Here is a 141,432-nt window from a genome sequence, read left to right on the forward strand (position 1 = left end):
GCTCTCTGTGTACACAGTGGGAAGAGCAAGAGGTCACGGCCCTAAAACTGTAGAGAAAAGAATAATGGGCAAAATTAAGGCCAAAATAATTTGCTTGAAAGTAACAACAGGATTTGATGGTCTGAAGAGCTTGTGGAGCATCAGTTTTCAGAGGTTTAAACAACTTGGAAATATCTTTCTGATATTTCTTGATGGTCACTGATGCATGAGGCAGATGCAGTTTATTCCCCTGCAGTGGGAGTTGTCCTGTGCTCCCTTCCCTCCTGGCTGGAGTGGTGAGGCTGGAGAAGGTTGGTTTTGGTCTAAAATAAGCAAGAGATGAGAAATGATGTTCTGTGGCTTAAATTTTCAGGCACTTAAAAAAGATTGAACTGACTAAACATAATGTAAGTTTGCATGCCTCCCTACGAAAGCAGATGTTGGCTAGAAATGTTTTATGCTCTTTGGTTCTGAAATGGAATGTTATGGACATTAAGTTGTACAACTTGCCTCTCTCAGTGGTGAAGCTTTTCTGGGATGCTGGTTCACTTGAATAGGAAGAGACAGAGGGGAGTGAATGATGTTGCTTTTAGTACAGATATTTCTCTTTAAAGAAATATCAGTGAAGTTGAGTTCCCAGCTCTGTAAATCCTGGATAAATAGAAACAGCCACTCTAGAGATCCTGAATGGTAACTTGTCAGTCCTTTAATTGTACCTTGGGAATGGTAACTTTTAAAAATCAGTGTTCCACGAGCAGCAGAGGCTGCAGGGCCAGACAGTCTCTGCTGGGCAGTGTCAGGAGGTCTCACATGTCTGAGAAGTTTCCTTCAGCTCCACGTGGACACCTCAGGAAGGTGCCCATCTCTGCTAAAGCTGGGATCCTGCAAAGTGCCTTCAGAGCTCAGCTATTTCCTAGTTCTGAGAACTGCAAGAAAAGGTGAGGCATCCCTCAAAGCATCCCCTTTGGAGACTGGTGGGCAGAATTGGTTTTGTGTTTTTCTGTATAATTTTGTTGTTCTTCAGCCCAAGCTCTGTGTGGACAGAGAGGTGGGCTTGGGGCTGCTGTGTCTGCTTGTGCGAGTCTCAGGGTGAACCAGGCTTTGCTCTGCAAGGAGGTTTTATTCTGGGACAGCCTAGTTCCCTTTTCAGTCATGTCAAAAAAAAAAAAAATCCCAAAAGAGAGCAAGATGATCTGTTAAGATCCCAAAAGAGAGCTAGCAGCTGTTAAAAAAATAAATCTGAGGTGGGGTTCAGGTAAAAGGAAAACAGGATAATCTCTATTTTGAGCCTTTGCAGTGGATTTGATTTTGAAATGTTCAGTCACTTAGTGGTGCTGGAGTTTCTCTCTCCCCTTTCATGAGCCCACTGGTCCAGCTGGTTCAGAAATTGCAGAGCTAAACCTCCAGGTGCAGTAAGATGGCTCACTGTGTGTGTTGAATTTGCTATTTGGGGAAGATATTCTCCATCCTGGAGCTGTGTGCAGGGTTTGAGCTGCTCAGTCAAGCCTTGGGAAGCTGTAAGGACAGCAGTGGGATGGTAATGATGGCTGTGGTTCTGGCAGACACTGCAAATAACCGAGACAGAAGGACCTCAGTGTATCTTGGCTGTTGGACACTGGGATTTTAATATCTGAAAGAAGTTAGGGGAAAAAAAGCATGCCTTGGTTGTCCTTGTTGCTGTTCCAGTTTCAGTGATAAGCAGCTGAGCTGTTTGCATGTTCTGCTCTGAGGAAAGCCCAGTCGCTGCCCTCTCGCCCCAGCCCCCTCTGAGTTATTCTTCTTGAAGCAGCAATTCCAGGGAATTCAAGGAGGAGCTGCCAGGGTAATCATGGCTCATGGTGCCAAATTTGCAGGGGCTTTACTCCATATTTCAGAACGAGGTTTTGGAAGACTCAGATTTATCTCTGCCTCCAGCTTAAGTTTCTATTTAAGCCACCTTTAATTTCTTGAAGCGCGAAGCTGCTCTGACTGCTGTGATCGAGGTCACTCTTTAATTTAGGTACTCCAAGGAATGCAAAATCTTGTTTGCTGAAGTCTTAGGCATATGCTGAATCCCTAAAGGAGTGTGTGAAGGATATTAAATGTACCATGGCACAGGGAGAGGAGAAGCACTATTGCAGGAGGAGGAATGGCAGATAAGCAGTGGGGCCATGCTGTTATCACTTGGTTTGGGAGTTGCTGGGGTTGTGCAAGTTAATATAGGACATTTACACAAATTTCTGGAATAAAAACCCACTCCATCAGCAGTCTAGTATTTGTTTCTTATTATATGTTAGATTTTTTCTGGCACAGCAAAGTTTGTCACCTGTTATGTCAAGGTCTCGGCATTCAACGCTGGGATCTTTCCAAGTGTGCTGAAACCTAATTGGTTAGGGGTGAGCCTTCCCTTCATTTTAGGGGAGGAAAAAAAAGAAAAGTGAGGAAAAAAGAAAAAACTGTGGCATCTAAAGCATTTTTTCTTGTTCTCTCAAGTCTTGTGATTTGCCAGACTTAGGCCTCCTGATTTTTCTCCCCCCTAGTTCTGGGCTTGCTTTGCTTTTCCTGTGAATTAAATTGAGATAATAACATACAGCAAATAATTTATAACAAATAACATTGAGCAGCCAGCACTGCAGGGCTGGGGAAAGCTTTCTCCAAGCATGACTCTGCAGCAGGGAACATTGGGACACCTGAATGCTTTGTGAGGGAAAACCTTTGTGTCCTTCCACCCCAGTCCAATTGCTTTGCTTTTGTTTTGTTTTTTTTTTTTTTTTTTTTGTTTTTTTTTGTTTTTTTTTGTTTTTTTTTGTTTTTGTTTTTGTTTTTTTTTAATCCTGCTGAGTTTGGTCTGTAAAATTACAGCCAGAGTGGAAATTTCTTGTCTGCAGGATGTTGGGTGGGTTTGGGGAGCCCTTTCCTGAGTTGTAATGCATCTGTGCCTGTTATTTGGTGAAATCTCTCTGTGTCACTTTCTTATTTAATCCAAGAAATGCAACAGTTGCGTTGAAAGCATGTGGTCAGCAGGATCCAACCTGAGCAGCACATCAGTGGGGCCCTGGCAGGGAACTTTAGGGACTGGAGCTGGCTGAAGCACAGGGACACTTCACAGAATCATAGAATCACAGGATGGTTTGGGTTGGGAGGGACCTTAAAGATCACATAGTTCCAGCCCTTCTGTCCTTGGGCATGGGACACTTGGGACATGCTGCTGGGAGAGGAGGACCTGTCACTGCTCAGGCAGGAGCAACAAACAACTTTAAATTTTCCTTTACTTGGGCAGTCACAACCTAATTTTCCTGGTTTTCATCCTTGTTCCAAGCTCTGGCTCACCTTTTTCCAGGGTGACTCTTTGTTTTTCAATATGCTGTTTTCTCCCCTGCTCTGAACTTAATCCCAGAAATCCACTTGGCTGCTTATCTCTTTAGACAGTAAAGTTTAGAAATTAGGAAATACATGGAGCTGGCTCTGCTGCTTCCCCAGTGGTGAGGGAACAGGGATTGGATGGCAGTGGGGGGAAATGAGGGGAGAAAAGAAAGGCCACAGCTATGAGCAAAGCTGCATGTTATATTTAGCTGCTGCTGTGGCTGTGGCAGTCAGGGTGCTGTGGTTGCTGCTCTAAATATGTTCTGGTCAGTTGAGGTTTCCAGCCCTGGAATGGACCAAGCCCTCAGGGAGCTGGGCAGCAGTGTCACTGGTTTCCAGTACAGCCACTGGTTTCCAGTACAGCCACTGGTTTCCAGCACACTGGAATTGCTTTCACTGGATTCAGGGCTCGGTGATTAATTCAGCAAATTGGGGTAACCTCTGCTAAATAATGTCTTTACTAATTGAGAGGAAGAAAAAAACCCCCAAAGATGGGTGTTTGGGGTGCTTTAGGGGGATGTACTGTGGGAGCATGGCAGGGTGACACCTCAAACTGATCAGTGTTTTATTTTTGCTTTTAGCCTTTGCTAACCAAAGGCTGCCTTCTCCTTTAGGGGTGCAGCAGTAATTTTTGGTGTCATGTCTTCTCTTCCAGCCCTGAATCCTGGTGCTACTGAGGCAACTGCAGGCACTTTAAAGATGTGGGTGAGCACAGAGGAGGGGCAGGAGAACGACAGGCTCAGGACGTGCTCCCTCGAGCAGGTAGGACACTGCTGTCACCTCAGTGCTGTGTGGGATGTGAAACCTTCTGTGCTGTGCAGCCTGGGCAGGGAAATGTGGTGTTTCCAGTGTGTCACAGAGATCCCTGATGGCTGAAGGAATGATCTTGCAGTGGTTGGCTCCATTGCCTTGAGAGCAGGGGCTGCTCTGTGGTCAGACCAAACCTGGCTTATGCTTCCAGGTGTCCCTGAGAAAGGGGAAATTTTTATTTTCTTTGCTTTTGGATATCACTCTGTGAACAAAGCAGAGTTCAGATAGCCTGTGTGTTTGTACTTTTCTCCTGGCTGGCTCCTCTATCTGTGTGCTAGTTGCTGATTTACTTTATTTCCATATCACTTAATAAATATCCATCTGTCCCATGGTGTGGATGAAGGGTCAGGAGAGCAATGCTTTCTCCCTTGGCTTCTGTGGATGGAAGAAGTGTGCTTGGAAATAACACTCCAGTTTTCCATCACACCGTTCCAGGCTTTTGAAGAAGAAATTGGGTCTCATAGCAGAGCCAAGCCGTTTTATTTGTACAAAAAGTAAGCTCCATGCTTGAACATCAGTGAGCAGACTGGCAGGGAATTTGTTCACCCAGTTCATGGCTGTGTGATAAATGACAGTGTCCCTGTGGAAATGGGGATTTTCAAACCCTGCAGTGGTTTCTACCCATGTGCCACATCTGGAGACTGCTTGTTTCTAGACTTTATTAAATAATCAGCATTGGGAGTACAGGAACTGGACTGATGCTATTTGCTGCAGCTTTCCTGACACACTTCCAGTTCTGCAGCCTGTTAAACTGGTAGGAATAAACTAAAGCACCCTGCTGGAGCATGTGATGTGCTGGGATCCACGTGCACCCTCAGCCTCCTGAGAGCTGTCCTCCTTGAAGTTCCCTCCACTAATTGCATCTAGGTGGGCCCTCAAAACCTTATGGCAGTAATTGTGCAAATGCAGTGAACATTGTGGCTCTCTGGTGGTCTGGCTGTTATAAACAGAGAATTTTGCAGGAGGAAGAGGGTGAAGCTTTGGTAGCTTCTCTCTGCCTTTGTAAGCAGAGTTGGTCTCTTAGGAGGGAAAGTAGGGAGAAGGAGCACTACATTTTATATCTGCCATGGAAAGACAGCAATAATGGATGTGGATGGTTCATGTGGAAGGTGTCTGGGTAAATAAAAAGGATTCCTTTGTGTTCCATCTGCAGAAAAAGACATTGTTCATTACGGAAGGGCAGCACTCAGAGATGGCTTGTGGCCTTGTAGCAGTGTGCCATCCTCCCTGCAAGCTCGTGCTCCTGTGCTGGCCCACAAAGGCTTTTCAGTATCTTCTCAGGGAGCTTTAAGAACCAAGCTGGGGATCTTTGCTGCAGAAGTTGGCTCCTTTCTCTCTGCTCCTCCTTTCCCCCCACCCTCCTGTGGTGTCCTCTCCCTCCCAATTCATTTGTTTTTAAAACGATTGTGCCATTGTGTGCATCAATACGTGCATGGCCTGTCTTGTTTTGCTCTTGGCCTGAAAGTGCAAAGCAAATCTGTTTATGGTTTTGGTGAGCTAATTCTTCCCCACCCTAGGTTTTTAAATAGACTCTTTCTTTACCAAGCTTGCAGAGCTTGCAGGATGTATTGAAGTAATGGGAAAAATATGTTGTGTGTTAACCTTCCTTTTTTGTAAAACTTTATTTACAAGACCCTATTCCTGGCAGTGCATCTGGGAAGTGAATATCTGGATGCTGGAGAAAGTAGAAGACTTTGAAATAGCAAAATGGGCATTTAATGCATTTGGGGAGGAAATGTTTTGAGGTTTCCACGTTCAGCACTTGCATTGTGAAGCAAAGTCTAGTGAGCTGTGCTCAGTTGTGCCTTTAATTATTTATCTTTGCTTGCAAATCCCAGTTTCTGGCTTGGCTGTTCCCTGGGCTGTCTGTTACCTTCAAACAGGCTCCTCCAAGGCAGCTGCTGACCCAGACCTTGCAGCTGAAGGTAAAAGCAGCAAGGAATGCTCTTGGCCTGTAAATAGTGCCTTGGATTAAGGGCTTGGTATGTCACTGGTGTGTTGGAAATGTTATTTTTGCCTCTTGATTTCATCCTTCCTGCAAATCAATCTCAGACCTGTCTGTTTAGGTTAACAGCCATCTCTGCATCCTCGTGGGGGTTGCAGAGCTCTGAGTGCAGCATTTTCACCAGGGTGTTCTGGCTGCTGGAGACAGAGCTCAGCTCTGCTGTGGGAGCACTGGGGGAGCCCCAGGGACACCCCTGGCCATGGTGCCTGGCTGCTGCCTTCATTCCTAACCCTTTCCTGCCTCTTTCCTGTAGCCTGCCCTGTTCACCTCCAGCCTGGCTGTGAGTTATTTCTAGTGAAAACTGAGCTGCTTGTGGCTGGCCATGGGGCAGGAGCTCTCTGTGGGGCTTTGTGCAGCCTGATGTAGGGTTGGTGTTCCTGCCTGTAACAGCAGGGCTGGACTGAGATGATCTTTAATGTCCCTTCCAATGCAAACCATTCAGTGATTCTATGGCCATGACATGTGCAAATGCACTTCTGCAGCCCCAGCTCTGCAGGGCTTGGCTGAGGCCTCTGGGTACTCCTGTAACATAAATAAGCAGGAGTAGGATTTCAAAGCAAGCAAATTTTTGCCATAGTTGATGTCACGCCTCTTCAGCCCCGTGTTCAGGGCCCAAGGATCTGCAGGCCCACAGCTGCCAGTTTGGTCTTGTTGCTAATAAGCCTGGGGAGGTGTTTGTGCTGAGCTGGTTCTTGCACAGGGCTGAGGGCTCACCCTGATCTGATGGTGTCAGGATCCATGGTGGGACAACATGAGGTGCTGTCCCAGAACTGGTGCCCCTGTGTGAAGCTGCAGCCCTGGGTGTGCTCCTCACTGGGGTTTGTGGTGTGCAGTGACAGCAGGGACCTCTGGTGAGTGGCCTTAAAGGGCTGGGGCAGGGTTATCCCACTCATGCAGCCCTTCCACCCAGAGCCTCTGCTCTGCCAGTGAAGAACAGATGGGCAAAGGAGATTTCATTTCCTCACCCTGAGAGGTAAATTTTCCACAAGATTTCGTTCATCTGCAAATCTGCAGCAGAGCTCAAAGCAAAGAATTCCCCACACAATGGCTTTGCAAAACAGGATTGTGCTCTGTCCTTGTAATTTGGTAGCATGTGGGGTTTCTTTCTGTAACAGAGTCTTGGAAGAGGTGAAGCTCTCTCTCTTTTTTCCTTTTCTCTCTGTTAAGCTGGCAGTGTTGGTGCTCCCTGGGAAGGTGATGGCTGGGGCTGGCACTGCCCAGTGCCCCTCAGTCCCCAGGCAGGGCTGTAGCCCTGAGCATGGAGCTGTGAAGCCTCTCTTACCTCCTCTTTTCCTATCCCCCCAATCAGTATGTGTAACTGCAAAGTTCCCCAACTTGCAGATCAGATGGAGTTTTCCAAATGCCTTTGGATCCTTTGCCCTCATTCCTCCTTTCTTCTTACTGACCTATTTGCTCAGGACAAGTATACAATATCAGTGTGACAAATTAAATTGCTAGTACTCAGAAAGATGAGGCCACAGGATGCACAAACTTCTTGGCTAGCCCCACACTAACAGTTTTGACTCCTGCCCCTCACATTGTATTTTGTGAAAGGCAAATTCCATCCTGCATGTCCCTTTCCAAACCTATTGCCCAACACTTCCCCTGTTTGTCACCAGCTGAAAGGGATCTGAGCACTGCAGATATGCACAGATGTGGTTTGATGGTCTGTGCTGTTACAAACCACATCTGTGCATCAGGAGGGTTTGGCTTTGCTGTTCTTCCCCCTGTGCTGAGGTTGGGATGTGCAGTGGCTCTGCTGTTCTCTGGTGAGGTGAGCAGTGCCCCAGGAAGGCTCTGGGGGCTCCAAGAGCAGGAGGGCCCCAGGAGCTGCAGTTGGATGCTCCAGAGATGCCTTCAGCCAGCCCTGTGTGCCAGGGTGCCCTGAGGCTGTGCAAGGCTCCAGTCAAGGCTGTGTCCAGTCTCTGTGAAGGGACTGGGGTGTGCTTGGACAGGTTTTCTTTAGGAAGGGAAAGACCTGTGCCTGTGGCCTGTGGAAGTCTGGATAAAGTCCATTCTATTGTTTTGTACCAACACAAACCGGTGGCACGTCAGGTTCAAGGAGAGGCCTGCAAAGGGAGAGGCTTTGGGATGTCTGGCTCAGAGCTAAGGCTGCAATATTCTGTGTCCTCAGAGGTATTTGTGAAAGAGGACACAAATCCAAGGTGAAATGGTGAGCTCTTACTCACCACCCTGCAAACTGTGGACTGGAGGCCACCCTTCAAAACAAAGTGATTCACTGCAGAGGAAAAACAGCTTCTTATTTCCCAGCTTGATCTGGAGCCTTGTAATCATTTCAGTGGTTCAGCTCACTGCAGCACTGAGGAGTTGCCTGTTCCATGCTGCAAGTTTGCTTTAATTTCCAAAACAGCCCTTTAAGCATGTTGGGCTGTAAGGGAAACTTGTTATAATTCCCTCTGCCAGTATAATTCAGTGGCAGTGCAAAATAGGAGGGTATCTGACTAAAGGTGACCCATTAAAGGGTGAATTCTGATAAATAACTAGACTGGGGACTCACAGGTCCTGAGTTTAATTACTGACTTTGCTATAAGCTTCCTGTGACCTTGGGCGAGTTATTTAAAATTGCTTTGTGCCTCATTTCCCTTTCTGTAACACACTGGTGACAGCATTTCCCTTCCAGCCAGGAGCTGTGGCAGTGGGAAGGTGTCTGTACCCTTTTCCAGAGCAGCTGTGTGAAGAACCTGGATGGACTAGGAAGCATGACCATCTCATGGGCCTCTTTTCTGTTTTCCTGGGGAAAACAGAACAGGATGATCCATTTAAAGGGTTTTACCCAGAGAATATGTTCCATTAGGTGCTGGCATAACTGCACTAGCAAGGTGGTTGCTCATTGAGCTGTAAATCTTCCTTAGCACTGCTCTCAGCTCTTGAGCTTTAAATTGATGGCCAGTTTGGGCAGAGCAGGTTTCTGGTGCTGCCTTTCTGCTTTGAACCCAGGTGGTTGCTAAGGAGGGGTGATGGCTTTGGGGACAGAGATGATGGCACATGGTCCTGCTCCCCATGGCAGTATGCAGACAGACCTTGGGCAGATCATTTCATCTCTCCCTGCTCCTTCCCAGTGCAGGGTAACAGCACTGAGCACCCCTTTTCCCACTCCCTAAATGTCAGGAGAAGCTTTCCAGCTAAAACCTTGTGGTTGGAGTAGCAGCCATCCTGGGGGGAACAAGGGGCTGGCTGTCTCCTGTGTGCTGCTCTGAAGGCTCCCTGCCATTCCCATGGGGTGAGCTGTGGGAAACCCTCACATCACAGCTGTCCTGGGGGGATCTGCCTCTGTTTTAGGTACAGCAGAGTTGAGACAGAGTGATGCTGAGCCTCCTTTGTCCTGGGGACATGCAGCCCCTCTTCCCTGTGCCATATCTGGGGTGGGTCTGGGACAGCCACCAGCCTGAGACCCCCACCCTGTGGCAGTGAGTGAGCTCCAGCGGGTGTGGGATGCTGTGGGTGGATGGAAATTATCATCTCTGGGATGTGGCAGAAAATCAGACCTCGTGGTGGTTGTGGAGGGAAAATGTTCTTGAGGAGTATCTGACCATCCAGAAATATTAAAAGTGCTGCTATCTGTATTTCCCTCTGGTCACACAGTTGAGAACGAGAAGTGTGAATTGTGGCCACTCCTTCATCTTTGATGTGAATATATAATTTAATAATATAATAATATAATTTCTATCACCTGTGCAAGAGGCATGGCCCAGCAGCTGGAAAAATCCATCCATTTTGGACAGAAGCTTTGCTTTCATCTCCATCCTTCCCTTCCCAGGAGGCAAAACCCCAACCCCCTTCTCCTTCAAGGTATCCTGAGTTAGTGACTGTCCTGCTGGGATGCTGCAAGGCTGGGCAGCTGGCAGCATGTGGCCTAAGGGCACAGCAACAGGCGGGGGCTGCTTCTAGACCAGGATTGTAAATCTCAGTCTAGAGCCAGGTCTGGCTGTTCCTCAGACTCTGCCTTGTAACTGGGAGTAAAACTGTCTTGAACAGCACCCCTGACACTAGTGAAAGGGAAGAAATTGAATTCAATGTACAGGATGTGGTATCATGAAGTACTTCTGCTGTCTAACCCTGCTGTTTTTCCTTTTTGTGGTTTGTGTGATCTTCCTGCTGGGCCAACACATATTTAAGGCTGTGGATTTTTCCCCAAGTTGTGAGACTTTTAGTTGTTCAAGCCACTTTTTGGGGGAGGGTGAGCTCCAGACTGATGTGTGGGGAAGATCACATGGATGTGTGACTTCTAAAAGTCTTCAGGGCTGTCTGTTGGAGGATCTTGGAGCCCTGGGGAGAGGCTTTGCACATGTCTCTTGGGAAATTCTAAAATGCCATGGAAATAACTACTGACCAAGGAAGGGAGCAATGTGGGGAAGATGCCAGGCAACAAGGAGGAGGCTGGCAGCAATTTCCTGATGGATCTGAGCCCTGGTGAGTGATTTCAGAACACTGATGTAGTCTGGGGGATGGCAAGTGAGTGTACCCTGAATATCCCTCAGACAGGGAGCTGCCATCCCGTGGGACCTTGCCCAGGATGAGCCATTTAAACAGTGAGGGTCTCTCCTGCACTGGCAGCTTCTCTGCACTCACCAGCACTTGCAGGTGATGATGAGACTTGTGCCAAATGTGAGAAGGGTGAAGGGTGCAGATAGGAGCAGCTGGCCATGAATTTTCTGTGGTTGCTGCTTGTTTTTGATGTGCAAACAGATGGTCCAGAAGAGCCCCAAACACGGTGGCAGTGCTTTGGGCAGTGCTGCCAGCCACTCTCCCAGCCATCCCTGGCAGTGTCATGGCAGTGATCCATGGAGAGCTCCCTGGAAGAGCCCTGCTGCTCACTGCTCTGCCTGCTCTGGCCCCTGGGGAGGCAGCTCCGTGTGCAATTATCACAGGGGTGTTGCTCTCGGGGGGTTCCTCTGCTCTGTCTGCTCCTGATGGGATCAGGGATGAGTCCTGCAGGCTGTGAGCACTGCCCTGCCTGGGAGGCTTCTATTCCCTCAATCCTGTGTGGTGGGTGATGTTGGGCTGGTGCATGGAGGCAGTTCCTGCTGTCCTGAGCCTGACCCAGTGTGACACACTGTCATTTTGGAGCAGTATCATCAAGGTGCTCCCAACTCTGTTCACTCCTAGCCCAGAGAAGAGGGCAGGTGCCTGGGGGACCATGTTCTCCTAACCTGACTGTGATTTGGGCTGCTGGCCTACAAGTGAAATGCTCCATCATGGCATTACCAGTCAGCCATCCCCATTCCTGTGTGTGCAGGCTGCCTGCTGACACAGCATGGATGTTTTTACCTTACTGTCCCCCGTGCTGACTCCTGCAGTTCACTTTATCCTGCTGTTTTCCTAGTGCTGTGAAACAGAGTTAATAATGTTGCTGTGCCCTTTACCCTAATGAGGATAATGAATGTTTTAGACTGGTGTAATGAGACAAGCCTTCATTTTTTTCTGAAAAGCCAGGAGGGGTTCTTGATTTCTGACTTGCTGAAGTTAAACATAGTCTGTGATGCCTTTGGTGTAAACCAGAAATATTTCTTTAATTCATGGGACACTTTGCAATGAGAACTTTTCCACGTTCATTTGAAGGGCTGGGAAATTTTAAATTTGCAACAGATGGATTTTCTCCAAAGGCTACAGGTTAAGTCAGCTCTAAGGAAATTACAGTCTTTGTGTGGCAAACTGATTCTTTTTTAATTGACTCTTACTTCATTTTATTCCCATAAAGGATGTTGTTCCCCTCTGCTACTCCTGCACCCAGTCTAACCTGAGTTCATGCAATGTTTCTGAAGGGTGGGATGGTTTCAGGAGGGCAAAATGCAGCAGTCAGCTCTCCTGTGAGCACTGCAATGATAGAAAACAGGCACAAATCCTTTGTTTTCTCTCCTCACTCCTCTTTGTCACCTGTCTGCAGGCCTGATTTGGCAAATAGAGCAGCTATTAGTGACCTCCCACTGCAAACTGGGGTGGTGAAGTGGTAACAAAGTCTCTTTGCACTCCTATGAACATATAAAATACTTAGAAAAGTCATCTAATACAGCTATTGGAGGTGTATTAGTAGATTCACACATGACTGCATGCACAGAAAATGAGGATTTCCTTGGCCTATCATTTCTAGGGATGGATTTTTACAGGACCTGAAGATAGGTTTGCTATCAGTTGGTGGTAATTGGGCTGTACTTGCATAATGATAGTAATTTCCTTCTTCTTATATCTTAAATTTGATTTATAAGACCATGCTGCAGTGTGACTTTAAGTGTTTGTCTCTGCTGGCAGTTGGCAATGTATTAGCTGTGATCCTTGACAGAAATAAGTGTTCAGTGTTGGAGCTAAATTGAATAATATGGTGGTGTTTGTGTCTTAATCTTCCAAATAGCTCTGTTAAGTTTGCTACATTGGTGTCTGAAAGGCTTAAAAATAATAAACTCCATTGTATAGAGCTTTGAATATAGAGTGGAAGCTTAGTAATTGCTGGCAGTTCATGGGCAGACTCACTAAAACATGGCAAGGAGGCAATTCTCCCAGCACGCCTGAATTTTTTAAAAGAATCTCCTTGTATCAAGGCCTTGTGATCCACAAGGTACAAAGTACATTAATATAAATTCAGGCTCGTGGGACTCAGTCCAAACCCCCAAACCCTTTAATTGGAGTGTCATATGAATTTAAAACACCTTTTGTCTTCCTCATCAATCTGCTGGGAGCTGTTTGCATCACCAGCTTTTGGGCAGGGTAGGTGGAGTGGGCTCATTGTCAGCAGATATTTGGAGTCCTGAGCCCCCATCCCAGTTCCCAACCTTTTGCTCTTCATAGGAAGTGGTGAAAAAACCTAAATACATGGTGTTTTGTTTCTTTTTAATGAGGTTCTCAGGGAATCAAGTGTCAAAGGAAAAGCTGTGAAATCTGAGAGCTGGCTTTGCTGTTTCTTCTCAGAAGATGTCTGTAGTTCCCCTGCATCCTTGTGAATGAGTTTTTAAATGAGGAGTTGCAAAGAGCAACTGAGGAAAAGGCTGCTTGGACTAGCAGGCATGATTTAGAAACAAACAAACAAAACCCAAAAAACTCCAAACAACCAATCCCCCTCCGCCCTGCAAAAAAACCCAAACAAAAAACCCCAAAACAAAACAGGAGAGGGAAAGGAGGAGAATATGATTTGTTTATCACAACTGAACTTGAAACTAATTTTAAATGTCTGGTTTTTTGAGAGTAAGGAAATTCCTTTTGCTTCCAGCAGTAAATAACTGGGATGCTTTCAGCTCACAGCTGATCTAGAGGATGGTGAGTTTTCAACTGAAAAAATAATTGACTCTCCAGTAAGGCCACTCCATTCCAAGTGTCACTAAACAGCTGGAGGAAGGGGAGAGCCCTGACTGGTATGGTTCATATCACAAATAACCCTTGAACTTTGTTCTGTGTCTCTGAGTTCTGTCCAGAGTGTCTTGACAAATGGTTTTGAACAAATACAGTTTCTAACCAGGGGGCAAATGACCAGGATTGCATTTGGCCGGCAGGTGCACGTTCCAGATGCCCAGATTTTGCCCAGAGAGATCTCAAATCCATTTTTCTCTTGCTATCAATCCTAAAAGACATGGTGAGTATTTCAGAGAAAGGGAGAATGTTGTCCCATGGGAAGTCTTGAGGGTCAGTGAATGAGGGTGTGGTGGTTAGGATGGTTGTTCTCCACGCCAAGCTCTTCTTGGCCATTGAGTGGTGAAGGATTTAATGCTGGCTGTGGTGAGCAGGATTTCTGAAACTCAGCTTCTCCCCAGGCTCATCTCAGCAAAGGGTTTGGCTGTCAGAGATACTGAGCTCTTTTAATGATCTGCCCTTCTCTATGCCAGCAGGGCCCGTCCTGTGCAGTCCAGTTGGGACTTCTGGAAGTCTGTCACTTATGTAGGTGCTAAAAAGGAACTGAACTTATTTGGGAACTGGTGTTCCAGCTGAAGGAGCTGAGCACTTGCCAGTCTGACCATATGCTTCTGAAGTCCTTGTGGTTCAGTGCTTTAATCCAGGATATTGCCTATTTAAGGCAATGGAAGGAAGCCCTGTGCCACTCCTGCAGAGTAGGTATGTGAACTTCAAGCATCAGGACCAAATGGTAGTTCTAGAATTAGATGGTGTCCCTAATTTCCCTCTTCAGTTTTAAGTGGATCCAGCATTCTTCACTTACAGCCTCAACTGTTGTGTTGCATTGTTGTATGGGGTTGAACATCTGCCCCTTGCAGCCACAAAAGTGGCTGTGCTCCAGTGGTGGGTGGTTTCTTTCTATTCAGGGATCCTCTGAGGCCTGGAAAAGCTTGAGTATTAGGCATGACATACTGTCAACTGCTGCAGATCCCCTTGGCTCCCTCCTCCCAACATCTGCAAGGCCGGAGTTGTCCATCTTGCCTTGTCCATCCATGTACAGTGCACAGAGCAGAAAAACCCAATTCCTACAGCTGCTGCTGCTGAGCAGGGAATGGGCCCTCACCAGGAACCTGCCCATCCCATGCAGGAAACATTTGTGGTCCCAGCCTGTAGAATAAGAGAGGGAAGAGCTATTACCAGGTCCCTCAGGGGGGCTGTGTTGCTGGGACCACAGTCCTGGGATCATCCCCACTTGCAGCACCCCGGTTTGGGATGCTCATCCTCCATCCAGCAGCTCTGCTGTCCTGTGGGGTGGCAGGGGGTGGAGCAGGCAGAACAGCAGCACCGTGCACCACATGAAAGGCTTGGATGCTAAAGCAGAGCCGTGGTGATGGACAAGGTGCCTGTCTCACACAGGTCTCTCAGCCCAGTGTTTTTTTTTCCCTGCAGCATTGTTTCCCTGATTGACTGGCGCTGGCTTGGCAAAAGCCTTTTGAATATTCATTTGGCTGACGGGAGATGGGAGTGCGGTAGCTCCTTGAAATCAGCTTGGGGAGGGGAAGCAAATAAGACTGCCTTTTTCTCACTCCTAGTGCTACTTGAACTCTCTCAAATGCATGCTTCACATGGATAAATGATTGCAGAAGCCTCAGCCTACATAACAAGCCTGCTGTTGTACAGCAAAAATTACAGTGCCTGCATACTTGCCATCCTCATTTAAATGCCCATTCCTCATTAATATCACTTTATACATATTATTGCAGCTCGAAGTGCCATTCCTCTTCTCCCCACCCATTTCCTTGTCTGGCTGTGACATACAGGAACTACACCCAGTGCTCGACTCGCCTCTCCTGACCTTTTGTAACTTGGCTCCAAACTCCTTTTTTTGGGTCTTTTGCAAAACACTGTCAGAAGGGAAAAATCCTTTGTTAAAACACAGCCAACTCCTGCCTCAACGTGGAACAGTTTGTTCTGCTGAAAGAATGAGCCAGTTCAGTGAGCAGAAAAACATTGCCATAAACCAGCGGGCTCAATAAGCTGCAAAAGCCATCGGCTGCGCGCAGCGTCTGAAAGGATGACTCTGAAGCAGAATGCATGGGGATGGAAAAAAATAATCCACAATCCCAACCTGCCAAACCCTGTTTCTTTGCTTTCAGATGAAGTATTTTGCAGTTTTCTTTTTGGTTATAGCAACTGTAAGTGGAGGAATGGGAGCTGAGGCTGAGCCAGGATGTAACACGGCTCTGGAAGCTGCATATTGCAAAAGGGCATGGGGGATGAAGTAATCCAAAAATGCTCAGCTGGGAAGGGGCTGCAGCACTCGTAGTCATCAGGCTGTGCTGCAGATGATCAGCTCCAGCGCCTCTGGTACTGTTTAGTAGCTTGGTTTAGTCCTTCCCACCCACATCTTGTTTTAGAGCTCTGGGCACTCTTTACTTCCCTGGAATTGCTGTTGGCCTGTCCCTTTTGCGGCTGCTCGGTAACTGGTGATCAGGCTGGTGGTCAGCCTGGCTTCAGCAAGAGGCTCTTCATTCCACAGGGGACTTGGATGCTTGGTGAGAAACCTGTGTGACAGGCTTTTGGGTTTGTGTCTGCAGTGGGATTGTTTTGGTGCTGCTATAAAAGCTGATACTGGTTTTGTTTTAACAGTAAATGTTGTGCTGGCAGGAGAGCATTCCCAAATTTGGGGTGATGGCCCCTCAATTAAGGTTTGCCCATATGGAGGTGATGTGCAGTGGGGCTGTGAGCAGTGGTACATCAGCAAGGTGGGCTCCAAGGCTTCCCCAAGATGATTCCTTAGGAAGAGGCAGGCTGGAGCAGCACTGAGAGCACAGTGGGGCAGTGGCACTATGTGAGCACAGTGGGGCTGTGGCACTGTGTGTGCTCTGTTGCACTGGGTGCTCTCACACCTGTGAGCTCCTCAGCAGCTCAGCCTAGTGTTCCCTGCTGATTTAAAAGTCTCAATATCCTTGTTGGAAAATTGATGTGGACAAAGATCTACCTCTGGTGCTTATTCGTTGCTCTGAGCTCCTCAGTAGATTTTTGTCTTGGAGCCAGTTCAGCAATTTCAGATAATAAAAACACAAAGAAGTGTATTTTAGGTGTAACCTATTCATCTTCACATATATTCTGGAGGGCTGCATCTGCCAAAGATGGGCTTGTCCTATGAAATGGTGATGCTTGGCAATGAGCTCCAAGGGTGGGATCAAAAGGCATGTGTGTGGCACATCTGAAGGTGGTGTGGCAGGATATAATTGATGTGTGAGATGCCTGTGTTTCAGATGAAATCACAGACAAAGCCCTGACAATGCAAGCAAAGAGAAAACATCCTAGAGAAAGCACAAGGGGCTAAAATGGGAACTCCAGTGTGTTTACAAGCATGGTCATACTGTCCTGTTCAGGCACAAACCAGCCTGCTGGCAGTCACCAGCTGAGTGTGAGGTGATGGGACACCCACATTCTGATGAGCTGAGGGACTTCCTGAAGCTCCATTAATGCTATCTGGTGTCCTCTGCTGGTAGTGCTAACCCCAGAGCTGGCTCTGTTGAGATGTGATTATCTGTCTGCTGGGCCTTTTGCTTTGGGGGAATGCTGGGAATGTTGTGCAGCATGGACAAAATCTGAGGATTGAAGCTGTGGAGGTGGGTCCCTGGATTGCTGGAACTGTGAACCCTGCTAAGGTAGTGCAATGTGGAGCAAATCTGTAATGAAGCCTCTGTGCCAAAAGAGATTATTACTTTTTTGGAAGATGTTAATGGTATGATTACATAACATTTATTTTGTGCTCAATCAAATGGATGAAGGCAGAGGAAAAGGAGTGAATTAATGTTAGTGATGTTCAAACAGAAGCACGCAAAGCTCTGAGGGATGATCAGTGGTTTTGTTTTGATGTGTGTTGTGGTGGTTGTTTTTTATTCCTCACATTCTCCTGAAATATAGCACACAGGCTTGTCTCTAAGGGGGGCACATTGCCAATAGTGTAAAGGTTATATTATCCCAGTGACCTATTTTTATACTCTAATCGTGTTCTGTTTCAGCCAGCTCTTTCTAACCTTCCATCTTGCTCAGTTTTGCGCTTGTCTGGGGAAAAAAAAAAACCCAAAAAAGCAGAGATAATTGCCCTTAGTCCCTGAGTGCTGAGGCAGCCTCTGCCCAGATACCAACACATAGGAGAGGTGCTGCTGTTACAGCACAAGAGCAATCCAAACACACAGCTCAGAAATGGGCACCTACTTGAGACAGGGGGCTGAGGAGCACTGTGGGGCAGAGCAGAGAGGGCTTCTCTTAAAGGCAGATTTTCAATGGAGAAGTCCAGCAGTCTGGAGAAGGGTGAAATTTTAATGAATAGCTCTGTTTAACTGGTCTAAATGGAAAAGACTCTTTTCTGCTCTAGGCCTGCCAAGGAATGGAGAATGAATACGATTGTTCGGTCAACCGGCTCCCACTGCATTTAGACTGTACCCGTGGTTTCAAAGCCAGGCTTAAGCTACAAAGCACCCTGACCAGTTGGCATAAAGAGAAATTGTTCCTTAGTACAAACGTTGCCTGTGATGCTGCTTGAAGCTCAAAACTGCTGAAGTTTGTGCGTGTGTTTGTACATTCGTGCAGTGTGAAATAATAAGATGTGAAGAGCCTTTCTTGCCTGTGTGGCCTCTCTGGGGCTGTGGTTATTGTATTGCTGGTGGCTCTGCTTGTTCATGGTAAGGTTTGAGTGCCTGCAGAGTTAGTGTGCTGCCAATCTGCTCTGGAGGGGAAAATCTCGCTAACTGCTCATTGATGAGCTTGCAGTCCTGAATGGGGTTAAAGCCCCAAAGAATTAAGTGTGTCACGACCTCGGTGTGGGTTATGAACCTCCAGGTGCAAGGGCATGGCATGGGGATCCGTGCCAGAAGCCAGGGTGATGCTCAGCAGCGTTTTTAGGCTGCTGGAGATGTTCCCATGCTGTGACTTCCTCCCAGCTGCAGCCTTTGCAGAGTTACTCAGGAGGATGCTGGACTCTCCAGCTAGCTGGGATGCACAGCCACACAGTGGGAACAGAGGAGCTCAGCCCTGCCAAATCTTGCCCTTTCTTCTCCTTCACAGAGCCAGGCTGGCACAGCTGGCAGAGAGGTCCCTCCCACACCTTGGAAGTTTCTCTGGAGAGGTGATCTGTCCCTGCTGGCTGTGTCTGTCTGTATGGAATGACAGGGATGTGGCTTGGAGAGGTCTTTGCTGAGATGTCCATCCACCCAGTGTGTCCCTGGGATGGATTAGCAGTAGCCCCCACTGGGCATCCTTCAGCAATAATTCAGACTGGTGGAACTCCTACATGACTTCTCATGAATGGACTGCAAAGGCAGAAGGAATGTTAATGTCCAGCCAAAGAGGAAGAGTCCCAGGACAGCCCTGGCTGGCAGCAGGGCCTGTACCCCAAATCCATGAAGCTGTTTATCCTCCCTTCCCCATCACCATGGTAAATGCACCCAGTCCCAGGCTGCTGAGCTGGCTCCCCGGGCAAGCTGGGTGCCTGTCATGCTGGGGGGATCTGCTCTCAAACACAGGGGGATGTTTGTGGGAAGGGGGCTCAGCCCTCAGGTTTGGGTTGATGGTTCTGGCCACAGGGATCATTTATTTAATGACCTGGCTAATTACAGTGTGATTGGGAAGTCATCTGGAACTCCCAGAGACAGCGCTGCATCTTCTGACCCTGGCTGGAGGTAGAGCCTGAAGGGAGAGACAAAAACTCAAAAACATCAACTTTTCTTCCTCCTTTGATTTCTTCCTCTTTCCCCCCTCATATGATGCTATCAGCTGGGGCCTGCAGAGTTTCAGCTTAAAAACAAACCGCTTTTATTTAAAGTGCCAATATTGTGCTTGGCTCCATATGAGACAGAAACATTAACTTTGTCTCTGACCTGGGGAGCGTGTCTGCCTGCCTAGCAGGCACTGAAAGTGTTGAGAAAACTGTTATTTTACTTCTATTTTAGTGCTGATTTTTAGAAACGGAATTTTTTATTAATTTCATTTTATTTTAACGGAGCACTCCCTCTTCAGCAGAGCCCACAGAACAGGCAGGCATCCTTTGTGTCCCCATGGAGCTTTGTCCCTGCTGTCAGTGCTGGCAGGGCTGGGGGCAGGGGAGTGTGTCCCTATCTTCCCATGCCTGGGCAGTGGGGCTGGAGCTGCTGTGTCCCTGTGCTGCTGCCTGGTGGGTTTTCTGCTTGCTGTTTCTAGGCGAGGTTTGCAAAAGGTCACAAAAAATTAATCTGCTAACTGGGAACCTTGGCTCTGCATGCAGTGAATGTTTTGCATTAACAACCTAACTCGTTAATTCAGTGAAACATTTAAAACCAAACCAGTTATATCCAGCCAAGCTGGAAAAAGCTGAAAGTTCATACTCAGCAGTGCAGATTTCGAAACCTCCCTTTGTTAATCTCTGTAGAAGTAAATTTTCTGCTATTGCAGAGCTCACTGTGACTGGTCTGGGCATTGTTTCCCTCAGCAGAGGCAAAGCTGCTCTGCAGAGTGTTGGTTTTGTACCTGGAACTGCCACCTTTCCCTCCAGCCTTCATTTCTGTGAGCATCACTGGGAAAAAAATTGGTTTTACTCTGCTTTAAGTCAGTTTTCCATCAAATTTCCAGCAGTAGGGATGGTTTAGATGCACTGGACATTTGACCTGCTTACTCTGCTACCTTGTTTTGAAATTAGCAGGTATAAATTAAATTGGAACCATGAATTTAAGTACAATAATTTTGTCTTCCTGGCACCAGGTAACTCTTTCATTCAGTTTTGTCTCTTTGTTCCAGTTAATCATAAAATAATACATAGGAAATAGAATTCTTCACTCATGGCTGTGCAGATGGGTCTGACGTATCTGCAGTGGTGATATATACACTGAGATCAGTTGTAAGGATCTTTTTCAATTTATTATTTTTTCTGCCATTAATTTACCCTATCAATTAGAACACCCTCACTTATTTTAATGAGGGAGAAATCAGAGAATTATCCATTCTGTTATATATTAGTGGTGTATTAAGTGCATTCCAGAAGGTGAGCAGTGAATAAAACATACTTCCAACATGTGGTTATGCAACTGTTCCGTGGAAATGAAATGGACAAACAGTACACTTGATTAATTTTTTTTCCCCCAGTAAATTGCCACTGTGATTCACTTCCAGCTAAAATTTGCAATCTGTGTTCTCAGGTGGCATTAATATTGGAGCCCCGCAGGAGAGCTGTGGTGGCTGGGGCTGCTTTGATTGCATTTTTAAGGAAAGTTGTTGGAAAGAGCACAGAGTTTGATGCAAATGTGCTGGTAAATGAAATGCAGAGCTTTTAGGTTCTCTGTAGGTGGGTCAGGCCATTCACACTTACCCAAAATAATAGCGCTGGAGTGCTCAGGAGAGGCACTTTATTAATGTGGCACAATGGGGGTCTTTGTGTGTCGCTGTTGCTTTGTATCAAATTTACTCTGTTGACAGATAAAAATCATCTTTTTGATATCCGGAGACTCCATAAACACTGGGTCAGATCTGTCAGGGACTGGAGCTGTCTCAGTAATGGAGATAGGAGTTTGCTGGAAAGAAAAAAGGTTGCAGAGGGCCCAGCAGCTTCTCTCTGTGCTAAAGCTGCAGGATAAAATGAAATAAGTATTCCCTTTTACCACTGCTTCCCTGACATGAAACTCCTCTCAGCCTTTAAAGCTGTATTTTGTAGCCTTCAGGCTGATCTTACTGCTTTTCCCCTGATTGACTCAACTTGGAAAGGTCATTGCAGCCTGCTAGACTGTGTAATATTTAACTTAGCATCAAAAATGAGCATCTCGGGATTGGTGTCAAATGGATGCTGTTCCCCTCTGAATAGCACAGCCCATTCATAGCCATCCAAATATTCCACTTGCTAATGCTAATGAATAACTCTGGCCCTCTGCAGAGGGCAGGACCAGCCAGGAGAAGGTGGGATGGATGAGAGTGGCACAAAGCAGGTATTGAGATGTGCAATCCACATGCTCTAAATCCAGCTCACGGCTTTCATACCTGTTTTATTTATAGAATTTTTTTTTAAAGTTATAACTTCTAGCTCTTCACCATGCCTTAGCATAGCAAGCAGTCTTTTCTGATGCCAAGTTCAGTGATGACTAACACTGTTTACAGGACTGTTTTGTAATCTCAGATCAGCCCACATTAACGGGAAGTTACGTTTTCCCGTCAGTCTTTCAAACGGTGCCTGAGAGTTGCTGAGGCCAGAGCCAGCCATCCAGGCTCTCCCATTTGGAAAAAATGATGTCAGCTTTCAGAACCAGCTTTTTTAAAAAATCTAATAAAGTTAGGGAGGTCATTTGAAATGGAACTTCCTCCATTTGATTTTTTTTTAATTTCTTTTGCATGAGGATCTTTCATTTCTCTGTTCTAAAAACTACCAACAAAACTAAGCACAGGAGGTATTGCATAAGCACCAACAAGGCATTTGCCTGATCTGCATTTCTCAGTGCATGAGATCAGCTCCAAATATCTGATCTGAGAAAGCTGCTGGTGCACAACTGCTGTAACTGATAGGAATTACCTCTGTGAGTCATCTCATAGGATGGTAAGTCTTTTTTTTTTTTTTAAGTTCAAGTTTTTTATGAGTGTTTTTATAAAGCTCAGTTGTTACTATAAATCTCAGGGAAATCTGGCACAGAGTCTTTGTAATATGAATCAGTGTGTCCATATGCTTCCAAGTGACCTTGCAGTCTGGAAAAATACCATTTTATCCCTCTGTTGAAGAGAGAAGAAAAGCAGAGTTGCTGTAGAAAAGGCTGACAGAGGGGTGTCACCAGGCAGATGACTCCTGGTGCCAGCTACAGCAGCTTTGCTGCCCTGGGGTCATGATCTCAGGCACAGAGCATTTGCTGTGCAAGTGGGAAAGCTCCATCAGGCCAGGAATAAGGTTGTGGCTAATGCCTCAGCCAGCCCTGACCTTCCATGGGCTGGAGCACTTCAGGGTCTGCTGGAGCTTCAGAGGAGGAAAAAAAATAAAGGAAAAAGTTTATTGCTGGTTGGTTGGGTTTTGCTTATTTTTGTTTGGTTTTGGTTTTGAATGTAACAAATCTCTGGTTAGCCCAAGGCCAGCAAAATGGGCTTGCACTGACGAGAAATTACCCTTTGTTAGGGAATATCCCAATGCACAGGGTGGTGTGACTGCCAAAAGCTGCAGAGGTGGTGGGAGGGGAAGCCTAGGAGCCAGGAACAGTGTGATGCTGCTCTTGAGCTGTGGGGCCTTTACCTTGCCTTGCAGCTCCAAGTGAGGACTCACAGATGGTGTTGGAACAGGAATGAAGTGTACACAGGATGGGAAGGGCATCTCCCAAATGCTTTGCAGGCTTGCTGAGCAAGAAGGGCTAAAATACTGCAGCCTCCTCGCTCCCAGCAGCAGCTCTGGGTGTCTGCAGAGACTCTTGGCACAGGCACAGTGCTCTGAGCTGGCAAGAAACTTCCTGACAGGATGGATGGAAAACGCTGATTTTGAAAAAATTGAAATGTTCTGTGGGGAATATGTGGATTTTTCATCCTTTCTTTTGTGATGGAAAGCAGGCATCTTTCCCAGGTGACCCTGCCTGGTGTCACCTCCTTTGTGAGGCTGAGCTGGTACCTGGGTGCACAGGGAGCCCAGGCACTGCTCTCCCTGCTGAAACACCAAGGATGGGTCTTGACAGGGCAGAATGAGGGGGAAATTCAGTGTTTTTCCTCCTTAAATGAGAATTTGATGTGGGCTGTAAAAGTGACACGTTTGTGTGTTTGGTTTGAAACAGATAGTTTCACAGGTTTAGGTGTGAAAATACAGTAAATCCAAGGTCAAATTAGATTTTTCCAATGAAAGAAGAAAAATTATTTATTGAGTGAAGCAGTTAAATACCAGAGCAGTTGTACTTTGTCTAATACCAAGGGAACTAACCCCTCCTCCCTCTCCTTATCCTCAGGTTCAGTGGCAAATATGAACATTTGTCAACAACTCCTTGGGACACCATGAGTTTGCTGGAATCTGGACCACAGAACACTTGCAATAGTGCTTTCTAAATTTGAATTTCATTTAAATGAAAGAATAATAGTCCTCTGGATCAACTGTAGCGATGGCTAGCAAAAGGAAATCCACAACTCCCTGCATGATACCAGTAAAAACACTGGTGCTTCAGGAGACCGAGCAGGATGCTGGAGAAGATGATCATGAAGGAACACAACCAGAGGCTCCTGCAGAAGGACCAGCAGCGAGTGATGCTGGGGCCAGCAGCAGCAACAACGGAGCTTTGTCCAACGGGCACCGCGGCATTGCCGACGGCGACACTTACATCTGCAAGCCTTGTGACTTTGGCTCTCAGGACCTTCACCAGTTCTTTGGGCACTTGGACTCTGAGCACCCAGACTTCAGCAAAGAGCCTGCATTTGCCTGTGCTAGGTGCAGCTTCCTGGCCAACAGCCACGAAGGGCTCTCGCACCACAACGCTGAGTCGCACGCCGGTGAGACCGGCTTTGTCTGGAGGGTGGTGAAGCAGGACACTCGTACAACCGTGGAGCAAAGTCCCTGTGAGGCCACCAGCAGCCATGACCTGCCAGGAGAGCTCCCTGAGGAAGGGGCAGATGGCCAGTCTGAAATTATCATTACCAAAACCCCTATCATGAAGATAATGAAGGGGAAACCCGAGGCCAAAAAAATCCACACGCTGAAGGAGAATGTGTCGAGTCAGTTGGGCGGTGAGTCAGAGGTGAAGGATGGAGAGCATTCATTCCCAAATGGGTCTGTGCCAGTCAGCCAGCCCACTGCAAGTTCATCAAAGTCATCCCACATAGTGAATGGCTCTATCATAGGAAACGTGCCTGTTCTGCAGGCGGGGGTTGCACAACTTGTGTCTCTGCAGCAGCAGCCCCCGTTGCATCAGCAGCTCCCTACATCCAAGTCCCTTCCCAAGGTGATGATCCCACTGAGCAGCATTCCCACATACAATGCTGCCATGGACTCCAACAGCTTCCTGAAAAACTCTTTCAACAAGTTCCCCTACCCCACCAAAGCTGAGCTCTGCTACTTGACCGTGGTGACCAAGTACCCAGAAGAGCAGCTGAAGATCTGGTTCACTGCCCAGAGGCTGAAGCAGGGCATTAGCTGGTCACCAGAGGAGATCGAAGATGCCAGGAAGAAGATGTTCAACACTGTTATCCAGTCTGTGCCACAACCCACCATTACAGTGCTGAACACGCCCCTGGTTGCAAATCCTGGGACCGTTCCCCATCTTATCCAGGCAACTTTACCAGGCCACGTGGTGGGGCAGCCAGAGGGGACGGGGGGGCTGCTGGTCACGCAGCCCATCATGGCAAACGGGTTGAAGGGCACCAGCTCCTCTTTCACCTTGGCAGTGAGTTCTGTCCCCAAGCCACAGCCGGCAGGGCAGCACAGCACCGTGAACTCCAGCAACACCTCTGGGGTCAAGGTGGTCAACAGTGGCCAGTCCCTGCTCACCGCCTGCCCTGCCATCTCCTCGCAGACCTTCCTGGATCCCAATGTCTACAAAAACAAGAAGTCCCACGAGCAGCTCTCAGCCCTCAAAGGCAGCTTCTGCAGAAACCAGTTCCCTGGCCAGGCTGAGGTCGAGCGGCTGGCAAAGATCACGGGCTTGTCCACCAAGGAGATCCGAAAATGGTTCAGCGACAGGAGGTACCACTACAGGAATGTGAGAGGCGGCCGGGCTGTCTTCCCTGGAGACAGTGCTCTTGATTCCCTGCCTGAGATCACCTTGGATGTCCCACCCAGAGGAGCTGAGCTGAGTCCTGCAGCGATGGCGGCTACGCCGGCCCCTCACCACCCAACACGGCGGCAGTCCTGGCACCAGGCACCTGACTTCACCCCAACCAAGTACAAGGAGCGAGCGCCGGAGCAGCTGAAGGCCCTGGAGAGCAGTTTTGCCCAAAATCCCCTTCCTGCCGAGGAAGAGGTGAACCGCCTGAGGGGGGAGACGAAGATGACACGGAGGGAGATCGACAGCTGGTTCTCGGAGAGGAGGAAGAAGAAGGTGGCGGAGGAGAATAAGAAAGTGGAGGAGGTGGCTCAACAGGAGGATGAGGAGGCAGAGAATGGCGGCGGGGAAGGGGAAGACTCCTCGGATGAGCAGAGGGCCACGAGTGAGAACGGCTCAGTCGACGCCTCCGGCAGCAACCCCAACTCGGCGGAGCGGAAGGTGAGTCCCATCAAAATCAACCTGAAAAACCTGCGAGTGACCGAGTCCGACGGCAAAACCGAGGTACCGGGGACCGGCGCAAATGAAAAGGGGGACGGCAGCTCCAGCCGGCCGCCCACCCCTCCCAAAACCAAACTGAACTTCAAAAAAACGGCCCAGCAGCGGCATCTGCTGAAGCAAATGTTCGTGCAGACCCAGCGCCCCACGAACCAGGAGTATGATGCCATCGTGTCCCAGACGGGCCTGCCGCGGGCCGAGGTCATTCGCTGGTTCGGGGACAGCCGCTATGGCTACAAGAACGGGCAGCTGAAGTGGTATGAGAATTACCGGCGGGGGCTCTTCCCCCCGGGGCTGGTGGAGGTCAGCCCCGCCGGCCGGGAGGTGCTCGAGGACTACTACGAGAAGCACAAGGGGCTGCGGGAGGAGGACGTGCCCGGCCTCTGCGAGCGCGCCCGCCTCGGCGCCCAGCAGCTCAAGGTGTGGTTTGCGGTGAAGGCGGAGGAGGAGGGCAGGGGCTGCGGCCCCGAGGCGGCCGGCAGCTGGAAAGCGCCGTGCGGAGCCGGCGCGGAGGCCTCGGAGAGCAGCGAGGCGTGGGAGCCGGGCGGCCAGGAGGGCAGCGCCGGGAGCCCCGACGCCCCCGGGCCGCCGCCCGCCACAGGGCTGGGTAAGGCCCCTGCCTCGGCGAGGGAGGGCTGCGGGGGGCACGGCGCTCTGCGCCTCGCGTGTTTACAAACAGGTTCGGTGAAGAGCGGAGCGTTTGAGGTTTAACCGAGGAAGTGGTGAGGAGCTGGCTCTGGAGGAGAGGCGTAAAGGAAGCGCGGTGAGGAGGGTCTGGCAGGACGGGCGCCACTGCCTGCCTGCCCTTTCCTGCCTTGGTCTTTGGGTGCTGGCACCACTCAGAAAAAAATCCTAGCTTTGTTTCAAGCTGGACTAAAACTTTAAGAGTGTCTGGTCATTTTAGAAGATGACCCATGGATTTATCGATTTATTTGGGAAGAAAGGGGCCTGGCTGCTTGTCCTGTACTGCTGGTTCCTTCCATGTCCCTGCCTGCCTTTCTCTGTCCTGCTGCTGCTTTCCAGGTGTGAGCATCCTTGTTCGGTGTGGAGAAAGGTGAAGGTGGAGGCTGCAAAGGCAGGAGGGGACATGTATTCCCCAGAATTCACTTTTGGAAGTCGTGTGTCTGTGTGTGCATGTATGTGTGTGTGTTGGAGAGGAGAGGTGCTTTCCAAGCCCTTGGTGGGCTTTTCTGCAGTGCAGTTGGGGGCTGCTTCCCTCCTGGTAGGGTTGCCATCAGATGGGGATGGCAAAGTGCTGGTCCTGTCCCATGGTGGTACAGACACAGAGCTCCTTACTGGCCAGCTGGGATCTTCTCCAGTTCCACTGCCTTGCTTTGGAGCTTTCCACACAGCTCTGCCATGGTTGCAGACCTTAAAAAATAGTTATAAAAATCGAGTAAAATTCATTGCTTCCCATCCCATCTAATTTGGAGAAGGTGGAGCATGGGTGTGGATGGGTCCTGCCTCTGCTGTACATTGTGTGTGCTTTGCAGGGGAAGGGTGAGTGTGGGGACTGGTCAGGGGCCAGATTTTGTGCTTGGAAGGTGGCTGTGCCCCTGCTAGTGCCCTCTGAGCATGGCTTCTGCCAGCCAGAGCAAGGGTCCTGTCAACCCTCATGGCACAGAGGTGCTTAGCAAAGGTGCATCCCTCCTTAGGGGTGCAAAGCCAGCTCCACCCTCTCAAGGATTTTGGGTTTCCTGGCCCCTTTGAATGTTGCTAGCCCTTCTTTGCAGCTGACTCTTATCGAGGCTCCTGATCTTGCCTATCCTGAGGCACTCTTGCATCCCCTCCTCCCCTCCCAGCACCCCACCTGGAGCAAGGCCAGGAGCATCTCTGACACCTGTGTTCTTTTTCAGAAACAGACTGAACTGAAGCCACCAGCCCCGGAGGATCCGCTCTTACCCTTGAGAAGAAATTAGTGATCTTAGAGAAACCCATGGGCCGGCCTGACCCAAGCCTGAGGAGCAGACGTGGTGATGAAGCACTGCCATCCATGAGACCTTTGGGCACAGCGCATGCACAAACTGGGCACTCTGTGCTGAGCTCTTGGTGGCCCAGCCAAGGAGATGGCTGGGAGCTGGCAGGGGCTCAGCTCACACCCAGGAAATAGGTTGCTCCTGTTTGCTTTCCAGTGACAGACTTTCAGATTTCATATTCATATACCGATGCCTACAGCTGCCTATACAAGCATAACAAATCTCAGACATTGTGTAAACAAGGTCATTGCTTAGATATGGACTATCATGGCATAGTACTTGTTTCTTTTTTCTTTGTATTTTTTTTCATCTGTCCATTAAGGTGTTTGTTCTCTAAAGGTTGGCATGGCTGCATATATCCTCTCTGCCCTGGCTTTGTGGGCACACAGATGTGAGTGTATTACGAAAGGGAAAGGATTTGAGAAGAAAACTGTCAATCTCGAATTTGGGCGAGATTCTCTTCCCTCCAGATGAGGTTAGAGTGAGCATTGCATACTCTCTTATAAGCAGCAGGTTCCCAGACTGAAGCAGCCCAGGAGATGGAGTTTGGTTTCATTTGTCCCTTGCTGGCTAGAACACATTCCCTGTGCTCCTGGAGCCTGACTGTAACAGGCTGTTAAATCTCCAAGTCTCTCTTTAATATCTGAGAGCTAGCACATAATAATTTTTGCATCCTGACCTGGAATCCTTTTCATTGTTTGGAGAGAACAGTCTGTTCTTCAGAGAACAAACGCAGAGAGTCACAGCGTGGCTGTGAGTGGTTCAAGTCATTGTTGTCACCAAGGCAGCGGCTCTGCTGCCACCAGGAAGTTTCCTTCTTGCAGCCCTACGTGGCAGATCCTCCTGCAGCACTGCTGGTGATTTCAAGTGTTTGTTCCAGTCCTTTTTGTTTTAATTTTCTTTTTTTTTTCCCCTTTTTTTTTTCCCCCAGGCCATGTGCAATAGTTCTGGAAAAAGAGCAAAATAAATTTCCCAGTTATCCTGCCTGCTGCATGGTACCTGTACATTTTTAATGTGTGTTGTCTTGTGTGGTTGCTGTGTGATGCAACTGCTTGAACATTTTTGCTTTAAATATTCTTTTCTAATAGAAAACAAAGTCTAGAAGGGAAACTCTTGAGCTGAATAGTCCAGCCAAATGCTGTGTCAGATCATTCTGTCACAAACTAATCAAATCCCAACTCCAAATTGGTTCCATGTTTTGCCTTCACTTTTGCTCTTGGAAGGCAAGTCCAGAAATTGGCTGCCTTTGAGTGGTTAGAAACTGTATTTAAATTTCTAGTTTGAATTAATTTGTGGCTGGTACATTCCTGGTTTGTTTTGGAGCCAACATTGTCCCTTAACTTAAATAGTTTTTGGTGTTTATCTGCTGATGTATTTATGGAGAGTAGTCATAGCTCCCTATTTTTTGCCAAGCCAACTCAGCCAAGCTTTTTCAGTAGAAGGTTTTTATTTAGTGAGAGCTTTTTAATGTGGGAGACTTTATTGTTGGTGGTAAATGATATTTATTAGGAGGGTGGGTAGCAAACCCCAAAGGATCGGAGATTTACAAAAAAATCTGTTTTAAAAACAAAAAAGCTCTTTCAGAACCTCTTCCAAAGATGGTGTCTGATTTCTACCTTTAATTGCCCTTGCTTTTGCAATTCTTTCTTTGCCCCCTCTTCAAGAGGCCGCCCTGCTCAGCTGCAGGAAGGGGCTGTGGCTGCTCAGTGCTTTGGCAGAGGCTTCCCCTTGCCTGGTGGGATGTGCTGGGTGCTTGTGCCTGAGCTCTCAGGGCTTCCCTGGTGTGACACCATGGCCAAGTGTGACCATCTGCTCCAGACAGAGGTGACCATCTGCTCCAGGCAGAGGTGACCTGCACCTGCTGTAACAGGGATGTGGAATGCCACTGGCACTGTGCATCCCACAGCCAGAGCAGCCATCCCACCACACTGTGAGCAGGGGTGGCACTGACCTGGAGCAGCCTGTGTGGCACCCTAAATTTGCCTTTGGGAGCACTGCTGATGGTCATGGCACAGTTGGAGGCATGACCAGCACCCATCCCACCTTGGCTGGTGATGGCTCAGCTGGTGGCACCCCCTCTTTAGGGACCAGGGACAGCTGCCCTGTGGTGACAGCCCCAGGAGCTCACCCTCATGGGTGCAATCCTGTGCACCCCAAAATATCAGAGAGGGTGGCAGAATCTGAGTGGTTCTAGAGCTGAAAGCAGATGTGGGAGTTGTGCAGCCTGAGGATATGGATGTATGTACAGTGTCACCTTCAGAGAACAAATACAGGTAGGTCAATTTACTCTGTAGTGTCTGTGTACATGCAGGTTTATTTAACTACACATATATACAGTTCAAATATGCCATTGATTCTTTATTGCATTATGATGTACATTAAAAATGTACACTTTTACTAACTACTTGCTATATAAATAAGTTGGAAGTGTAGTTTGCCCATTCAAGGTGATTTTCTGTGGGATTTTTGGTGTACACTTAAGGGCCTATGGCTGATTGGAAGAGTGATCCCCACTCCATCTACAGGAATGCTTAAGGACTATGGTATGAACTGGTCCCTTCAAACCATGTTTTGATGCACTAGCTGAAATATTTTGCACTTGGATTGTATTCAGCCAGTTTTCCAGAAAAATTGAAAAGAAGTCTTGTGAGCTAGAGGGAGAATTTCCCGGTGTACACAGAAAAACCAGCCTTGAGGGTTGGAAGCTGCTGAGGTTTTTGAGCTTTGTCTCCATGCATTCATACAAGCACAGCAGGAGTTTTCTTTCTTTTGGGTCGGAGGAATTTTTAAAAGTGGTTCCATGCAGGCTCCTCTCGGACATGGCAACGGGGCTGGCAAACGCCTGTGCGTGGGGAGGGTGAGGTTTAGAGACAAAAAAGAAATCAAAACATGATCGAATTCCCTCTCTAACTCCTACATTCCTTGTTATCTGCATTTTTTTAGTTGACTTGAAATCTCCATAAAAGTATAAGCTGAAGATTTTTGAGGGTTTAGCACTGTGGTCTTCTGTTTCTCTGCTGAGGAGAAACAGGTGCCACCTCCAAACAGGCTTGGTTTTGGTGCAGGACATTGGAAAAGTGTTTGCATCTGAAACTGAAGAGAAAAATTGAGAGGTGGCTTGACAGTCCCAACAGCAGCTCTTGTGGTGTTTAGAGGAAGTGTCACCACAATTCTTCACAGTGTGTGAATATTTATCATCATCTAATCAAAGATGACTATCTTGACTTGAAAGGGGTATAAGATTGAGGTGATGTAGCCAGCATCAGTAAGGAAGGGAAATGAAATTCTCCACCTCCATCCTCTGTGCCTGAGCTTGGGCTTGGCAGGCACAGCAGAAACCATCAATTTTAATCCATGTGAATCTTGTTACTTATGTCTCTGAGGCTGCTTAGATTAAGGGCACAATCCAATTGCTTAATAACCCGAAACCCTGATTTGTGCTGGCCCTGCCTTGCTCATGGGAAGGGCTGCTGGTTCTCCTGGTGCAAGGAACTGAGTTTCTTTATTCGTTGATGTCAGCAGCCCCTGCCTTGAGATTGCTAGACATTGTTCCATGTTTCATTTGGGTACCTTATTTTTCAGCTCTGTAATTAGCATCCTTGAATATTTTTTTCTTTGTTTTTTAGCAGAACACTGAACAAACAGTGATCTACAGGTTCCTATCTCCACTTGCCTGAGAGCTGAGTGATCTGCAGCGTGGTGGGAGGATGGGCACAGGTGCTTGCAGGTACTTACTGTGATTTCATGTCCCCTCCCTGAGTTGGTCACCAGGAGAAGCCACCAACAAGAGCAGTAGCTGCTGGCAGAGAAACACTGTAGTCCTTAACCTGGTTGGAGGATGCTCACCAGAGCTGGAAGATACCTGCTGGGTTATTTTTGTTATGTGTCCCCTGACAGCTGAAGAGAAGGAAGCTGTAGTAGGCTGGTTTTTCATTTAGGGTTTGGGTATTTAATTTTTTTTTTATTGGAAAGCAACAGATTTTGGTCACCTGCAGAAGTGTTATATTGATTTCCCTGCAGCCCCTCTCTTACAGATAGAGGCAAACGGATCACAAGCTTGCTCACTGGGAATCAGAAGAAAAAGATGATTTTTGAGCACTTGGGCACAAATTACAAAGTGAATTGGGTGCTGCACATTCCCATTAGGGTGACAGTATCCAAAATGCTTGTAAAGGTCTTCTCCCTATTGCCCAGATCATTTTGGCTTTGCTCTCTTCAAATCAGTCAAGGTCCTGATGTGATTCAGCTCACCTGTAAAGCTCTGGTGTCACTTCTCAGCTGATCCCAAAACCAGCAGGGTAAGTTTAGGCAACACAACACATGGAGGGGAATGAGGCACTTGCAGGCTATCCCTGTTCTTCTTTTTATTGAGAAATTTAGTTTCTGCTGTATGTTTTACTGGCAGTGGTCTGTGCCAGGAATGTTGGATTAGCATCAGAAAACTAAAGCAGAGCAAGGGAGCTCAGTTATGTAAGCAGTGATTTTTTTTTTTTTTTTTTTTTTTAATTTTGGGTTTTCTTGTTATGGCCCAAGTGCTCTGTTGGCTGACATTTGGCATATTCTGCTGGCACAATTAAAGCCCCTTTTTCCCTGTACTGAGGCAAGGTGGTGTTAGGAGGATTCTTGCTTACTGGTGCTAGTGAAGGTTGGGCTAGGAATCCATGGCATAGAAAATTTCTAGCTAAAATTGCACTTTCTCTCTGCCCCATCTGGCTCATGGTGGTGTTATGGGTACGTGGCTGTGATTCCCCTTGCACATACTAACATTGCACTAAAAGAGAGACTTTGGGAACAGCGTGTTGATCACTTTGTTTCTCAGCAGACCACAAAGTCAGCCTAACGGGGTCTCTTTTTATTTTTATTTTAATTATTGTTATTTAGAAATCATGCTGGTGCTGAATGACCTGGAATTTTTGCTTGGATTTATCCAAAGGAAAATGTAACTGTAGCTGCAACGGGACCTTTCATAAGGGTGGCTGGTGCAGTGAGGGAGCAGGGTGAGAGCTCTGCTGTGTAAAGCTGTCTTTGTACCAGGGAGCTGTGGGGGGTTCCAGGGGGGTTGTTACTTTGGATTTTTTTTTTTTTTTTCAAAGACCACAATTTTAAATGGTCACCTTGGCAATCGTGTGAAACAGGAAATAGTTTTTACTTTTGGTAAAGGTTTTAAAGAGGAAACAAAAAAAGAAGCTGCCTGTGATTGTGGGCTGTAGCTATTACTAGGGCTAGGGTAGCTTGTACGTGCTATGGACTTTACCTGCTCTTATTCTGAGGGCAAGAACTCCCTGTAGCAACAATGCCACTTCTGAGAAGTGAACGGCAAGTTTCCCTTCCTTTTGTATATGTGGATGTGAGGGTGGGCAAGGGGAAGAGCTTGCTTGTACAGTTTGTTGAAATGAAACCAGACATTTTTGGTTGTTCCTAAATAAAGAGCGTAAAAATCAAACGTGAGTTGAGTGGTGCTTGCACTGGGATTTGGGAGGGCCCAGCAATGGCTGCTGGGCTGGGAGTCCTCCATCACAACCTCCTCATTTATTTTAAAAGAATGCCAACTTTTCCATGGGGCAAGGTATGAGTGAGTGCCCCAGACACCTCTGCCCTAGAGGTGCTTCTTCATCCCAGAGTTCTGTCCCCAGCCTGCCTCAGAACGGGCAGCTGGAACACATAACTTTGTTTTTACCCTTTTGAGTGAACAGCATAAAACCTAAGGCTGTTCCTGGTTATTTTTCCTCTCCTAAAGCCAGGAGAAAGGAGGGAGCAGTGCAACCTCTCTTCAGGAGCGGCTGCAGGGCACAGAGCACCAGACACCTGAGCCAGCACACACATAATACTGACACTTTTATTGTCATTTAAAGCTAGAGTGGCCCTGTAAATGTCGAGTTTCACTACTGGACCCTTCGGCAGTGGCTATACAGGTTCAGATGTGGTGGCACCAGGACAGACAGAGGTGCTGCTGTGCTCACTGCAGGCCCAGAGCTCTGGGCATGGACACAGCACAGGATGGCTGCAAACAGGCTCCAGCAGCTGCACACAATCTCTGGATTACAGGCAGAGCAGTGACACAGAGGCTGGATGGGGAATTTTTAGGTCTCTTCTTGTGATTATAGACAGTTTGGGCTGTGGCCTCTGGCAGCCTGGCCGCACCGACGCTTCTTAAGGGCTTCGTGGTGAAGGTTGCTGGGTGCTTGGGGCTGGTTCGGGGTGGGGTTTATTTCCAATTTTTTTTTTTTTTTTTTTAGTTCTCCACTTGAACACACTTCAGCAGAGAAACTGGAGAAGCTGCCTGAAAGTAGGCCATAGCAGTGCCGTTTCCATAGAAACCAGTTCACAGCGTGCTGTGAGATTCACAAGCACTGGAGGTGCTTTCCCCGCCACGGTGGGCTACAGCCGGTTGTCCCCGTTGACCCGGGTCCTCCGCAGTACCCTGCAAAGGGGCACACACAGGGGACACAGCTCAGCCTCTCCATGGCATGGCCAAGGACAGCGCTCTGCTGGGCTCAAATTGCCCACTGGAGTAAAGTAGGGGCACAGCCACTTCGCCCTTGACTGGGGATCATGGCACCAGATGTGGCGTCCCACCCTTCTCCCATAGCAGGAATTCCCACAAGCACTGGCACAACTTGCGGCTCAAATTTAGGGTTTGCAAGCAGCAAACAAAGCTGCAGCTCCATTATCCCCCTTTGGGTTAGGGGGATAATGGCACCAGATGTGTCCCACCCTACTCCCATGGCAGAGACTGCCACAACTTGCAGCTCAAATTTAGGGCTTGCAAGCAGCAGACAAGGATGTAGCTCCACTTTGGGTTAGGGGGATAATGGCACCAGCTGTGGTGTCCCACCCTTCTCCCATAGCAGAGACTCCCACAAACACTGGCACAACTTGCAGCTCAAATTTAGGGTTTGCAAGCAGCAAACAAGGCTGCAGCTCCACAAGGCTGCAGCTGCAGCAAACAAAGCTGCAGCTTCATTATCCCCCTTTGGGTTAGGGGGATAATGGCACCAGCTGTGGTGTCCCACCCTACTCCCATAGCAGTGACTGCCACAAGCACGCCACAAGGACTAGCACAACTTGCAGCTCAAATTCATCCACTTTGGGTTAGGGGGATAATGGCACCAGCTATGGTGGCCCACCCTTCTCCCATAGCAGAGACTCTCACAAGCACAATTTGCAGCTCAAATTTAGGGTTTGCAAGCAGCAAACAAGGCTGCAGCTCCACTTTGAGTTAGGGCAATAATAGTACCAGCTGTGGTGTCCCACCCTTCTCCCATAGCACAAACACTTGCATAACTTGCAGCTCAAATTTAGGGTTCGCTAGCAGCAACCAAAGGCTGCAGCTCCACTTTGGGTTAGGGGGAGGCTGCATTCATTGCCTCCACCCCAAATGCAGGGGGTGTGTTATGCTGCAGATCAAGAGCTGACTGAGCACCAGCCTCACCTTCGCTCCCGGCTCTCAAAGTGGTCAGCGAGCTGCTCTGGGGCCACACGGAAATCCTCGAAGGGCTGCTGGTACCTCAGCTCAAAGGAGCCCTCTCTGCCTCTGCTTGCCAGCAGCTGGCTGGAGCCATCCCCTGCTCGTTCCCGTAGGGATGAAGCATTGAAGAGGTTTATTTCGCCATTTTCCTGCTTGGATGAGGAAAAAAATGCTGTAGTCAAGGGTTTGTGATTTTAAAGCATATATCCTGTAGTAAGGGCAGTTGTGGTGCAGGGCCCTGGCTGCCCTGCAGGCTGTCCAGGGCTCATGGGGCCTTGGGGTTTGCAACATGCAGCTGCTCTAACAGCCATCGCTGGCTCTCACCAGCACCGTTTTAAAAGAAGAAATAAAAGAACCATCTGTCTCAGAAGGAGCCCTGCCCTCTGTTTATGCCAACAGGGACAGCCCCAGGCCAGCCAGCTCTGTGATCCTGAGCTGCAATGTCCCTGGAGCACAGACAGGCACTGTGACAAACCCGCCTTCTCCAGCTTTTGCTGAAGGGATTTGCAGGCAAGTCAAACCCAGTGCAGTGCAGGCAGGACCCTGCCTGAAACACCCTGAGACTGCTGCAGGAGGCAAATCCAGTGCTTGCTGTCCTGCTGGGCATCCCTAAGGAGCAGCACTGGGAATTCAGCCATCCACAGGCACTGAGGCCACTCACTGAGCCTCACTGCCCCAGGTTGGGCTCACTGGCTCTGCTCCTCAGCCCAACAGCATGGTCACCTTCTCGTGTGTGCAGCCAGTCTCACCTTGCAAGGGAAAATGTCTATCTTGACAAGCAGAGAAGCCAGCTCCAGGTTCTCACTGTAGTTGTTCTTGAGGGGAACAGCTCGGAAACCTACGGCAGAGACAGCCCTGGTGTCACTCCCTGCACAGGAGGGGAGGTGGCAGTGCCCTGGCACAGAACTCAAGGGGGTTTTCTCCCACAAGACCCTTTTTCTCTTCTGCCAAGAGAAGCTGTGGCTGCTCCATCCCTGGTAGTGCCCAAGGTCAGGCTGGAGGGGGCTCGGAGCAGCCTGGGGTAGTGGAAGGTGTCCCTGCCTGTGGCAGTAGGGCTGAAACAAGATGGTCTTTAGGGTCCCTTCTAATCCAAATCAGTCTATGATTCTGTGATTCTCCAAACCCTCAAGTTTCCCTCCAAGTGGCAGGTGGCCCCAAGGGCTGTTAGCAAATGGTTCTTCCTTCCTTTAACTGGTTGGGGATGGGGACAGGCGAAGCCAGCCTGGTGCCCAACAACACCCTCCCATGAAACTCAGCATCCCCTTGGCTAACAGTGTGAACTGGTGAGGAGCACCATGACCCCCTCCCTGCTGTCCCAAGTGCCTCACCTGTCTTCAAACCTTTCACCAGGAAGGTGGCCTGAGCCAGGAAGTTCTCGTCACTGAACATGTCCTCCTCGTACACCACGAAGCGCAGGAAGGCAAAGTCAGGGTTGCTGACCTGAAAGTGGAACTGCTTCGGGGTCCAGAGAGGGTTCAGGCCGTTGTCAGCTGCTCACAAAACACAGCTGTCAGTGGGCAGCCCCACTGAGCCCCTCCGCTGCCCCCATGGCTGATGCTGGGCTTGGGGACAGCACAAGGGCAGCTCCCAGCTTGGTGCCAGGCTTTGCTGCAGAGCCCAGGGCTCACACCAGGGTCAGGGGTGCTCTGATCCTGGTGTGAGCCACAGATCATCTCCCTCCCTTCCCTTCCCCACACCACTCACCCACAATCTCTGTTTTCTGCTTGGCATTGTCGTACTCAGCACCAGACACCTCCACCTCCACGAAAGGACAAACGATTCCCCTCCCGTTTTTGGGAAGGTGCCTGGCCCCCAGGACCTGAGCAGAGAGCAGGAGAGGCTTGGTAAGAGACAGGAACAAAGAGGAAAAAATGTGTTTGCATACCAGGACATTTTCTTCCCAAATAAATCACCCTGGCTCTGTTAATTGGAGAGGGAAGCAGCACTGACAGCCAGCCCAGCCGGCAGCTCGGAGAGAAATAGCTCCCACCCCTGGAAGCTGCTGTAGTGTTCTTGATCCACAGTTTGACTTGTAAGCCACAAAAAAACCCAGCTGAACTGCTCCAGGTTCTGCCTGCTGCCAGCACAGCCAGGCTGGGGCCACAGCATCCCTCCCTCAGCTGGCCAAGCTGGAGCTGGGCTCCCACCCAGCACTGTTCCCTGCTGGGAGCACTACCCTGGACCCCTCATCTTTGCTGAAACTTCTCAGCCCTCCTGCCTTGGCGTGAGGAGGAGAAGGAGCTGCTCTCCGGCCTGCTCTGCCTCGTGCCTGCAGCACAGGCTGTGCTCCACTCATGCCAAGCTGCCTCCTTGCAGGAGAGAGCCACGGCAGCTCCCCCTTGCCCGTAGCCATATGTCGCTCCAGCACGCTGCTGCTGCAGGGGAAGGACCTGCTGCCAGCGCTGGACCATGTGCTTTGAGTCATGCTGGGCTCGAGATGGCTTCTCCATCCACGAGAGCTGGCTTTGGTGGGGACAGCAGGCAGCTCTGCCAGACAGTGAGAGGCTGAGCCTGTCTCTTAAAGGCGACAGTGACTGGCTATGGCACAATGATTCCTGACACTTGGTGGGGGCAGTTGCACTTCCTGAGATGCAGGAAGAGCTTGGAAAATAGAATGGGGCAGGGATGTTGTCATCTTATTGCAGGGGTTCCATGCTGTTGTCTCCTTATCACAAAAGTTTCATACCTTCCTGATGGTTCTCATGGCCAGCTCCTCAGAGCACTGACTCTTTCCTCTTCACAAAGCGGCCAACTGACCCCAGTTCCCTTCTCACCCAGCCACCCCACTCTTTTATAGCATCTTCTTCTCATTGGGTACAGCTGTGGCCTGTTAAAGCCAGGCCTGTTCCTAATCTTTGATAATTGGCCCAGCTGCAACTCCTTAGGGGTGAGATTACTTTCTACACTAGCTTTATTTTCTTATATTCCATCCCTCTACACAGGGAATTTTTAGGGAGACAGTGGGCATGGGGTCAGTGGTGCAGAGGGTAAATGATAGGGTGTCCCCATGGACAAGGGCTGTGGCTTTTTTAGGTGGGATTACTCTAAAACAGAGGTGGCCACAGAGGAAACCTGTGAGCACCTGAAGGCAGGATCTCCACTGCATCCTCCCCAAGGTCTACAAAAGCAGAGGGGACTGGCAAAGCAGACTGCTGACCCATAGCTTGGTTCTAAGACCACAGGGAATGCCGGCACAGGCTGCTGGACCCTGCTGGTCCAAATATGGGACCCAGCTGGTTTGGCACAGCCCTCCAAAGCTTTGCCTGGCCAGCTCTCCCATGTCCCTGCAAAGCCACAGGAACAATCCAGCCTCAGTTGCACCATTAGGGAAGTAAAAAAACTCATCAAGCATCCACACCCCATCCTCTGGCACCCTCCTCCTATCATCACCAGCAGCACAACACAGAAATGGCCTGAAAAGTTTGCCCTGACCTCGAGCATCTTCCTAAGAGAGGCCATGAGCAAAAGGAAATGGAAACATCGAGCCTGGAGCAATTCAGTGGCAAGGAGAGGACAAGGCACAGCTCTTGTGTTGTTGGCCTGTGGATTCAGGCTCTGGGGACAGGGATGTCACCTCTGCGGCTCGTGGATGCCACCTGCTGGCACGGGGACCTGCACAGGAGGAGTCCTGGGGGAGCACCCCGGGATGCTCCTGCTGCTCCTCTCCAGGCACCCTCGGCAGCACCCACGAGGGCCTTTAGGGCCCCTTCTAATCCAAACCAGTCCACGATTCCGTGATGCTCCAAACCCCCAAATTTCTCTCCAAGTGGCAGCCCTTCCTTCACAGGGAGACAAGCCCTTCACAGGGGACAGCCAGGGCTCTCCCAGTCTGTGCTGCAGGACAGGGCCTTGGTGAGGAGCAGCTGCAGGCAGAGCCAGGAGCCCAGAAAACCATTCTCTCACCCCAAACCTGGCACCCCACTGGGGTCTGAGCCTGCATTCCCCACACCAGGAGGAGGGACTGACCTCGATGGAGATGGACAGTGGCTCTGTGCCCCGCAGTGTGCTCTTGTCAAAGGGGTCAAAGATGTCGTCCCTCATGTTGGTCGGCTGCAGGACGTACCCACACTGGCCACTGGACATGAACAAGGCCTGGTTCATCTGCATGGGCTTGTCTAGAGCACAGGCAGAAGAGACAGGAGATGAAGGATACCCTGTGCACAAGCTGGATCATCACCCCCATCGCTGATGCTTCCCAGGAAGCCCTTGGCAAGAGGAGCTGGCTCATTCCTAAGCAATGTGTCCCCACGTGTCAGGGCCATGAGGTGACTCTGCCATGCACGATCTGCCCAACTACCCAGAGCTCCATGGGTCACCTCCCTCTTTTCCTCCTATTTTCAGCCTTCCATGTGCAGCCTGTAGCATTTGCCAAACCCCCTGTGAGATGCCTGAATTCACAGAAGGACTGAAAAAGCCAGCAGGAAAGAAGAGGCAGGTTGTTTGCTGGTGTGCTGGTGAGCTGAGCAGGCTCACAGCAGGGTTTGGCAAAGGCCAGGGAAGGGAAGGCTGGAGTGCATGGCAGGAGCAGGAATGGCAGCTGGGCAAAGGCAGGAAGAGCAGCCAGCTGGACTCTGGTGTCACAGGGGCAGCACCATCCCCTTTGGCATCTGCCCTGCTTACCACCAAGGACCCGGGAGAACCCACCCCCTGCCTCCTCTCCATTCCATCTTGTTCTCATGATGGCACAATCCCCAACCCCAGTGCAGCTCCTTGGCTCAACCCAGCCCTCTGGAGCTGGTCTCACTGCCTGCAGAGCCCCTCTAAGACCCCAAACCCCTTCCAGCCACCCATTTTCCTGGAGCAGAGATCAGCAGGTGGCACAAGGTACCCCAGAGCCAGCCCACCCTGCCTGCTGCCCTCACCCGGGGTCTGGAAGTTGAGTGCCACCAGCTGGCTGCCACAGATCCACATGGGCAGGGGGTCGTAGTTGGAGGAGTCGAGGCGCTGGCCCTTGGGGTAGATGCGGGACAGCTGCAGGCGGTTGTACTGCAGGAACTTCTTGCCCTTGATCTTGTTCACGTACTTCTCTGCCTTGGTCTCGGGAAAGGAGGACATGTCCCGGTAACAGGCCCGCTCTGTGCCAATCTCTGCGAGGGGACAGTTCTGTGTGAGCCAGGGGCATACTCCCTTTGCTGACACTCAGCTGTCACAGACATCTTTTATGAAAAATCCTTTCCTTAGGATTTTTCCTCCTGAGAAGCTGAGAGGCCTCAGGAACAAAATGTAAACAATGATTATCTGCTGCTGTGGAATGCAACAGGTGCATCTGGGATTGGTCCATGTTGGATATTTCTAATTAATGGCCAATCACAGTCAGCTGGCTCAGACTCTCTGTCCGAGCCACAAACCTTTGTTATCATTCTTTTCTATTCTTAGCCAGTCTTCTGATGAAACCTTTTCTTCTATTCTTTTAGTACAGTTTAAATGTAATGTATATCATAAAATAATAAATCAGCCTTCTGAAACATGGAGTCAGATCCTCGTCTCTTCCCTCAACATAAGACCCCAGTGAACACACCCCAGTGAACTCAACCACCCCAGCTCCTTCCTGATGCCATCCTCTTACCCCTGGCGCAGCCACCAGGGCTGTGCAGACCCTGCTCTGCCCCACTGGGTGTTTGTCAGGTGCCCAACACCAATGAGAGCACCAACACAGCTCCCACTGACCAGGTACAGTGCTCCCAGCCCCACTCCCTCAGCAGCTGCTCTGTGTGCTGACAGACACCAGCTACACAGGGATAGGGAAGGGAATTTGTACCCTCTGGAGCTACCCAGAGCTCCAAGGTAAACTGGGGATTTGGACACCTAGCCCCAGCTGAGATCTAGCCAAAGCAGCCCCTTGGGGCACATCACAGGGTCTGTAATGCCACAGTGATGGCCACCAGCTCAGCAGATGCTCACTCTCTTCATCAAAGGGCACAGGTCGGCAATAGACCACCAGTTCTGAAAGCTCCAGGGCAATCTTCTTTCTCCTCTCCATCATCTTCCCTTCAGAGAGCTGCCAAGAGAGGGTGAGAGAGATGTCAGGCCAGGTAGGAGCAGTGCTGATGGATGACCCAGCTCACAAGCTGACCCTCACTGCTTGGTGTGGCTCCTGCCCACTAGGGACCACCAGCAGATCTGCCAGGTCTGCATGGGGGACATCACACAGGTAGGGCCTGGCTAGGTCCTACATCCTGCCCAGAGCAGGGCTGGCAGAGGTCCCAGCACAGGGCATCTGTGGCCTTGCCACCCTTCAGTGATGGAGATCCCCCACTTCCTGAGGCTGTAGCAGCCACCCAGTTGTCCAATCTTCCCAAATATCCACCCTGAACCTCTCAAGCTGTGTGGCCACCACCTCTTGCCACATTGTCCAAGATTGCTCTGGCTTTAACATCTCTGCAACTGCTCTGCCAGCCCACACCTCACCAGCTCGTCACTCCTGGAAAACCCATCAGCTGGAGACCCAGGAGATGCCTCCTGCCCTGCCAGGGGCTCCCCAGGCTCACCCTGGCATCAGCAGTCTGAGCTGCCTCGCGGATCTTCTTCACCCAGTCGAGCAGGTCCTCGTGCGTGTCGGCCGCCACGTCCAGGGACAGCCGTGACACCGAGGCCATGCTGATGGAGAACACGAAGAGCCGGTTGTTCTTGCCCTCGGGGCGGATGGCTGTGAGGGACAGGGAGCAGGGACAGCGTCACTGCAGGTGACCATGGTCAGCAGACCTTGGCTGAGCCAAGCCCTGCACAGGCAGCAAGGGGGAACACAGGCACAGGGACTCATTGCTACCCTGGCACTCCACATCTACAGGAAACTCCCATTTCTGGAGGCAACAGATGGAGCCCAGGCAGCAATAAGTGAAAGCTGAGCTCACTGAAAAGCCTCAAGGAGACTTTGCAATGCTCTCTACCAGGCACTCACCGATCTGGCAGGAGGGCACGTCCAGGACCCCTCCGAGCAGGTCTCCCAAGGGACTGTTCTCATCCAGCTGCTGCTGGGAAGGAAGCATAGCAGGATGATGCTGGGCACAGAGGGCAGAGCAGCCCAGCTCAGGGGGCACACAGACCCTCCTTGCTGCACTCATGGCCACACTCACCTCCCGCTCTGGCTCCAGGCTGGTGGGACTTGTAATTTCCTCTACGTAGTTGGAAGGGAACCACAGCTGCTTTTTGCCACCATAATCTCCTCTCCACCTGGAAGGGAGGGAAGGGGCAATGTCAGCACCTGCCATGGGACCCCAGAGTATTCTGAGTGGGGGTGAGGGGAACTGGCAGCTCTTCCATCATCTGCTTTTAGGGTTTGTGAGGCTTTGGAACCCCAGACAAACCCACTCCTAGAGTGAACACACCTTTGTGTGGATGGTGACAGCAAGGTTTGACCATATCCCCTAGGGAAAAGAGAGACTCACCAGCCTCCTTCCTGTTTCTCCACATTCTGGATGATGGCATTTTTGGTGAAGGTGAGCTCATCCTCCCTCTGTGCCTTGTAGTCAAACAGGGCTTTGACTGCACACTGCAATGAGGAGGGGTCCCATGAGGCTGGCAGGGAATGGACAAGGAGCCCACAGCATGAGAGATCACCTCCCACCACAGATGTGTTTGCTGGGGGGCTGTGAGGCACATCATGTGCAGGCAGGCACCATCCAGCCCTGCTGCCAGAGGCTGCCAGACCATAGTGACATCCTGCAGAGCAAATCAAGGCCCCCACTGATGCCAAAGCAGAGCTCACAAGTCTGGTATGGCCCCACACAGGCACTCTCCTCTGTCCCAAGAGCCACTGAGGGGCTTAGTTTAGAGAGCTCAGAACAGTTTGGAGAGCTCAGAAGGGGCAGCCCAGCCTGGGAACTGGAGGTCCAACCTCCGCTGTCTCTCTCTTCATGGTTTAGAAATGAGTGTGCAAACTAATACAGCTCCTAGAAAATAAAAAGACCCCTGCTAAACCCTCCAGCCCTGCAGTTTGTTTTGTGCCAAACAGTGAGAGTGTACCTTGAATGTGGGCATGGGGTTGGCCTCCACATAGAACCCAGGATGGCGTCCCTCGTACAGGGCTCCATAGTCCGGCTCCTGTGGAAGCAAAGGGACAGTGGTTACAGCAGTGACTGCAGGGGAAAAGGTTCCCTACCTTGGGGCAGGTGGGACAGTGCCCCAGGAAGGCACTCAAGTGTCAGGAAGCCCTGAGAGGTGTGGGCTGCAAAGCACAGAGATGGCTCACACACCACTCTCGGGTATTTGGTTGTTAATTGCTGCCCCAATATGTGCAGGATGTCTCTGTTTCGGCCCATGTGTCTGAAGAACAAGTCAGAGCTCTTCGGTTTTTGGTCTTGGAAGTTGTTTATTAATTCTTATCTATAAAATTTTCTTTCTGCCTAGCTGAGGTCTGCTCAGCAGGGCAGCCACAGGCACTCTGCCCACCCCTGAGGCAGTGTTGTCCTTTTATACTACAAACTACAGATATCATATTCACACTTAATTCCCAATACCTATCACCTATGTTAGATAGTGCACTTCTACTCTAAACCAATTCCAAAATGCCAGCATCATTGCAGAAAATGGGAGAACAAGAAGAAAGGCTAGACATGCCCAAGTTCCTCCATTTTGTCCCCATAACCCCCATACCAAAAATCCTAAAATCTACATTTTCACCCTGTGATAATTTTTATAATAACATTTTTTAAAATAATTATTAATATAATTATTATACTATTTAAACTTCTGTGACTTTCATGTCCTCATACAAAGTTGGCAACTTGCTCCAGGGGTCACAATCAAATCCCCAGGTGTTCTGGGCCGTGTGCCAGGGTCTCCGAGCCCCCTGGTGGGGTCCTCAGCAACTCTGGGCACCCGGAGGGATGTGCTGAGTTCTGACACACCACCACCTCACAAACAACCTGCCCTTGATGGTCTGGCCCCTGCACTCACCGCTGTGCCGATCTTCTCCAGGGTCTCCTCGTTGATGGGGTAGCGCAGCTTCATCTTGCGGTACAGGGGGTGCTTCTCGTAGTAGCTGATCAGGTCCACCAGGCTGTCGAACTCAGAGTTGCCCAGCAGCACAGTCTGCCCCTCCTGCTGCACCCTGCAGTGCTTGATCTTCCCTTCTGCCCTGCAGGGAGGAAACACAGCGAGAGGCCTCTTGGCACCTGGCAGGAGAAGTCTCTGCCAAAATAGAGACACCAAGGAAAAGGTGTCCCTGGTGAGGTGGCTGAGCACAGACACCTCCCATTGCAAGATGGGAGGAAGAGCAGGATCTCAAGGACTTATTCAAGGGCCATCCCAGAGCAAGAGTTCTAGGATGGCTCAAGGCTGGCTGATGGCAGCTGTCCTGCTCTCTCACACACTGCAGCATCCCAGAGCAACAGGAGTTCTGGGAGGGCTCAAGGCTGGCTGGCAGCACCTGTCCTGCTCTCTCACACACTGCAGGATTCCAGCTCCACCTCCAGCACCCTTGCAGCAGGGACACACCTGAAGGAGATGGCGTAGGAGCTGGGCTCGCTCCTCTTGCGCACCAGGAAGGCTCCATCACGGGGCACCCTCATCAGCATGTGCTCAGCTTGGGCCCGTGTGAGGTTGGCGTGGTACCACCTGGCAGGAGAGACACGGCTGTGCACAGGTCACACACACCCAGCCCATCCCACACCTCAGCCCCTAAAAGGCTCCTTGAATCCTCCAGAGGAAGACAGGGACTGCAATGGGGCAGGAAGGATCAGAGCCTTTGGTGAAGGTTCTGCACTGAGCCTCCATGACATTCAGCTCCATGAACAACAAAGCTGGCCAGCATGGCTGCTGTGACAGAGCTCCATGGGGACCAGAAAACTCCAGCAAGGGAGGAATGGCTGAGGAGAGACCTGGGAGAGCTTCCTACAGTATCCAGCTGCCCGATGGACACACACATGACAGCACTCACTCTTTGCTCTCATGGGCATTGGTCTGAGGCACTGGCTCTGTCAGCCTCATCTCAAACTCGTTGCACCTCAGAGGCACCTCCTGGTAGTGGGTGATGAGGTCGTAGAGGCTGTCAAACACCAGGTTGTCCGTCAGGAAGAACTTGGGGCTGCCGGCGTCCTGCCGCGAGTGGATGCGGCAGTGCTGCACCTTCCCATTGCGCCTGCGGGACAGGGAGGGAGGGACGGGGTGAGCCAGCCTTGATCCTGCACCTCAGCTCCAGCCTGACACAGCATTCCTGCCCCACAGGAGAGTGACTGCGTAAGAGACTTGACCCTTCTGCACTGGGACAGGGAGCTGGCATGATGCTGGGACACAGAAATGGGGAGAGGCTGCTCACAGGGGAGCCAGCAAAGGGACCCCACCACTGAAGAACACAGCAAGAGAAAACAACCCCAGAGCGACACAGAGCAGTGGGCCCTCACCAGAAGGAGAGGGTGTAGTCCCCCACGAAGGTCTCGCTCTCCCTGACCAGGAAGGAGCCGTCAGGGGCCCCTGTCTCGATGCAATATTCCGTCAGCAGCCGCTCCGCGATGTGCCGCCCGTCACGGCCCGCTCCCAGCTTCCCGTGGAACCACTTCTCCGTGGAGTGCAGCTCCGTGCTGTTGCTCACCTGGCAGGGGGATAAAAGCCATCACCTTGGGTTACTGAGGGCAGGCTCATGGTGCTGGATTCTGCTTTGCTCAGGGGTCTTCCAGCTGGGAGTTCCTGAAGCAGCTCCCATCCTCCCCACCACGGGATCTCCCCCTGGAGTCAGCTGGCAATGGCAATGCTCAGCCCCTTGAGAAGTCAACTCACAGTCCCACAGGAGAGCCCTCACCTCCTTCTGCTCTTCCTCATCCTCGTTTCCTTGGTCACTGGTTGTCTCCCCAGAGTAATAGATCTTGCTGCTGGTCAGCACAAAGTAATGTGGGTTCCACTCCTGCAAGGAGATGAACTCTGGCAAAGAGATCCCTGGGGAAGCACCAGACTGCCCACCACCCACCCATGGGATCATCTCCTGACCAGTACAGGGAGGGACAATCAGGTTTGTGAAGGAAAGCCACCAACACTGATTCCAGTGAGTCACATGAGCTTCCAAGACATCCCCCAGCTCCCCCAGAGGCACGGATTTATCAGTAGCAAAAAACCCAGCATGTGACAAATCACACTGCAAACACTCCAATATTTAATAAACGGAGATGACCAAATGAAGAACAAATCAATGCAAAAAACCCCAGTCTGCATGGACTCAGCACAGGGGCAATCTGAGGTGAAGATATCAGAGATGTTTATATGGATTTACCATTGCATTTTTTACTGTTTCTTTTAAAAAAACCCTGTTCCATTTGCATGTGGCTTTGCCAGACAGACCCTCAGCAGAGTAAAGCTGCTGAAGGTGGGCTGTGAGTGAATGCACACAGTGATGAACACTCAGTGCTGTACAAAGATAAACCCTTGCTTAGGTGTGTCAGGTGTGCAGGCACTTGGCAGGAGCAGGGCTGGGAGCGCAGCCATCTCCAGAAACTCCTGCAGCACAAATCACAGGCTGCAGTGCCTTGGCCCAGAGCTCCCTCTAGCTCAGCCTCCTGCCTCTAGCAAGGACCCACAGGAGATTCCAAGGGAGAAGCACTGAGAGAGCCAGCATGAAACACCCCCAGCCTTCAGGGACACCTGAGAAACCAGACAGACCGAGAGCCTCTCCAATCATCCGCACCACAGCCCTTCCTTCCAGCACACACAGCACCTGACAGAGCCCTCAGAGCGGGGACTGGGCCACCATGGCACACACATACGTGATTGATGGGGTCTTCCAGGTAGAGGATCCCATTCTTGATGGAGTTGCTGATGTCATTCTCTGAGTACATCACAGATGTGGGCAGCTCCTCGTAAGCGCTGCCCTCCGCCAGCTTCTTGTGCTGAGGGATGAGAGAGGGGGTCAGGCACCCAAAAACAGCACAGATTTCCTGGTGAACAGCCCTAAAAGCTCAGGTCTGATGCAGTGGGGTCCTCCACATTAGAATAAACAAGACCCATGCAACAGGGATCATCAAACAGCACTGAAGTCCCACCCCTTCTTCCCAAAGGTTCCTGAAGCAGAAATACCAACATCCCCCATGCCCTCAAAGAAAGGCAGCACCCAACTGCTGAGCTCATGTCCCAGCAGATTCTCTGGGGTAATTAGAGAGCTTTTTTGTATCCAGCTGTTCTTAGCATCAGGTCTCCACTTCCACCCCTACACTGCCAACCACCCCTTTCCAAAGGCACTGCCTTCAGTCCCAAACCCTCACCCCTCTCCCTCACTTAGGAGCCCTGCTGGGCAAGGGAATTCACCTTGATGAGAATCTTCCTCTTGAGCTGGTTTGGAGATGGAAGGCCATCAGCAGAAATATCAACTGGTTTGGTCAAGAGCATGTCTCCAAAAACCTTCTTGAAATTCTGAGCCATGTTCCTCTGCTGAGCAATGCTGCAGTGGTCCTCAATGGACAGGATGACAGGGAAACTGGGAGAAGGAGCAGAGCCATCAAAACCAGCATGGGATGTGGATGGAACCAAGGACTCCTGAGCTCTGCCTCAAAGCCTGGCCTCTGTGCCCTCCAGGGGCAGCTCACACCAGCAGCCATCTGTTGCACATCCTTCAGGAGGGCACAGGGTGGAGAAGGACTGCCAAACTACTGGGGTTTACCCAAAGCCCTCTCTCCCACAGCATTTTTCTGGGAAAATCTCCCTTTGTCTGGCAGACATGACACACCTTCTTCCCACCACATCCAGGCCTTGTGCTGCAGCTCTGGATAAAGTGAGCTTCACTTTGCTACAGCCTGGGCTCCACCCTCTCCCTGCCCTGCTAGCTGAAGTCCTGCTGCACTCACTCAGAGGTGACAAAGGCGTGCTCCTTGATGGTGACCAAGACATCAGAAAACTTGATCTTGGTGGTTAAGGTGTGTCCATGGTAGATGACTGGCATGCCATCAGGACCATCCCAGCAATCCACTGAAAGAGACCCACAGGGGACACTTAGCCCAAAGGCTGGAACAGAGGCAAGACATGGACATGAGATGGGCTGAGCCAGGTGCTGCTGGGAAATGCTCTGGAAGGCAGTAAAGGAGTGAGGTGATCAGTGAAAGCCCTGACCTTTCTGTGGGACCAAAACCCTGGGCACAGATAACCCAGTCCCACAAAGCAAACAACCTCAGCTCTTCCTGCACATCATGGTGTTAATTGTTGGGGGAGATGAAACAGGAAAGCCTTATAAATACAATTGTCTGGCAAAAGATTTTGAGAATATAGAAACTATAAGGGATTGAAATGAAAGCAAGCTTTGAGATACCTCAGTTACTGAACAACTGGAAAACAATGGTGTGGCTGGCTGAAGGTAATCCCCTTTTGATGGAACAACACCCTCTGCCTGCAGACAGGCCCAAGGGTCAGAGCAGACCCCACCAGTTTTGCAGAAGGGGCCCAAAGAGGAGTTTTTAGGGTTTAAAATGTAACAAAGTATGGTGATGTAATGATTCTTACAGGCTGTATGTAAATGCTGTAGGATTTGTATATTGTACTAGATTGGTTAGTGAGAATCGGAATATTCAACACAGAAGAAGATTTATTGTATTGTAACGAGAACTTCACCCTCTTACCCTTTTACACTCTCTCACCCTCTCATCCTCTCTCCCCCTCTCTTCTCTCAGCCTGCTCTGAGCTGTGTTTGGTAGCTCCCAGCAGGGCCCTGCCCCCAGGCCCTTTGCAATGAACCCCAAGTTCCAGCCCTGGCTGCACAGATCTCTCATCTCTGTCCGTCCTCACTGTCCTACCCCCCAACGCTCCTACAGTTAATGCTGCCACTGGCGTGATCTCCCTTCAGCTCTGCCCTCCTTGCACAGCCTCCCTGAGCAGCAGGAGCTGCTGTGCTGGCAGACAGAGGGGCCATTGCTGGTACTCACGTTCGATGCAGCGGCAGCCCATGCGCAGGCAGCGCGCGTACGCCTCCAGCGAGGACTCGCTCGAGAACTGATCCCCCGTCAGGTACCTTCCAGGGGAGACAACACATCAGCACACTGACAAGCCCACAGCTGGCTGCTGGGACACTGTGGAGCTGCCTCTGGCACATGGAATGGCAGGAGTGGTGCTTCTCCACACCTGACACTTTCCCCAGGTGAGGGTTCTGTGACAGTGGGCACAGGGGTTTTCAGGATGAGGGGAGAGATGAGAATGTTGACTCTATGTTCAGAAGGCTTGATTTATTATTTTATCATATATGTTACATTAAGACTATACTAAAGAATAGAAAGAAAGGTTTTTCTCTCAGAAAGCTCGATAAAAATAGAATAAAATAAATAACAAAAGCAGCTGGCTCAGACAAAGAGCGAGAGCCAGCTCTGCCATGAGTGGTCACCAAATCCAAACACCTACAGGAGACCAATCATGGATCCACCTGTTGCATTCCACAGCAGATAACCATTGTTTACATTTTGTTTCTGAAGCCTCAGCTTCTCAGAAGAGAGAAAAATTCTAAGAAAAGATTTTCACAAAAGATATCTGCGACAGGGTTCAGCCCTGCCCCTGCTGCAAGGGGCTGCCAGCACTGCTGTGAGGTCCAGCCCCAGCTCCTGAGACAAAGCTCAGACAGCAACATCAGCACTGGTGCCACAAAGAGCCCCCTGCAGCCAGAGAGCAGGGTTAGATGAGCTCTTGCAAGCAGACAGTATCTCACTGCTTGCCCTCAGGGCTGCTCAGCTGGCTCAGGCTCTCGGTCCTTTAAATTTGGGTTAGCATGAACACAGAGCACAGACAGAGCCTGTCTGCACAGAAAGCAGTTCCTGCAAAATTATTCTAGCAGCAGAGAGTGGAAAATGGCCAATTTCAGCCTGGCAGGGTTTATCACATCTGTCCTGAGGGGCTCTGGAGAATGACATTGCTAATGGTGAGAAATTACCAGAGCAACAGCTCAGGACGTGAAGGCACCTGAAGGCCTGTGCAGATCTGTGCTGCTGAGAGTGCCTGAGCAAAACATTTATGGCTAAATGACAGAAGGGAGGAGTGGGGCACCAAGAGGAAGGTCTCTGATGTACTGGCCTTGGTTTGGAAAAGCCTTTTTGACCCATCACTGGAATCAGGGAAAATACTCCCACCCTAGCATGAGAAAAGGATGCTGAGAGCAGCTGGGTGCAGAGAGCCCTCCCTTGTCCTTACGTGTTGTGTGAGGAGGAGATCCAGTAATGGGAGAGAGGGTTGTTCATGTTCTCCAGACACACCATGTCCAGCTGTGAGTTCCAGATGCTGTTCTCTTTGGAAAACAGGAAGGTGAGAAACTGCTCAGGAAGAAACAGAAACGTGTTAATGATGCAGAAGAGCCAGCTGCTGTGGTTTAGCTTCACACACACCTCCCACTCTGTGCCAGCACACACTGACCAGGGCTGCCCACAGCACACCAGCTACCTGAGTGACCACAGCTTGGGCACTGCCACCTACCCACTGAGCTCTGTGTGCCACATATCTGTGTGCCAGACCCTTTGACCCAGCTGGAGACAAATTAATGGCTCTGCACTTTATTTTGCAGCTGACATGGCAGGCAATAGCTTACTAAGGCCATGTGGGTCAAGGGACCTTGGCTTAGTCCAGAGTGCCAGTGACATGGTCATCTCTGGTTGTTTTTATTCTTTATTCAGCTCTTTTTGCTTTGAAGAGATCCTTACACACCCCAAGGCAGCCCCAGCCCCTCTCCTGCTCCAGATGAGCTGCCTGGAGAGTGCTCCCAGCTGCACACTACCAGCACTACAGGACAGCCCAGAATCCATTCCCTCTGCCAAGCACATCCATATCCCAGGAGCTGTGACCCTCCCAGCACCCCCACCCTGCAGCAAAGGCACACACAGCAGAGCTGTCACACCTCAGCACTCATCACACCAGGGGTGCCATCCCCTGTGCCACCCCACCACACCCTCGAGGTGTCTTACTTCATCCAGGGAGAAATAAGGCTCATCAATCTCCCTCAGAGGGTCTCTCAGGAAGTTGAACATGAATTCCTGTACCTGGAGGGTATCTGCAGCCCAGAGCTCCTGCAAAGCCCAGGGGAGACATAAAAGGAGCCATTTCAGAATGGATTACTGCAAACCACATGCAGCTCATCCAGTTGGAAGCTTTAACCATTAAGGAGGTGGTTTTTGATGCAAGACCATCTCTGCCAGGAACTCAACTGTCAGCACAAGTGCTGGAGAGCACACAAGGAGGAAATCTGCCCTGCTTTTGAGTGGGCTCCATTTTCTCAATGCTGTGCATTTTTCTCTCCAACAGCTCCTTTGAACAACATCTGCCATCCCTCCTCCTCCAGCAGCAAAGCCACCCCAGCTTCCTCTGGCTCTCTCCCCCTGGGTTTCCTTCATTAGCCACCAAAACACTGCATGTCCCCCCTGGTTAACTCCCTGCTGGCTGCAGACACAGGCAGGGAGGTGGCAGTGGGGGACAGGAGCTCTGAGCCATGGCAGGGCTCTGCCAGCCAGCCCTGCCCTCCTGGAGGAGACCAGCAATGAGACAGGAACCTGGCAAGAGCCAAGGGCTCTGTGCTGCCCACAAACGCACAGCTGGTGCCTGTGTGTGTCTGCACATGCACGCTGTGCTTGCTGAGTGACCCAAGATTGCTTTTAAATTGAAGAATCAGCAGATGAATCCATCAGCTGCTCCCCAGAAACTGCTGACACCTCCTGAGCACCAGGATGGACACGACTTCTTGGCTGCAGCAAACCACTGGTGACCAGCTGAGGTCACAGGGATTGGGGCAACCTCCACTGATCATTCCTGCCTCCTGGGACCTCCACTCCTCCCACATCTCCTGTTCATTTTCTGGCAAGGGTGCCCAGCTGAGTTCAGGTCTGCCCTCCCCAGTGCTTCCCCTACAACACACTCTGCTCCAGAAGGAGCACTGCACCCCAAATGCCACCACTCCCAGCCCCACAGCAAGGAGCACTGCACCCCAAATGTCACCAGTGCCCACCCCATTGTCCCTCCCCACTGCCTGTGCTGAGCTCACCCTCTGGTACTCCAGCAAAAACTTCTGCAGCTCCAGCAGGGACACCCTGAAGTGCTCAGGCCTTTCTGCACCCCTGGCAAGCAGAGAGGGAGAGAAGCTTCAGTCACTGGTGCAGCACACCCTGTGAGATGCCATCTGCCCCCTTCCTGGCACGTGCAGCACTGAAGGAGCAGAGTGGGATGAGCAGAGCAAACAGAAATCCACATCCCAGAACCAGGGACCTCTCCAGGAGCACTACAGGGTTCACACTGACAAGGGCAGGGTAACATGAAATTCTGGTGAAGGCCAGCAAAAACCATTAGAGGGATGGATTAGTGAAAAAAAAATAAATAAAAAAACAGAGGGTTTGGTTTGAACCGGAGTGTAAAGAACTAAACAGGGGCAGGGCAGTTAAGGGGTGACTGCAGACAGGACAGACCTACAGGTATGCAAAGAACATGGGTTCATGGACACTATTCACAGGGAATGAAGAAGGGAACTGTTTGAAGGTGATAATCTCAAAAGACTGGTCCATGACTGCTGTAAGTCACAATGGACAGCCAAGGGCCATGCCAATGCCAAGTCACAGCCAAGGGCCATGCTGGGCACTAACACCACAAAATCCAAAGGGGACTGGGCAGTGCTGGCTGCCCTGGGCAGAGGGCTGAGCCAGATGCTCTGCTGAGGGCCCTGACATCTCTTTTCTATGGTTATAGGAAAAAAAGGAAGAAAACCACTGGGAATTACTGGACAAGTCAGTAAGTCTTTCACTCTTTAGCTCCTGTGTCTAAATTCAAGCTCTCTCTGTCACAGCCAAGGGGAGCAGAGGGCAGGGAAGGGCACAGCTGGCACTGCCTGGGTGGGGAGGGCTCTGCAGCCACCATGAGCATAATCCCTGGGAGATGGCTTGAGATCTGACCACATTAACCAATTAACCTGAGCTGGACCCCACTGGGATATCTGGGAGGGACAGAGCCCTCCCTGCCCCAAGCTAAAGAGCTAAAGTGTCTGCAGCAGTGATGCTTGCTCGGAGCACAGAACCACAGGCAGCACAGGAGCACAAGGAGTGCATAATGCCTCATCCCAGCATGCTGCTGCAGGCCTCAAAGATGTTATGGAGCAAAAGAAAACAGCCCCTTCCCCAGAAAACACAGAGAATGATCCACCTGTCCAAGAACGGGACATCCATCTGCAAAAGAAGAAGCACAAGCATTAGGTTTGCACTCAGTAACTCCTTTACTCCCAAGAGAAGAGCTCACCCCGAGGGCAGCAGGGTTAAAAGGTCAATTAAGTGGGGATGCCCAGTAACAAATAAGGTTTCTCCCTTCCCTCTCGCCCCTGGGGAATCCAGCTCTTACTGTTTTCTGGGCACTGAACATGAGGCTGCGGTAGAGCTGTGCAAACTGGCCATAGGTGATATCCCCATTCCTCTGCTCCACATCCTGAAAAACAAATCAAACCCAGAGGTTTTACAGAGGCCACAGGTAACTCTGCATGGCTTAAGGAATGTCTCTTCCCACCAGTATCCCTGGGGAAAGAAAGAGGAGAAAAAAGCCAAAACTCATCCAGACTTTGCCTCCTGCACAATGGCCTCAAATTGTGCCAGGGGAGGGATAGATTGGATATTCTGAAAAATTCATGAAAACAGTGGTCAGGCATTGGAACAGGCTGCCCAGGCAGTGGTGGAGCCACCATCCCTGCACCTGCTCAAAAAACATGTGGATGTGGGACATGGGGACATGGTTTAGTGGGCATGGCAGTGCTGGGCAATGGTTGGACTCAATGATTTTAGAGGGCTTTTCCAATGTTAACAAATCTGCCACAGTCTCTGCTGTGGCCAGCAGGACCTTGCAGTGCCCAGGGCACAGGCACATCCTAAAATGAGTTCCACAATTCCCCAAGCTCACCCACACAAAGGCACCCCACACACTGATAAAGTGTCACCACTTACTGAATACTTACAAAAGGACAATTTGATTTTTGTTGGCCCAGAGTGTCTGAAGTGCCTGGAAACTGCAGGACCCAAGTGTGTGCTCTCCTTTGGATGCACCACTCTTTGGCCTTGGATCTCTGTGCTGCTGGGAGCAGCTGGTCACCACGAGATGACCCCTCATGGGTCAGTGGTGATGCTGGCAGAGCATCTCTCCCTGGCAGGGGGTGCAAGAGCCAGGATGCAGGACCTGGCAGCTGCTCTGCACTCTACCCCACCAGCACCAGCCCAAGACTGGAGCCAGGAGCAACGAGGGGAGTGTGGGAGGCAGGGTGGGGTAAGGAGAGGGTGCTGGCCACAAATGGGCCAGGGCGCGGCACCCAGTGGGAGCTGGCACCTCTTCAGTCACCCCCGTGGGTGGGGGCCCTCCCAGGAACGGCTGGGAGGCTCTGCAGTATGCAAACACTCCCTGGGAGCTGAACCACCAGCAGCTTTTGCTCAGAGGCTGCTGAGAGGGAGAGCAGAGGGGTCCCACACTCACCGTGAGCCGCTCGCGCAGGAACCTCATGTTGGGCACGCGGTAGTTGACCTGGGACAGCATGTTCTTCAGATCCTTGGCAGAGATCCTGGCCCGGCAGGGGAGAGAGGGGACACCTGGTCAGCAGTCTGGCATGGAGGGGGGCTCACCCTGGGGCTGGAACAGGCACAGAGAGGCGGTGCCCAAAGGGACATCAGCTGTGGCACAAGGATGGATGCGTGACCCTGGGATGATGCTGAGGCTGGGAACAGTGGGAAGATGTGGGGAGCAGAGAGAGGTACCTGCACATCAGTGGGGACTGCAAACACTGCTCCGGCAACTCTGCTGGGTGAGCCCAGCAGCCTCTGGCTGATGCCACAGCTGACAGGCAGCACCCACTGCTTTAAAAGAACGAGCAACAAGAAGCATTTCTCAAGTATCTGTGCCCCAGCATTCATGCTGGGTGACCAACTCAGTTCCAAAACCCACTCCCTGGCCTGCTGGAGGACAGACTCTGAGTGGTTAGGATTCAGCTAATTTTATCTTAAGGAGAGGAAAAAAGCCATTTTAGGTCCCCAGCCACAGGCACAGCACTGCCACGTTGTGCCCAGCTGTGCTCTCCAGCCCCACAGGCAGGGAGCAGCCAGCATGGTTGAGCTTCCCCAAGCCCTCCTCCACACCACAGGTGCTGCTTCCACACCAGGGAAAGCTCCAGTGCCAGCCCTGAGCAGGATCCCACAGCCCAGCAGGCAGGAAGGAGCTCTGGGCTGCCCTTGTGTGTTCTGGAACTGTCCCCACATGGGGCACCAGCCCTGCAGCAAGGGGAAATGAGGATGCCTCCCATCTGCAGGGTTTAGGAGCTGAGGGGTCTGTGTCCAATCATCTCCTGGCAGCTCCTGTCTTAAAAGCAAGTCCTGGGAGTCCACCCCTGCAGTCACAGATGGTGCTCCTGTCCCCCACTGAGCACGGGAACACAGCATCCTACAGGATGCTCCCCCATCCCACAAAGCACAGGGCAAGTCTGGAAATCCTTATGGCTTCAGGGCGCAAATATAAAAATAGCAGGGAAGATGCCCTGCATGGGGGATTTAACCCAGGGGTGTGCTGGCATTCACATGTGACATCTATTTTACACTCTTCCCTGAGAGCAGGGTGATCTCAAGCAGCACAGGAAGGAGGAGGGATGGAGAGGGAGAAACAGGCTGGTGTCAGGCGCTGCAGAGCCCAGGGCTGGGCAGCCAGCAGCACACAGAGAGCCCTTGTTCCTGGCCTCAGAGCCTGGGACCCACACACAGCCACAGCAGGACCTGGCCCAGCTCCTGGGCCCTGCCCAGGGCCAGCCAAGACTTTGCAGGGTCCTGCCACTCACTGGCAGAGCAGAAAAATAATAAAAAAGAAGCTGGGAAATGGCCCCAGCCTCCCCTTTTTTCATACAGTCAGCAACACACACAGCACGAGTACCTCCCCTGCATCTCCATCTCCCTGGGCAGGTGAGGTTACCCTGGGGGCTCACAGTGAGTGTTCTGGGGAGGAGATCCTGCCTTTTCCCATTTCAAACACATCCAGCAGCCACAGCCATGGGCAGGTAATGTGCGTCCCCCTGGGCAGGGGGTCCTTGGCAACAGGGAAATGTGTGGGGCGAGCAGGAGTACAAGGAGAGATGCCCTCACATGTGAGGAACCACAGCTGCCATGGGACCCCCACCAGCACACACAGAGCCCCCGGGGCTGCCCAGCACCAATCCCTCCTTGCTGAGAGCACGAGGCTGCACAAAAGCTCATGGAGAAAGAGCAGGAGAGGCTGGAGGAGCAGAAGCAGCAGCAGCAGCCATCCCTGGGGCCTCTCTGGAGCTGCCACTCAGCTCTGGGGATGCTGAGCTGCTTCACAGGAGGTGCTGGAGCATCGCAGACATCTTTTATGAAAAATCCTTTCCTAAGGTTTTTCCTCTTGAGAAGCTGAGAGGCCTCAGGAACAAAATGTAAACAATGGTTATCTGCTGCTGTGGAATGCAACAGGTGCATCTGGGATTGGTCTCATGTGGTTGCTTCTAATTAATGGCCAATCACAGTGAGCTGGCTCAGACTCTCTGTCTGAGCCACAAGCCTTTGTTATCATTCTTTGCCATTCTATTCTTAGCCAGCCTCCTGATGAAACCTTTTCTTCTATTCCTTTAGTACAGTTTTAATGTAATATATATCATTAAAATAATAAATCAGCCTTCTGAAACATGGAGTCAGATCTACATCTCTTCCCTCATCCTAAGACCCCTGTGAACACAGTCACACTGGAGCACAGCCCTGTCACAGCTGTGACCAGCATTTCCCTCTCAGCCACAGGAAGAGGACAGGGTACAAAAAGATTTTTATTTATTGTGTGTTACTCATCATGTTAAACTTGCTGGAGACCTTGGATAAACAGCTTGGTAGTATTTTCAGACTAGAAAGTAAAAACAAAATAAACTCATTTTTTTCTACAGAGCAATTTTTAAGGTTTCATGACAAACAGGCCAGAGGCCCAGGCTCTCACAGGGGATGGAAACATTTCCCTGCCAGCCCTCAGTGTGTGAATGCTGCTCCCAGAGCCATGGGCAGCTCTCCTGGCCAGAGGTGAAACAGTCTCCTCCAGAGCAATTAGGAAAAAAAACCCCAGCATCCTGTTATCCTCCTCTTTCCACCTAACCTGCCCTGGAAAAACAAATATACCCAAAGGGCCAGCAGCCAGGGGAAACAGCCAGCATCTGCTGGGGCTGCAAGGGACAGCCCAGCCCCCAGACAGGCAAGGCACAGAGGAGAAAGGGCTCCAGCACAGGAGCCATGGGGCACACAAATGCTGGGAATGATTTCTGCAGCTGCCAAAACCCTCTCTGTTCTGGAAAGGATCAAGGATGGTGTGCAAGTGGGGTTAAAAAAAAGAATAAAAATCACAACTCACTGTTCCCCTCGAAAAACCACTTCCAGGCTGAGAGGCAAAAGCAAAGAGCTCAGTGACATTAAATTTAATGCTGGAATGCCTCACAGGGGCCAAGATTTAACCCAGGAGATGTCACATAATTGTAGCCTCTACCTTGCAGAAAACACATGGATGCTTGTAAAATGTTTGTAAAATGGCAAAACTCCAAATCTTTCCACATCTCTTCTGATGTTCTGCTCCTCTCACTACCTGGGCTCTCCTAAATCTGCACTGAAACCTCTCCCTGTGAGTGACAGGTAAGGAATGTATTGGAATTTGCTGCCTCAATTCTAAATGCTAATAGAAAGATGATATCAACAGAAACAACAGGGATGCAACAGGCTGACTGTGAGCTCTGCTGCTCTGCCTTGGGCACAGATCTACACCTGCAATCTCCTTTTGTGCTGCTGGCATGCCATTTCACCAGTTTTACTGCATAACCAGGGGGAAAAAAGGACCAATTATTTCCACTTTTCCTGCACTCCTCCTCCAGAACCTCCACACCGCTACCCCTGCACCTGCCTCAGTGCTCTTCTTTGCAGAATTGGGAAATACTGTGCTCAGCCACCACAGTGCATATAGCCCAAGCCTGGATTTGAAAGGTGTCTGGCTTATGCAGAGCAGCTGCAACAGATTAAGGCTCCTCTTCTTCCCTTTCTGTGAGGATTTATCCCCCTCCACAAAATCCCCATGCACCTGTCACAGACATCTTTTATGAAAAATCCTTTCTTTAGGATTTTTCCTCCTGAGAAGCTGAGAGGCCTCAGGAACAAAACATAAACAATGGTTATCTGCTGCTGTGGAATGCAACAGGTGCATCTGAGATTGGTCTCATGTGGTTGTTTCTAATTAATGGCCAATCACAGTCAGCTGGCTTGGACAGAGAGTGCAAGCCACAAACCTTTGTTATCATTCTTTCTTTTCTATTCTTAGCCAGCCTTCTGATGAAATCCTTTCTTCTATTCTTTTAGTATAGTTTTAATGTAATATATATCATAAAATAATAAATCAGCCTTCTGAAACATGGAGTCAGATCCTCGTCTCTTCCCTCATCCTCAGACCCCTGTGAACACGGTCACATGCACCCAGCACTGATCTCTCACAGAATAAATCACTGCAAAGGCAAAAACATCCAGTGCAGCAGGATCTGCCCCATGCAACACCCTCCTGGCCAGGATCAATTTATCCCCTGGCTGTCCTGGGAGGGGCACAACAAGGACAAAGCAGAGGATGCTCTGGAGCCCAGTGTTCTGCAGCCAGCCCTCTCTGGAGATCAGAGCATGGAAAAGGGGCAGGCGGGACCCAGGTGCTGCACAGCAGGCAGGGCTGGTGCCCCCGGGGGAGGGAGCACATTAACACGGGGATCAGTGCTGAAAGGTTAATGGGCTCAGTTAACATCACTGACAGGGGAGAGGCATGTCCCACACAACAGCAGCCCAGTGAGAGCAGCACTGGGACTGGAAAACTGGAGATGGCAGTGGGACAGAGAGCAGAGCATGGTGGAACTCTGTCAGAACCCAGCACATCCCTCTGGCTGTCCTGGACTGCCAAGACCCCTGCCAGGGGGCTCAGAGACCCTGGCACAGAGCCCAAGATGCCCCTGTGGGTTTGATTATGACCCATGGAAAAAATTACCAACCTTGTATGAAGATCTACAAACACAACAGTTTAAGTAGAATAATAGTGAAGTTATCATGGGGTGAAAAATAAATTTTAGGGGTTTCTAGAATGGGGGTTCAGAGGGCAGGATGGAGGAATCTGGGCGTATCCAGCCTTTTTCCTTCTTCTTCTTGGCCTCCATCTTCTGCTGTGATGGAGGCACTTACAGATTGGTTTAGAGTAGAAACTCACTGTCTAACACAGGCGATAGGCATTGGAAAATAATTGTAAATATTGTACAGGTAGTTTTTAGTATAAAGACATAACACTGCTCTGGGGGCAGGCAGAGTGCCTGGAAATGTCCTGCTGGATGACCTCAGCACGGCAGGAGAAATACTTTTATAGGTAAGACACAATAAACAACCTTGAGACCGAGAACTGAAGAGCTCCGACTCATTCTTCAAGCACTGGGCTGAGAAAAGAGACTTTTAACATTTCTTGGGGTCACAGTGATCAGCTAAAGATCCTGAGAGAACTCACCTCCCCAGCAGGAAAATGTCCCCTCCCTTATCTAACAGTGACTCATGACCCAATTCCCTTCCCTAACCTCCTCATGACATTTTCCTTGCTAGCACAACACTAAGCACTCACCCAAGCACCCCACAAGCCAAGCAGTGGGATGATCCATGCCTTATGGGCCTCAGAAAAGGAGAACAGAACAAACAGGGTGGGGAATAACAAACACAACCCAGTTCAGCCCTGATGGGGGGCCCTGAACTGCCTCTTGGCTCTTTGATGTCTGCTCCCTTGGGTGGTGCCAGCTGGGGGAAGGTGTCAAGGTGTTACTGGGTCTAAACAGCCCAGAAATAGGGCAGGAAAACAAGACAGCTTTTTAATGATCATTTTTTAATTCAGTGAAAATCAGCCAGGGAAGTTTGGGACTTGGATTAAAGGTTCCCTGAAGATGAGCATTAAAAGCCTAACAAACCCAGAGGGTTTCAAGTACAAGGTGAACCCTCCCAGCCCAAACCCCCCTCCTCACCTGTCCTCCCGGTTGCGATCCAGGGAGTAGAACTGCTTCCGGAGCCACCTGGGTGGGAAGGCACAAACAGGCACAACTCAGCCCCTCAACAACCAGCCCCTGCTCCAATCCCCCTCTGGAGGATGCTCAGTGCCACACCAGCCTCTCCCACATCCCTCCTTCCCACAGGGAACCCGGCTCTGCCCCTTTCACAGGCAGCCTACCCTACTTTCTTACAAGTTCTGCTTTAAAAGTGCCTCTGCACTGAAGTGCTACAGATAATACAGGCTGTGCACATGCAGAAACATCAATTTGTGGTGAAGCTCCTTCTCCCTGATGCATGAGATCAGACTCTGGGGTCAGCAGGATGAAGCTGCTGGGGTGCAGAGGCAGAAGTGATGGGTCAGCACAGCTCAGAAAGGGAATGTCACTGTGCTCGCTTTTTTTCTGTCAAAACAGACAGAAGGGAAAAGAGAAAACAAGTGCAGGAAAAGGCTTTCCTCACCTTTCAATCTGCAGGGGGGTGGGTGCCCTCAGAGTGTCTGCCACCAGCCAGTTCAGCCCCTTGATCCACATATTGACCTCATCCTCAGAAGTGGCTGTGGAAAACGTACGGGAGAAGTGGGAAGAAGGGACACACAGCAGGCTTGATCACCAACCCAAACCTCCTGGGACTATCCCCAGCACCTTACATGCCCTATTCACTGCTTCACCCCCTTTCTGGTAACATTTCCCCCACACACAGATGCTCTGGCTGGTTCCTCTCCACGGATGGATGTGGCTGGCTGCACCCCTCACCCCCGCTTATCCCACTCCCGAGAGCTGGGAGTTATCCTTGTCCCCGAACTGTCTGGGCTCTGTGAGGATGAAGCTCTGGCTCAACCCTGCCTGGCACAGCCCCAGGAGAGCTCTACCTTGCAAGCTGAGGGTTTTCAGGCGGAATTCTGTGCCGTAGAGGACCACAAAGCAGTGAGAGTGCTCCGGTCGGAAACACGGATCCTCCTGGTAGCGGTCAAAGTCCCGCGAGTTCCTCCCCAGGCGGATCTCCTTGATCTCACGGATGTCCACTGGGAGAGAGGGAAAACATTCAGTGAACAGCTTGGATTTCCCACAGCACTGGAGAAGGAACAGCACAGATGTTATCTTATTGCAGGGGTTCCATACTGCTGTCTCCTTATCACAAAAGCTTCATGCCTCCTTGGTGTTTTTTGTGGGCAGCTCCTCAGAGCACTGACTTTCTTCTTCACGAAGCAGCCAACTGACCCCAGTTCCCTTCTCACCCAGCCACCCCACTCTTTTACAGCACTCTTCTTCTCAGGCCTGTTCCTAATCTTTGATAATTGGCCCAGCTGCAACTCCTTAGGGTTAGGATTACTTTCGACACTGTCTTTATTTTCTTATATTCTATCCCCCTACACACAGATGAAGTGGATTTAGTCATCTGCAGAGCTGGGTTAGCACCTAGCACATGATGGCAGCCCCAGGCTGGCATCCTGTAAGCACAGTCTCCTCTTACTGCTTCCCAAGGAGGTTTCCCCAGCCAGATCCCCCCAATTTCCTCTCTGTTCCCCAAAAACAGCTGAATGTCACCTCCACAGGGATCTCCAGGAAGGGGCAGCTGTGTGCATGCTGGAACATTAGCACTAAGCAAGGAGGACACTGAAAAGGGAGCATCTCACAGAGGAAATTCTGGGAAAGGATTCCTATTGCCATAGAACAAAGAGAAAACAACAGCAGCAGCAAGGCAAAAAAAAAAAAAAAAAACAAACAAAAAAAACAAAAACCAAAACAATGAAACCCAACCCAAACCCAAGAATTTTTGCTTCCTGGAAAAATAGTTTCTTAAATGCTCGTGGGAATCAAATAACAACATTTCTGAGTCACATTTCCAAAGCAGATGATGCTTCTGAGCAACGCAGGATGGAGATTACTGCAAACCTGGCATGTAATTCATCCCAATTAAACTCCACTTACTGCACTCACTGTGGATCATCTCCCCTTTCATTTCTATTTACTGCAGCTTAAAACCAGACAGAAACGTGACCTGCTCATCACCCACAGCACTGAACTGCAGCATGAGAGATGATGCTCTCTCCAAACCCCACAGCAAGGCAGACACAGGGATTGACTTTGGGAGGATTTGTGAAGCACAAAGGATGTTGGATCCTCTCTTGGATCCTGAGAGTGCACCTGGAGACAGTGGCAGCCTGCTCATGGGACACATCCAGACAATCTGTGAATTTTGGGGGTGTCCTGTGCAGAGCCAGGAACTGCATCTCATGATCCTTGTGGGTCCCTCCCAACTCAGGATATTCTGTGACTCTAATAACCCTCCAAAGCTCATCAAGCTGTGACAAGGGCATAGAAAGACCCAGCTCCTTGGGGCTGCAAAGCAAGGACAGACAAGCTTCCTAAAATAAGCAAGAATGTGACTTTTTGAGGCATCACTTACCCTTTGGAAAGGAGCTGTCTGGCAGCTCCAATGTTAGCATGCCCTGCCATAACCTTACCCATGTGCTCACATCCTTAGTGACACAGCAGGTTATTTTAGCCCATAAAAACCCATCCCACAGCTCAGGTCTGTGCACCCAGGACACACACAGTGGGGCTGAAGGCTAATCCTGCCCTTGGAGGATGCAGGGTTTGACCAACACAGTGGGGAAAACATGTCAGATGAGTTTTCCTGGTAATTTACCAGGCAATAACTACCAAAGGAAAGTGCTGGGATATTCCTGCCCTGCCTTTGCAAGTGCTGTCTGCACTTTAGGATGTTACAGAGTTTGCTGTGCCCTGTGCTCACCCCTCCCTGCACAGAGCACCAGCAGGTTATTACCCAGTGAGGCTGTTACAGAGTGCATACCTAAAATCCACGCACTGGAGAGAGCCCTGGAGCAAGAGAGGTGCTTATCAAGGACAAAAGCACGCAGGGAATTCCTGGGGCAAAGGGCAGGAGCCGTGAGGATGGGGCAGGAACCTCCTGCCCACGCGTACCTGCAGCTGCTTGCTGTTCTCTCTCACTCCCAAACCTGCCCGAGTGTGCTGGGGAAGGCAGCTGGGGCTGGTTTGTGCAGCACAGGGCTGAGCCCAGGCTGCCCTGCCAGCCCTCCCTCTGGCAGTGCAGGACCTGGAACCACCAGGGAAAGGAGGGCTGGAGGGATTTTCCTCTGTTGTCTTATATATCCAGATATATATAACTTATATATATATATTCTTTTATCATTATAGTGCAAGGATTCCCTATCCTCAGAGCTTCATGCCTCCTCAATGCTTCTTGCAGGCATCTCCTCTAAGCACTGACTGTTCCTGGTCCTTGCAGCAGCCATCTGACACCAGTTCCCACCAATCCACTCTTTTATACCACTGTTCTTATTGGCTACAGGTGTGGCCTGTTAACATCAGGCCTGCTCCTAATTTTTAGTAATCGGTGCCACAATAGCTGCAACTCTTTGGGGATAAGATTACATTCTGTACCACCTTCATACTGTATCCCCCTACGTTCCTCGAGCCCAGGGGTCACAGGGACACGCTGCAGGCTCTGCAGCCCAAGTGTCACAGGGAAAGGAGGGCTGGAGGGATTTTGCTGGAGCCCAGGCGTCACAGGGACACTGCAGGCTCTGCCCTGCTCAGCACCAGGAGTTTCCCCATCTGTGGTGGCACGGGCTCTGTGACATGACCCAGTGTCCCACCATGGGGCTGCACCTCGTGTCCTTGCTGGGAAAGACTTGCCAAGCATGTGGGCAAAGTTTTGTGTTGGGGCTTTAGCTGCTCACAGTGACCCCGAGATGTGTTAGAAAGTCTCTTTTCCCAGCCTGGTGCTCGAAGGAGGAGTCAGAGCTCTTCAGTTCTCGTTCTTAAGGTTGTTTGTTGTTTCTTGTCAATAAAATTTTTTCTCCTGCTCTGCTGAGGTCCATTCAGCAGGACAGACAGAAGCACTCTGGTGTTATCTTTTTAGACTAAAAACTACATGTACATGATTTACCATAACTTCCCAATACCTATCACCTATGTTAGACAGTGAGCTTCTACTCTAAACCAATCCAAAAGTGCCAACATCACAGCAAAAGATGGAGGTAGAAAAGAAGAAAGGCTGGACATGCCCAGATTCCTCCAGCTTGCCCCCTGAACTTCCATTCTAAAAAAACCCAAAATCTATTTTTCACCCCATGATAAATTCACTGTCATTCTACTTAATTTTTCGTGGCTTGCAGATCTTCATCTAAGGCTGGTAACTTGCTCCATGGGTCACAATCAGAACCACAGGGGCATCTTGGTCTCTGTGCCAGGGTCTCTGAGCCCCCTGGCAGGGGTCTGGGCTGCTCAGGACAGCCAGAGGGATGTGCTGGGTCCTGACAGGTGCAGGGTGAAGCACCTGGGGGGGTCCCAGCTCCACAGGCACACCTGGGCAGGTGAGCTGGGGCAGGCCCTCCAAAGACAAATCCTCTGTCACCAAGGTGAGCCACATCTCCCCCTCACTGAGCTGCCCTCTCCCACCAGTGCACAAACTGGTCCTTATCCCACCTGGGATGTGGCAAGAGAGGAAGAACTTTGTTGTCGCAGACATCTTTCTATGAAAATCTTTTCTTTAGGATTTTTTCCTCCTGACAGGCCTCAGGAACAAAATGTAAACAATGATTATCTGCTGCTGTGGAATGCAACAGGTGCATCTGTGATTGGTCTCATGTGGTTGTTTCTAATTAATGGCCAATCACAGTCAGCTGGCTCAGACTCTCTGTCCGAGACACACACCTTTGTTATTCATTCCATTCTATTCTATTCTTAGCTATCCTTCTGAGATTAAACCTTTTCTTTTATTCTTTTAGTACAGTTTTAATGTAATATATATCATAAAATAATAAATCAGCCTTCTGAAACATGGAGTCAGGTCCTTGTCTCTTCCTTCAACATAAGACCCCTGTGAACACAGTCACACTTGGTCCTGCAGCTGTGGCACAGGAAGCTCTGTGATGGAACAGGAACCCAGCTGCAGCATCCCTCACACCCATGAACTAAAAAGGCAACTCAGCCCTTTCAGTGAAGCACTCAAATCCACATAAAACATCTTCTCCCTTCCCTTGCTGCCCCAGGGAGGAGCATCCTGGTGCCCAGGGATCAGTGGGCAGAGCTGGGTGCCCCAGAGCAGAGCCAGCAGCACACAGGGCAGGGTGGATGAGCAGTGCTGGGATTGCAGGCTGGCTCCTCCCCAGCCCTCCTGGGTCTGTGTGCAGCCAGCAGAGGCTCTGGGAAGGAGGCAGCACAGCCCATCCAGCCCAGGGATGCTCTGAGCTCCCCACACGGTTCCACAGCGCACTCTGAGCCATCCCATGGCTCCACAAACTGCTGTGCCCTTCACAACCTCCCAAACTTCCCCACTGCCAGGAGAAACAGCCTGCCCCCCCCTTTCTCTCCAGGGCTGAAAAAAAAAACCAAAAAAACAAAAAGAAGAAAAAAAAAAGTCCCATTTCTGGGCAAAGAGCCCTCTTTCAGCAGGAGTGGGTTGCATCAGAAAGAAAAAGCTGACCCCAGATCCACCTCCCTCACCATGTAAGAAAAAAACCCCCACCAAATTACCCTCTGGTTACATGAAAACCAAAACCAGATCCACCCTTGAAGTCATTTAAAACTGAAACTCCATCCAAGCCTCATTTCCCCGCTGATGGATGGGGTGTTGTAACGTGCAAGGGTAAGCACAGCCTGGAACAGGCTCTGAGGGTTGCAAAACAGCCACCTCCAGAGGATTTCTGTAAAGATGGGAAACTGATTAAATTTAACAAAAAAAAAAAAAAAAAATAAAAGAGCTGACCAAAAAGAGCATTTAGCCAGATGACTTTCCCGGATGGGTTTATCAGGGACAGCCTCCAAGCAAACACCCACCCCATCAACAGGCACTGCTGGGTGTCCCTGGGGACAAATGCAGTGAGAGGCAGGGGTCAGTGCCAGCCCAGCTGGCTGACATGGGCTGATCCTGCCTGGGGGCAGTGGAAAAGCCTCCAGCCTGCTCACTCTGGCACAGAAAAAGAGGTTAAACAAAGAGCCTTCCTGCTATTTAGCATTGTGGACCCCACTGAGCACAGCCATGTGGTCATCCCCAGGCTTCCCATCCCTGCAAGGGGCACCAGAGGGTCAGGTGGCCCCCAGGGAGAAAAAGGAAAAAGAAATGTGAGTAAAATACAAGAAAAATCTATTGTGCAGCAGCATGGAGAGTAAAGCAGTGCCACCCCCTTTTGATATTTCAGTGGGAGCCCCCTGGAGGGGCCATTTGGGCCAGCAGTGGCTTTAGGAGCTGCAGGAGCATCCTGGCTCACCTGCCCCTGCTGCACCCACCAGCCTGGTGTTCCCCCCACCAGCAGCCCTGCCCTGGCTCTGCTGCTGCTGCTGCAACCCAACACCGGCTGCAAGAACAACAAAACCTCAGCACAGCTCCCCTGTGAGCTCAGGAATGGCTGGGCAAGCTCTAAGTGCTTGGCTGGCCGGGGGCCAGAGCCCTCAGCACCTCTCGGTCTGCCTGGAGCTGTCTCTGCCCTTTGCTGCTCATGGAGCTCCTTCCTCTGCCCTGCAGAGCCCCAAACTCCTGGCAGGCTGCAGGGAATCAGGCAGAGCCAGCTGAACTGGGGTTTGGCACGGGGCAGGGATTAGGGTGGCTCTATGGACACGTGTGTGACACCCATAATGGGCACACTCAGTGTAGGGACACGTGTGTGACACCCATCATGAGCCAATGAGTGTAGGGACACGTGTGTGACACCCATAATGGGCACACTCAGTGTAGGGACACGTGTGTGACACCCATCATGAGCAAATGCATGTAGGGACACGTGTGTGACACTCATAATGGGCACACAGTGTAGGGACACGTGTGTGACACCCATCATGAGCAAATGCATGTAGGGACACGTGTGTGACACTCATAATGGGCACACAGTGTAGGGACACGTGTGTGACACCCATCATGAGCAAATGCATGTAGGGACATGTGTGTGACACCCATAATGGGCAAACGAGTGTAGGGACAAGTGTGACACCCATAATGGGCACACTCAGTGTAGGGACAGGTGTGACACCCATAATGGGCACACTCAGTGTAGGGACAGGTGTGACACCCATCATGAGCAAATGAGTGTAGGGACACGTGTGTGACACCCATAATGGGCACATAGTGTAGGGACACGTGTGTGACACCCATAATGGGCACATAGTGTAGGGACACGTGTGTGACACCCATCATGAGCACACCGAGTGTAGGGACACGTGTGTGACACCCATAATGAGCAAATGCGTGTAGGGACATGTGTGTGACACCCATCATGGGCACCCTGAGTGTGGTCCTGCCCTCTGCATCCCCTTCCCAGAGCCAAGCACTCAGCACAACAATCAGGAGCGCATGTCACATTGGGATTGGTGTTCAGAGTGACAATAGCTCACCCTCTCAAGGCCACAAGCTCCCTTCATGCACAGGCTAAAGCAGGCACAGTAACTGTGAAATTTAACATCCTTAATTGAACATCCCTGGACTGAAACATCCCTGGACTGAAACATCCCCACTCGGACGAGGTTACCGCATCCCCCTCGCTGCTCAGCATCCCCGATCAGGTTTCCAGAGGAAGAGCCAGTGCCATTAGCAGATGGCTTATCCAGTCAGGACAACAAGAAAGCAGCTGAGGCCTCTCATTTGACCTTAACTGGTTTTTCAGAGGGCAGGGAGCACGGCTGAGGCATCCTGGAGGCCAGCAAGCACCAAAGCAGCAGCCCCCTGTGCCCCAGAGCATCCCTCACCCCCATGAACTAAAAAGGCAACTCAGCCCTTTCAGTTAAGCATCCAAATCCACATAAAACATCCTCTCACTTCCCTTGCTGTCCCAGGGAGGTGCCCAGGGGATCAGTGGGTCCCCCTGCTCTTGCTGCTCCCACATGCAGGTGGTACCTGTGCCTCAGGAAAAGGAGCAGGCAAAGCCATTTTCCCCTCCAGACTCAGCTCAGCCGTGGCTCAGGTTGCTCTAACGAGGTGCTTCATCTCACCTGCATCACAAACTGGATTTTTTTTTTGCTCCAAGCCACTGGATTTTGCTATGAAGTCTCAATATCACTACCCCAGTGCCAGCAACATCCACGGGGATGGGATGGGAGGAAGAACAACTCAGTGGGCTGGAGAGGGGACAACAGGGAGCTCCTGACCAGCCAGGGTGATGGGGCTGGCCTGGATCCCAGCTCAGATCCTGGCTCAGCTCTCAGCACTCCTGTCACTCAGAGTGGAGTGAGAGGATGTGGCAGGGAGCTCGAGCACCACCTGGGAATGGCAGGGGCAGCAGTGCCAGCAGCAGTGCCAGCAGCAGTGCCTGGGCAGCCCACGCAGGGCACACAGGGAGGGGCTGGCTGCTCTGTGGGCACCAGGGCTTCCTGCCCACCCTCTGCTGTGCCCCCCAGTCACACGGCCTGTGGCTTCTGAGCTCCTGTTCCTCCCCCCCAAAATCCTTATCACCTGCAGAGGAAGCTCAGGAGATGTGCAGGGAGATAGGAGATGCTGCTGGGAGGATGTGAGGACCTGACCTCCCCTCCTCCTCCCCACACAAACCCCACATTAGGGGCTGGAGCAGGGAGGCAGAGGATCCTGCCCAGACACTGCTCCTACAGGGCACAGTGGCCTCTTCCCAGGCTGCCTTACCAGCAACAGCCTCACCCAGGTGGCCTTCAAGAGCTCTTGAACATCCTCTTGCTGTGAGAAGCAGAGGCAGCTGTGGGCTGCCTGACCTGTTATCAGCACATCTCTCCTGCTCGCCCTCAGCTGCAAGAAAATACGTGTAAAAAACCAAAGCCGATCCTCCCAGCGAGCAAAGCAGGATGCTGCCACCTCCCAGCCAGGGCTGGGGAGCTCAAGGAGATGGGCAGCAGGTGGCAAATGCCAGGCAAGGGCTCCAGCAACCCTCCTCCTGCAGTGCTGGGGCTCCCTCCTGTCCTCCATGAAAATTCTGAATTTGTGGAGCTGTGGGGTTTGGTACCAAATCCTAGGTTGGGCATCCAGGGCTGCTGGCTGTGCCCAGTCCCACATGCAAGGCTGGCACCTCTGAGAGCCATGGCCTTGTAGCACTGTCACCCCACAGGACGTGGGAGCACATTTCCATCCCACAGAGGGGCACAGCTGCTCCAGCTGAGGCAGAGCAGTCCCACATGGCTGTACCCAGTGCCACATGGCTGTACCCAGGGCCATATGCAAGGCTGGCACCTCTGAGAGCCATGGCCTTGTAGCACTGTCAGGACATGGGAGCACATTCCCACCCCAGAGAGAAGCACAGCCCCAGGTTTTGCTGACACAGAGGCTGCTCTGAGGACCCTGGTGTCCCTGTCCCAGACAAAATGAGGCTGGTGGCAGCCTGAGAGCCCCTCCAGTCACCTCCCTGTCTGAGAGGCACAAATTCCACTGACTCACATGGAAAGGGGAAGCTCAGCTCTGCTGCTCTGACCTGCCTAGGGAAGCTCCACAGCCCACCCCAGGGTGACCCTGTTCTGCAAGGCAGGGCAGGCTCCATCCCCCAGCCCTGCAATGGCCTGTCAGGAGCAGAATAAATCACAGGGAGGGTGGGATGGAGATGGGTGAGCACAGCTCCTGCCTCTGCCCCTCTTCCTCCCTTCCCTGCAGGGAAGATCCCACACAGCTGCAAGGAGACAGAGGTGGGCAATGATGAGGCACCAACACATGCTGGGAAGAGGGTGAGAGGCTGAAGGGAGCTGCTCCATGGGCAGGTGCCCTTCATGGAAAGGCTGAACAGGGAACCCTCCTGTGCAATGTCCCTGCATCCCTCTCCTGGACCTTACAGGGTCACTGATGTCCCTCCCCAGGCTCTCAGCCAGCCAGGGGAAGGGGATGGGACCAGGCAGACTGGCAAAACCAAGGACAGAGGGGCAGAGCTGCCAATCCAGCAGCTCTGAAAGCACAGCTCACAGGTGGGAGCCTGGCAGAGCCAGTGAGGAACCCCTGGCAGAGGTGGATTTAGGGACCTGAGTGTCCAACAGCAGCAAACTCTCCTTGGGGCATTTTGGGGATTCCTGCACTCAATAAGGTGCCTTCCCTTCCCAACTTTCATGCCCTGTCACAAAGCAATTGTAGACAAGAGTTGGACATTGTCCCCAGGACAGGGCACAAAGGCACGGAGTGAAAAGCAAAGCACAGAAAAGATTTGTCACAGTGGCAGCAAATGTCAGCGATGCTCAGATGCTGTGACTCAGGTTTCACCCACCCCTCCAGATGACACAATCAAGTTTCCATGACAGATTTACAGCAGAGGTGGCCAGGACCAGGATTTACAGCTGTCCAGGACCCTCATGGCAGCAGGGAGTGGCTTGTCCCTGTCCCCACCAGGGCTTGGACTCTGCAGGTGAGGGAAGAGGAGGGTGGGATGAAGATCCCATGTGCTGCTGAGCTGCTCCAGGTCACCACAACAGCCTGGCCCCTTCCTGTCCCATGCTCAGCTGCTCTGAGGCTGGCAGGGCTGAGGATTTGCCAGGGCACAGATGTGACTTCCAGATGTGTGCCCTCCCCTCCATGTCCCTCTGTGCCACTGAATGCAGAGAGGCCCAGGGGCTGGAGCACCTCCTCCTGTTACCTCCTCCTTGGATTCTCCACCTGAGTCACTTTTCCACCTCAACGCAGGTGCAATCAAACCTGTCCCAAGGTGGTTGGAAATGGAAGCAGTGACTCTCCTCTTCCCTTTCCCCCAGATTTGCTCTCTCTGCTCTAACCACCATGGGACCCCCTGGGCTGGTTTCACCTTCCAATGCCAAGGCAGGATTCTGGGGGATAACCAGCCACAGGCAGTCCTTACAGCACCATCCAAGTGGAGATGTCCAGGCACTGAGCAGACACTGCCCTGGCACATGACAGCATTTTCAGTTTATGGGGGAGAAGCAGAAACCCATGGTGATGGTGTCAAACCACTTGGGACTGTTTTTTTTTTAATGACCTCACCTGGGATTTATTTGGTCCCCAAAACTGGAGACCTCTTCCTGTTTGTACCCCAACCTGCTCCACGGTTCCTATCAAACCTGATGCATCAATGCTCCAGAAATTTCATTCCCTCACCTCCAGAACTCTTCACAAAGTGCCCCAGAGCTGCTGGAGGTTACAGGGACAACAATCCAGCTAGCAGCAAGACCTTGAAAACAGGCTGACACCAGTCACTACAGGACATGTGAGACACAGAAGAGGGGGAAAAAAAAAACCAATAAAAATCAATTTCTGCAGCTTTGCTGGGACACAGAGACAAGCAGAGCCAACTCCCCACTGCCCTGGCAGTGGAATCTGGAATCAGGGACACAGCTCTTTGCTCTTCTGAAGCTCAGGAGGGCTGAGAGCTGCAGGGATTAACAGGGCAAGGACTGCAGCTCAGGAGAGAGGGAGGGTATCCAGAGTGCCCTGAGAGAAGGAGGGAATGCAGAATGCCCTGGGACCCTGGCAGGAGGAGCCAGAGGTGGGTGAGTGATGTCTGAGGGCAGGAATCCAAGCACAGGAGGGATGAGGCAGCAGGCTCTGGGTTCTGCTCTGATGAGCCAGGGGCACCAAGAAGGACATGGACAGACAGGCAGTGTCCAAATGCTCAGCAAACAAAGCCAGGCAGCCCCTGCCCCACCTCCTGCCAGCTGGGAAGCACGTTTATGGGGTGCAGGTCCCCAGGGCAGGCAGCCAAGGGGGTGAAAGTCCTCTGGGACATTCCCTGCTCCCAGCACCACAGCCTGCCTGACTGGGCTGGGCTTACACCACCACAGGTGAGGAGGAGGAGGAGCAGGAGGGATGAAGGATGCACTGGCACTTGCAGGAGGGTGTCCTTTAATCACCACAGCATCAGCACTGCTGGGAGCAAGGAAACAGGAAAAGGACTCTCGGGCAGCTGCTGTGCCCAGGCCTGCAGTGACAGCTGTCCCCAGTGTGGCCATTCCCAGCCCTGCCTGGTGTGGCCCTACCATGGGCTGATGCTCCAAGGGCTCTGCATGGGATCCCAGCAGGAGGGGAGCACAGGATAGCCCAGAGGGAACCGAGAGCAAGACAGCTGGAGCAGCAGAGCCAGGAGGCAGCAGAGCAGCCCCAGCAGGGCTGTGTGTGTCACCCAGAGCACCCCTCCAGGCCCTGGGGACACAGCACACTGCCAGCTCCTGGGGAGGGAGCTCGGAGCCAGCAGAAAAGGCAACCCTGTTGTCATTACATTGCAAGGGTTCCATATTGCCAGAGTTTCACACTTTCTTGATGTTCCTTGTAGGCAGCTCCTCTAGCACTGACTCTTCCTCATCCTCACAGCAGCCAACTGACTCCCATTCCCTCAACCAACCAACCCACTCTTTTATAACACTCTCCTTATTATTGGCTACAGCTGTGGCCTGTTAACATCAGGCCTGCTCCTCATCTTTAATAATTAACCCAGCTCCAACTCTTTAGGGGGTAAGATTACTTTCCATACTACCTTTATTTACTTATGCTCTATCCCCCTACACAACCCTTGTCCCCAAGATGCTTCAGCCACTTCCCAAAGGAGCAGGACTGGGAAGGCAGGAGCCCTGCACACCCCCCAACATGGGTAAAGGCTGGGGGTGAGCTGCAAACCCAAGGCAGCACAGCACTGGGATTCCATATGTCCAGGCAGGAAAAAGAGTTATATTCCAAGAAAAGGAAAATAAATGTGTTTGTAATGGGTTGGGGAGAAAACAAAACCTGTAAGTCACAGTCCTGCCCCCTCTGCTGTGGCTTTTGGCCACTGCATCCTTAAGGGCAAACAGCTCAGCACAGCATCCCACAGCACAGAGATCATGTGCTGGACCATAACCTTCCCTGGGAGGATTTCAAACCAGCACCATGGGATTCCCTGGGACAGCCAGGGATGCTCTGGGGCACCCTGACAGCACAGGAAGGGACTGACCAAAACCTCAGAGCCACAAATGTTTACAAACACAAGGGAGGACCTGCAGAGGAAAACAAGGGAGAGATCCATCCCAGATGCTGGAAGGTTTCCCATGGCTCCCCACCCAGCCAGCCAAGCTCAGGAGCCCAGATCAGGCTAAAGAGCCACCAGAGCACAGGGACAGCAGAGATGGAGCTAAAATGCAGTCTGAAAATCACAGAGACTTTCAGAGTATGGGCTGGCAGCATCCTAAGGCTCTGCTGACCTGTACAGCCATAGTGTGCCAGCTTCTGCTAGAGACATCAGCCCATGGCTGTTTGGGTGCTCAGAGTGCTCCCCAATCCTGAATCCTCCTGCCATCCCCTGTATCGAGGTGTTCAATACATGACAAGGACAGATCAACAGGCAGCAAAGTGCTCAGAGATAAGGACACTGGGACGGGAGGGATGAGGCTGGCAGATCAGAAGCAGACAGCCCTGGGTGAGAGTTCCAAGTGCTGGGGGATCTCCAGAAAGGCTGAAAATTCTCAGAAATGAGGAAGCTTCTCATTGGAATCAATGTGAAAAAGCTTTTTCCACGCACAACAGCGCTTTGCTCAAAATAAGAACACTCAAAACTTAAAGATTAAAACCATTTGGAAGGACAGCTTTTTCCAGCACTTCAGAGTGCCTTTGGGAATGGCTGCTGTCACCATGTCCCTTCCTAGGGTCTGGAAGACACCCTCCCCACCAGGGCATGATGTAACAGCTCCAGCAGCAAAACCACATTGCTGGAACAGCCATGGGATCAGGCAGGACACAGCCAGGGATGGGCTGGATGCTGAACTGATCCCTCAGGGCACACCAGCAGCACCAACCACCCAAACCAAGTGAGCTGAGGAGCCTCCCAGGTTCCTGCGAGCATCCCCAGGTGTCAGGCACCACACAGCCCTCTCCATCCAGCTGCTGCACACCTGGGGAACACCCAGAGCTCCTTCCATCCCTCTCTAGACCAGGTATCGCTCTGATGGTAAAAGATTTTAAAATCACAGAAAATTCAGGGAGTTAGGAAGAAAGTTAGGTTTAGTAGGCCCTGGGGAAATGTTAAAGGTTGGCACTGGGGAATGTCAGCCCTTGTGTTTGCTGAGCATGTTAAACTCTGCCTGTGTAGTCAGTATATGATAAATGATATAACTGTTAGATGTGATTAGATATAATTATTGCTTAAAAAATCATGAGAAATTATGTTAGGAGTTTGAGGAGGATCACGAGAAATCCATGCTTGGATGAAATCAATGTATACAACAGACCAATGTAAGTTAATTATTAAATATGTAAGTGATGTAATGATAGAATATAAAACATGTTCGGCTCAAAACCATGTCGAGTCAGACTTGGGTCTGTGCACCCCTGACACCCAAAGCTCCTCAATAAAAGCACCTGCACAGAATCATTCTGTGATGATGTGTCCTGAACACCAACACCTCCAGTTGCTCCAGTCCAGCATCATCTCCCACCATCCCCTCACCAATCCTCTTTGGCCAAGGGGAAACAGGGAGGATGTGGGGGGGGACCTTTCAAAAGCATTGTAAGAGCTTCAAAATGTTCTGATTTCTACTGCTCTTAAACCTCAGAGAACACCAGAAAAGCAATAACTCTTCTCCACTGTCTTCACCCATTTCCTTCTAACGCATGGCAAGGTGCAGCCACTGGTTTTTCAGCTCAGAGCTGCTGGGGTTTCTGTGCTCAAAGGCCCACACCTCCTCCCCACACACTGCAAGCTCTTCCTGGGCTCCCCACACCCTCCTCCAGCGTGAGCTTCACCCTGGCTCCCACAGAACCTGCAGCAGCTCAGGGGCAGGGACACAGCACGGGGGCTGCCAGGTCACACAGCCCCTAGAGCCACTGTCACACACCCTGAGCCTGCACTGAGCACAGCCTGTCCCTGCTGCCCCCTCACCTGCCAGACACAGCCCAGTGTGGGGCTGGGGTGTTCCTACAGCCCTGCAGGGCAGAAACCACAGGCTGATCCCCAAGGGCAGCACCCACAGGCTGATCCCCAAGGACAGCAATCACAGGCTGATCCCCAAGGACAGCAATCACAGGCTGATCCCCAAGGGCAGCACCCACGGGCTGATCCCCAAGGGCAGCACCCACAGGCTGATCCCCAAGGGCAGCACCCACAGGCTGATCCCCAAGGACAGCACCCACAGGCTGATCCCCAAGGACAGCAATCACAGGCTGATCCCCAAGGACAGCACCCACAGGCTGATCCCCAAGGACAGCACCCACAGGCTGATCCCCATGGGCAGCACCCACAGGCTGATCCCCAAGGGCAGCACCCACAGGCTGATCCCCAAGGACAGCACCCACAGGCTGATCCCCAAGGACAGCACCCACAGGCTGATCCCCAAGGACAGCAATCACAGGCTGATCCCCAAGGGCAGCACCCACAGGCTGATCCCCAAGAGACCCCACAGCTCCTGTCCCATGGCCTGGAGGGTGTCAGCACCCAGGACATCCCTCTGGCTGTCCTGAGCAGCCAAGACCCCTGCCAAGGGGCTCAGACACCCTGGCACAGAGCCCAAGATGCCCCTGTGGTTTTGATTATGACCTGTGGAGCAATCTACCAACCTTATATGAGGATGTGCAAGCCACGACAAATTAAGTAGAATGACAGTGAATTTATCACAGGGTGGAAAAGTAGATTTTGGGGGTTTTAGAATGGGGGTTCAGGAGGCAAGATGCAGGGATCTGGGCATGTCCAGCCTTTCTCTTTCTTCTTCTTGGCCTCCATCTTCTGCTGTGATGGTGGCACTTTTGGATTGGTTTAGAGTAGAAGCTCACTGTCTAACATAGGTGATAGGTATTGGAAAGTAATTGTAAATATTGTATATGTAGTTTTTAGTATAAAGACATAACACTCCTCTGGGGGCAGGGGGAATGCCTCTGTCTGACCTGCTGAGTGGACCTCAGCAGGCCAGGAGAAACAATTTTATAGATAAGAAACAATAAACAACCTTGAGACCGAGAACTGAAGAGCCCTGACTCCTTCTTCAAGTGCCAGGCTGGGAAAAGAGACTTTCTAGCACATCCTGGGGTCACTCTGAGCAGCAGAAGCCCTGGCAGGAGGGGATGCTCAGCACAAACTCTGTCAAGCCCAGGATCCCACTTTGGCAGAGACAAGTTAAACACACAATCAAATGTTCCACCTCCAGCAGCTCCTGAGGTTGCCATGCACAGGCTGAGCTGCTGCAGCTCATCAATGAGCCTGCAGCTCCAGCAGAAGGGTGTGTGATTAGCCAAAACTGTAAGGCAGTCACAGGAGAGGGTCTGTTCTAGAGCCCTGCTCCATTCCCAGTGCTCCCCAGTTTTACATCCTGGCCAGGCTGCCCATCACAGCTCACTGATGTGGGTCAGCTCCAAAAGGACACAACAACCCCAGTGCTCTATGGAGGGGAAGGTCCCAGCCCAAGAGCAGTGCCCAGGCTCCCAGAACACAGAGTTTACACCAAACCTGCTCTCCTGGGCACCTCCTGGCCAAGCCACACACAGACAGCACTGGGGCACTGGGAGCTCAGGGCTGCTCAGGGCTGGGGACTTCAGCCCTGACTCAGGGCTGCAGAGCCTCTCCTCCGTGCCTGCAATCTGTGAGATATGCAGGAGGCCACACGCCTGCTCACAGGGGACAGGGGACAGCCAGCATGTCCTGGGGGTGCTCACAGGGCAGCCATCAGATAAGGAGCCAGCAAACACTCTGAGGTAACGATAAAGGATAAGGATGACCATCCCCACTGTGCAGGCAGGGCAGCTCAAAGAGAGAGCAGAGATCCCAGGCTGGCTTGGGCAGCTGCTGGCTCAGCTCCTCAGCGTGGAGATGGGGCACACTAAAGTTCTGTATAAAACCCCACAACAGGACAGCCCCCGGTGACAGGAGGGGACAGGGCTGAGCTGAGCACGGCACCCCATGGCACACAATCTGCAAGGGCAGATGTTCACACCCAGCTCACTGAGGGGCTCCTGCTGCCACACATGGTGTCCAGCCATGGCAAGGAGGAAGCCAAGCCCTGAAAAACTCAGCCCCTTGATGTTGGTGAGAAATAATCAGTCCAACACTTTGAAAAACATCTCCAGCACATTGCCATTAGTGGGCTTGGACCCCACAAGGCAATTCCTGCCACGTGGCTGATGGCAGGGGAAGGAACCAGATGGATGGGGGACGTGGTGCAGGTTCTAGGGGAAATCACCACAGCCAACTCCCAGCTGCTCTCCAGGTTCAGAGCAGCTTTTGAGATGCCAAGGGAGGAGGTAACACATCTTACTGCATGGGGAGGGGTTTTGTAACCTGCCCCTCCTGGAGGATGCTACCAAGAGTAAAGCTGGGATGACAAAGGGGAGAGGCTGATTCAGTCTGGAGGTGAAGGCAGAGCAGAGCTCACTCGCTTTGTGTGCAGCACAAATGCCCTCACAGGCAGGAAGGGGGACACAAAACCCTGCCCTCAAAAGCTCCCACAGCAGAGCATCAGCAGGGGAAGCTTCAACCATCCTGAGAGCCACAAGCTCTGCTCTCCCTTCCCACCCCAGCCCTTGCACAGCCCCTGCTCCAGGCAGCTCCCTCCTCCCTTTCCTGCCCACTGCACCCCTGGCTGCAGGAGCAGGAGGGACCCTCCAGTGCAGCAGCTGCCCTGCACCCCGCGAGGAACTCACTCTGAAGTCATTTTATCCTTCAGAACCATTTCTGGCTCACTCGCTTCTTAAGAGCTCCAAGCTCCTCAAGTTCAAGCAAATGGCCCCCAAAAAACATAATTAAAGAAGCTGTGTCCCAGTGGGCTAATGAAAGAGGCTGGTGCTTGAAACGGCTGGGGCGAGTACGAGCCACACTTCAGAGCCACTTTGCATTAATATTTTACAGCTCATTTCTTTTCTTTTACACAGGCAATGGCTTTTCTCCACCTCCAAGGGACTGAGCTCATTTCACTGAAAGCAAGAATGCAACCAGGGTTTTTGTGAGGTAGGTTTTTTTTTCTTCTCTCTCTCCTCTATAAAACAAACATCTGCTCCAAATTTTCAGCTCACTCTCTGAGCAAACTCTCTGAATTTTCTGACGTGTTTCAAGGCAAACAGTTCAATTTGAAACTGGCCTATAACCCCCCCAGCATGAGAAGGTAACAATGCAAGACCCTTTTTTATTAAAAATAAAGAATCAGTTAACACAGGAAGTTTAAAAGAAAATAAATGCATAAAAGAAAACTGACTTGAGGGATTAGCTCTACTCTGCTCTGGGTGCTTAACAAAAAGAACAGAAAATTTTTAGCACTCTTCCTATTGTAGCAGCCAGGCCCTCTGCAGAGTTATTAGCAAGAAAGCAATGCGTTGGTAATTAAACCTGGCTGGAACTCTATGAACAAAAACAAGTATTAATTGAAAAAAAAATGCCTTTTTTTTTATTTTTTGGCACAAACCAGGGTTGCATTTTGCACAGTTTTGAAGAAGCACAGGAGAAGGGAAAGGGGAGCCCAGGGGAGCTCACCCTCCCTCCCCAGCCCTCAGCTCATGGAGATTCTCCTCACTCTGGAGTGGAGAGCTCAAGGAGAGCAGCTCCTGTCCAAGAGAAGAGGCTCTCATGGGGCAGCCCAGCTGGCTGGGCCCTGCTGAGCCCGAGCTGCCCACGGAGGGCACACAGGGGACACACACAGGGTCTTTATGCACTGGCACAAAGCGCTACACAAGGGGCACAAAGCAGGGGACGAGGACAGGGCTGGCACACCAGCAAGGGCTCTCTGCTCTCCATCCCCCAGCACCTCCTGGCTCGTGGGCAGTTCATGGCGGCCAGAGAGGCCAGCTGGTTATCTGTCCATCTACAGCACAGGTGGTGATGCCACCCAACCCTTCAGGGAATCATTAGGAAAAAGTCCTCTAAGACCATCCAGTCCAATCATTAACCCAGCACTGCCAGGTCCACCACTGAGCCATGGCCCCAGGTGCCACATCTGGCACAGCTGGTTACCTGTCCATCCACAGCATGTGTGGTGATGCCACCCAACCATTCACAGAATCATTACGGCAGGAAAAGTTCTCTAAGAGCATCCAGCCCAACCACCAACCCAGCAGTGCCAGCTCCACCACTGAGCCATGGCCCCAGGTGCCACATCTGGCACAGGCTCCTCCTCATCCAGCATCGCCCTGGTCCAACCTCACTGCTGCCAGGAGATGCTGAAGCACACAGAGACCTTCATCCCTGGTCCAACCTCACTGCTCTAAGGAGATGCTGAAGCACACAGAGACCCTCATCCTTAAGTGCAAGAAGTTCCTTGCAGAGGCCAGTCAGACCCTGCTGGCTTCAGTAATTTGAATAAAGGTGGCACAGGAGCATGGCAGAGAAAGGGAACTCACAGAATCACAGAATTTCTAGGCTGGAAGAGACTTTTAAGATCATCAAGTACAACCCATGCTCTAACACCTCAACTAGAGCATGGCACCAAGTGCCACATCCAGTCTTTTTTTAACTCAGACCCACAGCACGAGGCTGCTGAGGCACCAAAGGCACAGAGCACAGGGGTTCCCTGGACCTCTCTCCAGCAGTGGGGTGCCCTTCAGCCTGCTCAGGCTCTGCTCCCCTCTAAGCTCCACATCAGAGTGCACAGAAAGCCAAGCACCACCCAAACATTGTTTTTAAGGCAAAGAACTGGCTGCCTGTTGCAGAGTTCAGCAGAGATCAGACGTACTGACAGATCCTGGGGCAGCAGCTTCTCCACAACACCTCTGACAGTGATGGCAAAGCTCCAAAATGAGCACCACCACACTGAGGAATGATGGCAGGGGCTGTGCCCAGAGCCCTCTCCTCCTGGCACGCTGCAGCTTCAGCCCACCTGCAGATGAGCCAGCACACCTCTGTCCCTCCCTGCACTGCCCACCAGGCACCAGGAGCTCCCCAAGCTGCAGCCACGGGGCTGTGCTCTTCCCAACACATCCTCACCCACCCCTCCCTGGACAAACACACATCTCCTTTCTGCACACCCACCAGGAGTAGAGAAAGGAGCACAGATGCTCCACAGCTGGTGTCCATGGAGACAGAACTCTCCAAGACATGGGCATCCACACAGACATGCCCCGAGCCCAAAACCTCCATATGTGATATACTGTGGATGCTCACCTGTTCTGAAATGGATAACAACCCAGAATCACCCCTACTTAGACAATTAACGTGTATCCAGGGTGGTCTAGAGCTCCCCAGTGGCCTCCATCTCTCAAGAAACACAAGAACATCCATTACAGACCCATGAACACAGCAATCTTTGACCTGTAAGTCCCCAAACACCGTTTGGTGCAGATGCTGTTGCATGGGAAGGAACATCTCACCTCCTGAGAGCTGGCCACCCCCTCAGCGAGCAAGCTGGGGCCAAACCAGAACCACCACCAAAAGCAAAATCCAACTTAGTGCTCCCTGTGCTGGCATGGCTTGTCTTCATGGGGAGAACTGGCTCCATGGCTGACACTATCCTGCCCTGAAAGTGACCAGCTCAGCTCCAGATTACTTCACCCCTGGTTCCCACCATGGCCATGCTGACCTCAAGGGGATCAGCCAGGAAGGGAATTCCTTGGTGTATTTGCCACATGAAGTGGAGCTATCACGCACCTGGCTTCTCCCAGGCATCCTCTTTCTGCCCACAAAGCACATCCAGATAAAAGCAGGGAAGCTGGCCAAGAACCCAGCACTGCTGGCCATTGATCCCATGCTTTGCCTTGCCTGCCTAGAAACCCAGGCACTATTTGTGTACACAGGCTGGCATTTCCAGCTGGAGCCCCACAGCTCTGTCCAGGAAGTGTTAAAGCAAAGCTCTGCTCCCAGCCCTGCCAGCTCAGGGTGCTGGGTGACACCAGAGCAGGGGACTGAGCACAGGATGAGAGAGGATGCCATGGGGAAAGCATCTGCATCAGAGAGATGGAGCTGAAGATACAGCAGCTCTTCAGCCTGATGTCCTCTGTGTCCAGCAAGGCCCACCTGGCCCCCTGGGAGGGTCACACATAGTGTGGGGACACCATCAGCATTGGGGGGCACACACAGGGAACCCAGAGTCCAAAGCCACCAGCCAGACACCTTGGAGAGAAGCCCCAAGGAATTTTCCTCTGTAACATTAAAAGAAACACAATCATCTCGGTCGCTGGGACACTCTGCTCTTGGACGTCTGCACAGCACAAGAATTCCTTGCAGCCACTGCTTTATCATTGTCAGGCCCACAGTTCTGGTATAAAGCTGAAGTTCTCTAGATTTACCCCACAGGTTACAGGGACACACCTAGGTCTGTCCCCAGGAACAACCACCCCTGCAGACACCAGTGGGGACCTCTGTCCCTCGTGGGCACACGTGGGCTGTGGGCTCAGTCTCAGACCCAGCAAAACCAACGTTTGCTCAGCCTGAGTTTAAGAACAACTTAAGCCCAGGGTCAACAGAATGCTGCTCTCTCCTCCCTCTCACACTGCCTCATCACTCCCAGAGGCCTTTCTGGGAAAGAGATGGGGGAGCTCCACATCCTCATGATGCCAAAGGCTCCCCCCAGACCTGCCTCCACACACCACAGGGCAGAACATAGAGGACTCAAAGGGTCTCAGGGCAAACCAAAGCCCCAGACTGGCATTTTGCGGACCTGCCACAGAGATGTGCCACCATCTCCATGCCCTTTCCTCATCTAAGCCCCTGGTACTAACAGCATCCCAGCTTTCCATCCTGGACCAGCAGCACTTGCCAGGAGAGATGACAACCCCTCCCTGGCCTTGCTGGGCCTCAGTCACATCCCCCAGCATGGGGAAGGCCAGTGCCATGGCCAGCACCACCTCTCCACCCCTGGGCCTTCATGCACATCCCCTCTTCCTCATGTCCCACAGGGAACAGAGACCCTGTCCTTGCGCTGGAGCACACGGGGGCAGGAAGGATAATTTAACAAAAATTATCTGGGAAATAAACACCAAGTTTAAGAGTGCAGAGCATGCCAGATCTCACCCCCTTCCCACCTTATGCCCATGCATAAGAAACCTGATTTTACACTCAGGTTTCTTACGCATCCTTTCCTCTGTCCTCCTCATCCCCATCCAGCACATGAAGCCGGGGCTCACCTGACCCTGTGCCATCACCCTCACAGGGCAACGAGGAAGGGAACGGAACCACAGCACAATATTTTGGGCTGGTTTTCCTCTGTTTAACCTTTTCCGTTTGCTCTCATCTGTTGCTCCGAGGTGCAACCGCAAAAGGGCTCACACTAACCCTGCCTCCTCTGAGGCTCCCTTAGGCGCTGCTCGCCAAGGCACCACCCGGGAAAACACCCCGTTTATCCCGGGGGAAGTTTGGTGCCGAGCAGGGATGCGGAAAGTTGGGAGGCGGCGCTGGGCGGGGGAAGCGGCGGTACCGGCCCGCGCATCCCCCGCGCACGGAGCGGCCCCGCGCCGGGACCGGACCCTCTCCGCGGGGAGATGCCGGGCACGGCGAGATGGGGGTCCATTATTTCTCATTTTCTTCCTCCTCTCCCCGCCAGCGAGCCCCGGCGCTCCCCGAACGGCGGCTCCGGGAGGGCTCCGGCCCCGCCGCCCCGCCCGGGCAGCGCAGCCCCTCCGCGCCCCTTCCCCCGCACTCACCGGCGCCCTCGACCTTGTCGGAGCCGCGGCTCCAGGTGACCTGCCGCGTCTCCAGCTTCACCTGGAAAGTTTTCCTCTCGGGTCGCTGCGACTTTTTGGAGTAGAAGAGGGTCATGACGGTGCCCACCTCCAGGCTGCGGCACAGCTGCGCCGCCTCCGCCTCGCTGGGCGCCCCGGGGCCGGCGCCCGGCCCGGCCGCCATCGGCGCGGCGAACAAAGGGGAGCGGGAGCGCCCGAGCCCCGCCGCGCCCCGCGCCGCCGCCGCGGGAGGGGAGCGAGCCGGAGGAGGAGGAGGAGGAGGAGGAGGAGGAGGAGGAGGAGGAGCGAGGAAGGAGGAGGGAGGAGGGAGGGGAAGGGGCGGAGCGGGAGCGGCGCGCTGCCGGCGCGGGGGGCGGGCGCGCAGCGAAGTGCGGGGGTTCCGCGGGGGGGACCCTCACCCGGGGCTGGGTTGGGGGGGGACACGGACCCGGTGCTGGGGCTCGGGGGCTGCGGGGGGACACGGACATGGGGCTCGTGGGCTCGGGAGGGACCCGCACCCGGTGCTGGGGCTCGGGGGGGACACGGACCTGGAGCTGGGGCTGCGGGGGTACACGGACCTGGTGCTGGGGCTCGGTGTCGGCGGGGGGGGACACGGACATGGGGCTCGTGGGCTCGGGAGGGACCCGCACCCGGTGCTGGGGCTCGGGGGGTACACGGACCTGGTGCTGGGGCTCGGGGGGTACACGGACCTGGTGCTGGGGCTCGGGAGGACCCGCACCCGGTGCTGGGGCTCGGGGGGACCCGCACCCGGTGCTGGGGCTCGGGGGGACCCGCACCCGGTGCTGGGGCTCGGTGTCGGCGGGGGGGGACACGGACATGGGGTTCGTGGGCTCGGGAGGGACCCGCACCCGGTGCTGGGGCACGCACAGACCCGGTGCTGGGGATCGGGGGCTCGGGGGGGAACCCGCACCCGGTGCTGCCCGCCCAGGGGCTCGGGGGTCGGAGCATCCCCGCCCAGCGGGGCAGGAGGGCAGCGGGACCCCATGGATGGTGCGGGATGGCAGTGCCACAGACCACCCAGCGCGCCTGGGAACCGCGCCACCCTCCGCATCATGACACGCCCGGGGGACCGGGGACTCTGCACCCCACGGCACTCCTGGGGGACCACCCTGCACCTCACTTGGGTCACACAGCTCACAGGATACCTTAGGGCTCCAGCACCCACAGCAGGGTTTGCGTGGGATCCTGGCGTGGCACACGTGGGGTCCGCACATTGCATCCCGCAGTGGCTTTTCCTGGGGACAGACCCCTCGGTATGCCTGGCACCCGGTCTGCGTTTGCTGTCGTTTCCTGCACACAGATCCCAGCCGGATCCATGGCATGGGGAGCAGCACGGGTTTGCAGGGTGGCCTGTGGCATCCCATCCCTGGGTGACCTGTAGGGAGCCGGGGGTCACTGGGCACTCTCCAGCTGCTCTCCGGCCCCACAAAAAAACAGGGTTAGAGACCACACAAAGGCAGGGTTAGCGAAGGGATAAGTGGCTGAATTGGGAAGCGTTTCAATGCAGTTTGCTCCATTCATGTGGTTAAAGCCTGTGATTTCCCTTTCTGTGTGCCACTGACCTTCTTCCCCACGCCCTCCTTTCCATCAGGGCACCCCATGGCGCACACATTTATATGTATGAATGTATAAATATGGGTTAATGCTTGGGCCTGATGATCTTAGAGGACTTTTCCAACTTTAATGATCCTATGATTTTTTTCTTTTTTCCAAACTTCATGATTCTGTGAATACACCCATGTACACATGTACACACACGTGTCCACAGGCCCATGGCAAGGCAGCCTGTGCTCAGCAGCCCTTATCTCACCCCCTCCAGCTCACAGCTGGGACTGGGAGGGGCATCAACTTCTAAGTGAGGGGCCCATCCCTGAGTGCATCCCACATGTGAGCAGCTCTCTCTGTCCTACTGCTCCGCCTGCCTCCACAGGGACATTCCCCAGCACACATGTAGGAGCCCTATAAGGTGGTTTAGGATTCTACCTGGTGTAAAAAACAGGCAAGGTGAGACCCTAAACCTGCCCTGATAGGAATAGTAAGGATGCTGGGGATGTGCTCAGCCGAGCCAGAGTTACTGGGGGCCGTGCTTGGTGCTGGCACAGCACTCTGGGCCTCATTCTCTCCGGGGTGAGCGCCGTGGCCGCCGGGGAGGTGGCTCCTGCCTTGTGTAATGGCCTCGCTTGGGACCAGCAGGAAGCAGCCGGCTCCCAGTGGTCTTAAAATAGCTGAGCATTATGGGCACACCCTTGTTTTTGAGGGCAAAACCTGAGAAGGGAGTGTGGCCGTGGAAGAAGCAGAAAAGGTAACTCCCTTGTTCCCAAACACTGCCTGTTCCTGCTGATGGAGAGCACCCGCCAAGGTGTGTCCTCAGCTCAGAGTGCAGGGTGGCTGAGGCCAACAAGCGGAGGATGTGGTTTACAATGAGCTCTTTGCGATGGATATTTTTTATTTTCTAAGTTTGAGTGATCATTTTTTAGCCTTGCATTAGCTCTCTGTGTGTAAGATGCTGTGTGCCAAGGAATTCTGCTGTTTAATTGGACAGCACAGGCAATTTGACAGCCTTTGTGCGCTGCTGCCTGACAGCCCCATTTGGTGATCCCAGCTCCTGTACCAGCCAGGCTGTGAACAATCACCCCCACCCCTTAGGGCAGCAAAAACTTCCATTATGTTCCTGTTTTGCTTTTGAAGAAATTCCCTGGACTGTGTTCATCATGTGGCTGTGGAAGCCTGCGGGTTCTGGAATCTCCCCTTGCAAACAACTCAGGGAAAAGGGGGATTATCCCCTCGGAGTGGCCCCAGCACTTCCCTCTTCAGAGCTCCAAAGCACGGGATGCCATCCCCCATATCCTGTAGGATTCGTGGAGCAGCTGCATCCTCCCACCAGGAACAGGCCAATGGCCAGGTGACCTCTGGCTTTAGGCGTGCTCAAGGCCTGGGGAACAAAATCCAGGGACACAGCGCTCTGAGCCCACTGCTACAGCCCAGCATCCCTCTGAGCAGTGTCTGGGAAGGGATGCATCCCTCTCCTGCACTGAGAGGAGGTGCTGGACACTCAGCCAAAGTGCTGCAGTCCCTCGGAGCGATGCTCCTCTCGGGGTTATTTATTCATTCCTGCCTGCTCTGCGCTGGGTAAAGACAACACCAGCTGAGAAAATCCCCGCGGGGGAAGCGCTTCCGTGGTGCTGCGGGGAGCAGGATGCGGAGGGCGCAGGGGGCAGGCGGCGCTGGCAGCCCCAGCGCGGTGTTGCTGTGCCGGGGTGGGGAGCAGAGCCGCCCGGGGCTGTGCAGCGCTGCGGGGGCTGGCGCGGTGCCGCTCGCTCCCCGCGGGGCTGGGCACGGCCCCTGCCCCTTCCCGGCACTGCATTCTTCCCTCTGGGTGAGAAACCCGCTGCAGCTCCGGGCTCTCTGTCCCCGCTCCTCAGTGTTGCGCAGGGAGCACACACTTTTTTAATATCGCGTTCACCTGGTTTCAATTTTCAACCCTGGAATCCTTAAGGCTTCAAGGGGGATGGGGCTGCATCCTGCAGGGTTTTGCACCTCCCCTTGGCCGCCGGACTCGTGCTGCACAAGACGCAGTTGAAAGCTACGTTTGTGCACTCTCAGCACTTGCTGCCTCAGTTTCCCCGGCTGCCACACACAGGCCGTGCTGCGGGGGTGGTGGCACCGGGGCAGGCGGGCACAGGCGCTGCAGCAGCCGAGGGATGCAAGACAGGATGTGGCACGTTTGCGGCCATTTCTCTGTTTGCACAGTGACTCAGTGGGCTCTGGGAATTCTCCATGGAAAGCGTGGGGTGTGTGGTCCTCACCCTGCTGTGCCACAGGCAAAACCACCGATTGAACCCTCCTCAGCCCCCTGGCCAGAACACAGCCCGTGCTCCCCAGTGCTGGGAGGGAGCTGGGTGGGTTTTGCACTAAACATCCTTCTCCTCCTCGCTGACAGAGAGGCACAACACACTCCAGCCTTGGACACCAGCCTGGCCTTGCACTTCCAGGCAGACACAGCTCTCCCAGCCTGGCCAGAGCACCCCACCATGCCCAGGGAGGAGGTGGATCTGCCAGCAGCAGTGCTGGGGTGGGGGAACCCCTCTGTGACAGAACATCCCTTCCCACTGCATTCCACAATTCCCTGCTCAGTGGTGTAAGATACTGGAGTTTGTAGGATAGGGGATAATTGGGCCAGGTCTGCAGGCGGGAAGGAGGGCTGTATAAATAGAAATGATATTTTTACAGGCTGCATTGTTCAGGCACAGGCAGGCTGGGAGCACAATGAGCCCCTTTCCCTCTCCTCTGGCATTTTCACCGCTGCACCTTGGAAAGGCCCCAGAGAGCAAACGGCAGCTCCTGCCAAACTCCAGCTTTGTGCAGCCACAACAAAGTGCCTGAAGATCGCAGTGAGCAGCAGGAAGCCCTGCTCAGGGCTGGCTGCCCTGCTCAGCTGGCCGAGCCTGACCCCACAGCCACCCTGAGGGGTTTGGGAGCCCTCCCCAGCTCTGGGGTCACGGGGAGGTGCCTGCAGAGGAGCCAGGGCTGTGTCTGCTCCACAATGCACAAGGAACCAGGCCAGGGCTGCTCCCAACGCCAGGGAGGAGAATGCATCCATCAGCTCATCACCTGCCCTTGCCTTCACCTTTGGCATCATCACCCTTGCCCTTGCCATCACCTGCCCTTCCCAGCCATGAAGGGGAAGGAGCTGCTCTCCCTCCATCCTGCTCTGTGCAGAGGGCTGGGGCTGAGTAAAAGGCACAGAGAAACCAGGACGAGCAGCTCTGGGGTCACTGCATCCATCCCCTGCTCCTGCTCTCTGGGCAGGGCTTCTCCCAGGACAAGGCAAACTGGGAGCTGTGCCTGCATGGAAGGGCACACTGGGCACCACAGAGGGTGCAGCACAACCACAGCAAGGCAGGGATGGGCACGTCCTTCAGGGAATTCCTGCTGGCAACAGGAATTGCACCCACCAATCCAATGACCGCGGGGGCCTCACATCCAGGACCAGAGGTGAAAGAACACAGAGACACCAACACTCAGTTAAGTTGTAGGAATTTATTTTAAATAACCTACAGTTGATTAAAAGGGAATTCATGATAAAAATAGAAGATACTTGTTGAGGAAAGGCTGCAGGAAATGGTCTTGCACACACACTACGCTAACAATGCCTCTAAGACTAATGATTATAGCAAAAAAAGGTTTCACATTAAAATTCTGCTTTTTAATTTTTAAAATTTTTTTACACAATTACAAAAGAAAAAAATAAAAGCCCTAAAATCTTGATTATTTTCCTTTTTTGGACCAATGCTCATTTCCCTCAAAATTTATTGACCTGTGAAACTTCTTTTTACACAATAAAATCTTTCAAGTAAAAGAGAGGAGTGGGGCTTAGAAAAAAAGGGGGGGGGGGGAAGGTAAAACAGTCTGACAAACCTAAAAAGTAGATAATTCTTGGAAGTGTACAGAGCGTGTTCAGAACAAAGGGTGATGGGAATGTCATTTGTTTCCAATTTCACTTGTCCTCAAATTCCACACACATCTTTCCATCACATGGCCCCCTCCCCCCACCCGCTCCCCAAACCTACACGATCTTTAAGATCATAAAGAAAGAAAACTGTTTAAATATTTTAAAATAATTAAAAAGAAATAAAAATTCACATTTAAAATAGGAACACTCAAGTCAGGAGGCCGATTTCCCATCATGATTTGCTCTGAACAAATGTGGTGGATTTTTGTAAATTCATGTTCCAATGCCACGACTGTTTCAAGTGACAAATTGAAAAAGATTTGGGTATTTCCATGACTATAGTGACAGCTGTAACAGGTGCGTTGGGTTCCTTAAATTTTGTTTATTTGTTAAATTCTGAAATGGGGCGGGAGGGGGAGGGGAAGGGCAGGGGTTAAGGAGTCCATTTTCTATTAAAATATAGAAGTTATTGCAAAACCCTAACTGTAAAAACGCACCAATATAATTGGATTTTGTATACAGTAGCTAAAGATTCCCATGCTCTCAGTGTGATGGTGAATTTGCCTGGCGGAAGGTTGACAAATCCCCCATCCACTTGCCCTGCCTCAAGAGAAAAACCACACAAACCAGACAGCTAGAATTTGGATCTCTGAAACATTTTTAAATAAGTTGTCCATAGGACAACTGGCTCAGCTCCTTTAAGATATTTCCAAGTTATTCTTTCTGCAAGATGTTGGCTGTTTTATCTGATGCTCACTTGCCCCTTTCCTCCCCCTTCCCCAGCATCCAAGGACAAGTAAGGCTCACAGTTTATCAATCTCCCTAAAAACCAGGCTACTCCCTTTTCCCATAAAATTCATCTCAATAAAAACAGGTTAAAACTCATAGTCTTCCTCTGCCATGTCGATAGCCCAGGCAAATTTCTCTCGTTGGGTTTTGTTATAAATCTTCTCTATAGGAATTCCCCACTTCTTACACCTGCAGGAGAGGAGATGCTGTTAGAGTTAGCAATAAAGGAAAGGCCAGAGACCCTGTCCTTGTTGCAGGTGAAAGAGTGGGGTGGGTGACCCCAGCACACCCCAGGCAGGGCTTACCAAGCAACAGAGATCCTGGGATCCAGATAGTTGAGTTTGGAGGTGCCCAAAGCAATCTGCTTGTTCTCCTCCCTATCTGTAGCCTGGACCTCCAGCTTCATCAGTTGCTCCTCGATCCTCTGCACTGCTTTCTTCTTGCTCTCCACAGTCCTGGGGTGGCAAAGAACAAAGCACTGAACTCCTAATGCCCTGTCAGCACTGTGGGAACCTAGAGGGACTCTGCTCAAGGTAAGCAATGCCACCAGCCACACAGGTCAGCTGTGTCAGCACAGATGGTGACTACAACACACTCAGCACATGCAATTAAGAACTGACATTTTCCAAGAGGCAGAGCAGGAATCTTAAGCAGCAGTTTTGTTTTAAAGGGTTGGAAGCAACAGCCTGAACTGTTCTGATGCTACACCCACTCCCACACCAGCCCATCTATCCCTCAGTAAGTCATGCTGTGATCCTGCTTCCAGAGCTCCTGTAACTCAGCTCCCCCGTGGCTGCTCTGCAGAGCCCACACGGAGCCCCAGCACATGGTCTGTGCCATGGGCTTCCAATGGGGACTGGGGAGCTCAGGGAGATGCCTGTGCAATTAATTAATTATTTAACTGTGCAAGCCCAGGCTCCCCAGGAAGGCAGCACTGCTGCACATTGGTCCTGGGCAGCAGCAGGGTGGGTGAACACTGGCAGGGGCTCAGCTCTGAGGGCTGGGCACGAGTGACCACGACAGGAACTGCAGGTCAGACCATCCCAAAGGTGGCCATTTCTTCATGCACAGAATGAAAAGGGCAAAAGAAAGCCTTCCCAAATCACAGGCCAGGAAAGGACCCCTTCTGGGAGCATTGCTCAGCCCAGTAACACCAGCCTTACTTTTTAGACTTCTCATCCCTCCGGACCTTGGCATCAGCTTTGGCGCTTTTCAGTTCCCTCCTGGCATCAGCTAATTGCTCCTTCTTGGCATCAATCTAGGAGAGGCAAAATCAGATGGCAGCACTGAGAACGAGCTGCTGACAGCTGTGTCAGTCACCCCTGGGCAGCATGACCCAGAGAGCCACTTTGTGACCACATTCAGAATCTCCCACTCCTGCAGAGCAGTCAGGCCACTGGGCACTGCACAGCCACGTGTGGTGAGATATCCCCCTCAGAAAACAGGGCCTCACTCATTTCCAAAGACAAGCTGGTGCTGGGAGCTTTCCCACACAGCTACAACCATGCAGGCTGAGGAATTGGCTTGGTCTGGCCAACAAACCCGTCCTAGCAGCTTGTTTGCCTTCACTGTATCCCATCACCACTACCAGCTCTCTGATGGAAGAATGATCCTTGATCCCTCAAGTAGGAATCGGCCCCAAATCCTACACACTGCAAAGTGTTAATGCCTCAGGCAGTTCTACTTCACTAAGTTTGGGATTCAGGGAAATTCAGCATTTTGCAGCCCCTGTTCAACCACTCCCCTTAAACATCCCCAAGCTCTAGGATCTAGGGTGATGGCAGCCATGTTAGGTGTTATGGAAGCAGGGGACACTGCAGTGCCAAACCAGAACTCCTTATTGTGAAGGTTATTCTAAAACCAGACCAGGAACAGACCTAACCCCTTTGGACCTCATGGCCTTCACCAGAAACAATCTGCAAAGGAAGAGGTCAAGTCAGAGGGGCATAATGTACTATATACCACTGACAATGGCCTGGGATTCACACAACAGGGGTGGCTGCCCACTCCAGGTTCTTTAGGGGATACAGAGACTGCTGCTCTCAAATTTCAAAGGCAGCAGAACACACAGCTATAAGATGAAGGGCAGAAAAAGGGCCTGACCTTGTTCTTTACAGGTAAAAGACAACTCAGAGAAGCCCCTTCCAGCTCACTGGAAGTCCCATATCTGATGCACACCAACTCCCGACAGGGAAAAGCAGGCCCTGCTTCCACCCCAAGGGAAAAGAATGCCGATTCCTGAGATGCAGGAGCCCTCAGAGCTGGGCAGAGGGAGGTACCTTGCTCTGCAGGTTCATCATGGACTTCTCAAAGGTTTTGGGCGGAGCTCTCTGGTGGTTACACAGAATGGCCACCGCTCTGTTGGCACGGTTGTAGGAGAGGATCTTTGCTGGGATGTTGTCATCCGCTGTGAAGGACAGGAGAGTGGTGAACACCTGAGTTCTCTGGGGTGTGGTGCCACAGCCAGTGTCCCACAGCCATTGCAGAACCAACCTTCCCCTCCTCTGTCCAGTCTCAACACTGCACTCCAATTACAGTCCCAAGCTGGCCACTTCCATCCCAGCCCCAAACTCCCTCTGGATGTTCCTCATCACCACTGACACCACCTCAACTCAACAGAGGGGAAGCACAGCCAGAGCAGAGGACAGCAGGACCACCCTGCCCAGGACACCACTGGGCTTCACAGGTGCAATGTGCCCACTTGGTAAAGCTGCAAAGGGCAAGGCAGCACTGCTCACAGGGGTTGTGCATGAGCAGCATCAAAGATGGGGCTGTTACACATGCACCTGCCTTGCCTGTCATCTACAGCACCTGACAGCTAACAGAAAGCAAACAGATCTGGTTAAGGATAGGCATAACCTGGAAAGCACACCCTGGTGTGCTCACTAGTCAGTTGTGTTCTGCTCAACTACCTTAAAATACTGTCTTACAGCAGATTTTTGGTCAGAGACCTCAGCTGCCTGACATTTGCACTGGGAGAACTGTTACAAGGAAGTGGTGAACAGATACACAGCTTGTGGCTCAGCCAAGGAAGCCAGATCTGTTTTGCAGGGTAAGATCTGTTCCCCTCACAGCTTCAGGAACAAGACTTACGATTCGTGAGCTCCTTGAGCTGCTGCTGTAGCGTGATGGAGGCATTGTAAGTACGGAATACCTTGGCTGTCAGCCCCTCCATAAGGTCTTGAAGGTGTTTATTTAAGATACTGGTCTAAAGAAGCAGAAAGGAGACGACAGTGAGCACTAGCAATGACCACAGTGTTTGTGAAACCTCAGGATCCATGGCTGAGACCTGGTACACTCAGAGCTGACCACAACAGAATAGCCACAGCATGACTGAAACCACAGCAAAAGTGAACAAAGAACCAACAAGTATTACATTGGAAACAAGTACCACAAGTGGCCAAAAAAGATTTTTTTTGGTGCGGAGGTTTTGGTTTCCAACAACAATAAACGTGCCTGGACCACCACAGTGCTCCCACAGAGCCGAGTGTGCAGACAGGGATGTGAAAATCTGTCACCTCACACATTCATCATCTCTGAGCTCTGAAAAAACCTCCCCAGGTCAGAGCCAGGCAGGCTCAGCAGGACCAAGGCCCTCTGCTTTGGGAACCTGTGGGCACAGTGGACAATTCAGACACCAGGCTGAGACAGACCCTCACTGCTTTGAGGTGGTCTGGAAGAAAACTTCCACTGAAACCATTTCTGGAACAGAGCAGCTGTTACTGCCTGGTGCAGAGCAAGCCTGCTCAGGATGCTCCACCACCCTCACCATGAACTCTGTGCTTACATTGAGGCGGTCAAAAAGGTCATCCTCAGGCTGCTTGTTCTCCATGAACAGCTGAAGATTCTTAAACACCTGCAGGAAAACAAAACCAGGAATGTCAGGCACACAGACCAGACAGCACTGGGCAGTACAAAGTTGTCTGAAAGCAGGACTGCCAGGGAGCCATTAAACTGCTTTCACGAACAGTGATGATGCTGGATGTTACTTCCCAGCAGGCAAAGACCCATCTCTCAATGCAATGCCTGTGCTGCAGGTTCCTCCTCAGCAACAAGATGCCCTCATCATCCTTTGGATCAAAATTACAGTCAGGAGACTTAACTGCTCTGGTGTAGCTGCCTAACAGAGAAAGAGACTCCCAAGCTGCTGCCTTTTCCTTACTCTCCATTATTACTCGTGCCCAAGAGACTCCTGAGCCATTTCCCATGGATTGAAGCTCCAAGAAACCAACCCTGCTGCATTGTTTCATACAATTTCATCCCAAACATGTCCCACTGGGGTAGGGAGAATAATCAAAGCATCTTTGATTATAACAGAGACCACAGATCCCAGCTCTGCATGCTCCAATTCTCCAGCTTCTCAACAACGCACATTCTTCTATGGACAGCCAATATACAAAGATTTCTAGTTCCACAATACTCAACTGCCCATTTTAAGAACTGAAAAAATACCAAGAGATACCAATAAATTTAAATAGAAAAATATGTTTTCTTCTTTACAAGGGAACCAAGAATTCCAGCACACATTAATTTCTAGAGCAGCAGTAGTTTCATTTTTTTTTCCAGTTGTTTTGCTCCTCAAGGCACCAACATTTACTGCTGGCTGTCATGAAATTCCACAGTATTATACACAGGGTATCTCAGACCACAGAGTTGTGGGCCAGATGCAAAGTTGTTACACCCACAAAAAATTTTTTGCGTAGTGCCCTCCAGGTTCATGCTGCTGGATAGGGATTCATTCTGAAATGAGGCCAAAATCACAGCAGATTTGAAACTGGTGGATAGCAGAAGTAAAAGAACTGACATGGCATAAGAAGTCTTGGCTGGCAGACACCCAAGTTCACAGGCCAGAGCTATCAGTGCACCTTCTCCACAGGCTCTGGAGCAGCCAAGATCAAGATCTATCTGTGAGGGCTCAGCTCCAACGTGACCCAAACCACTGTGAGAGAGGTGTCTATTATCAAAGCCCCAATCAAACTGCTGCTCTGCCAGTGCCAGCAGCATTTCACAACCGTTTATGCTGTAACTTATCACACGGGCAACTCCAGCATCTACAGGTGACAAAACCAACTCTGATGATGAGAAATGAGACCCAGGAAGCTTGTCTAACACAGCTGTTACACTTCTGTACATCAACTCCTCACACTGAGACCACAGGGAAGAGCTGCAAGATGTCTGAACATCTCATCTGCTGGGCTATGCCACACCACAAGGATGTCACACTGACTGACTTATTTTCTGGCTTGGTATCTGAGCAGTGGTAAAGCAACCTGTTAATGGCATGCAGACTGTGCTGACCACACCTCTGTGCTATTCAGTGTATGTATGTGCTTGTGGAGTGCCTTACCCTCTTCTCCACAGGGACCTTGTTGTAGTATCGGATGGAATCCTTGCCGAGGAAGTCGAACTCAACCACGTATTCCTGCCCATCCAGCTCAGGATGCAGCTTGATGTGCTCTACTCTCAGAGAGCAGCAGCCCACGGTGTCAGCTGTCTCTCCTTCTTCTTTTTCATTACCAGCTCTCAGGGCAAGCTACATTTGTATCAAGACAAGAGAGGTAAGGAATTCAAACTGTCCCCAGAATAAAGAGATGCTGCAAACCTTCAGATACTGGCTTAAAACAGCAGGGTCCAGAGGAGAGTATCTCCTTTTTTTTTTTAAAAGAGTTTAAGCCAGGATGCTTTACTAACTTTTGCTCATTAAGTAGCTCAAACTGTGAGACAGGTCTGAGTAATGGAAATTAATTTCAAAAAGTGTGGCAGTTTTTAAAAATCAAATTGACTTCCATGTGAATTCAACTTGAAACAATTCATACAGTTCAGTTGTTCATCTTCTATGATCCAACCTATTCACTGCACACTAAATATATTTCAAATAGCATACAGGTTATATAAATATTGGCTTGTGTAAATTATCTAAATGCTACACTTGGCTGCATAAAACCACAGTGCTGGCTAAAACAATTTCTAACTTTTGAAATCTTCAGTGGTCATATGAAACCAGAATTATTCACATCCAAGGTCCCTAGTCTACATCAAACCATTTTGAAGAAAACCTTTTTTAGTCAAGACACCATATGCTACTAGGGAGCAGCTCTCTGGGAACTGGTTTTATGTTGCTTTAAATGCATCAACACAACTGCAGTTTTCTTTATGCTGTGGTGAAGAAATTAGCATAATTACAAAACCTCACAACTGTGACCTCATGCTGAAGAGGTGACAAACCAGCAGAAATTCCCAACAGGAAAACTGAAGCAGCTGGAGACAAAAGGCCCACACAAACTTCCCACTAATCCAACTGGGTGATTCTGGAACCAGGCTGTGAGTTTTGCCTGAACTAAACAATGCTGCCTGAAATAGCTGTGTTCAGTACAATAGTGCATTGCTCTGGATTCCAGGTAATGGGAAGGAAAAGGAGCCTGCCCACCAGGAAGTCTCAGGACACCTCAGTAACTGGGCTCAATTCTGCCTTCAAGACAAACACACAGCATTCCCAAGTATTCCCAGCAGGACAGGGAGGGTGAGAGGAGCCAAGGAAGGAGCCTCACCTTATCAATGAAGTACAGTGCCACAGCCCTCTGCCGAACCTTCATCTCTTTGGATTTCCAGTCTTCTCGGTATTGATTCCGGATTTTATCTACACATTTCTTCAACCTCCGAGCTGTCTCGTACTTCTGCCAGTCCTTCTCACCCTGCAGGGAAGTTGGAACAGAGTCAGCACTACAGAGCAGGCAGAGGATGAGCTCCAATCTGCATCTCAAGGCTTTGCAAGCCCATGTGTGGCAAACAGTCCTGCTGTACAAAAGCACTGAGATGCTGCTGCTGCACAGCTCAGCCTCACACTGTGCTGCCACACAGCTGCAGGTCATTCAGATTTCCATGATATTAAATACTTCCATGGAAGCAACTAGAGAGAGACACAAAAGAACACATCTTCCCTGCTTCTCAAAATACAAATGGTTTCCTTTGCTTTATTCAGATGGCACTTATGTTCTTTCAGCTGTGTAATTAAATACCCATAAAAGGCAAAAGCAACATCAACAGTTCATCATCATTATTATATATTCAAGACACAGCAAAAAGAGGGCAGGAATTCACAAGGAATAGAGATATTTTTCCTCCTGTATTTGTAGGACAAACTCCTTGTTTCCAGTCCAGGAAAAAAATCTCTCAGAAAAAGACTGCATGAAAGGAGCTTAAATTCTTGCTTTTATGGACTTGATCCACAGACTGGGTATTTGCTCCCACAGCAGGAGTTTATTTTCCTTCAGTCATGAGCTCCTCATCAGCCTTCTCAGCCAGGAGCCTGGCTGGGTTTTTAATTTTACAAACAACTAATTAACAACCCATGGTTAGAACTTCACTGCAACACCACACAGGGGAAGTTAAGGCCAAATGTATGTGAAATATCCACCAGTGCAAGACTGCTCTTGGATAAATTGCTTCCTTTTAGGTTTACACAGGTTGAAGCATTCCTACTAGAAATGACACGATGCTTTTCAGGAGACTTTTTCCAGATTTCACCTGCTCTCCTGGGCAGTAACTGTATCCTCTCTTTTCAAGGGGGAACAGAAGCACAGAAGCTTCCCTATGTTTTTCAACCACTGCAGAATGAAACAGCCAGATACAGCTTTACCCCTTATCTCTCTCCTAACCATGAGCTACATTTGCTTCTTGGAAATATGACCAGCAAAATTGCTTCAGTTTTGCTTTTTTAACTGGATCTTTACCTTAATTCTTGAGCTAGGGTTCAACATGATGTATTTGATAGAGCCTTGGATGTTCTCAGTCCATGACACCAGCCAGGTCACCTTGTTATCATGCCTAACCTCCTTCCATTTGTGTCCTGGTGGAGGGGCAGGGATTTTGGAATCCCTACAGAGAATCACAAAACAGATGATAAAAGTTAGTTAAAGAAAATCCCACCAGCATCAAAATAGAGAAGGTAATAAACTTAATGCAAAGAAAGTGCAGGGAAAGGAACTGAGGCAACAGAAGTGCATTATCTCCACAAGCAGGAAACCAAGTAAATAAAATTGAACAAAGATCAGGAATGTAATTGCTACTAACATGTACCTGCTGAAGAATTATACTGTAATTGCTAGGACCAGTTTTGATTTGTGAACACGAATAGTGTGGACACTTATAAGGACTAGAGAGAGTGAAGAAAAGCCCACCAAACCTTAGCCTTCAACATCATGGAAGACAAGGTAGGGCAACCTATGTATAAGAAAATTATTTTCTGGAAAGAGTAGCAGGAAAGGCACTTTAGGCAGATGCAGGCTGTAGGCGTGAGGAAGAAAATATGTTGAAAAAGTTCTACAAGAAACCCATGATTGCCTTGCTCAGTCTTTGCTTGTATGACTCAGTTTCTTATCCATATGAGAACAAGATAAGCTGCATCCCTAATCCTACATGTTTGAGTATCAATTCAGAGAGGGTTTTAAAAATGAGCTCTAGAAAGCAAAGGCAGGGTGTGAAGCATGCAGGGCTCACTTGCTGCAGTTTATGATGATGTCCTCGGGCATGATGCGCCTCTTCAGCATCCCCATCTTGGGATGGTTCCCACGGCCTCGGAACAGACCTGGCGGCTCAATCTTAAAGTTGGCAATCCTCTCCTTGTGGTTGTCCATCACACAGTACCCATACTCCTTCAATAGCCGCTCGTTCTCCTCTTTGATTTTCTGGGAAAAGCCAAAAGCAAAGATGATATGGCAAAAGCAGCACCCCACGCATCTTTATATGGCAAGATTTGAAACATTTTTGTATTTGCACTACACTAATGCTGAAGACCCAACCAAAAACCAGATCCCCATCATGTCAAGTGCATTACACTGGCCAGAAAAGCATTCATAAAATGCACAAAGCACAAACTGGAAAAGGGGAAAGAATGTGTGAAAACTCTGAAAAGGTGTATTTGAGGGAAACAGATCAGTGCTGGTGAAGGCAGCTACAATTTTGCCACAATAGAGGGGTGTATCTCTATCCATATCTCTCAGCTTCAAGGGTACCCCCAGCACAGTACTGCTATTTTACATTTTATACTGAGCATTTGACATCTACTGGACTTCCTGTCTTGTTGTTTATGTATAAAAATTCTGTGTATAAAAGACTTCAGTGTTTGAACTCAGCATCAGAAAGCAGGCAAAGGAATGTCTCCAGGCTGCTGCATGTCAAGCCTGTGTCAGCAAATGGTTTCACAAGCAGAACACAGTCTTCTAAGAAAGAATGTGCTGAGATTTCACTGCATACTTCTGTGCCTGAACTCTAATTATATAGCAGGAAAAATAAAAACACTGCAGCTCAAAATAAAACATCTGACCCACAGACAGCACTGCTGCACCAGCTAAGAAACAGAAAAAGCCACTTCTGCTCCCTTTTAAGAGCCACCATGGACAGGAACTGAAGGGCTTGCTCACATTTATCAAACAGAAACAGCAGGAAGACAAGGGCTCTCCATTCTGATGGGATCCCTCTGATCCCAAAGGCTGTTAATTCCAAGCTGCCAGGCCCTTCATTCAAAGAACAATTACTAGAGCATTGCAGAAGATCAAGCTGAGAACTTGGGGAAAGTTTCCACCTTCCAACATTCACTGCAGTTAATTTAATTCTTAACCTACGAGACATGTAGCCATGCTGATGGATAATAAAATTCATTTTTTATTCAAAAAACAGCATTACTTGATGTTTAAGATTTCTTCTCTCATTTTATTGACTAATGGCATTGCTGCATCCTTTCCACCATCCTGATCTAAGCCATCTTTAACTGACTATCCACTGCTCATTATTTCCCAGGGACCAGTGAGCCCAGAGGCAGCACCTCTGATTCTCTTTATTGACTTAAGCAGTTACTTAACTTAAGCAGTTACTGACTTAACTTTCCCTAAGCAGGATCAGCCCTACCAATATCACTTCAAGTCAGGATGAAGATTCAGCTGTAAACACAGTGCTCTGCCCTACCTGAGCTGCACAGCTCACATGGAAGCAATAATCTGAAAGCTGGTGAAAAACACTGACATATGCACAGCAAGGGGAATGACTGCACAAAGATGTTTACAACCATGAAGCCTCCTAGAATTCCCACTGGTACCTGTTTTTCCTCCTTGGACATCTGTTTCCTAGCTTCTGACTGAGCTTTGAAATACTGGCTCATGTGGGTGAAGTCACACTTGCTGAGGTTGGTGATAGTGCTCTTCTCTTCAGAGGTCATTTCCTTGCAGAAGGAAAGCAGTGCTTTAAGTTTACACACACACACAAAATTTTCATGCACAGCAGAGCTTACCCTACTCCAGGCAGCCTAAACAGGAACCACAGGCAGGTTCTCACAATAACCCCCCCAGGAATCCCCAAATTCTTGCACAGGCTCGCTCCAGCTGAGGTAAAAGAGGGAAGGACAAGCAGCAGATCCCAAGGAGCCTTGCAGGGTTCTGATGTCCCCAGGCACTGGGCAATGCTGCACCACTTTCCAAAGAACTCCCACACCCTGACTGGGACTGCTGAGGGATGGGGAGAAAAACCCAGAAATATATCCAGGAAAACTGCTCCAAACTTATCTGAGGCTTGCTGTTATGGCTGATGACTGAAGTGAACATCTCTGTTTGGAAGGGGTTTCCTTGCAGCAAATCTGATTTTTACACAAGGCATTAACAGGCAAGTCAGTACACCCCATGGTGCTGCAACACAGGAACCTGACTTTGTTGGTTGAGAAAGGCATTTATGGTAGGGCCCTTCCTGGTGAAACTACAGGATAAATGGGAAAATTCACAGCTACAGTCTGAGGCAGCATTTAGTTGCCTCAAGCCAACTTTCATGTGCATGGAAGAGCAGCCCCTTTTCTCTGGTCAGTGCTGAGGAGACTGGCCATGTTCACAGCCATATCCTGCAGCCCAGGACCATGTGCATACCTTTCTCCAGTCCTTGAAGAAGTTTTTCCTGAAGATCTCCTTAGTAGTGTACTCATGATCAAGCATTTTTGCAAAGAATGTGGCAACTTCTTCTGCTTTGGTACTCAGCTTCATGACTTTACCTACAAAGAAAGGTTTTCTTCTTAAAGAAAATGGTAAACAGGAAACAAAGTCATAAAGAGAACACAGTAACTACCCTAAAGTATTATATTTTTACTACAGAGAAGTTTGTCTTGAGATGTTACATAATACAGCAACTTGAATGGACAAAGGAAGCAGAGGAGCACAATTGCTTGACTTCCACCACAAACATTTTGAAAAAAATTTCCTCTGGAATCTAAACATTAAAAAAAAGCAACAGCAACTTGATGTGAGGCAGGCCTGGGCTGCAGGGCAGGAAGGGGGAAAGGCCTGCTGCAGGAAGCCCTCTGCTGAGCCACCCCCGTGCTGGGCGTGCTCCTGGGGAGGCACTGCTGTTTGATGTCCAAAAGGCAGGGATTTTATTAAATTTCATATTCCAGCACTCAGACATGTGGGAAAAACAGTCTCTGTATTCCTTTTCAATGCACAGACAGACTCCACCTTGGAACAGCCCTTCCAGCCTTTAGCTACTTGTAGGCAGGAAGAGCCCTTCCTCTGGATACTCTGCAAATAGGCTGGAGGGAGATGCCAAATATTGAACTCTCCCTCATTGCAAGGAAACGTGTCAGGGTTCTGCTAATTGTTCCCTCTGCTGTGGGAATGCACTCCTGCCTCTCCAAAGCAGGCTCACAAGGCAGTCATTTTTAAGAAAGACTGAGCTGTCAGTGAATGGAGGGGTCACATTCCAGCTTCTCTGCATGACTGCAGCACAAAGTGGAACGGCTGCAAGGGGAGAATGAAGCACAAGGGAAAGAGGCTGCTGCTGCACTGAGGCTGTGCATTCAACATCTAACATTCCTATTGAGCATTTTTTGGTCCTGACTGCATTCCTGATAAAATGTGGGGTGCCAGTGATCCCTCTGAAGGATTCTGCATGCAGCTCATGTCTCCAGCTAGTTTAGTTGCAAGAAATATTTAAAATTCCAATGCCTGGATGTCAATACCTGGGGATTTTTAACAACCATTTTACTGCACACAAGTGAACACAGGAAACTGTTCAATCTGTGCTCTTGGAAAAAAAAAAATTACCATGCTTTGGGTTTACTACATATTTTCAAAAGTTGCATCATCTCTAAAATTAAAGCATGAGAGTCAGCTAAAAAGCCTTAAGATCTATAAAGCCTTGTAAAATAGGACTTAGCAAAACATCCTCCCAATGATCTGAGAATATTCCACAATCAAATTAAACCAACACTAACTCTGCCAATTTTTAAGCTGTAACCTAAAATACAGCATTTGTTTGCTTATAACAGGAAATGGGGGAAGGGAGAGACAGCAAGGGAAACTGTTTTTCCAGGCTGCAATTTCAGCTTAACAGAGGCTATCGCGTTAGTAACATGTTATGGGGCTAAAATGTCTGATATTTTTCCCAGCTAGCTGAAGGCTCAGACACCTTTATCTAATCACTTTAGAATATATTTCATTGAAAATAATTTCCTTTTATTTTTCACAAAGGTTTGAAAAGGCTTTTAGTGACAGAGCTGGTAAAGAAAGGATTTATTGCAGAGGCATGAATACTAGTTACCTGATTTAAAACTGAAAACCAGAGAGCAATCAGGGGACAAAACAAGCGGAAAAACCCCCATGGCCATGACTGCAAGTGCCACACTCTTACCTTGCCCCATCTACAGAAAAATGTGCAAGTCAGAGCCACCTATGAGCAGTGACTGGTTAACCCACAGGCACTGAAAAAGGATGGCTCTGGCATTTCAAGCTCCTTCCCTGAGTCAGTACTGCAGGCACTTCCAAGAGCCCCAGCAGTTTTTACGTGAGATGAAAGCAGGCAGTGAATCCCTAAGCCAGGGACAGATTCCTCCAGTGTGAGCCGGCTGCTGGCCAGCCACAGCCTCATTACTGGGCTCTACAAATCACCCTGGGATAATCTTGCAGTAAGACAATGCCTTGTGAGCACAGACAGAGGCTCTCAGCAGCTGCTGTGTAAATCAGACATCTGATTTTTTGCCTAGTTTCTCAAGGAAGACTTATGGGATGTCTTTATTTGCCAGACCCCCTCCCTGCCCAGCCCATGACTGTTCAGCTTATTGATGAATTTCTGTGATGACAGAGGCAGAGTTTGCAGAAATCCCTGCAGAGGCTCTGAGAAATAGATGGCTGGAGAGATGAGGAGCTTATTGCTGTCTGCACCAAGGGATAGCACAGTGCAGTCTGCCCCTCCCCTTCTCTAGACAACAGGAGAGATCATGCATTTTTCAGTATAGGAAAACAATTTCCAACTTTGCATCAGTTCTTATCAAACCCTAAGAAAGCAGGCTGCAGACACCCTTGATCACTGTGCTACTTGCTTGGAGATGGCCTTTAATAGGCTACAGCGTATTTATTTCACTACTTTGCTGCTGAAAATGTAATGCCACCTATTCCTCAGTATTTCAAAACACTGTGTCATGTCACATGAAAACAGCACGTTGCTCCTGGAAGAGTTCCATGTGCAGATGTCCCCATCACCAAAAATTACATTTTCATCCATTCAAATACCTCCCACTTAATTCAATCCTGGGTTAATTTGATCCTTCATTTAACATGATCACAGAAAGGAAACACACAGGTCATCAAGTCCAGGCTCCAACAGGCATCACATCATATAATCCCTTCCACATGAGCCTCTAGCAGTCAGGCAGCTCAGGATATTTAAATCCCACACCAATTAGTTCTACCACAGGCAGTGGTCAGGGAATGGGACCATAACTTACATGAGAGGGCTGTGTCCTTGAGACCAGGGTCATCCCATTCATTCCTACAAGACCCTAATCATCTGTACCCAAATTCAATTGTCTTTTATTTCACTCATGCCACCAAATGATGATGAATTTCACCATGGATGATGGAAGTTGCAGCTCATGAGGTTAAGGAAAACAAGAGCAAGCCTAAAGGTGACCAGTGATGAGGCAGCTACAATTACATACTCCACTGGTCACTGCTAGTCTGAGGCATCAGACACCCTCATTCTGCTAAGGAACCTGAGAGATTCACCCCATAAGGGACTGAGAGCAGGTTCAATCCCTGTGTCACTTCAGTGAGCAGAATTCAGCAGGCTCAGGTAAATTTCTTTCCATCCACAGACCTCACTTTGCTGCTGAGGAGATGATTTAAGTGAACCACTAAAACACAACCACCTCCTCAGCTCTTCAGTCCCCAGAAGAACACTGCAATACCCTGAGATGTTTATTTCTCTTCCTAGCAAGTAGGAACACAGATTAACTCACCATCATAATAAAACTTGACATTTTCAGGCAGAGGTTCATATGGTGGAGCAAATACAGGACCTTTGTGCTCTAGGAACTTCCATTTGATGCCTTCAGGGTAGCGCTCTTCTTCCCACCTTCAAGACAGAAATATGAACCAATACAATTTTAAGCTCCCAATCTTCATTTTATTACTGTATGGGTAGGAGAGTATGCTAAACCAGCAAGAAATCACTGCTTTGCCAGGTACACACCACCAACAAATACTCAATGTACTATCACTATTTAATTTCTTTTTTTCCTTCTTTTCCTTTTTCTAAAAGCACAGTCATAACCATGAGCAGAACAACTGGGCTGCAGATTATCTGATGCCATCCTATTCCTCACCTCTCATGTGCTCCTCTTTTCACAAAATCACACAGCTGAAATTGCTTAGATCTTAAGAAAATAAGACTTGGGCCCTGTAAACCAGCTAGGATCATGCCAAATTAGTTTCAGCTGTGATCCAACATCAGGTCCAGGATGCCTGCTCAGCAAAGTCAAACAATTGTGGTATATTATGCAGCTGCTTTCAGATGTGGACAATATGCCATTAAGGGCAGAGATAAAGAAACAGATGTTCATTTATGACCTAAATGAGAACAAACCTGCTTGGACAAGAAAGACTAAAACCTGCTCTGTTATTTTAAATTCATTCCAATTCTCTGAGTAAGAAAAGCATAGCTGAATAAAAAACAGAGCAGCCCAGAAAACTGCATGTTTGCCTTAAAAATGCTCTATAAAAATGCTTTTCAAGTGATGCATTTGGTATCACAACATAGCAAGGCAGGCGCCACCAATCCCACATTCCAAGGGAACAGGGTCAGCAATTCATCTGCAGGGAAAAGGGTCCTGGCCAGGCCAGGATCCTCCCCCCAGTTCCCAGTGCCAGGCCACTGATTCCACACTCCTCCCCTCCAAGCTCCTTTCATGATTACCACGACATTACTGCTACATGCTGCTGGCACAGGATTCCCTGCTGGGAAAGGCTATTTCACCTTAGTGATCAATCAGCTGGAAGGCCATTAACCTGTCACAGCACTCAGTCTCTGAATTGCCCAGACAACTTTGTTGAGCAGCCATGACAATAAAAAAGAGGGGTTTAAGCTTCTGTCTGGTGTCAGCCCTAAGGAGCAGCATTCCCATTCCAGGTGCCACAGCAGCTGAGGAAGGATGTGCATGGATTACCTGAATCTCAGGAGCTGTGATGCACTGACTGATTGCTTCATCTCTACTGAGATAGAAGTCACAGCATGGAAGATAAACACTGTACAGAGACAAGAGTTTCTGCTAGAAGACACTCAAAATGCTTCACTCGTGTCTGTATACCAACAATTTAGGAGCAGCAGCAACACAGCAGCTGGCTGGAGTTTGAAAGGCACCATTTTTAACCACACCACTGGATTTGACTTCTGATGAGATTCAACAGCTTTAACAGCAAAGCACCCAAACCCAGATATCAATACAGAACTGCATGTCAGACTTCAGTCCCTGGCTGAAAAGAGGGCTTGAGTAAACCATGTTGATAGAAGAAACCAATATTGACACAGATTCCAAATATTTACATTCCTAATGATTGTTATGCTTTGTTTTGTTTTTCTTTTATTAAGTAGAAGCTAGAAATATAAATATTTTGTCAAACATAGGCTTAGGTTCTTCTACCCAGAAGCTCCTTTCAGCAAAATAAATCTAAACCACTCTCAGTCAGAATAAACTTCTTCCTCACAATGAGCAATTTTATTCCAGTAAGAATAAAATAAGGGCATCATTCACAGTAGTTACTGCTTTTCAGGACAGGTTTGTCATTCTTGTTTTTTAAAATTTATTCCTCTGGTATTTACTTGGTGAGAAATTCAGTACCTCTATCCCTTTCTGTTCTTTTACAAAGGATGCATGTAAAAGCAGTATTAGAAAGGCAGCAGTTTAAATAGACAGCAGAAGGACATTGTGCCTTCTGGGAAGGCTACAAGGAAACATGGGATTCATGGGGTAGTTTCTAAGCTCAAAAGTACCAGAAAGTGTGCCCCCAAAAGACCACAAACCATCCCCAATCCCACCTCCACCTTCCTACACATCACACATAAGCATTAAGACAAAAGATAAAAGTGAGTCTCCTGAGTGTAGCTCATTTTTCATCCTCATTTAGTTTCAAACAGGAAAAGCATTACAGCACCACTGCCCTTGGCAGTTTCTGGTTCTAAAGCAATGTCGTACACAGGATTTTGTGGGAGAATGCTGCTTACTGATTCCAGCAACAACTCATCAGTCATAAAGGCTTCTTAATTAAATCCCACATCAACCCTGTCTAAATATGCCAGGGTGGCTCAGGAAGGAAAAGTTGGAGAAGATCTTTCAAGTGGAATGAAAAGAGAGAACATTCTTGGGGGAAAAAAAAACCCAGAACAAACCTCAGGGATATGTTATCTCAAGGAAATGAACTTGCTGTAACACAAGGGGGGAGAAGTACTCCTAAGGTGCACTTCTGGATCACATTTTTCACACACTGATGGGGCATGAAAATGACCTCGGCAAGAGCTGCACACAGTGATGAATGAGGCCAGTGCCTTGGGGATGTCTGCATCAAGCATTCACACAAGTGAGGATCAAAATGCTCAAGGCAGCAAGCACTTGAGGAAGCAGCCAAAAAAAGGTATCAGATGCTCAGAAAATTGACTCAGATGGAACATAAAATGCCCTTAAGAGAAACAAGTGAAGTGCAGATGAAACCTTGTCCAGCAGAGACAGGCGATACAGAGCTGCAGATGGATGACAGGAACATCAGCAGAAGGAATCAGCTACCTTGTGCCAAATTCTGCAAAACATGCTTTCCAAGGCACTTTTCCTCAGCAGTAAGCACAAACTGCAGGGCTTAACACCACTACAGGAGCCTGAGCTGCCCAGGTAAGGGAGGGGAGAGCAGCACAGCTTTCCAGTAAAGCTCTGCTGTTCAAGGATACAGCCCACAACAGAAGGGAGCTAGGGAGCTGGGATAACAGAATATTGTTAGACAGAACCAGAAAGGGGAGCTGAGACAAAGCCAAAAAGACAACAGGCTTAAAAAGACCTTCTGTAGCTTCCTGTTGCTTTGTGTCCCTGTAGTTTGGTAATGTTACAGCACATTAAATATGCTGTCAAAGGATTTGAGAAAAAAGTGGATTGCTCAGGAAAAGGGGAAGTTTTGGGGAGAGGCTGGAAACCCAAGTTTCTAAAGGGAGTATTCAAGTATGAAAAAGATTTGCAAGTGCTGATGTTCTGAGGAAGCTGTGACAGTTAAAGAGAAACATGTAAAGACTATAAACACTACAAAAGATTTTTTTTCTTTTTAAGAATGAATCAGTAATAGTGTCAATAAAGGAGTAAAGGATTGAACCTGAAAGGAATGAAGAAGACTGCAAAGACTCTCCCCATCTCTACAGATCTATTAAAAACAGCCAAATTATCTGAGAAAAGATCAAGGAAACATCCCTGAAAGGTCATAAAAATACATTACAAGTGGGCAGAAAACACACATGCTTTCAAGAAGTACATATGCACTAAAATGAGGGAAGTACTAAGGCCAAAACTTCAAAACACACAAAATGGTAGCTCCCTCAAATCTAGAAATAACAGCTTCAATTACTATGGAGGGTTAAAAAAAAATCCAGCAGGTTTCTTACACAGAGCACTACTGATGCATCACAGGTCTGTCTTCCAAATGAACCACAAAGGTCAGACTTAAAAAAGGCTCTAAAAAACTTTAAGTGTGGGTGAAAGTACAACTTCAGTGATGTTACTTAAGGATCCTGGGCAAGACAGAAAGTGTTTTTCATTTAAAACTCATTTTCAGAAATCATTTGTCAAACAGGCTGAACTAACTGGACACTTGATCAAGTCTCATTTTTGTGCCAGAGGCAGGAGCAGTTTTGAGAGGCACAGCTGGCACCCACTCATGCTGTACCTCTATGGAACTCTACTAGAATACTGCTTAACACATCTGCACACATTAATATATTCCTTAATCCACCTGCACCTATTAATATATTCCTGCTGACACCCCCAAGCCTCCAAGTTTTTGTACTGCTCTGAAGAGTTTCAGCACAGAGCAGCTTCTGGGCACAGGAATATTGGTATCTGATCATTATAGCAGCCTCTACATGACACAGATAGGAAAAAAGAAAAAACAAACAACAACCCAGACAACCCAACAAAACACTTATTTCCTGGTTTAGGGATATCACTTCTACTTCAGAGGATGAACACAGTGAATGAGATATTTATTTAGAGCTTACCAGAAAGTAAGCCAATTATTCAGGACAAATCCTCATGAATCAACAGAAGAGAAAGCCAGATGTGCTTATTCAGCCAGCATGGGAGGTACAGGCAAGCCCAGGTGCAGATGGGAGCCTACAGCACTGACTATATATAGTTACCATTTCCATTTTTGCTCCTCTTCTTTTTTCGGCTTCTTTCTTTTGTCTGCTTCAGGGACTTTCTTATCTTTGCTCTTGACTTTCTTTGCTTTGCTGTCCTGCAAAATGAGTAAGATCCTGTTAGAACAAGCTAGTGTATTTCCCCCCCCTCCCCTGAAAAGATGTGTTAAAACTACAAGACTCTCTCTTGGGGTATATAAGAGCTGAATTCCTGGGCCTTCACCACATAAATGTGCTCTTAGATCATCCCATTAAGTCAAAGTCTGCTGATGGTCGCACTCAAGTTTTCAGGCAAATTCTTTTACTTTACACTAGGGAAATGCTGAATGCACACAGCCAGTTATCACCTGATAGGGGGCAAGTCTGGGCCATGGGAAGGGAACTGTTGTGTTACAGAACCTCCTCCCTGGCCTGTACTGCTGTGTCTGGTCTGGCAAATGCTGCAGAGCACAACCACCATGGTCAGGCAGCTTCTGGGATTATCCTGGTGCATGCTCAGTGTAGGGACACTTCCTTTGAAGGGAAGAATTAACCCCATTGCCCAGAGGTGCTGCAACATGTGCCTCACAAGGGTGCCTTTGCTAGATGTGTAGTTTGTCAGTCTCAAATTATGGCTAACCTTTTCCAAGTCCCTCTCCAAAGAAATTTCCACCTAGGCTCCATCTAAATGCTTTTTGCTTCCTTCTAGCATGTAATCTCTTTTCCATCTCCCCTGCCTCTGAACCCTGCCACATCATCTGTGCAATTACCACATGTGGTGAGCAAGGCTCCCCTGCCCCCTGCCAGCTCCTTAACAGAAGGACTGTGAATTGCCTGAACAGCCTGGAAGTTCATGTCCTGGAGGCATCTTCTCCACCCATTGTTTTAAGGGTTGGAAAGAAAGTTTCCCTGAATTTTTATAAAGTACAGTTCAGATAAGTTAACATGTGCACCCTAAGTGGGGATCTGCCACACACAGCTCTGTTCCAGACAAAATCAGATTCCCCCTGCTCTGCATAATCCCACACCAAATAGCCTGGCTCTTCTTTATGATAAAAATTAACTCATCTGTCACATTACCTCTTCTTCCTCTTGTTTCCTTTTCTTTGCTTTCTTGATGTCTTCTGTTTTGATTTTCTTGGGTTTGTAGTCAGCACTAAGAACAAAAAGATTTGCTGATGAAATTGATCCATTTTCCATTAAAAATAAAGAGAAACCATAGACAAAGTTTACGTGCACAAGCTTGCAGCATAGCTGGCATTTTTAACTTCTAAAGAATATAATTTATACTCTGCTCTTTCAGAAGACTCAATAATCCCAATCCAGCACAACAGCCTAGAAAACCTACAAGATGTTATTATCAATACCTCTCCACAAGTTTCACTGCTGAAACAAACATCTTCCTCAATGAAGAATCAATTCAAAAGCATTAGCAGCCACTCAGTGATTCCATGGGATGGGATAAATGGGTATAACCTTATTGGCATGTTCCATCCCAGCTCTCTTTCCAGTCATCAGTCTGGGATCTTGCCCACAAGACTCACTCTTTGCACCCCCCACTAGTTCAAACAATAGTGAAATTGAGTACTGGCAAATTACATAAACACAACCTCATTTCCAGTGAGGCTGGAAAAGACCTCTGAGATTATCCAGTCCAACCTATGACTCAACAACACCTTGTGAACCAGAGCAGGACACGGAGTGCCACGTCCAGTCTTTCCTTGAACACCTCCAAGAACAGTGACTCCACCACCTTCCTGGGCAGCCCATTCCATGTCTAATCACCCTTTCTGTGAATAAACTCCTCATAATGTCCAACCTAAACTTACCCTGGTGCAGCTCAAGACATTGTCTAATCCCTTGTTCCAGGGGAGCAGAGCCTGACCCCCACCTGGCTGCACCCTCCTGTCAGGGAGTTGTGGAGAGTGATTCACCCCTGAGCTTTCTCTTCTCCAGGCTGAGCCCCCACAGCTGCTCCTCATTGGACTGGTGCTCCAGACCCTTCCTGAGCTCCACTGCCTTCTTCTGCACTTCCTCCCACACCTCAATGTCCCTCCTGAACTGAGGGGCCCAGAACTTGAGGTGCCCTCACCAGTGCCCAGTAAAGGGGCAGAATCACCTCTCTGGTCCTGCTGGCCACACTATTCCTGATACAGGCTACGTGCCATTGGCCTTCTTCACCACCTGAGCTCCTGTTCAGCTGCTGCTGAGCACCATCCCCAGAGCCTTTTCTGCTGGGCACTTTCCAGCAACTCTGCCCCCAGCCTGCAGCACTGCAGAGGGTTGTGGTCAAAGTGTCAAAAGTGGCACTTGGTCTTGTAGAACATCATGCTGGTGGTCTCAGCCCACTGATGCCCACGACAGTCTCCAACCACCACATCTCCCACCTGCACTTCTGTTTGTAAACAGCAGGTCCAGCAGGGTGCTACCCCTGTAAGGCCACAGCTGTCCTTACCAGCTGAGACAGAAAGTTCTTTTCCACACACTCCAGGAACCTCCCATCCTGCCTCCTCTCTGCTGTGCTGAGTTTCCAGTAGGTATCCAGCAGGTTAAAGTCTCCCACAAGAACAAGAGCTGGCAGTGGTGAAATGTCAGCCAGCCACTCACAGCACAGTTCATCCACCTCTTCATCCTGGTTGGGTGGGCTGGAACAAGGCTCCCAGCAGGATTATCTGCATTACCAGCCTTCCCCTTGATGCAAGGGGCACTCAACCTTACTGTCACTGTTCTTGAGCTCTATGCAGACAGAACACTCCCTAACGTACAGCAACACCCCAACTCTTAATCTTTCCATGGCAGATGTGAGAGGGGAAGTCATACAAAGCTAGCAGAAGGCAGCAAGTGATTACACAAAAGATGTCCCACCCATGTCTCTTGGAAATGAGAGCTGTAGGGATGGAGTGCCACCATGGTGAAACCCTTCCCGGCCTTTAACTCCTGCCTGCTAATAAGGACAAACTACCCCGAAGAGCTGGATGGGCACAGCAGCAGATCCCAGTGAGATGGAGCTGAACTTGTATTTCAGAGGGTTCCTGTGTCAGGAAAACATCATGCGTGCTTCTCTGGGAGACAACAAGCCTCAGCATAACTTGTGACACATTGAGACTCCAGGCAAACCACGCCAGGCAGTGCAGGCAAACCTCTCCCTGCCTCCAAACAGGCTGACAGTGCATTTTCTACCTCTTGAGCAGTCATTTCCTTGCCCAACAGAAACCACTGCAGCCACTTAGCTACGTTAATACCTCACATGCTCACATTTCTGTTTTACAGTCCTCATCAGTCTTTACCTGCCTTCTGGGGTTTTCCTTTTTTATTTACTAGTTCTGCAACATTTCACAGCAACATCTGCAGAAGCAGGCAGTGGCATTTTGCTTTGCACAGCACAAATACTATCCCTGCCCTGCTCAGAGAACTTGTAACAGCATGGGGAGTCTGGTCCCAGACCTCCAGTACCCATCTCAAAAAGTCAGTGATGATCACTTGAAATTCCACCTGCTCCCTCAATGTTCTCCTTTTAAAACCAAAGGCAAACATCCAAGTCACCAGCACCCACGCTACTTACTCATCATCCTCCCGAGGTCTCTTCAGGGGTTTGGAGTCCTCTTTAGGAGATGCATAAAACCCATCATCATCTGGTTCATCTTTAATACGTGGTGGACTACAAAAAGAAGCAAAGAAACACAGTTCTACTATCAAAGATGAAGTTTCTTGGAAACCAGCAACAGCTAAGTTTTAAGAAATAATCATCTGCAAAATGGGCACGTCTTACATGGAATGTGCTGCCATCACAAGACAGCAAAGGCTTGAGATGTGTCATTTTCTGAATACTCACAGACAGTGTGAGGAGAGTAATTCAATGTCTACACATTTGCCATTTCTCAAGAAACATCAAGTTCAATTTCAACGGCTCAAAGTTCATTTTGTTTCTCTGAGGTTTTGAGTAAAAACAACTGTAGCTTCCAGCACTTTCAAATAGACTTAAAAACTGAAATGCCTGTGTGGACTCAAATGCAGGATGTTATTCAGTCTCAACTCAATATCCTTATTGAGCCTTCTAAGACAGAAAAAGATTATCAACTAAACAAAGATATGAAAGCTATTCCCTGGAACATTTTGCCAACTAAATACTGAGGCATGTGAAAACCAGAAAAGGAAACAAAGATTTGGCAAAGTTAAACAGATCAGTCTCTTTTCACTGTCCAAACTGGAGGAAGCAAACAATCCTGTCCCTTTCAACAGACCACAAAGTTAGGCTCAATGTTTTCAGCCATAATGTCCCAAGATATTAGCAATAAGAAAAAACATAGAGTATGAGTGCAAGAGACATTATTCTGTTAGACAAACTCATTATTTCTAGATTTCAGAGAGGCATTTCACTGATCTTCATAAAGAAAAAGATGTTTCAAAGAGTCCAAAATTACATTTTGAAGCACTTAGTGCCATCTTGGGCTTCCTTATTCATGTCCCACCAACAATTTCCATATCAAATTGACTCAGTTTCCGAGCCAAGATGGGGATTTTGCAACCAGATGAAGTAGGAATTAAAATAAGCAGCATTCAGCTTTGTAGACCACAGTCAGTAGGAGACATTAGGGAGTCTCATGTTAGCTGGCAGTGTGTCCATGAAGCAGAACAAGCAGTTTGCTCCTTCACAGCTATAAAGCCACTGCAGTGCTGGAAGATGCAGTTCAGGGGAGACACAAACAAGCTACTCTACCAAGGCATTTCTGTTGCATCGCCTGGAATTGACTGAGACACAAGACTGCAGCACAGAGACACTTGCAAAACATCTATGGAAAAAAAAGGTAATTGTCCCACTTAATATATTCTCCCTTTCAGGCAGAAATGCAGAACTACAGTGTATAAAGTCACTAGGAATTTTAACTGTTTGAACACTGAAACACTGCACAAGGTTTTTAATGGAAGAAATAAAGTGTGAGTCTGGGAAAAGAAAGGAGCTGTATGATCAAGTTGAACCTTGACTTGCATTGTTTGCAAGACTGTAATGCTGCTCATGGTACCAAGCCTTAAAGAAGAAAATCAAAACCATCTGAGTGAGGACATTTTTCTCTGCAGAACTCGTAAAAGAATATTTCAGCAGGAAAAAAAATTACAATAATTACTTTACTCTTAGCCAACACTTGGCCCTGAAGAAGGCACAAATGCAATGGCTCCTCCAGTCTTTTCTCAAACACATGAAAAAATGCTCTTGGAGCTAAGAAGGATTCGGTTATATTGATATGAGAGCATCCATCAGCCCTGGTGAGATTAGCACATCATGCCATTCTGCTGAACAGCAGAGGCCAGAGAGAGTTAGGAGCTGTCTGCTCCACCATGAAACACCTGAATGTCACTGCTTCCACTGCCAGAGTGTTCCCCAAAGGGCCTGGAGATGGCGCCTCTGCCCTGCGCCAAGCCTCACTCCTCCCTCTGCATTTTAAATAAGAGCAGGGAAATGAAACAGAGGGAATAACTCATGTCAAAAGGGCAAACTCAAAACAAACAAAGAATAACTAAAAGGCATGGGATGGGTAGGTGCCTTCTCCCATCTTCTCTGTATCCACAGAATGTGGTGAGATTGGAAAGATTTTGTTTCTTTTGATTTTTAAGTGGGCTCACAAACTGAAAGAATTCATGAACCAAGTGCTGTTCTTGACTAACAGATATGGATGCATGCATCCACCATACCACACACCTTCAGTGAATCAGTGGACTCGATTTATCACATTAAAAATAACCAATGGCTGGACTGTAAACAAGTCACAAGAGATCTTGATTGACTATTAGGAAAAAGCACTCTTCTATCAATTGCTCACTTCAGGTTTTTAATAAGACTACTTAGCAATGACTGATACAACACTCAAGTCCAGGAGGTTCTATTATAAACAGGAATTTAGTTCTAGAGTAGGACATCTATGCATTTCCTAAGGTACTTAAATTTTACATGTCACTTGTCACTCCTGTGCAAAGGTTTCTCTGCAGTCACAGCACAGGAGAGACACAGAGAGAATCTGGACTGGCTTTGCTGGGTCCTGTCTCCAGCAGACTGCAGGGTTCAAGTTCCAGTTTTACAACAGAGGCTCTTTCAAATCCAGCTACCAGTGTTCCCACAGTTCAGTCTGTCCTCAGCAGAATCCAGCTTCTGAATACTCAGACAAACCCAGCATGAGCAGGCAGACACCAGGTATTCCAGCTCCCATCTCCAGTTACTGGGTAAGCACATCTACCCATTCTCATAATTGACAAGAACATCTCTTCTGAAGGACTTAAGAGTGCCCCAATTTTTTCTCAAGACCAAGTGAGAGGATTCAAACACTGAGCAACTGAGCACCTATGAAAAGTCAAACTCCAGCTTTTTCCACATCATAGACCTGATTTCTTACCTGGAGAAACCATTTTCCTTTTCCTTCTTTATTTTTATGTCACCAGAAGATGACTTCATCTGAAAAACATAAAAAGTAGGAGCTGATTAGCATTTTCCAACATACAACCCAGAGTATTAATTTGCAGAAGGAACTGTGACTATCTCTGTCCCCCGTAGTCCTTAGTGACCTACATGACAGAGAGGCAATATTTTCTGCAAGTCTTAGTCAATTCAGTACTTTTTGGCATTCAATTTCCTCAGCATATTGGAATTAAGTATATAGTTTGTTGTTGCATGGACTGAATGTGAGATCACTGATTTTTCTCCCTTGTCTCTGAACCCAAGCTTGGTAAAGTGAAATGTAATGGGAGAAAATGTGAAGCCAGTGGACATAGCTCCACAGTGGAACTGTTTCTATTCACATACCTGCAGATAAAGCCCGTATGAGTTCATAACTACCACTCCACAAAAATAGTGTCTGGGTTAGCATTGGGATAATTCTCTCCAAGTTGATAAAAACTCAGATGTACAAGCTACATCTAACCCACTGAGTTTGTTCTATTCAGTATTATAAGCCAGAACCATCCTCTTGTCTCTCCCACAGGAGACACCCACCTTCTCTTCCTTTCTCTTCTCCTTGTCTTTATCTTTGTGTTTGTCTTTGTGTTTCTCTGAGCTGCCATCTTTGTGTTTGGTTTTCTCCTTGTCTTTGTGTTTCTTTTCCGAGGAATCTTTGTGCTCACTGCAAGACAAGAGAGTGTGTTTGCAGAGGAGAACACAAGGAGATTTGACTAATACAATTTCCAGTGGTAAAGAATCACAGGTTTTGATGATTACAAACCCTAAAAAACAAGGGATCACCTTAACAGGAAGATCCACCAGAGTCTCCTGTCAGGCATGACCCGTTCTCCTTGGGAGGAAGAAGAACAGGAGGGATACCACAAAATCCCACTTGCCAAGCCTCCACTTCAGGAAACCCATCAGCCTGGACTGCTGAGGAAATCCACAGCTGCTACACTTAAAGCTCAACACTTTAGGATGAATTTCTACTGTCTCTGCTTTTCCTCTTTTTCCTAGCCCACATAAAAGGTCACTGGAACAGAGCTGCCAGCCCCGTCAATGCCCGTGTCAGCTTTTGCTCAGACAACAGTTTGTCATTGTAGCAGCTCTCATCTCTGGAACTTAAAGAGAAAAGCGCTGATCTCTATTATTCCCAAACAGATGGGAAAACCAGAGCAAACAGGATATGTGATGTCCTTGTGTTTATGCAAAGTCAAACAGAAAAGGCAGGAATAATGCTGCAGTCCCCAGCTGGAGCTGGTGATGCTGCCACAGCCAGCCCAGCTCTGCTGGAACAGCCCCATCGTGTGGGGCAAGAACCCAACAAAGGTGTTTCCAAGTGAGACTCTGGTCTGTAACTACTCTGGTGTTATGAATAGCAGTATTGAGAGTTTAAATACCTAGAATCTTTAGCCAGAACACAGGAGAAAATGCATAGAAAATGCATACAAGGAGAAGAAAATCAACCTTTATTATTCTCTTTCTACCCACTTCTGATTTCTGAAACATCAGGATAAATTTGTATCACACTTTCAAGTTTTTCTTATCAGCTAGAAAGACACATAGCTGTTTTCAAATGAAAATGAGGTTTCTCATGGAATGACAAACCTTGAACCCAAAAGTGAGGCAATACTCTCAGGAGACTCAGAATAGAAACATCAAGAACTGGCCACAAGGATTAGCAGCAGTGGTGTGGAAGCCAAGCAACAAGCCTGGCAATTCTACAGGCCTTCAATACACACTTATAAGGTTGTGTGGACTCCCTGAGGTCACCCAGGGCTTTAGCAAGTCAAAGGCATGGTGTAAATCAGCATGGACAGGCACGAACCAAGCTGCCTCTCTCATCCTGGCTGCTCGCACCCTCCCTCCTCAGCACTTGACTCCCATCACTGCTGTTCTCTGGGACACACTGTGCTTCTCCTCAGGATTACAAAATGCACTACAAAGCTTTACTAGAAAAAGGCACTTCCCTTATTTCAGTTATTTCAACACTCAGGTGCAAGCCCAAACCAATCTGGGTGAACACAGCCCTGAAAAACAAGCTGGGAATGCTGGGCAAGAGCATGATTTTTAAAAATTGCAGCTTGAGATTTCTTTCTATCACAGAAACAGACTGCAAAAAGGTTGATGTCTACAGAGAGCAAGCAGCACATTAACCAGCTCCCACAGTCAGTGTGTGATTAGGAGCAAGGCAATCACAGTCACAAATACACCAACCCACACCCAGCTTACAACTGCAGACACCAGCATGGACAAATGCATGTTAACCAGCCAAAGGTCTAAATAATTCAAGCCCAGAGTAGCTTGAATAATAACACTCCAATAAATATACATTGAATAAACTGAATAAACACACACCAGCCATCCAAGCTCAAGCAGCTGAAGCATGAAAATCCATCTCTGAAGGAAATCACTATATTCACATGCTGTGTGACACCAAGAGATCAGCAGCAAGAGACACCAGTTTCATTTTAACTCTCTATGCAACCTCTTCACACAAAGCAGTGAAGGCCTATCTGAACATCAAAAGGCAACAGGCACTCTAGAAATGCTTGCAGTTAGACACACAGCACCACATGTTGCCTGTGAGCAGACTCAACAACTGCAGACTATTCTTACCCAGCAGATCATGTTATGTACAGTGTGCTCAGGCCATGAGGGTACAGACACGGAACATCCTGACACTGGATCCTGGAAATCCACAACATGCCTGCTGCTGCTGCTCTGAGCTCTCATCCCAGCTTCTGTACCCTGTTTATTCATCAGCATTCCAAGCTCAAGACACCTATTTAATTTTCCTTTGCTCCCCACACATTACTAATAATTTTTAAACTCAAGAAGACCTGGAAATTCTGACTTGGTACTTTACACTGGTATCTGTATACCAGGTACCACATTTGCTGCAGATTTAAGGTTGATAATTTAAGAGGTATCTCAACCTGCATATATTTAAACCAATACTCATAATAATAACAACAACATTCATTATCAGTAAGCAATATTCAACCTTCCTATATCAATCCAAGTTGTGGATGACCCACCCTGTATTCAAGGCCAGGTTGGACAGGGCTTGGACCTTCCACCTCATCTGGTGGAAGGTGTCCCTGCTTATGGCAGAGCATGGAATGAGATGAGTCTTAACCCAAACCATTTTGTGATTCTACAATTCAAACGTACAAAAAAAAAACATAATGAACACACACAAGGCTCAGACCCCTCTTGTTCTTTTCAAGTCTACTTGTGTCTATTTTCTGACTCTTTCTTGTTCTTATTTGATATTTAAATCCTACCTGAAATAGCATGTTTTACTCAGACATTAATTTGGATTGTTAATCGTGGTACACACTGCAGCCACTGGAGTTAGTGCACCAACTAAAGTTCATGTCAGTGGCTGTTGCTTGGGAGTTTGGAATAGCAAAAAAAACCCACAAAAGACCAAAAAAGAGAAACAATTTGGTTTTCCAAAGCACCATACTCAATCTCACTACCAGCCAAAAGCACTTGCTTTCAGTACATGACTGGAAGAGCCCTGGGATGTACACAAAGCATGACTAAAAGCAAACTAATGGATGACAAACTAGACCAGTAAAGCTAAGACTGAAACAGAAACAAAATCCCATTGGTCTAGAGAGGCAGAGACAATATTTGTGTGTGCTGAATGCTTACACACTACAGCTGGAATTAAAAAAAAGTGCTAAAACCTCTAAAACTTAGGTCTGTTCAAGTAGAAGCTCAAATGACATCCCTGTTGAAAGACACTAAGTGGCCAGCATTGAAAAGCTGTCATGCAATCTAATCTCAATTTTTCAGTGTAGTTTCTCAGATTTTTCAGCATTAGAGCCAGAATCAAGAAGTCTGGCTTCCTGACTCAGTCTTAGTTGCTGTCTTAATTTAATTTTTTTTATCATAAGACTATCCTTCCCCTTTGCTCTGCAATGAGCAGTAAATTTCTCAGCCAAGCAATGTGGGCTCAGATAACCTAAGGAAACTCTGTCTCCAGTTTCACTCTGCAGCTTCATTTTCCAAAGATCAGCACTGGTGGCACAGCCCCGAGGTCCTGCTTGCTGCTGCTCCTGGTGACTGGGAGGAATTCCCTAGATAAAAATCTGATATCCTGCACTTTTCACTCCAATGTTAAAAGCATAAATTTCTTTCCATTATTTGTAGTAGCCTGCTTGCCAGCCCTATTTCCAGACACTGGGCCACAGCTCTTCTACAGCTCAGCACAGAACTTCTGACATGTGCATCAAGGAAGGCTTGTGCCCTTCTTCTCTTGGAGAAATGAAAATCTCCATCTCCCAGAAAACCTCCCTTGGAAATGAGTTGATAACAAAGGCCTCAAGCAACAATCCTTAGAAAAGGAACTTCTTTTTTCTCCCAAAGCAAAGCAAGTTGCTCGCATATTAACTGCAGTCAAGCTGAGCTGCTTTGGTCTCTCACTTGGCTCAGATACACATGTGAGCCTACAGGGGACACAATTTAACCACCACACTAATCTCAAAAGAAAAGAGAAGGCAACAGGATGCCATCCTTACCCTGAAGATGGAGTTTCAGCCTTCTATCAGAAAGCTATTTCAGACAATCCTAAAGCTATTATTAGGAGGGACTGGGAACAATTTAAAGATCAGAAGCCTATCTTCCTGGTCAATTCAAAACTGAAGAAAAAAAATCACTTTTCTTTAAAGAAACCAAGCAAAATGGTCTCAAGATCACATGCACACTGCTAATTTTATCTTGAATTCATTGTTCAGAGCTCTGTGAATCCTTTGTTACCTTTCCTGCATATACATCTCTGCCAACAAGCCAGCTTGGAGTCATGGAAGTAGGACAGCAAAACCCCCCTAAGATAGAGGGAAGCTCCAGGGGAAGCTAGCCTGAAAACAGGACAAGTGGATCATAACAATTACTCATACCCAGCCCTGCAGACAAAGTAAGGGCTTCCTTCTCACCAAAACCACTGCAGTTGCATCACTGCACCAGAACTCAGAGTTATGCCTCCTGAAGGTGTTTAATGCTGACAAACCTGCAGTGTTAGTGTTTTTTTAAGGTAACCAAGTGCAGCAGGAGATGACATTAACACAGGCAGAACAAGGGATTACATCATCTACAGGTGTATCATGATACTACTGGCTTAGCTCAGACAAAGGCCAGGTGAGCACACACATCTCCTGCAGCACTCCATCCTTTGTGCCAGCTTGCTTACTGTCTTCCATTTACAGTTTTAGTGTAAACAAGGACAGCCAAAGCCTGTGAGGCGCTCAGGCTGAAGCACATGAAGCAGAACATGCATCAGAAGAAGCCATTTTCCTTGTAAGCATGGATCTATTTCCCAATGAGCATGCCTGCAGGAGAGAGGAGAGGGAGAGGAAGGGAGCCCAGGCACCTGGCAGCAGCTGCTCAGGCTGAGATCACATGGGAAAGTCACAAGTGGAAAGTGTTTCCAAAGAACAGCAGATGTGCAGATCACAGCTTCCTCCTTCAAACTGCAACAGCTTTGCAGTAATTTAACACTGCGTTCTTCAGGTGCCATTTATGTACGTTAATAATCCCTTCCCAGGCCCTTTCCATTCCAGCTTCAAAACCACAAGCTGGGAAGGATGCTTTATCTAAAGTGTCTCTTATTTCCTCTCTCTGCTGTAATTAGCTCGTGACAGGGAATCTGCTAGCAGCGAGTGCCAGCGCCGCTTGCCATCGGAGCTGTGCCTGCTCGGGAGCTGCTGCAGCACAACTGAAGTGTAAAATACCAGGGAGTTGTGATTTCAGTGCAGCCCAAAACCTCCGTGGGGACAGGGCACAGGTGACACAGCCCGTGCCTCGTTTGACGCAATTCAGTATTAATGGAAAGCTGTGATCACAGCCAGGTTAATGCACACCGAGGGAGAGCTGCCTGTGCAGGGAGCACTTCCAAAGCAACAGCACCCCAGGGAAGGACAGGATTTCAGCTGGCTTGCAGGATATTATGCTGTTAGAGGGTTATCATATGGAATTACAGGGAATAAACATGTGAGCCCCAAAGGTTTTGCTGGGTTTCTGGCAATGAAATAAAATAACCTGAAAGCATTCTTCCCAGTGGTGAAAGGAGTCTTTTCACAGATAACAGAACAAGCCTTCAGCAAGAGGAACAAGATAAAAAGCTGGACTAATCAACAGCTGATAAAAATTTTAGGAATGAGAATGATATTCACACATTGAAATGAGGATCATGCTTAGCACATGCTTTCCTTAGACATGTGAGAATTAAGTAGACTACTAAATAAAAAGCAAAAAATTTTCACTACTGGACGGCAGTGTCACATTAGAAAACTGCTCAAGGTGAACTGTGCACTAAAATGGAGTACAAAAAACAAACCAACCAATGCTAGTAAACAGCAGGTGTGAAGTCTTTTTTTTCAAATTGCCTTTACCCCTACATCAGATATCCCTGCCTCTTCCTGCCCCCAACACACACCACCAAAGCAGATCAGGATCTCATAATAAACCAGAGGAGGTGTGCAAGAAATCGGAACTGAAATTTATCTTCATCCATGGCTAGCAAATGCCCAGAATCTGTGTTTCTCCTAGCAAAAGCACAAAATTAGAAGATGCCAGTGAAGATCAGGTCTGTGAATCCCTTCTGTGTTCCAAGCTTTGGTTCATCCCAAGCTGTGATCACAAGAGATTTAGTAAATGGAGGAAATATGCAATGTGACAGAAGATTTTCTTCCTGCGGCTGCGGTGCTTGTCAGGCTGACAGCAGGGCTCAGCACTGCAGAGCAGCCTCTCTGCTCCCCTCCCTGTCACAGCCCTGCCCTCCTCAGGCTCCTGGCAGCCCACTCTCCCTGCAGAGAGCCCAGGACAGCTGGCACAGGCACACCTGTTACTGCCAACACTTCCAACCCGCTCTCTAACAAGGCTTGGCTTCAAAGGACCTGTTATTCCATTATTTTATGTGGTCTACTTGTCTGAAACACTCAACTCCCACAGATCAGAAACCTAGTGCCACATGGGATTTGTTTCATTTTATTTTTATAACCACTGACATTTATATTTAATGGATGTGTATTAGATTTTTGTTTGGAGACCAGGAAGTACGGGGCTGAGAAAATGAGCAAAAAACCACATTTTGTTGGATAGTGATGTGGATTTATTTCTTGATACAGACTGTTCTTCAGTGGGCTTTGCATTTTGTTTCTTTGAGGGGTGGTGGGGAGGTCTGAAGCACACAAATGTTCTCTCTCAGTTTACTACAGCTGTAAATGAGTGGTTAAGACACAGCAGTGTCATCTTGTGAGTGGGAGAGGAAGAAAGCAAGAACCAAAATTAAGAAGTTCTACATACCATTCCACACACTTCTGTCATATGAAATCAAAATTGTCTATTTTAGGTATTTCAGAGACTTATCTTGGCAGTTTAGATCCTTCAAAGTCTGGATACAGGAAACATTTATTCTCCTGCATTGGAGTTGTTCTGTCTTCTTGATGCAGGTTTTATTTTAAAAACCTTTTTTAAGTACAGGACAGGAAATGAAACTGTCAAACTATTACAGACAGACACAAAAACGATCTGCTTCAAGCACAACCACACACTGCTCTTCACTGTGCCCAGTGTGCACTGTGCTTCTCAGAATGCAATCAGGGGCTCTTCACACACACAAATAAAATGTCACTGAGGTACCAATCCAAGTCTCCCAGAAAACAATGGCTTTCATTTCTGCTAAAACCTCTTTTGAGAGCTACCAAAGATACAGCACAGCTTTTGCAGTAACACAGCAGCTTTTCTGAAATACAGAATGGATTTTGTGAAGATTTACATGCAATTTGATAAATCTAAGATAAACTTTTCCAAAGGATTAATTTACAGCCTTTTATCAAGTGCTTTAAAAATTCTTCATACAGGTAAAAACTATTGAAATCCACTCACCCTTGTTCTTGTGTCCTGGAGAATTTTTCTTTAATTTCTACTAGATTCATGGCTCTTTTTCTCTTGTTTCTCATTACCAAAGGAGAAACTTCAGTACAAACAGGCAGGTTTTTTATCCTTCAAACAATGGTCACCTAAAATCTTATTCTCGCAGCAACTTACATTTACAGAATTGCACGGGTGACAGCTGAATCAAAGCATTTAGGGAAGAAATATTTAAATTCCAATTATTTCTATGAAGTTCTGTTACAAGTCTGCTGTTTTTACACAGCAAGCAGCCTGTACATGACTGAGTATGAATGGAATAGTGAAGATTCTGGAGCACTCCTAGAGGAGTGATCTCAACAGGACCACAGGTATGTTAACTTCCCAGAGAACCACCTCCAAAACCAAATCTCAAGATTCAGCACTGTAATTGATTTTTAAGGTGGCAGCTTAGAAAGGCAGTGTGCACTCAGTCTGGGAGAGTGAAGGAACCTGAGGGGCAAAGCATTATTGTAAAATCTCTCCCCAAAAATGCCTTGAACAAACCCCCTGCACATGCATGCACTCAGCCATGCCACCCACAGGAGGGACCTTGTTTTGTGACCCCAGGATGCAGCAGATATTGTGCTCACAGGACACACAAACACTTAGCAGAGACATGAAAACAACTGGGAGCATTAGGCACAGTGCCTAGAAAACATGATACCTTTCCCAGAGGGATTTCAAGACAACATGGTAGGGAGGAAGGAAGTACTTCAAGATAAGGCATGATTACATGTCAGCTCCTGAGCTACACCTCAAAACATCACAGCCATTCTACCTTCTTTCCACTGTTTTGGTATTTATTGTTTGCAAAGTCAGCTACAAGTTCTGAGCCATAATTAGTTTTTCCAGTTAAAAACATGCTGACCATTTCCAACTCCTACACAAATGAAGTCAAAGCATTAATGAATTTGGGAATTTAAAGACAGTGCTTACATTACTCCTCACAAAAGAATGTGCTCTGCTAGGATTTCAGGAGAATGGTTTTTCAAGCAAAGCAATGAACATTTGGACATGTGAGGCAGTCAGTTTTAGGGTGCATGATAATCAGGAAAATGAAAACTAGAAATCAAGGCAATATAGATGTGTGAACAAAGGCAAAGAACATGTCCAAAGCATTTCATCCTTGTTGTGAGAGCCAGCAAATGCAAGTTATTTGGCCTAGGGGTTTTTCCCCCATCAAAGACACATTATGGAACAGTAGGCTTTTGTAGCTTCTCATAAGATCACAGAAAATTCAAATCAAGTGTGTGCCCAATAAAACAAACCCACTTCTCTGCACAGACTCCCTCCTTTTCATGCTTCTTTTTAATAGAAATCATTGTTAACACAAACTTTTTTGTTCCTTTTCGGACAGTGCTATCACAGTTGCACAGCAATTACTTAGTACACTCACTTGCCCACAGCATAAACACTATCTGTCATTCATCAAGTGTCACACCAGGCACTTTCCTTCCAGGGGACTCATTTTTCCAAGTTTTAGTGGCAATTTAGGCTCCATGACACTTGTGTGTCAGGACTTACAACAAGGAAAATTTCCCTGAGTAACATCCTAGCTGTGACCTACTTGCCCTGTGCTCCACCACACCAAATCATCACACAGATCTCCACATCCTGGTTCCTGCAGCTCACAGCCCAGACTAGGGAGCAACTGGACCCTAAGGAATTCAGCAGCTCAAGAGCTACAGGCCATGACATCAGTGTGGGTAACCTGGCACACGACTGGCATCAAACACCTTCCCCATCCAGTGGCAGTGTAGTGCATAAATCACATTGGACAAAACAGCACAATCCTTTGGGATCCATCTCACTCAGCAGTTTCCCAGTGCTGCCTCACCCAGCTGGGACATTCAGCCACTGTGGTGGTAGGTAAGGACACCACCATCATTCTGGGGAACCATCTTTCCAGGCACTTCTCATTAGGAGAAGGCTTAGTAGCCACATGGGGGTCTCACTATGCTAAAGCAGTAGGGGTTTATACCAGCATGAAGAGAACTCCACATTTCTGACAACCAACTGGAACCACACACAAAAGATTATGACCAAACCCACCAATCTGCATGAAGGGGAGGCTGAGGTAGTGTTCTACACCTTTAACAACTCTAACCTACAATAATCTTTTATACATTAGTATCAGCTCACATTTGCAAGATACACAGCTTCAGCCACCCACATGGAAATGCAGGCAATGACAAAAATCAGGCTTAAAGCACCTACACTTGTAAAACCACACTCAAAATGTAGCAATTCCAAATTCATTTATTGTCAGAGTAGTTCTTGTAAGACTGCACATTCAATGGTGTTTTAGCCTACAAAAACTTCATCCACTTTTTCCTCACCTATTACTGTGCTTGGACTTTTCCCGGTCTTTTTCCTTGTCCTTCTTGTGCTCTTTGTGCCGGTGTTCTCGGTCTTTGTGTTTATCTTTGTGTTTGTGAGAATCTGTAAGCAGAGAGGCAAAACAAAAGAAATTAAATTGGGAGAAAACGCCACACCTCCCTCGTGAACATCTGTATTTTTCCCCACCGCATTCTACTATTTCTGTGACTCAAAATTTGTAACAAAAATCTTGGTTTCAGAGGTCCTCAATGGATTCATTGTTCCTGCAGCACCAGTTAATTCATCTTGGCAACAGCTGCATTTACATGGTCTTTAGTTCAAAGACCTTTAAATGCTTTATAGACCCTGAAGAAATGCAACCCTTCCATTAACTAGGTACCTCTTGATATAGCAAGTTCAGCCTTATGTGGCAGATGGGCAGCCTGGCTTCCTATGCCTCCAAGTATTCATGCTCAATACACAGAAAGGATATAGGAACAAAGCACAAAGCTGAGGTGTCAGGCCTGTTGAATCCCAAAATTTAATACTTCCACTTCCACAAGTATTTAATCTTGACAAAGCATCCTTCCCTTCTCCCTGCTGTGAATGAAAACCATTTTATTCTTATCCCCAACAGTATAGAACATGACAGGCAGAAAGCAAGGAAAATGGGGAGTAATGGCAGAAAATGAAAAGAAAGGGTGAAAAGGAGCAAGAATTCTCTCCTCCTGCTTCTCTACTGCAGGACATTTACCTCCCTCCAGTAACAGCCCCACCAAGAAAATGCAACCTGACAGCTGTAACGAGCTGTGTTGGTGGTCACCCACCTACACAGGTCAGGGCAGGTCCCAATTATGTGACAGGTCAGAAATGGGAGTTGGCACTCAAGTGAATCTACAGGAACACAGTAATTTTATTGCTATCAGCTTCTACTCTGAGTGACACTTCCCATCCTCAGTGACAACTGTGCTGTACAATGAAGTCCTTTAAAGCACCAAGGAAATGAATTCAGCAGAGAGAAAGAGCAACACAGTTGAATTGCAAATAAATTCATTTACAAGCATTTTTTTACAAGTAAATTAAAAAGGAGATGAGACTGAACTAGCACCTCAAAACCACCTCAAAAGATCATTTAGAGTGAAGATCAGTATAATGGGAGGAATATATGCAATATCCAAAGACTCCCCCCCAGGTTTTGTTTTGAACATGCTACTCAAAGTAACCAAAATTAAACAGGCTTTTCAAAAAACCTAAAATCTGTGCTGACTTTGGCAATTGTTTTTCAGATACCAGAGAATACTAGAATTTCCACAGATCTTGGATATAGGTATTAATGCCTTATTAATTGTAAAGATGCTACCATGCCTCTAAAAAGCCTCCTATCCCTGCACTAAGAATAGGAAACTGCAACAAAAGGATTTTGTGACTTTCAGAGTCACATGGGAAATGCACTGCAGAGCCAGGAACAAGCCTCATCCTCCTGACTTCAATTCTTTTGCCACAAATTCATTTTTTCTCCTTAACTGAGTCCAGCTCTTAAAACCTCAAAACATTCAAATGGATTTAGAAGAAATATACCCACAGAAAATGATTTTAACCTATTGTTTTCTGTAACTTCAGTGTTTGCTTTCAGACACCTGCAGAAAGTCAACATAAACCAACACAGGAATATTGACATTCAAGAGCCTCCAGCTTGCCCTCAGCACCTTTCCTCCATTCCCCTGAACTCAGCAATGTTTCCCAGTGCTCTGGTGTACACAGTGCACATGTTTAAATCGCAGGGATTAAGTTTTCCATATTTTTATATACACATGGCAGGTTATGTGGAACATTTGGTGTTACAGCATAAAGCACCCAAGAGTTTTCGAGTACCTAAAGAGCAAAATCTCTTTCTCAGCAGGCAGAGTCTGCAGGCATCTCTAGCAAACTGTGTGGGGACCAGACACCCACACGCTCTGAACTGCAGAGAAGCAATTTCTCTGAGCCCTTCTTCCCACCAGGACAACACACATTTCACTGGCAAAAATGTTTTCGCAGTGCGTTTCACACTTGCGATTTCTCAGTTCAGCCAGGAGCTGGAAGCTCTGGCTGTTTGCAAACTGCCTGGGGTTTATTCCACAGAGGGTTTACTCACTGATTCCCACAGCCCAGGCTGCAGCAAACAGCAGCTATTTACACTTGATGAATAGGTAAATTGCGAGAGAAAGCAGCGTGCTGCTGCACACACAGCTATGTACAGTCACAGTATAGCACACACACAATCAATTTTTCCTATCAGCCAATCAATGGAAAACGTGTGTGACTGTGCTCAGTGCTATTCTCTTCAGAACTCACAGCCACACAATGACTTGTCACCAAGAAAAGCAGATAACAGAACAGTTTGTCTTGATCACCAGATTTCCTTGCAGCTGACTTATGCTTTACAGCTGAAATTGTTATTTACTTTTAGAAAGCAGTTCCAGGGATATACCCTAGAACTGCTGGAGCTGAGTATCTGTTTCCTCAACCCTTGGCTCTGCTTACAATGATTTGGTATTTTCAGACAATTAAAGCCTGGTACTGCAGGGGAAAAAAAAAAAGCTTGACCAGTTAAACTAGCTCTGCTTGCTAGGATTTGTTGCCAGACAGCTTTTCTTTGTTGTCTACCAGAGGACTGCCAACATGAAGGTCTTCCATGGAGCTATTCTGGCCCAAAGGCCACAGTGGCTGGGGAACAGTGGGTCCTGTGCATGGTCTCAAACCAAAAGCACAAAGCTGTCAAGGCAGAACTGCCTGGTGTCTCTCACAATGAACAACACTTTAAATGCAGTATTCCCATGGAGGCCTACCTCCCAGGCATATCACCTAAGGATTAAATTATTCTGGAATATTTGCCTAGTATTCAAACTCCATGGTGTTGCTTTCTGACACGATGCCATGAGGTAGGTTAAGAATGAAGACTTCAAAGAGTTTATTCAATTGTCTTGAACTGACGTATGTGTGTCCTCAGAAGGCATTAAAGCTCTTGGTCTTTTTTTTTGTTGAAGGTGGAGCTGGATGAAGTTCAGGAGACTGGGTCATTAAAAAAGCACAGGATTCCTTTTTTTTTTGGCATTCTACACAAAAATGCTTTGTTCCAGACTGGCTTTATCTAGGGGTCCATGCCAATGGTTATTTGATGGCTGACATGAAACAAATTTAAGCCATTTCCCTCTCATTTGTGTACCCACTTGCCAGGAGCCAGGGCAGCATCACCTCTGCCTGAACTACACAGGCAACAGATGACTGAGCTGGGAACGGGGCCACCTCACTCCAAGGCTCATCAGCACACAGGCAATCAACGGGAAGTGTTCCTGTCTGTAATGCATCTTCCTTGATATATTTAGCATATTGATTCCTAGAAGAATCTTCCAGCCTCCAGTAACTCTCTCCCAGCTTGCAGCTGATTAGTAGTTGACTAAGTCCAGCCTCACATCAGCTACGGAAAGAGCTCTGACATTATCACACATTCAGATTTGCTTCCTGCCTTATATGTCTTCCAGTAAGTATGTCTGATCCCTCTAACACTAAACAAGGAGATAAATACTATTCCTTCTCCAAGACCATTAGCAAAATCCACCATCTACTGTGAGCAAAGTTGAAACCCCCAAAAGCTTATGTGGCATTTAACTATTTCTGAAAATGCAAAGTCTCTCTTCAGCACAAGGTTACAGCAGGGACAGGGGTTATGCTCACTGGGCAAGCATCCATTACCCCTGAGGCTTTCCCTTCAGTATCCTCTAACCCAAACAGAGCTTTTGGCATCTCTTCTGTTCTAGAAAGCTTGATGTCTCTGGCACTGGATCTCTGTCTGTTAATGCTGTGCCTGGTATGTCTCCAAAAGATTACCGCAGTCCCTGTACTATTCCTGCCATTCCCCTGCACCTCCAACAAATCACGAGCAGCTCTGCATTTTTGCAGGGTTGATTCATCTTTTAACTCTGTTAGATTACAAGGACGTTGGCTTAAGGATGGCAAAGTCTAAGCACTTTTGGTCTGTGGCTCTGTGTTGTTCCCTGCTCCGCCTTCGCTCCAGCGCTGAGTCCCCGGGGAAAGGCTGAGTCATAACCCTATTTGCAATACTTGTATATGTGTCTGCCTGCAACAGGGAAGTTTTACTCTTTATCCAGGAACACAGCTCTAAAAGGTCAGGCATCTCCAACTGCAGCAAGGCAAGAACAGGGATGAAGGCAAAGAAAGGCTCTTCCAGCAGGCAGTTGTCACCTGGAGAGGAAGAGTCCCAACAGATGGCAGAGGTGAGCGGTCCCCTTTCACAACAAGCACAACCCTTGGCTTAATTAGTCTGGTGACAAAACAATTATGTGGGACTGTGATGTTTTAATTCACAAGCCAAATTCATTTGCCACAAAACTACTTCTGAACACCTGTCTCTGCACACCTTCCAAAATACTTACATGTCACAATCAAGGGAAGGCGGGCTACTTCCTACATTAATATTGCAATTTTGACAGCAACTTTACTAATAAAATACTGAAATCAGAGAAGGGTGTAAGCTCCTGTATGCCCAATCTGTACAGCTGTCAAGAGAATAGTGTTGGCACATGATACAGGATGCTACAGATGCTATTTTATCCCACTCCCACCCCCCACTTTAATTTCCCTTCCATCATTTTGCACTAGAATTTTTTTTTAAAGAACTGAAAAAAAGATCTGAGCACAATCTGGTTCCTTCTAATTTTTCCCCAGTTAAGTGAGGTAGCCAGCAAATTAACACCTGGTAACCTCAATTTCTGGTCAACAGTAGCTTTTCCAGATAAATATTAGCCTTTCAGATTTGCTCTTTCTGTTCACCTTCTTCTAAGTTTTTGTGAGCACAATTTGAATAGCTCATTAATGTGCTTACAGAGAGGTTTCTTTGTTCTTTAAAATGTCTTACTAGATTCTGTGGACAAGGACTTTTTGTATTTTCCTTCTGGTTCCAGAAACATCCCAGTTTCTTTTCCTCTTACTAGAAATACTTCTAATGTTGAGTATGCTTGAGTTTATGTATCATCTCAATACTTCTCTACGCTGATGTCCAGAAAGGTGATTTAAGCTGTCTGGATTCTTGGAATTGCAATCTGTGCTCAAAATCTGAGGACACAGCATGAAAAATCCATCTTGTTACCAACATTTTTAACCTCTTGTCATTCCAGTAACACTTCTGCTTCAGATGAGTGGCTGAAATTTCTGCCCCGAGTTAAATCAAATTCCTCAGTATTAGCTGTGTGTTACAGGAGAAGCAAATGAGCTCTCAAGGCTTTCAGGATCACTGCTGTGTATGAGAACAGGGCTCTGTCTTGTGCTCAACTTGAAGCATGAGCAAGAAACCCTCTGGTTTGGCAGAGATGAAACCAGCAGGGTCTTTTCAGCCTCTCTGGAAAGGAGAAGAGAGCCTTAAAAAAAGACTTCTCCGGTTCCACTGCTAAATTATGCAGCAGAAAGTGAGGTAACTCTAACACTGGATTAGGTTCAAAAGCTGGTCAAGTTCAAAAACTTCCTGTCACTGGAGAAATGGTCAGTCCCTTCTCAGCTGAAACACCACCCTCATGTAAGGCCATGTACTCCACTGCAGCCTCTTTACAGGTTAGCCTGAATTCCTCTCACTGCTTGTGATGCAATAGTAAGCAAAGCTTAAAGTCTCTTTATTATTGCCTAAATGAAAGAATTTTACTGCTTTTCTCCCTCCCCCACAGGCTCTCCTTTTAAGCATTCATACTGAAATGCAGATTAGCAGAAAAAGACTTCTTACTTTCAAGGGATTTTTTTCCCATTTATTTTGTCAATTCATATTACTTTTAAAGTTTTAGTCTCTTGCATTTTGTATATAAGGACTACTATTAAAATTACTGCAGTTTAATTTATGAAATAATGCCAGGGAGGGTTATGAGTGCCCAAACGTGTGAATGTAGTCCAAGGTGTCTAAAATATTATTCATATTCCTGGCACAGAACACATACTTTTGCCCTTGGAATCTGGCCAGAATGGTCTAGTGTTGCACTAACTTTTACAATACACAGACACCAGGCAGCAGAGAGTGTAACATTCAGTCATTATCCAAGATCTTTAACACAGATAGTGACAGGGTTATAGTACATTACCTAAACAGGCAATGCAATCCCACGTGTAAAGGTCACTCTCTGAGGTGCTGGTCAATTTATAAATCTTGCCTGAGAAAGCAAAGATGGTGCAGAATTAAAAAATCCTATTTGCAAGCCTTGTGTGGCTCAGAAAAACCACCATAAGGCAAACATGACATGGTCTGAGGCACAGGGACCATCACTCTTGAACAGGTTTTAACTCTGGACGAGTAATCTCTGACTTTATGTGTTTGGATTTAAAAATTTAAAAACTCACATACAATAATCCCACCTGAATAATCTGGAAGAGGTCTAAACTTTTCTAAAATATTTGTGTTACAGTTAGAGGAAGTCACATTATGGTCATGGTGTTCCAGTAATCAATTAAATAGCACTTCTGGAATTTATTTAAATGGATTGACACTGCTGTAGCCCAGGAAAAAGAGAAGAGAGAAAACAGAACTGCAGCTAGGTATGGGTGACAACACCTTTGCCAATAAAGCAAGGCAGACAAAGGAAACCAAAGTGCACATATGAAAGATACAGAAACTGGAAAACCTCTCTACACAGCTACACGTGTCAAGAGCAGAAAATCATACCCAGAAGGCATTGTTCAGAGAGATGATGGTATTATGGATGATACACTGGAGTAGAAAACCATAATCTAAAATAAACTTCCCAAGTGAAACTGGATATGTCACTTACTGGCCCTATTTACACAACTGCAGAATCCACATAAAACATTTACCCTGAGAAAGTATTGCAGGTCTGTTTGCTGTGCTGGTTTATTTCTGCAATAACTCACTGCAAAACATTTGGAACACTGAAATGAGAGTGACTGAAACAGTGAAACCACCACTTCAGTCTCCCATAACCTAAGCCTGAAATTCAATAGCAGAAGTAGGATCTGGGTTTTCAGTCAAAAAAGGAAAGAAACTACAATGATAATGAAGCAAGACTGACTGGCTTCTGCTTCCTCATTTCATAACACCATACTTAATGGCAAAGATACCCATTCCAAAAGCAACTTGACATAAAATCTTTTACCAGTGTTTATAAAGATACCTCCACAATCTACACTGCTAAAGAAATACAAATCCTTAAAACCCTCCTTGAAATCAAATTTAAATGAAATAAGTTACTGTGCTATCACAAGCTTATTTCACTTCAGGTGCCTCACTGGGTCAGGTGCAGCAGTTGAGGGATGCTGGCAATTTAACACTGCACTGTTTCTCTCCATAAACCAGACAAAATCTGAGTTTTATAGTATAGTGTATTTACTGCAAAATAGCTAAACTAACTGTGACTAAGCACAAGTGGAATACACAATGCAGCTCTTTACTGCAGTCATTCATTTTCCAATCTTAGAAAAAATGTAAGAATGAAGTTATGAAAACTCAAAAAGGGAGCCTGGAGAAGTACAGCAGAACAACCCAACAGTTTTTCCTTTCTAGGGCAGGAACTTTATTACAAAAAGTAAAACTCCTCCAGAGAGCATTCTTCCTTTTTCTAAGGCCTCACATGAAGGAATATAGCACAACTGAATAGATTTGAGTCTATTCATTTCCCAGACTATATTTACTCTGAGACAAAACCTGTTTTGAGCTAAGCCAGAACTGACCACACCACATTGTACCCAATTCTGCCAAAGCTTGAAAGCTGAATACTTTTGATAGAAACACAGTAAAACCAATGATCTCACAACCCCTCTCCACACTTCAGCAGTTACTTGAGGCAAAAGATACTCCAGGGCCAGACAGATATTATGTCTTTTTCCTTAAAAGGACTGGTCTGGGAAACTTGGCTTGAGAACAAGACAGACCCCTTAGACACTGCATTCTTCATTAATCTTGTCATTTGAAGGCAGTACTCCTTGCTTCTGAATAGAGGGAAAAGAAGAACCCAACTGAATGACTTGGTGATGAATCTTCACAGGAGAATACAGAGAATTGTGTCCAGCCAATCTCAGTCCTTTAGAACAGCTCCACCAACTTCTCAAGATGTTCCCCTAAGCTCCAGTTTTAGTATGCAAGCAAGATTATCACATAGTTTGTTTAAAACATGAAGTTTGCAAAATGAAATCAATGCACCTTTTGCTCCCCTGAAAGCTCAGGACAACTTTAATCCAAGGAAGAGAGGTAAAACAACATGCCAGCCTTGCTGACAGGGACAGCACATGGTGGCCACAGGACAGGACAGGCTGGTGTGTAACTTGTCCATACCCCAAACATTAAAAGTTGATCAGGGAGATGTTAAGGATGCCAGAAAAAAACCTGACTGATCACTCCTACCTTGTGTGACTGGAGCCTCAGGGAGATGAAGTTAACCTGAAGCAAATGTCACTGCTGGCATTTCATCAATCTCACACAGACTGCAGAGGCTCAGGAGGCAAAGCAAGATGTGTTTTAAGAGCCTCTTCAGAAAGAGGACAGACACTCTTAGTGCACATGTCTTGATCCCTTCTTGAAATTATTTTTCAGCCACACTGGATTAATTGCTTATTTTTTGTGCACCTCACTTTTTCACCTGCTGGGGAAATAGCTAATACTCTGTGGGTAATTAATGCTTAATTGAGATAGCTGTGTGGCATACAGGGATGCTGACCTTAAGAAACTGCTACACTACAGGCATCCTGCAACAAAACAACTACTGGTGTAGGCAGAAGCAGCAAGTTTAATGACTTGTCAGCACCTTTTACATGGCCTCTTCCCAAAGAGGTGGCACGTTCAGATGTGCCTGTTCCACAGCAGATCTTAGTTGTAGTAACAAATGCATAAAATCGCTGCAGTAAAATTGCAGTAGACAACATTACACAAAGAACAAGTCCAAGGAAGCCTTATAAAGCATGAAAATACATGTTTGATCAGTACAGAAAGGCTAAATTAATAGCTGCTTCTTACACATGCCAAAGGGCTCCCGACCGAGAGGCAACAATGAAGTTTCAATCCATTATTTGCATTCAAAACCAAAAAAGTTCCATGTGAACAGAAACATGTGTTTCCAGGGATTCCCAAGATGTAAAACATTCTCCTGTAATTGTATATGTAAGAGTCAGAGACTGAAACCCATTAGTATGTTTCCACTAACAAAGCAGAATAAAACAGAACAGCAAATTAAAACTTCAGGGAATGACCAGTGCCAGTGAGCAGCTTAAAATGCTGCTGTGCTGGCATGAAGAGAGTAGAGTCCAGAGTAGTCTCCTAAGGAACCAAAAGCAAACCCATTCTTGTCCCTAGTGATATTTATTCTTATAAGGCTACACTCTTATGAGTGCAAATACTTATTTTCCATTGCCTCCTCCATTCAGAACTGGAGTAGAAATGGTTTCAGCAATTTTTTCCTACTGCTTTATGAGTCTACAACTACATGAATAAACAAAGTTCTGCACTGCATGTCCATTTTTTAAAAAGAAGCAAAAGTAAGACACACTTAACAGCCATAGCCCACACTCCTGCACATCAGGAGGCTGGGATGAGGCAGAGAGTGGGATCTAAAGAGCACAAGCAGATCTGGGGGAAACAAGTTTAATCATAGTTACCTCTGAGGTTTCAAAAGCCTTACACATATTGTAACTCCATCTGCATCCCCATTTGCTAATACACAAATATACAAGACTGGAATCCTGAAGGACTTACAGGTACATAAAGTGACTGTGGCTAAGCACAAGCAGCTGTTACAAATCGACAGGAGGGGGAAAAAGCAGTTGATAAAAGCAGGTTCCTGGTGGATTTCAGGTCTACTAATACTGAAAACTTTTACTACACCATCTAATCTCAGGCTTTTCCAAATTCTCCCCCACTTCTTCCCTATTGCGCAAAACACAGCCAACATAACCGGCACGGCAGGACAGACAGACTCGCCAGGAAAGCCTGGACAAGTGTTTGCCAACCAGTCTGGCACCCAGGGCTGTAAAACTAGCTTAAAATTATGAAAGAAGGTAAAATTTCAGGGCATTCAAATAGATAATGCAAGGGGGACTAATCCTATTTTCAGTCAGAAAGAAGCCAACCTTTAGCACGGATCCACAGCTCAGCGCACCAACTGTCACGCGGTGCTGTCACACAAAATCTTCTCTCGTGAAGAGACAAAGGGAGGATGTACCCACCACACCGAGGGATGTGTGTGCAGAGACAGAGACAAAGGGAACTGCCAGGGTCACCCAGAGTGGCTGAGGAGGAAGAAACAGGAGCACACACCTCTGGAGAGCCAGGGCAGAAGGTGAGCAAACAGGGCAATCCCAACATTTACAGCCCTGTTTAGACTTCGGAGCTATCAGGGACTGCAGGAGATAACCTATTCCTTACTTCATTATCTAAAGCAAACCCCTTTTTTCATTAACCCTTATTTTTCTGGTTTGCAGGAATTTTTTCTTTTAAGAGCTCTTGGCAAACCATTTTGGCTGCAGAATTTTGGGGACAACATCAGTCCCTTCTCAGGAGGGATGTGCTAAGCCAGGTGGACTGAAACACCAAGTGCACATACACCAGAGGAACTTTAACTCTTGGGCTGCTTCCAAGCTGAAGAACCTGAGCCAGGGCTCAGCTGCAGCACAAGCACCATGCCCAGACCACCAGCACAGCATGCAGTGACATTGCTGCTGCCTCACTGCAAACACAGGTAGGTGAGAGCTGGATCACCTTTGGGAGAATTTTAGCAAAGAATTGCCCCAGGAACAGCTCTGAGAGCTACTTCAACAGACTGGGTCAAGAGCAAAGAGAATCTTTTGGCGCAATCTGTCACAACTTCGCACTGCAGACAAGAGAACTTCGTGTTCTGAACAGCATCCGCACACTGAGTCAGTGCCCCCAGCACCAGCTCCTTCCGCCTCCAAATGCTCTTTATACCCCTCCAAATGCTCTTTACACCATCATTAGCCTGGAAAGGTGCAAACAGCACAATTTGTGATGCAAAGGGAAAGGCTGATTACTGCATGCAAACTTAAAGGTGAGCCAGGAGAAAACAGGGGCAAACAACGACAAATCCTAGTCCTTCCACATGATAATAGAGACTTCAGCCTATGTATCAACCTGTATTTTAAAAATAGGTTGATATTATTTTGGGGTGAAGTTTAGAAACTGTAGTAGATTACAAGAAACCTGCTGTGTTGTCAGGAGTAATCACCCTGCAATGATGTCAACTAGAAAAACATTTCCTCTTGCCGGCTGTGTAAATCACTGCTGTAGTTGGATTCATGGAAAATAAGTTTTTAGTAAAAACTACCTGAAATCCTGACACCTCCTTAGCACAAGAGTGATGAGCTCACACAGAGTCTGTGTTCACACCAACACCACACAAGGACAGGGCTGTGGTCTGTTTGACTGTCCTGGGTTTAATCCAGAACAAGGGCTCCCCCCAAGGAAAAATTCAACAGATCAGGGGGAAAAAAACAAGCAAGCTGCATTGAACTGCCTCTCCTGCAGCAGTGGATGGCCAGGCTGTGTGAGCAGCCAGGATCACACAGTTTATACTCATGGGAGTGGTACATGCTCAGCGTCCTCAGGGAGAGGCTCTAATGGCATTTGCTCAAAGCCTTTTATTAACCATGCCCTGACAGCTCGGTGTGGCTTTGGCCAGCGCTGGGCTCCTGCTTGCTGTAGGGAGGCAGCACCCTTGGGAACAAGCCTCTGCAATGCTTGGTTTCAGAGTGCAAACTGAATGCACAAGACAAAAAAAGCGGCTGGTAGAAGCTTTAAATCTACCAAGCAATACCACTGCTTTATGCACCAGAGACAGATTATTCTCCTATTTGTTTAATATCATTCCCATTAAGCTGAACTGATGGGGGGTAGCACGGCCAAAGTCTTAGAATTAAGTTTGTTTCAGAAGACTGAGAACTTATTTTTATTACACTTGAGCTGGTTCCTCACTGTAGGAGCAACTCCCACAATGATCCCAGACAGGATTTTTTTGGTCGGGTCTTTTTTTCCCCTTGTATTTACAGTGATTCCTTTAAAGTGTAGGGCTGCACTGGATGGATACTGCCCGATTTCACCTCTGTCCCCATTGTGGGTGAGTTAATTGATCCCTTACCCACAAGAGGCCAATTCCAGCAGTGTCTAGAAGCATTTTATCAGAATCAGCCTTGCCACAAGTCCCATTCTCAAGTCAAGGGAGGGAATGCAATTCCCCTGCCTTAAGGGGATCTTACCACAATTAGCATACAAGAAGAAATCTGATTCCAGCTAAAACACACAAGAAAGTAAACACAACGTAAATGTTTAATGACACTTGAGATTTCTACACTTCTGTACTCTGGAGTCTTCTGAAGGAAGGGAAAGAGGGGCAGAAGGAAGGATCAGCAGAGCAGTGTAGGACATGGTAGTTTTAAAGTAAGACTATGACTGCAATATTTTAATAAGTAGCTGCACTAAATTCCACTGGAAGTCTTCAATTTACAAAATGTTACTTTAAGCCACTGATTTTAATCTCTTCATGCAGCTGTAATCTGTTTATTATGTTAAATCCAGGCCAAATCTCACTAGTTGACAACTGTTACATCACACCATTACAAATACCTGAATATAAAGCATAACCTATTGACACAGGATAAAAGGCTGTGGCTACATTATTATGCATGGTACACTCCTAGCTTCTTCAATTAAAAAACTCCATGCAATGTATTATCAGTTTGCTGAGGTTTTTTTTTTTTTTTGGTTGTGTTTTGTTTGCTAGGTTTTTTTTCCTTTTCATTTTTAAAAAACTAATAGCTGGCATCTCTTCATGGAATACACAGTCTACATTTTCAGATTCCACCCCATGAAAAACTCAAATCTGCTTTGAATAAGACATGAAGGGGAGGAAATATTTATGTAATTTGTTTCCCATCAAAAAGAAAGGAAGCATAGTCCTCAAAAACTGAGTTGAATCAATTCTGGTTACCTTGTGCCTCAATTTTAAGAGTAGTCCTTTCTTTACCTAGACAGAAATAACAAGTTGTAGAAACAGCTTTTTCTTTTGAGCTTTCAAATGCCCTCCACTACCACAGTCACTAAATGAGCTGTTTAAACCAAAGGAAATAGGTTGCAGGTGCAGAGTGTCATCAAAAGTTCATTTATCACTACACTTCAAACCCCAAGTGCTCCCATCATATCAGAGCTTCTGCTTTACAGCTACTGCAACATAATCACATTCTCTGCTTTCCAGTATTCTGAACATGGAACCTGATATTTTTAAAATGTTCACTGGTGAGAGGGGTAGAAACATGCTTGAAAAGCTATGAGCAGTACAGAAGCGACCATAAAGATTCAAGGCTCTGTTATTTCTCTTTAATATAACCTAAAGTGAGAAACCCAAGTTATAAATCTTATTTTCAGGGGTATTCCAATCCATTAGGAAATATTTATTTCCACTTGATTATTTTACAGCAGAAATAGGCAAAGGAAACAAGATGAACATCTAAGACTATTTACAATCTCATAATTTATTCCTGAATGATTCAGCTCTAATGCTAAGAAATATTTTGAAATTTCTTGGCTGCCAGTTTTATATATGTTGAGACAATTTTTTGAAGTTATGATAATTTTTACTAGAGTCAAAATGGAATCAATACATCTATTAAAATTTATTATCAATTTTACATGAATGACTAATACCAGCATGGAAGCTGCAGCCACTCCAGCTGATTTAGCAGTTTGCTCTCACACAAAGAGCCCAGAGCAGCAGCTGCACCATTTCCTCCTGTCCTGATCTCCCAAATATTTCAAGCCTTTGCTATACAAAACCACATGTGGGAGTGAGAGCACTATGCAGGTATGCAGCAGAGCCAGGCTCACTCTCCTCTGAGCAGGTTCAGCTTTACCCAGGAGTGCACAGCAGCCCCAGCAGTCTTTGAAACTGCAACACCCAAATACATTTAATCTGAGTTTCCAAGCATTTCAGTGACATTATTCTGCAAGTTTAAAAGTGTACCACATTATTTTTGAACTAGCAATTATCTTATTTCCTGAACTCCAGTCTCCAGCAGACCAGGGAAAATTTGCTCATTTTCCTGTGGTCACAACTGCGACCTGTGATCACCTTTTACTTGATCCTCTCAGATGTAAAAAGGCTCCAGCAGTGAAAGCCTGGAGCCTTCTGCTTTCATTAATGGGCTGTGTAATACTAAACAGGGCCCATAAGTGGGGAAAGCTGCATGACAAGTAGCCCTAATACCAGAAGAAAGAATAATTGTGACCAACCTATTCTGAAAATTAGCCAACAACATGAGATACTTAATTTCACAGGCCACTCTCAAAACTAAGCAGCTGCTCCAACAGATCAACACACTCCTGAAGAAAAGTGTTCAATAAAACTGAGAATTAAGTAACAGCTTGTAACAGGAATACTTTTCTTCTCCTGATGTTGTACTAAATACCCCAAATTTGTTGGATACAATGTAAGTTCAACCTGATTCCTAAGCAGGAGGTAAAGCAGTGCAGCAGTCTCTGCTCAAGAAAGGATCTACAACCAGCGAAGCTGTTCAGCACTAGTTTTTCACAACAAGACTTTGGAGTATGAGTTACTTGAGATCAAAATATAAACCAAGCCACTTTCTGTCACTGCAGTCACTGTGACAAGTAGTGGAATCCTGTTGCACTTCACAGCAAGACAGCTACCCTGATAGAGAAACTGCAATTTTCCTTTTTAAGTGAAAGCCATAAGCACAGGCAAGTAAAACAAGGAGGTAATTTGCTAATACCAAACATGATATGCTAAAAAAACAAACAAAAAAAATTCTAACTTTGCTACTATGACAAGCACAGTTAAGGTCATGCCCAGCATTTGTTCCATAACAAAGTGTTTTATGAACTACGTGCACATCTGATGTACAAGGGTAATTCTGGGTGGATTAAGAGCAAGGGAAAACTGCAGTGACCTACAGGGAAGGAAAGGAACATCTTCTGACTCTTGGTGTTCAAAGATGCCTGACAACATAAGTCTGTGCCTTTTTGGAGTGCCACTCTCCCCAGGTAATTTGATCTGAATGTAACTAAACTCATTCAGATGACAGGATCTGGGAAATCACATACCTGTAGCTGGCAAAGTGCTGAACACACCACCTAGTACTATATACACACTGTAAGAATACCTGCAGTGATGGGGAAGAGACAGGAAAGATTTAAAAAAGAGCCTGAGCTTACAGAATGAGGAACTGAACAAGTGTCCCTGACACTTGCTGACCAAATGACACCACCTTCAGACCTGGATAGAACAGACCTGTCACAAACCTAGAAATGACAAATCTGCATTAATTCTTGAACCTTCAAACACTCCATGGATGCTTAGAAGGAAGCCCTTCTGAACACTTTATCTTTCCTGAACTGAAAATCACTTGAAAACTTACTTGTCTGGCCTCTGGAGCTACTATGATAAAAATTACCATTATACTTGTTTGTAGTTCATGTACTACAATAATTTTTGAATACTTTTCTTAGTACTGGGGAAAAACAAAGTCAGGCCATGTTTGACTCTGGTTACCTATGGAGGTAATTGCCAAAGGCTAATTCCAAAACCCTGCTGAAATTAAAATGTTAATAAACACAAAAAGACAATACAAAAATTTATCTTAGAAAAAAAAAATCACACTAACAAATTTCATTTGGAATTCAAGTCTTCTTACTCTGAATTAGAATCTGACCATGAGGCTCCTGTTCCAGGGTGAATGGATGGGGTATTTAAAAAAAGGGAGAAAAAACACAAAAACTTAAATTAAAACCAAACTAATTCTGCCCTTAATAAACGAAGCTCACATCTGTTTTGAACACTGTTTCATGCTATTGTGAAATACAGCTACAGGGGCCTTCTTTCACAAAACAATGCTTCACAGCTCATTCCCTACAAAGGAAACCATTTAAAAATACACCCTAACTTCAGCACACAAAGACTTAGCAAAGCTCTGATCCCTCAGAAACGTGGCCGTGGTGTCAGCATCGTTTCACATTCTCACCAAGCACACTGAGCAGCACGGGCACAGCCCAGGCACAGACTGGCTCCTGGGACATGCAGTGCCCCTGCTGAACTCTCCATCCCTGCTGTCAGCAGCCATGTACCCAGCTTGCTGAAGTGCACCCAGACCAGATTCAGCTGGTGTGCAAAGACAACACTGGCAGCTTTGAAGGAAAATCGATCAGATTCTTGAAGGAGGCAAATATTGCCCAGGATGAGTGCTGCAGGAGAGGCCCATTCAAACACAGGGAAGGAGAGTTTTAACTCAGGCTATGGTTCAAATGTAAATTCATGTTTTGCTGTGCACAGACAAGCTCATGTTTTGACAGTGATGTGGAACAAAACCATAAACTGACGATTCTGCATCAGTGGACAGAAGTCACAACAACAGGGCAGGACAGGAAGGAAGGGGAAAATGTGTTAGACAGAAAGCAGTGCTTCCAGAACAACAGCTTTACACCTTCACTTCTGAAACAAGAAAATTATGCACTTGCCAGTTCAACTGCTTCTGCCTTTTGCCCAGGATTCAATTTAAGAATTAAATTACTGGGATAGCCTTCACCTTATTGCCAGCTGCAGCCTCCATCTACTGCAAGACAAGCTATAGACTGGGGAAAATAAAACTACACCGTGCTGGGCTCTCCCAAGACCTCATGCTGACAACTAAAGCTGCCAAGCTGTACTTTTTATATCTGTATGATTACAACATCCTAAAACCCAGGAAGCAGCTTCCTTTAGACACAGGTGATGCTGAATAAGCCCACTGGATGATAAAAGAAAGACGCTGTTTATGACAGCTACCAAAATCCAGAGAGCAGCATATTTTAAATTAGAAGACTCTATTTACTCATAAAAACAGGTATTTCAAGGACAGCCTGCTTATGCTCCCTAATGAAGGGCAGGTGACATACACAGCTATGATAACATGACTCAGACAAGATGATGGCTCCTCTGACAGTCTTCCAGGTTTTGGAGTAGGAAGAAGGCAGGAGGAGAGGAGATTGCAAAAGTGTAAAAGGCTCTTGAAAAATGCAAATGTTTTCCACATTCATGTCCAAAGGTATCCTGGGCAGCTGGAGAGATGTCCCATCTGATGGAGCAAGACAAAGTAACCCAAACACCTACACACGTCTAGGATGACAACTTGTGAGCATCAGAGTTAACAGCACTGACATTCAGACTCTGATTTGTGCCAGTGCTTGCCTACTGCAAAGATGGATGGAGATGACACCTACAGAGGGATTG

At 48.5% G+C, this 141,432-nt stretch overlaps 4 protein-coding genes across 7 annotated transcripts in view; 1 reads left to right on the plus strand and 3 right to left on the minus strand.

Moving 5' to 3' along the window:
- The first annotated feature begins 3,984 nt into the window (after positions 1–3,984).
- Positions 3,985–30,896, plus strand: ZHX3 (zinc fingers and homeoboxes 3). Its single transcript, XM_059480508.1, has 3 exons — positions 3,985–4,083; positions 23,410–26,317; positions 27,567–30,896. Exons 2-3 carry the CDS (start codon positions 23,560–23,562, stop codon positions 27,575–27,577), a joined length of 2,769 nt encoding a protein of 922 aa, XP_059336491.1. The 5' UTR covers positions 3,985–4,083; positions 23,410–23,559; the 3' UTR covers positions 27,578–30,896.
- A 2,612-nt stretch (positions 30,897–33,508) lies between these two features.
- On the minus strand, positions 33,509–82,757 carry PLCG1 (phospholipase C gamma 1). Of its 4 annotated transcripts, none has more exons than XM_059480507.1 (32): positions 82,545–82,757; positions 60,979–61,131; positions 60,570–60,663; positions 60,086–60,133; positions 54,520–54,604; positions 53,407–53,490; positions 53,215–53,237; positions 52,070–52,142; positions 51,000–51,101; positions 50,236–50,354; positions 48,987–49,072; positions 47,919–48,039; positions 47,383–47,551; positions 46,845–46,967; positions 45,890–45,991; positions 45,495–45,682; positions 45,032–45,232; positions 44,590–44,709; positions 44,050–44,230; positions 43,117–43,194; positions 42,540–42,643; positions 42,228–42,324; positions 42,053–42,122; positions 41,643–41,800; positions 41,056–41,152; positions 40,017–40,241; positions 39,121–39,269; positions 36,859–36,973; positions 36,483–36,644; positions 35,904–35,992; positions 35,119–35,303; positions 33,509–34,107 (listed from the first exon to the last, which is right to left on the minus strand). In XM_059480507.1, exons 1-32 carry the CDS (start codon positions 82,744–82,746, stop codon positions 34,065–34,067), a joined length of 3,846 nt encoding a protein of 1,281 aa, XP_059336490.1. In that variant the 5' UTR covers positions 82,747–82,757; the 3' UTR covers positions 33,509–34,064. The 4 variants fall into 4 exon arrangements, with proteins under 4 accessions (XP_059336490.1, XP_059336488.1, XP_059336489.1 ...); XM_059480505.1 differs by having other exon boundaries at positions 35,119–35,306; XM_059480506.1 differs by having other exon boundaries at positions 42,053–42,125.
- A 220-nt stretch (positions 82,758–82,977) lies between these two features.
- On the minus strand, positions 82,978–84,184 carry LOC132078423 (uncharacterized). Its single transcript, XM_059480561.1, has 4 exons — positions 84,146–84,184; positions 83,494–83,679; positions 83,049–83,437; positions 82,978–82,987 (listed from the first exon to the last, which is right to left on the minus strand). The coding sequence occupies exons 1-4, from the start codon at positions 84,182–84,184 to the stop codon at positions 82,978–82,980; spliced, it is 624 nt and encodes a 207-aa protein (XP_059336544.1).
- Positions 84,185–87,608: 3,424 nt separating this feature from the next.
- Positions 87,609–141,432, minus strand: part of TOP1 (DNA topoisomerase I) — a 65,220-nt gene continuing 11,396 nt past the window's right edge. The window contains exons 3-21 of the mRNA XM_059480657.1: positions 124,186–124,288; positions 114,476–114,602; positions 113,880–113,938; positions 111,059–111,154; positions 108,577–108,652; positions 107,518–107,615; positions 103,091–103,206; positions 99,729–99,850; positions 98,915–99,037; positions 97,321–97,508; positions 96,555–96,699; positions 95,373–95,516; positions 94,172–94,357; positions 92,612–92,680; positions 91,918–92,032; positions 91,104–91,231; positions 89,988–90,082; positions 89,130–89,279; positions 87,609–89,013 (exon numbers count right to left, since the gene is read on the minus strand). Of these exons, the coding sequence (XP_059336640.1) occupies positions 88,911–89,013; positions 89,130–89,279; positions 89,988–90,082; positions 91,104–91,231; positions 91,918–92,032; positions 92,612–92,680; positions 94,172–94,357; positions 95,373–95,516; positions 96,555–96,699; positions 97,321–97,508; positions 98,915–99,037; positions 99,729–99,850; positions 103,091–103,206; positions 107,518–107,615; positions 108,577–108,652; positions 111,059–111,154; positions 113,880–113,938; positions 114,476–114,602; positions 124,186–124,288 (2,243 nt within the window). The 3' untranslated portion in view covers positions 87,609–88,910. The remainder of the gene's footprint in view (positions 89,014–89,129; positions 89,280–89,987; positions 90,083–91,103; positions 91,232–91,917; positions 92,033–92,611; positions 92,681–94,171; positions 94,358–95,372; positions 95,517–96,554; positions 96,700–97,320; positions 97,509–98,914; positions 99,038–99,728; positions 99,851–103,090; positions 103,207–107,517; positions 107,616–108,576; positions 108,653–111,058; positions 111,155–113,879; positions 113,939–114,475; positions 114,603–124,185; positions 124,289–141,432) is intronic.

The sequence above is a fragment of the Ammospiza nelsoni genome, chromosome 12 (genome assembly GCF_027579445.1).
Source record: "Ammospiza nelsoni isolate bAmmNel1 chromosome 12, bAmmNel1.pri, whole genome shotgun sequence".
Taxonomy (NCBI): domain Eukaryota; kingdom Metazoa; phylum Chordata; class Aves; order Passeriformes; family Passerellidae; genus Ammospiza; species Ammospiza nelsoni.

Bases quoted from the DNA above. Each gene is read 5' to 3' on its own strand.
- ZHX3 (XM_059480508.1), top strand. From the start codon at position 23,560: ATGGCTAGCAAAAGGAAATCCACAACTCCCTGCATGATACCAGTAAAA.
- PLCG1 (XM_059480504.1), bottom strand. From the start codon at position 82,746: ATGGCGGCCGGGCCGGGCGCCGGCCCCGGGGCGCCCAGCGAGGCGGAG. The intron at 45,683-45,889 runs GTGAGGGCTCTC...TCCCCCTGCCAG, and splicing joins ATGAGGAAGAGCAGAAGGAG to GTGAGCAACAGCACGGAGCT. The intron at 39,270-40,016 runs GTGAGGGCAGCA...CCTGTGCTCTAG, and splicing joins ACTCAACTTCCAGACCCCGG to ACAAGCCCATGCAGATGAAC.
- LOC132078423 (XM_059480561.1), bottom strand. From the start codon at position 84,184: ATGGGGTGCCCTGATGGAAAGGAGGGCGTGGGGAAGAAG. The intron at 83,680-84,145 runs GTCAGTGGCACA...GTGGTCCCCCAG, and splicing joins AGGAGGGCGTGGGGAAGAAG to GAGTGCCGTGGGGTGCAGAG. The intron at 83,438-83,493 runs GTGCGGGTTCCC...TGCGTGCCCCAG, and splicing joins CCCTGGGCGGGCAGCACCGG to CACCGGGTGCGGGTCCCTCC.